The sequence below is a fragment of the Vombatus ursinus genome, unplaced genomic scaffold, assembly GCF_900497805.2.
Source record: "Vombatus ursinus unplaced genomic scaffold, bare-nosed wombat genome assembly UNPS02014877.1, whole genome shotgun sequence".
NCBI classification, from domain to species: Eukaryota; Metazoa; Chordata; class Mammalia; order Diprotodontia; family Vombatidae; genus Vombatus; species Vombatus ursinus.
The window spans coordinates 18,414-162,592 of NW_020954655.1; the positions used below are offsets into that span (position 1 = coordinate 18,414).

The window sequence follows — 144,179 nt, forward strand, 5'->3', positions numbered from 1 at the left end:
GAGCACCAACCCTGGAGTCCGGAGGACCGGTTTTCAATTCTGGCCTCAGACACATAACGTTTACTAATTGTGTGACCCTGGGCAAGTCACTTAACCCCATTGCCTAGCCAAAAAATAAATAAATAAATAAGTTCACTAGTATTTACACATCTTATTAAATTACACATAAATATGTATATTCAATACACTCTCTTAATACACTGAGTGCCTCCTTGGTGGTATTTTTTTTTACTTTGATAAGAAAAAAAAGGAACAAGAACAAAAAGAAGAAAAGAAAGAAAAGGAAAAGAAAAAATTTAGTAAAATGTTATGTGCCTAGTATTTTCAAGGGGCTTTTTTTTTGGTTTTTAAAATAGACCTGATATAAATATGCAAATAAAGCCAATATACCTTGAGAGAAAAATGTTTTTCAAGACATTTCAGTTTTTAGCACAATTTTAGCACAGATTCAAAACATTTTAATTTTTAGCACTAATTCAAAATTCCTTATAATACAAAAAACACCTACAGCACAGACTTTTGCTAAAGTTTTGTAAAAACCTGAATTAACTCCTTTGGAAGTTAAATGTCATGCAGTGACAAAATCAAATACAACTTTTTTTCTTTCAAAGAGTAAAAGATTTGTGACCTGGAAAGCTAGATAACCTTTTACATAAACACTGCATGGAGATAGATCTAAACACCATAGTCTAATACTGCAAAAATGGTTATTATTAGCATGGAAAATCCATGAAAATCTGACTTACATAGGAATGATTCTTAATAAATAGTATCCAAAATGCTCTACACTCTAGGCTATTAGCACTGGGAATTTTAGAAGTTCAAAAAACTTTTTTTTAGCACCACTTTTTTAGCAAGGGAGAAGGGGGAAAGAGATAAAAGATTTAAGAGGCAAGTACCCAACAAGTACCCAACCTTATAGTCTTGTAAACACTTGTTCACTAACTGTGGAGATATTGCAGCTTTAGAAACACTAGACTCAAGAATGGGAGGATGTGTAAATCATGAAGATCCTGAATAAGATAATGTTTAATAAAATAACAACTTTTTTACATTGTTCCCTAGGCAAGAAAATGATTCCATAGTCTGTATTAAGGAGAATTGTTTTTCCCCTTAAAAATGAATTCTCATATTTTATTATTTTTAATAAAAAGTAAATAAAAATGTCAACTTTTTCCTCCCCTACATAAGACAGCCATTAACTGTTTTCCCTCTCGCTGAACTAATTTGGGAGGAAGGGAATGGGCCCAGAATTACCAGGTATGCCTGCCATATGTATGTATGACTATCTCTATGTGTATGTATGAACATATGTACATAAGTACATATGTATATATGTACTGATATACTCTATCTATCTATCTATGACAGTTCCAACTCCACTGAAAATACACATCTCCAGTATCTAGGGTCTAAGGTCAATCAGAAGATTTGGAACAGGAGGAGCCAACAGTCCCAAGCATCCTGTTCCCTAAAGGCCCACATACACAGCATATTGTATTGAGAGAGGAAGCACCAGAAAGTGGATGAAGAGGATTCAGAGAAAGGAGTAAGTGACTTAGACCAGGAAGTCTGAGAAGAACCTGCTTTGGGGGCCCTTGGCCTCCTCAGAAATTCACTTTTTTTATGCATGACATAACCTGCACTATACCTAACCCCAACTAGCAATGGAGGCTTCTGTCCTGTGCAAAACAGAAAAATGTTTTATATCAACAAAGGAAAACAAAGAAAACATCATTCAAATACCCACATTTCATGATGTGAATAAAGCTAAAACACTGGCAAATTAAATTGAACAGCTGCAGACAGATATTAGGTGATAAAAGTGGGTGGCACGTGACAAATTTGTTCAATCTTTTTTATTCTTCCTCAACATTTCTTGCGCCTGCCCCCATTTCATACGACCACCACCTTGGTGCCTTGACACTTCTTGCCTGGACTATTATAATGGCCCTCTAATTATATTTTAGGACAGCAGGTTATAGATGAAATAGGTTTGTTAATGAGTCACACCATAAACTGTAAGTCATGACAAACATCTAAATTCATGAACTGAATTGAACGAAAGAAATTATTATTGCATGCAAAATACATAGAAATTAATAACATAACTCCTGTCCTTGAAGAATTTATAATCATTTTGGGGGTGTGAAGAGGCTAGAAGGAAAAAAAAATACAAAGGGACACATAACTATAATATAAAATAGAATATAATTGTCATAAAGGAAGTACAAACAAATTGTTATGGGTTTTGAAAGAACAACAAACAAGGAAAGGAAATTCAGGAAAGACTTCTTGAATGAAGGGAGGTGGTAGCTGAGCTTGGCTTTAAAGGTTAGATAGGATTTTAACAGGCAGAGATCAGCTATGATGACATAAACAGCAGGACCAAAGATAGAAAGAGGGAAAAAAGGACAGGTTTGAGGAATGCCACAGAGTCACATTTGGGTAAAGTATAGAATATATAAAATGGAATAAGTAGTATGAAATAAGTTTGGAAAAGCAGAATAGGATTAGAATAGGAAGGACTACATTAGGAGACATCTTAAGAAATTTGAACTTTTTTGTTTGTTTTCTTTTTGAGAATAACAACTTCTGCTGCCACTATAAAAAATATTTTCCCCTCTCAATTAACTCTAAATTAACAAATTCTTCAAGAATTGAAAATAAAAGAAAGTTTACTTTTCTTTTCCAGTCTGCATAATGAATTAAGCCATATTATATAATATTGAAAGGCAGCCAGGAAGATCTTGGTTAAATTCCCATCTCTGATATATATTGACTGTACTGACTACATGGCCTTGGGCAAGTCACTTAACCTTTATGTTCTAGACAATTTTAACTGCCTAAGATTATCAGTTGCAAAGAGTGTGCCAAACTATATTGGTAGAGGGAATTTCCTTATCTAAGAGTTCTCTATAGCAATGAAATCATGTTTAATTTCTACGCATTTCCAATATTTTAAATTTTCATGATGTTTAAAACTCCATGTTTAAAAATTCCACATTGTTCACAAGTATAATTAAAACTTTTTTAATAACAATAACAATAACCCAACATTAGTAGCTAGTATTTATGTAGTGCTTTAATATTTGCTAAGTGTTTTACAGAGCTTAATGAATTCATTTGTCACAACAACCTGAAAGGTAGGTGCTATTCCTTTTACAATTGAGGACACTGAGACACAGAGAACTTAAGTGACTTACCTACATGTCACATATCTAGTATCTGAATCAGAATTTGAATTCAGGTCTTCCTTGCTATGAGCATTGAGATCTATCCTCTGTATAACCTAGCCACCAGCAAATTATTTGAATATATGACTTTCAGTGTAAATATAAGTGCACATATTCCAAGTTTTAGGAAAATAATTGTCTTAATACAATATGGTGAAAGAAATCCTTAAATATTAATGATTAGCTTATCGATCTGGAGAGGTAAATCTCAATGATTTCATACAAATCTATTTCAATTAAGTTTGGTAAATTAAAAAAAATTCTTTGTTCAGGTCTCTGGCATAGCTACAGAATTAATCTGATAAAAGATACAACTTTGAAAATTATATAATAAATGTAATTTATTGTGAATTATGATTACTAATCATTATAACTTATTATAAATTTCTTCATAATTTATTTCATGTTCCTAATGGCATAATCTCTTGTCCCAAAATAAATAGTTGCTGATTTATCTTGAAATAATAATTCTATAATGATCCAAGTTCCAAAAAGTTCCAATATTTAGAGAGATATCAAACTTGAATAGACCAAAAAAAGATTAAGTTCACTTAGTAGGGATTTGGGTTATCAAGACTAAAATCAATCCTAGCAAATTAGTTGATATATTATATTGATACATTATAATATAAAGCCAATTTGCATATTATTTAGTAATAAAAAAGATGTATATAAACCTGAGGACACATAGACTTATTCCCACAAGCCAAGAGAGCCAATAAGCAGTTTTGTGACTAACAGCCTTTCATTAGAATCTCATATACCTCAAAGACCCATAACAAAAAGGTTGAATCAAAGAGTATAATAATTATGAGAAGTATAAGTAAGAAAAATAAAACCTATTTACTTATTAAGAAAAATGCATTATTTATGCTTGCTTTAGCTTTATGAATGAAAAAAAATATCTCTGTCCTCACAAGTGTGATTTATTGATGACAAGGAGAACTAGATGGAGAACATGGATTGACCAATATATGGTGCTTTATGCATAGAAGATATTCCATAAATATTTGTTGATTGATTGATTGGCTTAGTAAAAATCCATTGCCATGAACAAAGTGTATTTTTTTAGCTGAGGCTGTGATAATTCTTAAGAATAGATGACAAACATATTACTATTTCATTTGCAAGTTTTCTTCATTGAAAGCATGGAATTAAATACCAATATCTAATTGGTCATATAATACACTTAAAAATAAGTCACAAATCATAATTATTCTAATTGTGCAAAAATGCAATTTTCTTTGAAGTGTAATATAGATTAATCTTTCATTTAAATACAATATTAATTTCTTTTTCTCTTCTTATACCTTCTATATTTTTTGTTATATTCTCTTACATTTCCTATGTCATCTTCTGTGCTACTATCACTAGTTTCTGGCTGCCATTTTCTTTTATTCACTGGGTAAAAGTCCCAGTCACTTGGCTGGTGAGCAAACTCAAAAGAACTTGATCTAGCATCCAAATCTGAAAGAGGATTTGGCATGGATAATACAGAAAAGCTTGAGGCTAGTGGTGGTGTCATCTGGCATTTTGAAGGTTGTACCATCAGATTATACATAGGATATTGCTATGATTAAAAAAAAAAGATATGTGTATAAGAACAAGACAATAAATGTAACAATCTGTATATACTAGATACATAAGTACTTATTAAACCAAAGTGTTTATTGGTAAACAAGGCATACTGGCTATGCATAATAGGGAAGTTTCTGAAATAGACATAAAAGGGAATCAAAACACATGACATAGCACTATAATATGGATAGTTGAGGTATGGAGAAATCACCTTAGTTACTCATTTTAAATTAAGCTTGCTTTACGGGTAAGTGAATTAAGGTTCCACTCAGCTATCAGGATCAGACCTTTAGAGTAGAGAAAAAACAAAGTGGACGAAAAACATCTATCAGTCAGCCTATGAGGTACAGCAGAACAGGTTCTCTCAATATATTTATCTTGGCTACCAGCTGCAGGGCAATAAGAGGAGAATATCAGCCTGAATAGCATTTGAATAAATGAAAGCTTTTAGTAACACCTAACTACTTATGGCTACAAACATCCATTTATTTAATACCAATACTATTCTTTTAATGTGCTGGGACTACAAATCATATAATACTACAATTTAGAATTTAAAATTCCAAATGGCAATTTGGAAGAGACCCATGTTTATATTAAGTAAGCTGAAAAATGTTACCAAGGATCACTCACACTTAGGAGAAGTAGTAAAAGCAGAAATAATGCCAAACTCAAATAGAAAGGTGGGTTAATTCATGCATAAGTATCCTTTCAGACCACAAACAGACTTAGTTTTAAAATGTTGTATTATCTATTTTTTATTGTATTTTTATTTATTTTGTTAATTATTCTACATTTTGATTTTAATCTGGTTCAGCCTCACTTGGGAGGCCCACAGTCAAACAGGCTATGTTTGACACCTCTGCTGTAGTGGATAGAGAGCAAGCTTCAAAACCAATATCTTGGTGTAAGTTCTGCCTCTCAAACATAGTGGCAATGTGACCCTGGACAGCTAACCTAATCTATCGGTGTTCCAGATAACTCTTTAAAACTATAAGTTGCAGAGAAGGTACCAATTTGTACTGGTAGAAGGAAGTTGCCTCAACCAGGAGTTCCTTATGCTAATGAAATCATGGTTATCCCTATATTAAATTATACTTGAGAAATAGTATATATCAAAATAGAGGAAAGATATATGTGACCAGGAGGGGAAATAGAATAACCATCTATGAGCAGGTCAAGTAATAGCCAAGATATTCAAAGATTGAGTAGTAGTCCTCTAGCAGTGTAGGTAAATTTTTCAAGGACAATTCATGAAAAAATAAATAAGAACCCTGTGATAGGAATCGATTTGCATCCATAGAAGAAATACTCACACTGATGAAATCTCAAATACAAAAACAATCAATAAATCTTAAAGTTTGACCTTTACAAGATACACTTAAGCAATAACCTCTTTGTTACTAAGGGATGGCTCAGTGTGTATAGGAGATGGGGAAAGATATATTTAGAAAACAATGTAATAAAATCAAAAGACATCAATAAAAATAAGAGAAAATTTTAAAAGACAGAGAAAATTTTTGAATCTATCCTTCCACTTAACTGTAACCTCTGTGTCTTGTTTCATTTGTAGTAAGAATATCAGGATGAATGTGGTACAATTCTTCCACTAGTATGCTCACTCACTGATTTAATGACCGCAAGCTCAGACCACAAACAGCTAAATTAAAGTTAACAGCATTTAATTTTCTTTCCCCTTCTCTAATACTCTGCTCCATAACTGCATTAAAATAATATACAAAAAAGCTTACACAACTTTTCATAAATAGATTAACCACAGAAAGCAAGTTATAATAGGTAAAATATAAAAAAGCATTCAGCTAATAGTGGTCTTTATATTTTTAAGACTGCATATACCTCACTGACCTCTACCTCTTTCTAATGATAAATTTCGATTATTGGAATTCCTCCTTGACATCTGCTTGTTGAGATAACAGATATGTGGGGATTCAGCATTAAAATAAAATAGTAGCATATGAACATACTATTAAAGTCAAGATGAAAGTGACACACCAACTTCCTCAGAATACCTTCTGGTTTTAAAACATCTGGATTTACTCTCCACAGTTTTTTTCTTTCTTCATGTTTTAACTTGATATTACAAACTGTGCCAAATTCATGAAAACCAACACATAGAGAGTTGGTTTGGGCACCAGGAAGACATGGTTCAAGTTCTGATTGTAACACATATTAGCTATATGATCATGGCCAGAGTATTAGATAATACTCTAGGTATTATCTAAAACTATAAGTTATGGAGGAATTGCTGTTGTGCATCAGGTGAAAGAAATTTCTACACTGGTATTTTCCCATGATGAGGACACCACAAGTAAAAGGTGGTTCCTCTCCCTAATCAACAACAACAACAACAAATTAAACTTACCATACTCTGAGAGCCAAGTTCCTGAGTAAAGCTACCATCATTTGCCGTTAAGGTTTGTATGGGAAATGATCTTGACAAAAAGTCTTCATTTCTATTAAAAGAAGCATGAACACTGAAATCTAGAGATTTGTACATGAAACACAAATACACATACTCGAGTGCACATACACACACACACACACACCTATTGCTTCTAGGAAGCAGCATATGCCAGAAAAGTCAACCACCACCACCACCACCACAACAATAACCTTGACTACCTTTGGACCCCAATAGAGGGCCCAGGACCTTTTGGAATAGTAATGTTTCTAGCCCACTGTCCACAGTCATCTTCTTGGGAAGCAATACTTTACAACTTCCTGCAGATGCTAAAACCACATCTATTGAAGACCCAGAAAAGAGAATTCTTGCCACTCAGGTCTGTGGCACTGTCAAGTTGTTCGACATGAGAAACTGATATGATTTTATCAGTAGAAGTTATATTAAAGAAGAGGCACTAGCCTCTGTTTTACTACTGCACCTTAAGGAAATAGGACTTTCCCATTTAACTTGCAGCTAAGATCTTCTGTGTTATCTCCTATATTAGAATATTAACTCCTTAAGAGCATGGACTGTTTCAGTTTTCTAAATGCATCTCCAAGGCAAAGACCTGTGTTTAAATCCAGATTCAGACTCTTACTGCTATGTGACTCTGGGCAAGTCATTTAACTTTGGTTTGCTTCAATTTCCTCAAATGCAAAATGGAAATAATAATAATATGTACCTCTCCAGGTTGTATGAATTAAATAGTATTTGTAAAAGGCTTAGCAAGGTGTCTGGCACATACTAGGTGCTTAATAAGTGCTTATTTCCTTCCTTTATTTTTTGCTCTAAGACCCATTTGTCTAAAGTGTTCCTGAATTGTATAGCTTTCCTCCAACTTTCTTCTACTTCTAAATTTTCTAAAAAGCACTAAAATTTCTACTTCAATTGTTTCCATGACAGTGGTAGCAGGTAGTCTAATGGGTGGAGAAGGGAAGGGGACAGGAGGAACCAGGGTCTGCATTGGCTATTTGTATGGATGGATCAGATACTATCTAAATCAAAACAATAAAAGGGTTATCACTAATTGTAGGACATACAGATTTACTAGAAGTGTAGGATCAGAAAAATCATTAAAATATTCAAAGAACTGGAAAATAGAATTATGAGACAGTCTTGGAAGATAGATCATAACGCATCAATCTCAGGATTACTAATAGTCTAGAAAATTAAGGAAAAAAGCAATCTGAACATTATGCCTCAAGAAATTATCAAAGAATACTTCATAGAGTTTAAATAAGCAACAGAAAACAAATAGATTATTCCTTGGTTTCTTGACACATTATAATTTTACTCCAATTTTTATAATTAGCAGTTGGGAAAAAATATACACCAAGTGCCTGAAGACTAAAATTACTTATTAGGTGGTTACTCAGGGTCATGGTAGATTTCTCAAGGAAAATAAAGTGATGGGCTATGAATACAAAATTTTCTACCCAGAAAACTTCAGTTTTCCTAAAGAATAAAAGGTACATATGTACACAAAATGATCAGAATTGCTTAAATTTCCCTCATGTGACCTAAAGTGGCTATTGATCACTGCAATAGCCTGCTGATGAATCTGCCTGCCTTAAATCTTTCCTTACCCCAATTCATTCTCCATTCAGCTACTACAGTGATTGCCCTAAAACACAGGTCTGATCATGTCAAACCCTCCCACCCCACCCACCTCAATAAACTCCAGTGCTTCTTCCTATTACCTCCAGAATTAAATACAAAATGCTCTGTTTGGCATTCAAAAGCCTTCATAGCCTAACCCTCTCCTACCTTTCCAGACTTCTTACACTTTATTCCCCAACTCCTACTCTTTGACCAAATGACACTGGCCTCCTGTGTGTTCCACAAAAACACTCCATCTCTGCTCCAGGCATTTTCTCTGGCTGTCAATAATACTTGGAATGCTGCTCTACTTTCCCCCCATGACTACTGACTTCCCTGGCTTCCTTAAAGTTTCAACTAAAATTCTACCTGCTGGGCCATCTCCAATTATTCTATCTATATCTGGCCCCTGGGCCAGGGCTCTGGAAGAGAAAGTGAGGCTGGTGACTTTGCACAGCCCTTCCTCACTCAAATCAAAGTCAACTGCAATCATGTCATCCTCTCCCTGATGCCATGGTCCTCTTTGAGAACAGAGGCCAAACCACAAAAAAATCTAAACAAAAGTGATAGCTGCCTATGTAAAGCATGATAATATTTTCTTTTTAGAGTTTCCCTTGGTAATTATTATAATTAGTATGATTTTTCTCTGAGCCCTACAACCCTTTAGGGATGATCTTAGAGATTAAGTAGATATATCTCTGCTTCAGATCAGATGACTAAAAATAGTGCAACTTATAAGTCCAGTCTACCAATCCTTAACCCAGTAATGTGGTTATAAAAAAGAATATAAAATATTGAATGTATTACCACTAACAATTGAAAATGATAAAGTTCATACTTCTTTTCAAATATTCTATTTTCATTTCTCTTTGATTACAAAAGGTCTACTTAACTTTATTCCTGAATTTGGTAGCAAGGCTTTACACTTTTTACACATGCACATGTGCACACACACACACACACACAGATGTGTGAATATGCACATACATCTGTATGTGCATAAAGAAACATATATTTATATTTTAAGCTCCCATTTTTATTGGAATAAGTGTACCTCTAGCAAATATTATTTCTACAAACTATTTCATTACCTGCATATTTGTGAATTTGTATTAATATAGTTCTCAGCAACTTGGTTATTCAACTCAGCTGAATGGGAACTCCCTACCAAAAAAAAAAAAAGATTATATTAGTTTTAATTTCCTAACTGCATTTTTATAATTTATCACTAAATCTAATAAAGTGACAGAAAGGTTATGATTAAAAAACAGATACATGAAATATATGTCTATAACCTCAGATGAAAGGATAACATAGAGTTCTTCCATCAAACACACACATATACATGATTCCTACTGAATTATAAGAACTATATATTCAGTATGACTGCGTTTCATAAAAATGCATAAGTACAGAGCTATAGAAAATGATATTATTTACATCTTTAAAACTATCAGTATTACTCTCCCTTTAAACCTGCAATGATATAGAAAATGCAACCCTCCATGAGGGAATGAAAGAGAGGGATGGAGTATCATATACATATACAGAAACCATCTGCTGAGCTCTTTAAAAAGCATGCAACAGATTACTCCCAAAGAGAGCATCTATTTAGCTAATTTTCCACTTGCTAGAAATAAATTGAGATAAGTTCTTCTCCCAAGAAAACAATGTTTCTAGTACAAAAGGGAAAATCAAACAATAGGAAATATAAACCACTGGTTCATATTTTTTGACATATTAAGAGTGGATTACAAATACTTATTCCAGAGACATAGGTAGCTCCAGAAAACTCCAAAACATATAGCACTATTGTTGCAAGGTTCTCCAAGCCCTAAGAGATATGGTGTCTCTGTGCATCAGTGCACACCAGTATTGATGAAAACAGATGATAGTTAAAACCACTGACAACTGCAAATACGAGAGGAAGCCTGGGTATCATAGGCATGGCATCTCTCAGTAAGGTATTCAGTACAATTGTTTTAGTCATTCCAGTCCCTTTTGTGGATGAGAAGTACACTGATGATCCTGCTACTCTTAGAAGTTTTTCTTACTGGCCTATATATTTGGCTGTAGGATGGCTTTTAATAGGCAGGAAACCACAGCAAAGAGGCCAAATATTTCATAATCAACAATGTACAAGGGAACTAAAAACTTGCAATTCTAATATTAAATTCTTATTTATTTAATATTTAATCTATTTAATAAATTATAATATTAAAAATCCCCTAGACTCATGGACCTGGATCATTCAGAAGCCTCAATTAAATGGAATGACAATATATCATATTAAAACAAAATGGTAAAGCTGAGAGGACACCAAAAGATCATCTTATCCAAATATTTCATGTAATAGATGAAGAAACCAGGGTACAAAGGGGTTTAGTGATCCATTCACACAATAAGCTTGTGGCATAGCCAAGACTATAGCTTAACCCATTATTTTTTAGATCGTGTCTCAGTAAATTTGATAGGACATTTAGGATTATCTGTTTGACCTATGTATTAATAACAAAATAAAACAGAAGTACCACATTTAAATTGTCATAATGTGAATTCAAGAAGTATAGGACTTACCAAATCTATACTGCACATTAATTGGTCTACCATATAAACGAATTCCATTTAACAAAGCTATAGCATAGGATACTGATTCTTGATGTTTAAAACAGACAAATCCAAAAGGTTTGGGTCTTCCTTCTTTGTCCTTACATATGGTCACTTTGGTTAATGGTCCAGCCTGAAAGGAACTTAAAAGTTATTTTGTCATAAATCTCAAAAGTTGTTCTTTACTCTTCTGCCAGTTTGGTAATTATAAATCATGACCTCAAAGATGACTAATAATAGATACATGTAAATTCATACATCTAAATATTCTCAATATACTATGTTTTGGTAATGTATTACACTAATGCAAACTTGTCTTGTGGTTTGCTGGGGAAACAAGGAATCACTTACAGAATTTAACATAATACACCACTATTATTTTACTCAGGCATCTCATAATATGTACTCTTAAATACTAATAAGAAAGGCATCTCATATTTGAAACCTCTTAGAGAATTTCTGCCTTTAAAAAGTATATTTTATTTGTATAAATATTAACACATAATCTTTGTTATGTAATATAATGAGTGCTTTAAAAGAACATCAACAACAGTGAATAGTTTAATTCGTAATAGTTTAAATATCTCTCATATTTTAAATGACAAACTTTTTTTAAATAATATTATTACATGGTCCAGATGGAAATCTAAAATACATGGTCAATGGTTGTAACTTTAAAACCAGATCAGTTTCTAAACATACTATTTAACACTTTTATATCAGAGGTGTCAAACTCACTGCAGAATAATGCCTGAACAAGATTAAAATGTAATTGGGAAATGTTTAACAGCATAAATAAAAATGCAATACAACATAATGTTAATTTTGGCTTTAGATGACATAGCACTCTTACCAAAATTGGAAAAGAAGTGAATAAAACAAGTGACCTTTTAATATTCATTTTTCCTCCTTATATACACTGCCAAAATTATGAAAAAAAAGCTTCAGGTCTCAGAGAATCAGATTTACATAAAAGGAACCTTAAATTTGGAAATGTAAAATAATTTGAGAAAACCCTTAATTATAGAATTTCACATTTGGAAGAAATCAGGTAGTACTACCTTCATATCATCAAGGGTCTCCTCTAATAATACATGAAAAACATTCAGACGGTTTTTGCTTGAAAGCCTGTTGTGAAGGGGAAGCCAATACCTACTGAGGTATTTCAATTTCCTCTTCTGCACAGCTCTAATTGTTCAGAAGTTTTTCTTTACCTCAACTCTACTACCATCCCTACATCAATTTATGGATTTGCAATTTTAACAGATTTCTCTTTGTTATGCCATCTGTAGCAAAGCAAAATTGGTCCTATTCCTTCTTCCACATGAAAGTTTTTCAAATACTTGAACAAAGTTGAGTCACCTCCAAGTTTTCACTTTTCCAGGCTACATATAACCAGTTCCTTCAACTGATCTTCAAATGTCTTGACCCTGAGCACTTTCATCCTTGTTTTGCCAAACAAGTTGTTCAAATTTCTGTAAAACTGTTATCTACATCATTCCAATGATATGGTTCATCAATCAATAAACATTTATTAATATTTATTACCATTGGCCCACTTAGCGCCAGACACTGTGCTAAGCACTAGGGATACGAAAAGAGAAAAAAGACAGTCCTTGCCCTCAAGGAGCTTATAATCTAAAGAAGAAAACAAAATACAAACAAATATAAACAAAGCAAGTATATACAGTGTGAATAGGAAATCATTGAAAGAGGGAAGGCACTAAAATTAAGGAAGGTTGGAGAAGGCTTCCTATCATTGGTGGGATATTATTCGGGATAATAAACATTGTCAACAATGTGCTAGTCACTGTGGATACAAATACAAAAGAGCTGGAGATACACATATAAAAGCAAAACAGTCTTGGACCTAAAGGTGTTTATATTTTACTGAAGGAGCTGACGTTTCTAAGTTGATATCCCATAGACACCTTAAAATGTCCAAATCAAATTCATCATTCTCAACAATCTGCTCCAATACTTCTAATGTTCCCTACTTCTATGAAAGGATTCTAGTCCTTTCACTGAGGTTCACAACCTCAGGCTTCCTCTCCATTCATTCTATTCCATTCCCTAGATCCAATTAGTTGCTAAATCTTGTCCTTTCTACCCACACATTTCACATACATTCTCCCTATTCATGCAGTTACCATCTTCATTCAGACCTTCATCACCTTTTCTTAGATTATAGCAATAGACTCCTATTAGGTCTCTGTGTCTTCAAATCCCTCTAGTCTATCTTCCAAGGAACTATCAAAATAATTTTCCAAAAGGATAAATCTGACCATGTTTCTCCCTTATCCGAAGTTAAAGTATAGAGTGTGAGTGTGAGTGTTTGTGTGTGTGTGTATGTGTGTGTGTGTGTGTAGTCTATAAGGTAATATACAAATTCCTTTGTTTAGCATTTAAAACCCTGAATAATCCAGCACTAGACTGTCAGAGTACAGAACCTTCACTATTCTACCTAAACTGACCTATTTCACATTCCCTATACATGAAATTCGACTTCTTACCTCCACACCTTTGCGAAGACCTCTAAGCCTTTTTCAATGCTTAGCTTTCTTAAATGCTTAGTTTACATACACCAATTTTTGTATGAGATCTTTCCTTTTTTTACGTTAAAATTACATTGTACATATACCTGTTATTATTATTATCCTTATACCTGTTAGTTCCTCAGAACAGAATATTAGTTCCTCGAGACTATTTTTCATTGTTGACAATGCACTCCTATCACTTAGCCAGTATCTGGCACAAAATGGATATTAAAAAAACATATTTCCTTTTATTTCTTTTTCAGTGTGTCAGACTTTGAAAGAGGCACATTGAAGTCCTCCACTATTATCTTCACAATTCAGTTCCTTTCTTTATGAATATAGATATTATGATATATGTGATAATGGCATATATTTTTAATATTGATATTGGTTTACTATCTATAGTTCTCTAAGGTATAATAGTTTTCCTTTTTATTTCTTGTTACTGTAAAAAAAATTCATTCTTTGACTGTTAGCATTATAAAAGCACTTTTAAAAATGTACCTGAAACATGGTTAATTTTTTTTCACTCTTATTTTCATTTTTTTGTATCATAACATTTTAGGTGCATTTTTTTATATACAACAGATTGGTTTTCATTCCTTATCCATTGTATTTTTCTCTGTTAATAAGTTGTTTAATAGGTTCACACTTAAAGTTATCATTATTGGGCTCCTGCTTTCCTCCATTTATTTTTTATATTGCTTTTTAGCTCCTTTTTATATTAAATCTTTCAGATGCTACTCTCTTCTCATAGGCTCTCAACCTTTTCTTTCCTTCCATTTGCTTACCCAAAATCACATTGTTTCATTTAATTTCTCATTTTTAGTGATCTATTCCTGTTGTTATCTTATATCTTCTCTTTTTCTCCCCAATTAATAAATTAATGAGAATTTTCCTTCCCATTTCTTTTTTAATAATTTTATTTTACTGAACCTTATCTAATAAAATTTTGCTTTCTTTTATTTCTCAGTCTGTAATTATTTCTAGTCTATTTTGAATTTTATTTCTCATTTGTGAGTTATATCCTTATCTATTCTGTTTTCCTCAAAGGGTTAAAGCTTCTGAATTACCACATTTGAGCTCCCTCTTCTATTCAGAAAGATGTTACTCTAACTCATTCGGCCATGTCTAACTCTTCCATGACGCCATTTGGGGTTTTCTTGGCAAAGATACTGAAGTAGGTTGGCATTTCCTTCTCCAGGTCATTTTACAGATGAGGAAACTGAAGCATACAAGGTTAAGTGACTTGCCCAGGGTCACACAGCTAGTGGACTATCTGAGGTCAGATTTGAGAAAGATGAGTCTTCCTGACTAAAGGCCCTGCACTATCTACTGTGCCATTTAGCTATTCAATTTCTATGTAATTGCGTATGTAAAACTTTTTCCTTTTTTTTTTAATGTTGTGACTCTGACCACACAAGGTGATAGAAATTATCCTTGTCCCAAATTATGGGCCCAACCAATCTCTCTCTGCCCATGATCAGCTTACTTCAGAGGTCAAATCATCTTGTCACTGGCTCTATCTCCCTCTCTTTTTTGGTCTTTCCAACTTCTCCCTAATACTCTGAAAGGTATAGTCAAATACATTACTATTGCTTCCCAAAAGGGCATGTAATTCAACTGCTCTATTATTCCATTCACTCTTCCTGCAACTACACAGAAAAAAACATTCTCCCAGGTTACCATTCTTAAATTTTTGTTTTCTCCCCCTTTAAAAATATAAGACTATCCAGGGTAAGGACTGTCTTGCTTTTGTATTCATAACCCTGCAACTTAACACAGTGCCTGCCACATAGTGAGTGCTTAATAAATGCTTTTTCTTCCATTCAGGTCATCATTCTTTCAGAGAAGGTAACCTCCCAATGCATAAACTACCCCTATATTAAAACCACCTGTCTACCTTTATAGACACCTCTAGGTATATGAGAACTTCTATAGCTGCAGCTCCCTGCTCCAGGATCAGACCCCAGTCCCAGTCTGCCCCTCCTCCCTCAACTGCCACTCCCTACCTATCCCTTGCCATGAAAGTATGAGAAGAGTCATTCTTTGGCCTTGGATTTAGCAGGAATTCACCACCCATTCTCCTCTGTTCCATCCTGATCTCTCCCCCTTTTAGTATTCCACTATGGTGATTCCTTTCCACAAAAGACATTGACCCACTTTTATGACTTCATGTTGCATCAGTTCAATTCTTCCACTTCACTTATGATTCTTTAAGTTGCCCTTAATGCTTAGGACCCTTAAGTCATTTTTATCCACTGATATTTTCTTTTTATTCTTTCTTTTTATCCCATACATCAATCTTTCTTTTTTTTTTTGGTGAGGCAATTGGGGTTAAGTGACCTGCCCAGGGTCACACAGCTAGTAAGTGTTAAGTGTCTGAGATCGGATTTGAACTCAAGTCCTCCTGACTTCAAGACTGGAGCTTTATGCACTGTGCCACCTAGCTGCCCCTCAATCTTTCTTTTTAAAGAATAGCTTCTAAAAATAAATTTACCTTTTTGGAATTGTATTTGTTTACCTTTCTTGTACTTCTACCATTTGAAGTGTTTATATCTCAAGAATTCAGCTTCATGTCTTTTTTTTTCAGAAATACATCATATACTTTTGTTTTAAGTACATCCTTTTTTATTGACTATTAGGTTCAGATTTGTAGGGCATGACATTTTCGAGTTGTAGTTTGATCTTTAAACACACACATGTTTGATTTCTTCTAACTGTGGAATGAATTTGTTATTCAATTTTTATTTCCTTCACATTGAAAGATCTGTCTCCTTGCTGCTTGTAAAATATGTTATCATCAAAACTATTAAATTTAACTACTCTATATCTGAGAACTGGAAAGACTTTTTTTCCCCAGAGTAATATATGGATTCTCTCAAGGGATGCTTGTTTTCTGTACACAGAAATTCTGCAGTTTTCTTTTGTGATTCATTACATTGCAATATTCAGATTTTAAAAACATTGCTGAGTTGTAGGATCCTTATCTCTGTATACCCTATCTTGAAAGTTAGTTATTTTAGATTGCCTAGAACTCACATATTCTTTTAACATCATCCCTTTCCTTCCCTTGTGCCAAAATGTCCTGTATATTAATATTTTAATATTATAAAACTTTGAATTTCTTTCTCACAACTGTACTCCTTTAGAGATTCATCATCATAGATTTATTTTTTCTCTTTTTTGATCCTACATTGAGAACTCGTAATTTCTTGTCGAAATTCATTCCTGATTTCTTCTTTTGTGAAATTTTATTTTTCTTTCAAACCACTTTGTAGTTTCTTCTTATTCCATGATCTCTAGAGTCCTCCATTTTCTGCCCTTCATCTGGAAATAATGATTCATTTTCCTTCATATTATTAAGAGAACTTTACGTTTTCTTTGATGTTTTACCAATTGTTCATCCTGTTTTCTAGAATCCTCCCTGCCTTTTCTGCTTGTGTGGTGTACTCTTATTGAGGCTTTTTCTCTTGATAGAGTGGTGTTTTAGCCTATTTTCTGCATTCTCAGTCATTTACCCTCTGGACTCCTCCCTTTGACCACTATGCAAACCCTTGAAATCAGGCTGCAGGACTGCCTCCAGCCTTGTCTCCAGGTTGCCTTCCAGACTTTCCTTACATATTGGACATTATTTCCCTTCACATACTCAATATTACAGCACAACTGGCCTACTTGTTATTCCTCCCATGACATTCCACCTCCCATATTTTGGACAGACTGTCTTGAATGTATGCAATAGACTCCTACTTAACCACTGCCTCTCAGAACGCCTAGCCTCCTTCAAAGCTCAGCTCCAACCTCCTATAGAATGCCTTTACTGTTCCCTCCAATCCATCATGATCCACCCCCAAAGTCTTTTATATTTCCTCTGTATATATTTTGTATTTCTACATGTCCCTAGTAGAATGTAAGCTCCTTGAGGGAAAGGACTGTTTAGTTTCTGTCTTTATGGCTCCTACATGTAGTTGAACATTAACTCCATGATAGTGAATTCTTTAAACCTTGTTCCACCACTAATATCACTGAAATAATTTCTCTGAGATCCACTGGGACCTCCCTTTCTCATTTCTCCTTTCCTACCTTTCCATTCCCTAAGCTTCAAATATGCTTTGGTCATCCAAAAACAAAATTCCCCATAAAATCTCTCTCTTGACATTGCCATACCTTTAATCTTATAGCTATCATTCTCTCTCATCCTCTTTATTGTAAAAGTTCTGCTGCCCAAATACCTTATACTTACTGCCTCCACTTCATCATCCTCCAACTTACTCAACCCCATTGTACTCTTTTTCCTTTACTACTCTCCTGAACTTGCTTTGCTCTTTCAAAGGTCATTAATTATTTTCTTGTTGCCAAATCCACTGGCTTTTCCCAAAAGAAGGTAGGGGGTGACATCTTTAGATATGATGAAAAAGTTCATAATCTGAAACTGAAAGAGAGGAAAGACAAAGTAAAGAAAGTTAGGAAGTGATTTTAAATGAAAATGTTAGTTCAAAATCAATTTTTCTTCAGGTTTCATGATTATCATACAGCCCAAATTCTTCATCATTTCCCTTAATGTTTGCATAGCAAGCGGCTATGCAATAAACTGCCAATATAAGGCTGTCTGTGAAAAAATAAAGGTCTGCTCCCAATTTTATTTAGTTAAATAACTTTATACTTCAAAGTGTTAACATCCTCTAAAAGACTCACTGGCTTTAGAGTTGGAAGATAGCATGGAGTTCATCCAGTCTCACTATTTTGTTTAATAGTTTAAAAAAACTGAATTACAGATTATTTTAAATAAACTCTCTCCTGTCTGACACTATTGTCATAGCCTATTTTGCAAATTATTTCTTTAGGTATATTTATATTGGCACTCCTCATTTTCACTGTGTATTGATATGCTCGATTTGGCTTCCCAGTAATATGTTAAATTAAAAAGGTTTTCTGTTCAAACCCACAGAAGGAGTCTTTAATTAAAACCACTATTAAGTGTGAAGATTAATTGATATTACCATCAAAGTTTGGCTTGACTGGCTCATGTCATCAAGACCTCCTGTTTTCATACACTTAAAAAAAGATAATGATGATGAAATTTTAGTTCCTTCTTTTGGAAGTAAGACAAGTCATTGAATTTGGAGCTTAAGACCTTTGCTGACATCTCAACTCTGAGACATCCTCGTCTCTCAGCGTTCATTTCCTCATCTCTGGAACGGGATTAGCTTTGAATCTATGATCCAATGATTATATGAGAGTGTGTGTGTGTGGGGGGGGGGGTTGGTTTTGTTTGTTTTTGTTATTTTTAGTGCTAAAAGAAAAAAAAAAAACCTTGACTTGACTTTAGCCTAGAGAAGAACACGATATAGGTTTAAAGATTTAGAACTGGAAGGGAACTCTGAAGTCATTAATTCAATATCCTAATTTTATACATGATGAAACCAAGTCTCCAAAAGGTTAAACAACTCACCTTAAGTCACACAGGAAGTAAAAGGCAGAAGTAGCATTAGAACTCATATCCTCTGATTCCAGCGTGATACAGTTGAAATCCTGCCTCTGACGCTTACTACCAATGTGACCTTGAGGAAAATCACTTTACTACACTGGGCCTCAGTTTCCTCATTTGTAAAGTGAGGGTGTTTCATTAGGTCATCTTTACAGTCTCTTCCAGTTCTACACAATCCCTTTACCTTTGAGATGCCTATGAACGCCTCCCATGGCATTATTCTGCCTTACACGCAACTTCAACCCTTTACACCTGGCCCTAAGTGCCTGAGGTTAGGGCTACCGAGACTGGACTTTTAAAGCAGAAGCAGGAGGAATAGGAAGTCAGCAAAACAGAAGAGGCGGTGTTTTATATTTGGCCTGGGCTCTCCCAGGCCAGCCCGGCCAGGGGCAGGACTAGGCCCGCAGGTCTTGTCCGCACCTCCTCCGCAAACTCCTAGGGGAAAGAAGGCTTGTTACCTGCAGGAACAGTTCATAGAGAATCTCCTCTCGCACCCTAGTCTCTAAATTTCCCACGAATACCGTCCGGTCTGCAGCCTTCTCCCGTGTGTCCGACATAGCTCCTTTCGCTTCGCCGCCTGCGCGTCAAGCCCCAGCACCAGGTGCCGGCAAAGCCTCCTCCTCCTCTAACCCGTCACCATAGCGATGGGGCCGCGCCTCCCTGTGACTGGCCAGGGCTCCCTCCAATCCGCTTCCCCTTCCCGGCTTTAGCGCTCCAGCTCAAAGCTAAAGGATGCTGAGCCAGGGTGGTGGAGGTGGAAAGGTAAAACGGAAGGACACCTGGCTCTGTTTCATTGTTCTATGTACCCACTGTATTTATAATACACTACTGGATACTCACTTAGGATAGAAGCTGCAAGATTTCAGAGAGTAGATTCAAAAAAAAATTAGATATCAGGGGAGAGGCTTATTTGCAGTAGAAAAAAGATGGAACATCAAGCGAGCACCTAAATATTTAAAAATCATCTTCTTTCGTAGTGCGTTGTATTACAGACTAACTCATAGGACTGTTGTGAGGATAAAATGAAACAATACTTTTTGTAATGTTAAACAGCTATAAGCAGGGCAGCTAGGTAGTGAAGTGGGTAAAGCATCCGTCCTGGAGTCACGAGCACCTGAGTTCAAATGTGACCTCTGACCAGACACTTGACACTTACTAGCTGTGTGACCCAACCTTACAATTTGGACTTTTTTTTATTATGATTAATAATTTTATTAAGAGCATTTGTTCTGTGAAGTTTGGATTCAGTCAAAGGGCCACACTTGAGAAGCTAGAGGGAGGCCACGTGTGACCTCGAGGCTGCAGGTTTCCAACTACTGAACTAGGTTCTTCTGGTTAAAAAAAAAAGGAAAAGAAAAAGGAAAGAGAAAAAAAGGAAAAACAGCAGGAGCTGGCAATACAAATATGATGCAGTCATTATAAGCAGCATCATATATAACCAGCTTCCTGCTCTAGCTATATGATTCCTGAATGTCAGTCTTTAAATTATTTGATTCTCAGATGATTAAAGGGGATTTCTTCATTTTTTTAGTAGCCGAAGCATCTCAGTGTGTTTGGCATCCTCTGGAGATATCAATTATTATAGATCCTCAAGAAGGAAAGCCTCAGAAAAAAAAAAATCTATTGTCAAAGTACTGCATACAATCTTTGTACATCTGTAATATTTTAAAATAATACTTTTGAAATAAATATCAGACAATAAACATTTTTAGGGTGGTGCAGGGTCTGGACCAAGAATTTAATCAATGAAGGGTGCTCCAAGTATGCAAACTTCATCCAATGGTATGTATCTACAATCTTTCTCTAAAACAGAGACTTACCTGGGAAACTGAGAGATAAAACTGATCCATAAACACACAGCTAGTAAGTGTTGAATAAAATGTTCCACTCCTTCTAAACCTATTCTTTGTGCTCTAAGTGACTGTACCTTGTACACTTTGTGTTGAATAGCTTTATACTCCATGCCTTTTCTTTTTAGAGATACTAGATTGAATCAAAGCTGAGCTTTAAATAATCTTTCCTGTGGGTCCTGGGTATGGCTGGACAGGGCTTAAAAAGAACCAGGATGTTCAAGAAACAGCCTAACTCCTTTCTCTAGATGCCAGATTCTCTAGAATTGAGCCCTGGCAATGTGTCTGTGTTTGAGTCCAGAACTAAGAGAGTCCCTTTCACAAAGAGAAAAAGGATGAGTGACTCAGCTCCCCAGGTCTGGAAACAATCGTTGTTATACATATTAGTTAATTTAAATTAAGCCCTCACTCAGGTAAGGCATTCCTTTTACTTTTTTGCAGTTGCCTTTCTATAGTATTCAGCATAGCATCAGGGCAAACAACAGAAAGAAATTATATTATCAAAGTACCTCACACCCCTTTCTACTTTTACAACATTTAAATATTTGTTACAAGGGATGGCTCACTGGATGGGGAAGGTGGAAAGGGATATATTAAAAAATGAAATTTATATTCTTCTTATGCTCTTCTCTTCTTTTCTCAAACTTCAGATACAATCCCTAACCCCCTCCCACACACATCTCAGCAAAAGTCCTCTCCTCATACAAAATTGAGAAATACAGGTTTAAGACAGTTCAAGATAGCATATCAGAGGAAATAGTGCAGGCCAACACACTTTCACAACTACTCTCTAAAGACATGAAAAATACACAAAACACAATCTTGATAGGGAATCCGAGGAAAAATCAGTGAGTCATCTTTTCAGCCTTGGTCAGCTTAGAGAGTGTGAGAGAGAAACATCTGTAGACAAAAGATGGGGTTCATCTGTCAGAGTACTCCATGGAGTTTGCCGGTTAAAAATTGAACTGGAGCTCAGGACTATGTGCTAAGACAAGAAAAGTTTGAGATATAGCACAAAGATTCCTAAAGCTGCGTAGAGAACAGGAACAGGTGCCAACTGTAAGCTCTAACTCTTACCCCAGATTTGGGTCACAAATCAAGTGAGTACTGAGGTTTAGACCTGTTCCTGTGTATTGAGCAAAGGGTAAGAACAAAATTGACAATCAACCCAGTGCTCAATCTGAAACCTACCATGGAATAACCAGGGCAGGGAGCTCAGACTGAGGAAAAGCCTGTCATGAACTCGCAGCCTTTCAGCTAGTTGTTTGCTGGTAGATAGGTCCACTAGCAGTCAGCTAGAATGTTAAACATTGGCAAACACACAGTTGTTTTCCACAAACCCAAATTTATGTCAGCACCTTGCAAAGATCAGGCCAGGGCAGTGATCAGACCACCTTGGATCCACTTAAAGTTTTTAGGTTACTAGCCTGAGTTTCCCCTGAAATCCCTGAAGAAGACAAGATGAAATACTCAGAGAAAACAGCAGCAGAACCCATTGCAAAATATTAATAGGTATAGAAAAGGGGTTTCACAACATACAAGATCCTTTCCTGTTAAGAACAAAACAAAACTAGAAAACATAGGGATAAATGAATCTTTCCTTGAGATAAGTAGAATCTATATGAAATCAAGTACCAGAATTATATGTAATGAAGACAATCTAGAGTCCTTTCCAGTAAGATTAAGAGTAAAGCAAGCATGTCTATTATCACTGTTCCTTGTTTGAAATAGTGCTAGAAATGGCAAATGTCTCAACAAGACAAGAAAAAGAAATTGAGAGCATAAGTAAAGGCAAAGAGGAAACACTATCAATACTTGTTGCAGATGATATGATGTTTTACTTAGAAAACACTACAAGTTAATTGAAACAATAACTTCAGCAAAGTTGTAGGATATAAAATAAACCCACATAAACAATTAGCCTTTCTGTACATTACCAACAAAACCTAGCATTAAGATAAAAGTATTTCATTAAAACAACTACAGAATGTGTAAAATGCATGGGAGTCTACACCTGACAGGACATATAGGAACTCTACGAATGTAAATATAAAGCACTGTTTACACAAATAAGGATAGATCTAAATCATTAGAAGAACATTCATTGCTCATATAAGAAAAGTGATAGCACTATCAAAATTAATTTACTTTCCAATTCCATAACAAACTACTAAAACATCATTTTACAGACCTAGAAAAAATAATAGCAAAATTAATCCAAAGTAAAAAATCTCAAAGGAAATGATGAAAAAAATAGTGGAAGAAAGAGAGCCTATCAGTCCCAGATCTAAAACTATACTTTGTTGTTATTCAGCCATTTGAGGTGTGTCTGACTCTTTGTGACACCAGTTGGAGTTTTCTTGGCGAAGGTGTTAGAGTGGTTTGCCATTTACTTTTTCTAGCTCATTTTATAGATAAGGAAACCAAGGCAAACAGGTCTAGTGATTTGCCCATGGTTGAACAGCCAGTAAATGTCTGAGACCAGATTTGAACTCAGGTCTTCCTGACTCCAAGGCTGACACTCTATCCATTGTGCCACCTAACTGCCCCCTGCCCCCAAATTATTTGACTCTGCTTAACAAATAGAGAGGCCAATGAGTGAAACAGATTTAAGGACAAAGTATATCAAAGTAAATAAGCACAGTAGCCCAATGTTTGATAAACCTAAATACCACAGCTACTCACTATTTATAAAAAAAAAAAACTACTCTGAAAACTTGAAAACAGTCAGAAACTTGGTATATACCAATATTTTACACTATATAGCAAGATAAGCTCCAAGATTCAGACATAAAGTATGGTATCATAAATAAGTTAGAGGAGCAAAGAACAAAGAAGAAAGTACATTTTAAATATATGGATAGGGAAAGAATTAACAATGAGACAAGCAAAAGAGAAAATCATAGAATATAAAATGGATAATTTTAGTCATATAAAATTTAAAAGTTTTTATACAGACAAAACTTATGCAGCTAAAACTAGAAGAGTAGCAAGCCAAATCAACAATTTATTAAATACTATGTGGCAGGCATTACACTAAGTGCTATGGATATAAAGAAGGGTAAAAACAGTCCTTTCCCTGAAGGAATGCATAATGCAAAGAGGAGACAACATATGCCCAACTATATGAAAACATGATATGTGCAACATAAATTGGAATTAACTGCAGAAGCAATAAGAATCTCCAGGAAAGGGTTCTTGTCAAAGGTTGGAATTTAGCTAAAGAAGGAAATCAGGGAAGCCAGGAGGCAGAGATGCAGGAGGAGAAGCATTCCAGATATAGAAAACAACCAGTAAAAATGCCAGCGGTGGGAGATGGAGTGTATTGTACAAGAATAGCAAGGAGGTCATTGTCACTGTATCTTAGGGAGTATGTGTAAGGAAATAAGAATAAGACCAGAAAAGTAGGAAGAGACTAGGTTATCAAGAGTTTTAAAAGCCAAACAGAGAATTTTATATTTAATTAGACTCTCTATTACCTCCAGAAGGTAGGTAATTCAGGGAAAAATATATATTTCAATATGAGGCCTGATAAAGGCCTCACTGAAGAGTTTAGAACCCTGATCCACACAATGACCAACCATAATTTCAGAGGACTTATGATGAAATATACTATTCACATACTAATGGAGAGGTGATAGACTCAGGGTGAAGATTGGAGCATTAATTTTGGGGAAATGGCCAAATCATTTTGCTTGACCATGTATTTCTTCCAAGATTTTTTATTTATATATGTTTAATAGGGGAGGGGATATGAGAGACAGAGTGCAAGTAAATTTTTATAATTAAAATGCAATTTACATTTTTTAAAGTGAATGCTATTCATTATAAGCTTCCTTTTCTGCCTTACTCTGTACTTCAGATACTTCCTTGATAACATCTCTCATTCTTTCCTCCATTATTCTTTTACTTTAGTCTGATGAAGAAAGATGGCCTCAATGCAGCCAGCCTCCTAACTGATACCCTTGCTCCCAATCCTGGAAGAGATTCTTTCCATATTCTCTCTTATTCTATGTCTCTGTCTCTGTCTCTCTCTCTGTCTCTGTCTCTCAGTCTCTCTGTCTCTCTCTCTGTGTCTCTCTCTGTCTCTGTCTGTCTGTCTGTCTGTCTGTCTCTCTCTCTCTCTCTCTCTCTCTCTCTCATTACCTCTAGCAACAACTGCTGACCAAAAGACAGCAGTACACAGATGGGGGATGAAAGCAGAAATCTAGTAGAGGGAACAGCGAAGAGCCTGACAAAAGGAATTCTGGCCCTCACTTGATGACAGACTGCCTGCCGGAGAATCAATACTTCTTTTCTGTGGCTGCATGACAACATGGGAGGGCACATAGAAGGAGGGTATGGTGGGAAGCAGGGAAATTGAGAAGAGTGTACTTCTCCAAGGTCAAATCAAGGGCTAGCAGTGGAGGAAAGGTAACTTCTGTTGTCTCAGAATGAGAAGAGCCTGCAGGAGAGTGGGTGAGGAGGAAGGGAAGGAAATTGAAGTAGGGATGGGAAAGGAAGGAAGCCTTACTCTGAGGGTAGGGGAGGAGTCCACCGATGAATTCTCCTATGTGGGAAGAGAAATGGTCAGTGAATAGAGATAAGCTTCTTACACTAAACAAGGCCTGGAGTATTTGGTACTTGAGAAGTCTACTTATCCTATATCAGGAGAGGGGGGAGTTGGAACCCATGCAGGCAACTAATACCTGTAGGAGTGGGAGAGCATGGACATAGGGAGGAGTTCAACAGGTAAATGTAGGAAAAACGTTCAACAAGAGAGGCTATAGATCAGTTAGAGGTGGGGGGAGGTGTGAGATGCCATGGAATAGTGTTCTCTTTAACACCTGCAATAATTGGTGTTGTTCTGGAAGTGATGTATAATGGAAAAGGGGAATCCATAGGATAAACCCTACAAGCCAATGGCAGAAAGCACTGAGAGGGGAGACCCTAGAGTGGAAAACCTTGGAAACATTGATTGCATGAAGAATAGAATGAAGAGAGAGACCAGATAATTACGGGAATCAATCAGAGAATTAAAGTCTAAACAAAAAGATGAATAATGAAGAGAGTGAGAGAAATCCTTTTTGGAAAAAGGTGCACAAATGAAATTTAAAAACTAAGGAGCAGAATTAGCTAAAGGGGAGGAGAGGGCATGGCTATCTACTTGACTAAGAGAAAGGAAGAGGGGAAGAAATATATAACCAGAGAAAAACAGCAGAAAAAAAGGAACTCATACCTTAAAGGGAAAGAAGTAACATGGGAGAAGAGGAGCTCAGAGACAAGGGGAAGAAAGTCAATGGGGACAGTACCACCTTAAAAATTATTGAAGTAACTGAGGGAAAATAATACTATATTTACAGCAAAAAGGGGGAGAAATCACAACTTGAAAAAAATTTTAGAGTCAGATGAAGATATAAACCAGAAAGAAATATAAACCCTACCCTAACTTTAAATGTGAGTAATTTGAACAATCCAATAAAATGAAAAGGTGTGATTTTACTACTTTTTCTTGTTTTTATCTAAGTATTTAATTCTTCCCCTTTTTCCCTTTCAGATAGTCAAGTAAAATCTTCTTCCTTCTCCTCCTCCTTATTAATTTGTTTTTATTAGCTTTTAAAATTTCATTTTCTGTGCTTTTTCTATTCCCTTGGTTTTATTTCATATATGTCTTTGTTTTATTTTTTTGTTTGTTTGTTTCTTGTAAGCAATAGACTGTAGGGTTTTGTTTTCTTATCCAGTTCTCCACAGGAATTCCTTCCCTGAATGTTGGTCATGAGAATAGGACTGGTTGTCTAGTGGGCATCACAACTAGTACCACCTGAGTTCCCAGGTCTTCTGTGCCTAATGTGTAGACCAGTTAAATTACAGATTACTGATATTGATAAAAGTACTTCTCTCTCTCTCTACCTCCTTTTTTCACACTCTAGTGAATATGAAGGAAAATAGCAAATAGATAAAGGTTATGATGGAGAGAAATACTTATTTAACAGCCATAATAGACCTGCAGTGAGGAAGACCTGAATCCAAATCTAGCCATAGACACTTACTAGCTAAATGATTCTGGGTTACTTAATCTTTCTCAGCCTCAGTTTCCTCATTTGTAAAATGAGTATAATAATAGTACTTGCTTCCAGGGATTGTTATGAGGATAGGATGAAATAATATTTGGAAAGTATTTTACAAACCTTAAAGCACTATCGAAGTGTTATCAATATTAAATTTCTTAATTTTAAATTATTCTCTCAGTAATGACCCACAAGCCTTTCAAGGTAATACTTTTTTTTTTTTTTACAATTTTTCCTATTAGAAAGATGACACTGGTCTGAGCATCTTAGTAACTAAGCTTCACTCTACTTCTTACTAGCAGAATTTCAGTAAAATGTATGGATAGGCTTTGCTCTCCCTGTTTATAAAATGAAAAAGGATAGACAATGATATCCACATTCTCTTATCTAAAATTTAATGTCCACATTCCAGTTTTTCTATCTCTTTTCCTCTTTTCTTCCTCTCACCACAGTAGTTATTGTACTCCTTGGCTTTAGTGGTAGGGAGGGAGAGCCCTTATCCATTTCCTCTCTTCTTATTACTTCCCTTAAGAGAACTGGGATTTGCTTTGCGTCCTCAGTATTGATTATAAATAGGTCAGTTGGAATTCTGTTTGTGTCTGAACATATTGTAAGTGTTTAGTTACATATGCATTAATGATTATAAAACTTTACTCTTGCTGTCTGTCTGTCTCTTTTGACCTGGTAATGACTTTTGCTTGATAATTACATAGGACAATCTCCGTGTTGCAAGGCAGAAGGAAGCAATTCAAGCAGATGAATCTGCAGCACTCCCACTCAGTAGTTCAGTAGTATTGAGCAACCATGTTATTTCCTGATGCAGACCACATAAACCTGTGAGTACTAACAAATCCATCAGTAATGACTGTAAAAAATAATCCTTGATTACTATATATAGTGCACATATTGGAAATGGTAGTCACATAGGGATCAGCAATTTAAATACAGAATGAAAACAAATGAAACTACTTGATCCTTAAAATTTCTGTAGCATTTACCTAGAATCAGGGAACCTAGAAAGAATATTAGAAATTATGTAGACTCTCCTAATTATACAAATTATACTAGAAAGGAAATTGACTTCTTATGGTAGACAGGTGGTAGAAGCAATATTTAGACCTAGGTCTGCTTCAGTCTATTCAGTCAATGAACAGCATTTATTTCTGACCACTGCCTCTCCCAATCTGCCCTCCCTTCTGTCAGTCTCTCTCCTCTCCCCCTTTTTCAACCTCTTCCCCTCTCACGTCCCTATAGGCTAAGATAGACTTCTATACCCAACTGATTGTGTATGTCATTCCTTCTTTGAGCCAATTCCAGTGAGAGTAGGGTTCAAGTGATGCCCACCACCCTCCCTCCCATCTTCATCTCTGCTGTAATATGTCTTTTGTGCTTCTTCATGTGAGATAATTTACTCCATTCTACCTCTTCCTTCCTTGTGTACCCAGTGTACTCCTCTTTCTCATTCTTCAATTATTTTTATATCATTTCCTCAAATTCACCTTATACCCATACCCATGTATGCTCCTTCTAGCTGTACTATTAGTGATATAATTTTTAAGAATTCCAAGTGTCATCTTCCCATGTAGGGATGTAAACAGTTTAGCTCTATTGAATCCCTTATGTTTTCTTGTCCCTGTTTTTTTTTTTTTTCCTGTTTATGCTTCTCCTGGGTCTTGATATTGGAGATCAGGTTTTTGGTTTAATTCTGGCCTTCTCCTTATCAAAGCTTGAAACTCATTGCTCCCATTATAATCCTCTTTCTCACCCCTTAATGCTTTGGGGGAAGGATATCATTCCATCAAAGTTATTTTATAACCTCATCCTTTGTCTATATATACTCCTTTTAACTACACTAACAGTGATACAGTTCTTATGAGTTACAAGTGTCATCTTTCTGTGTAGGCATGCAGTTTAGTGTTATTGAATCCCTTATGTTTTCATGTTCCTTTTTACCTTTTTATGCTTCTCTTGAATCTAGTATTTGAAAATCAAATTTTTTGTTCAGCTCTTGTCTTTTCATCAGAAAAGCTTGGAAGTCCTCTATTTCATTGAATAACCATTTTTCCCCCTGAAGGATTATGCTCAGTTTTTCTGGGTAGGTGATTCTTGGTTGTAATCCTAGCTCCTTTGCTTTCCAGACTATCATACTCCATGCCCCCAGATCCTTTAATGTAGAATCTACTAAAATCTGTGTAATCCTGACTGTGGTTCCATGATACATGAATTGTTGCTTTCTAGCTGCTTACAATATTCCCTCCTTGATGTGGGAATTCTGGAATTTGGCTATATTTAGGAGTTTTCATTTTAGGTCAGTAGGTGACCAGTAGATTCTTTCAATGTCTATTTTGCCCTCTGCTTCTAGGGTATCAAGGCAGTTTTCTTTGATAATTTCTTGAAATATGATGTCCAGGTCCTTTTTTTGATCATGGCTTTCAGGTAGTACAATAATACTTAAATTATCTCTCCTCGATCTATTTTCCGGGTCAGTTGTTTTTTCAATGAGATATTTCACATTTTCTTCTATTTTTTTAAATTTTTTAAAATTTTGTTTGATTGATTCTTGATGTCTCCTGGAATCATTAGCTCCCATTTGTCCAATTATAATTCTTGAGGAGTTATTTTCTTCAGTTAGATTTTTTTTAACCTCCTTTTCCATTCGGCCAATTTTACTTTTTAAGGAGTTGTTTTCTTTAGTAAATTTTGGTGCATCTTTTTCCAAATTTTTTTTGGTGCTTCTTTTATCAAGCTGCTGATTCTTTTTTTCATGGTTTCCTAGTATCACTCTCATTTCTTTTCCCAATTTTTCTTCTACCCCTCTCATTTGATTTTTAAAATCCTTTTTGGGCTTTCCCAGGTGATCTTTATTGGTCCTGAGACCAATTCGCATTTGTCTTTGAGTCTTTGCAGTTTGCATTTTGATTTTCCTTGTCACCATAATAACTTTATGTGAATCTGTTGGGGTTTTTTTGCTCATTTTTCCAGCCTATTTCATTACTTTTAAAGTTGAACTCTGCTCCTGAGGTGGAGGGGGCACTGTCCCAAACTTCTTGTGCTGGGGACTGCAGGCCCTGGCTGTTTACTTGATGTTGTGCAGGTGCCATAGGGAGCCTGGCCACTTACCTGTTGTTGTGTTGGGGCCACAGATATGGGGGGACAGGCTGATCACTGGCTAGTCCTGTGCTGAGGCTTCAGATGATTTAGCTTCTCACCTGCTGCTGTGCCAGGGCCCATAAGGGCCCTCATTACTTGCCTGGCACTGTACTAGGGCCACAGTAAGGCCAGTTATTTTCTTGTTACTGTGCAGGGGTCCGGACTCTCCCCTGATACTGCAGCAGGGCCACAGGGGTAGGGGTGTGTCTTATAATGGTTTTGATATTAGCAAGCTGTATTCTGAAGCCCACCTATAGTGGCCAGATGTACCTCCCCTTCCTTTATCCAATCTATAGAGCAGACAAAGAGGGAAGATTTAGGAGTTATCACATACTTATTTATATATACTTTAGAATATATACATGTGGTGAATTTTGCCTCCAACAACTATATTGAATATATGAAAACTTTATCTGTTAATGAATACTGTATGAATTCACCTGAACACAATAATTATATCTTGCCCTAACATATGATATTTTTTTTGCTTTTTTTGGTGAGGCAATCAGGGTTAAGTGACTTGCCCAGGGTCACACAGCTAGTAAGTGTTAAGTGTCAGAGGCCAGATTTGAACCCAGGTCCTCTTGACTCCAAGGCCGGAGCTCTATCCACTGTGCCACCTAGCTGCCCCTGCCTTAACATATGATTAATGAAGTTTTGCTATTTGAAGCAGAATCTTGTGGGACTTTAATTTGATATACTTCTAAATTTCGATTTTAGGTACGTGTCTGACCTCTCACCAGGCTGCTAGTGCATAATTTAAGAAAAATGTCAGCAGCTGAATGGGAGATATCCCACCAGTGGATATCTGTCCCTGAGGAATAATCGAGGGGGGGAGGTAAGGGAGAGGCAACCTTAGGAAGACTAAGGTAAAGACCCTCTTGACTCAATTTCCCATGTAAGACATTTCTCCCTTGGTTAATTCTGAGCCTGGCCATGACATCTTGTCATGCAATTGGCTGCTTATGACTCATACTGAAAATCAAGCAGAACTAATGCTGCTTTGTGTCTTTCTCCTCACATAAATAAACTCTATTGATAAGGGCAGGTGTAAAGTCATTTTTTTCCCTAATTTTTGCCTCATTTTTTCATTGTAATATATATTAGAGATAAACCCTGTTAATGACTTTTGACTAAGTAATATAAACTAGTATAGTGCTACTCTAGTGAGGGATTATTTTGAATTGTTATTTGAATCACAAAAAATAGAGACCATGAGACCTTATAATTTATAGGGTATGTAGTTTATAGGAGATCATACTACCACATCCTCTCATTATGTTAATATGATAATAATATCCTTATAAAGAGGGAATTAGTGTGAGATATGAATTAGTGGGAGATGTGACTTAATAAGAGATGTGACACAATTTTCAAAAGGGAGGTTAAGAATTTTGCATGTAAAAACAGCATTGATAATTGTGAAGAAGGTAAAATTATTCTCCTATTTGAAGCATCTATTTGATAATTTTAAGAAAGACAAAGACTCATTTTCCAATTCAGGCCCTCATGATGTAACAATTGAAATTCTCTGAAGTTTTAGGTGAATTATGTGATGATTTTTCTTTTTTACTATTTGATTTATTTTTAGTTTGATTATAGTATTAAGCTCCCCTTTTTTATGAGAGCTAGCCCTAAATGAAGCCTAAATGAAACCCTAATGAACATAAATAGTCTCTTAAATCTAGGTTACCTACAGATTTGGTGAATAGAGAGATTGAGAAGACTTTATCATTTAGTAGCATATAATTTAAAAGAATAAAATAATCATGTTTATAAGGTTTTTCAAAAGGCTAAATTTCCCTTTCTAGCACAAAGGGGGATTGACTAGAGTTCAAGTTCCCCTTTCTGGTAGCTGGAGAAAAGTTAACCTGAGGTTAAATTCCTCTTTCCAGTCTGAGTGGGTAAACTCCTTTTTTTCTTAAACAAGAATCTAACTTCAGTAATGGAATATTCTAAGGATGATGGGTTGTGACTACTAACCATAACCACAAGTTGTTCTTTCCCAGTATACTTCTGGTTATAAAAGGCACCACCCGCAGGAAGACTTCTGGCATGAGATTAAGAAAGTCTGGGAGAAGCTAACTAGTCAGGTCACATGCCTTGTCCAACTGAATTATGTTTGAAACACATTTTGTCACTTGTTTTATTCCTCTTTTTGTTATAAAAATCAACTCTGTAAATCACTCTTTGTCTTTGACCTCTGAGAAGTTGGGTGACCTGATTCAGTATGAGAATGCTAGCTCTACAGATTAAATCATAGATGGCTCAGTAACTTTGGCCTCAGTTTCTTTTTTTATTTCAGACAATCAATTTTAACACCACCCAGAACAGTCCAGGCTTAACTACTTCCTAGTAACTATACATCCAATCTCCCTTTGTCATACTACATTCATCTTCACAGACAGGCTGTAAAACAGAATCCACATTAAAGTCTTCTTAAAATACCTTTGGGTACCACCCAGAGCTCCTAGTGTTCTACAAACATAGAGTTTTATGTACATATAAACATATTTTATGCCAGAATCTAGAAGATTTTTATATTGTTATTGGTAGTGCATTTCTGATAGATAAATACAGGTAAATAAATACAGACAAAAACATGGGGAAATTATATAGTATAAGTATACTGGATTTGGAATCAGACTTACCATGTTCACATTCCTGATCTGCCACTTACTACTTGTGTGATTTTGTGTAAATTACTTAACCTAGATCAGTCTATTTTTTTTTTTAATCTATAACATAGAATTGGACTAGATAACCTGTAAAGTCTCTCCCAGAACTAAACTTACTGCCCTAGATGGGAGCCAGATTTGAAAAACTGGTTAAGAAGTTAAGATACTTGATAATAAATACTGAGTCTAGAATGAAGCAGCAAGATGAGGCAGTGGATAGAGTGCTGGAACAGGATTCAACAAAACCCGAGTTCAAGTCTTTGCAATCCTTAGAGCCATATAAATGCTAGTTATTGTTTCTTTATCTCTGATGTTAACAAAAGTAAGAAAGTGTCTAGTAGTTTGGTTTTTAAGATAATTCCAGGGTTTAAGATTAGTGATAAGCAGAAGAAATATCCTACAGGGACAAAATGGAGGAGGTGAATTTTGCATCAGAGGAGGCCAATTTTACAATCAGAATAAGCACACAGCATGAGTTCTTCTGAATTCTGTGCTTTTTCACTGTGCTGAATACCAGATGTGCCATAAGCTTCCAACATACTCAATCCTTGACTATTTTTGACATTCCATTGACTGAGGGTACAAGGAATGATGCAATTAGTTTCTATTTTTCTAAATCCTACATATCTGGCAAAGAATATGGCTTTACAAAATGTTCATAGACCACAAATTAAACTAAGGGAACAGAAAGTACCTCAACTTCTTAAGCAAAGAGGGAGGAGACTAGAGGGCAAAAAGTCAAAAAACATTTCAGGGTTTTTTTTTTCTTACACGACAACCACTCACTTTGCCTTTTTGAGACAAATGTGACTCTCAGGCCAGGAGGAAGGTCCATCCATGAAGGAACATTTTTTCTTTATGAAACTGGATGCTTATTTTACTTTTCACCAATTCCAAATGTTGAAGTTATACATCTTGCTCAGTCTGATGTTCTGGACAAGTTCTGGTAAGATATCTATTGGCAATTTATTTATACTTACACACATACTCAATATTTATATAAAAAAATCAGTTATCTATAATGTATAGATAAAAGTAGTGAAAATGGTGGAAAATCTTCATATTTATCACCATTAAGTTGCTGAATATAAATTTCATTGATATAAGAATCCATTTTACCATGAATTTAGACTTCTTTGTTATATTTCTTTTCCAGCATGAATCTTTAATGGAATGTATGTTTTTGTTAGACACCACAAAATAACGACCTTATGGTAAAGAAAAGTTTCAAATTTAAGAGTTCTGACCATGAATAATTTTCATGTGAGTGATTGTGGTAGTTGAACACTTAGATGTATGATAAAATGTATTTATTTTTTTCACAAAGATATAATCAACTATCTTAAAATATGATCTACTTTTTTTTTTATTCTTGTGTTTAAAATTTTAGGTATCTCTCACTCCCAACAAATGTTTGAATTTTATGGTTTTTTTAAAATTTTTTCACAATTATAAACTAAATGTTCTCTTTAACCACTGGCTTTTTTTTCGTATTTTGTTCTTGGTTATTGTTCTTTGACCATTGCACATGTCTGACATCTCAAAGTGAAAAAATTTAACTTTCTCTTATATGAAATTTCAATATGTATGTTAAAATGTCAGCTATGGTAATCAGGACTTCCTAATGTAACACCAGCTAAATACTAGTACAGAGTTTCTAATGCAACTGGTGGCAGTTGAAACAGTTTCATTCTAGCAAAATGGGAAATGAAACATAGTAACAGATGTTTTAAATATTAACAATAACAATTAGCAACCAGTGGTGAATGACATTTAATCACTACTCAGAGGATTAGCATTGTAAACAGCAAAAGATCCTCGGATTACTGTTCTAAAAAACAGAAGATAATTCAACAGCTAATAATTCAAGGGAAAAAAGTTAACAAGCCATTCCACCTCCCCTCCTTCCCTCATCTTCTCTCTCTTTTATATTCAATATAATAATTATAGGTAATATTTAAATAGTCCTTTACCAAAGTCCTCTCCCACGTAATACTTACAATCACCCTGTGAAGGAAGTGGTATTAGGAGGAGGAATTGAGGCTAACAGAGGTTAAATGACTTGCCCAGAGTCAGACAGCAAGTGCCTGAAGTAGGATTTTGTGTATTTACTTAAATCCTCTAGGAAATAATCGCAGTTCTACACTTTACATTACCTTTAGAGAGGAACTCAATATTAACAATATTATAAACACAATCACTTATCAATTTAAACAAACATTTACTAAATGTCCATTATGTGCAAGGCACTGTGCTATGTATGGACCACATTCCTTGCAAAATAACAGAAAACAAACAAAGAATGTGCATTCTACTGGGAAGGTATGACATGTACAAAGTTCAGTGAATAGAAGATATTTTGAGAAGAAAGACAGAATGGATAGCTAAAGGTATGAGGCAAGGCTTCACTGAGGATGTGACAACAGAAATGAAGTAAATAATTCTCAGAGGTAGAGAGGTGGGTTAGTGTTATATAGGAAGGGTGAGGCAGTTTGCAAATTTGAGGAGGTGAGCTATGGTATGCCAGTGGGAAAATAGTAGGACATTTTAGCTGAAATGAAACACAAAAAAGGGAGTTAGTATGAGTAAAGGTAGATTTGAACTAGATGGTGGAGAACCTTAAATGCTTAGTTTAGGAGTTTTTATTTTATTCTAAAGACAATAGGGGACCTTTTATGGCTTTTCAGGGCATGAAGTAGGAGGAATATATGGTTAGATTTGCATATTAGGAAGACTGGAAGCAAAGGAGATTAATTAGGAAACTACTGAAGCATTTCAACATAGATATGTTGAAGACTTGAGAGAAATGTGAACTGGTAAGTTAAAAAATTAATGATTAAAAGTCTTGTGTATTTTTCTGTGATGATGATTAAGTTTAAAGTTGTTTACTCTGCTTTTGAAATGCCTTAAAATGAGACAATTAGACACTGTCCTACTTATCCTTATTAATTATTGCTATGGGCATTGCAAAGTCAGAACAAGAAGTCTAAATTCCCATCTGTTCTGTGCCTACCTTGTTTTGTCTATTTTAAACACATATTTTATACTTGTGTTACAGTTTTAGGGATAGAGTATTTTAAATATTTATTTCCTCATTCTACTACCTGCATGCATGGTACAGAAGCACTGTTTTAGTGGGCAGATATGATTTGCGTAACTATTCTAAAGTTTGAGTAAGAAATGTTGTCATAGATATAATGGCACCATTTCAGTTCCCACTGAGGAAACACTCAAGAGATCTCAGAAATAAACATAGACATCTATGACAAGAATGGCTTAGATTCTGTAGGATGGGAGCCTGACTGAGGAGGACTTCTCCTCCATACATACACACACATGTGTGTAATATATACATGTATGTATGTATATGTATTATGAATAGGGGGTGGGGGCATGTGTAGGTATGTGAGTATATTCCTTAGCAACAAAAAATAAAAAAGAAAGAGAAAATGTTCAGCAAAAGTACATATACTTTTTTTATACATTCTGGGAAGATGGTGGAGTAGGTCAGAAATTTCCAGGCTCTCCAGATTTTTTCCACAAATGGACAGAACATCACCACAAAATGAATGTAGAACAGAAAAAAATAAAGGGGTAAAGCAATTGTCCTCTTAAGACGTCTTAAGAAGACCTCAGAAAAGACTCCAGGGCTGAAGTTTGATCTGAGTGAAGTGTTAGCATTTGTAGGCCAACTCCATTGAATCAACGAGCAGTGGACCCTGTGAGAAGCAGGCTAGGCCTCAAAAAATTTCACCTCAACTTTCACATGATTCACTGCCTCTAGAAATTTCACCTCAGGAACTTTCACCTCATGAATTTTACCTTACAAACTTTCATCTAAAGAACAGTAGAGGAGCCGCTAGGTGGTGCAGTGGATAGAGCACTGGCCCTAGAGTCAGGAGGACCTGAGTTCAAATCCGACCTCAGACACATAATACTCACGAGCTGAGTGACTCTGGGCAAGTCACTTAACCCCAATTGCCTCACCAAAAAAAAAAAAAAAAAAAAAAGAATGGTAGAGGTTGAGTGAGGGAAGATTGAGGGACCCCCCGCTGTTTCCAGAAGTCAGGCCTAGTGGTGCTGACCAGACATGATCCCAGACTCTGGCTATGGGTAACAAGAAGCAAACACAAGCCTAGTGAGTGTGGTACCACAGGGAGCAAGAACATTTTTGGAACAGCATGACTGGGGCTTAGGGGAGGAAGAAAAGAGTCCCTGAGGTTAAGCCCCTGCACAGAATTCAGAAAACAACAATATGAAGGACCTGAGGCCTAGGGCAACTTTACCCACAACTTGGAATTAAAACTTTATAATAATAATATTAAGCTGCTAAAAAAAAATAAGACAAATTAAAAATAGAAATGAATGAGCAAAGGAAAAAGAACCCGACCATTGATAGCTATTTTGGTTTAAAAGAAGATCTGGGTTCACATTCAGAGGCAGAAAGTGATGTTAAAAAAAAAAAAAGCCATTCCTACCCTAGAGAGTAATGTCAAATGGTCACAAGCCCAAAAAGAAATCTTGGAAGAACTTAAAAAGGAATTCAAATATCCAATGAGAGAAAATGAGGAAAAACTAGAAAAAAGTAAAAGCAACCCAAGAAAATTATGAAAAGAAAGTTAACCAATTTAATAAAAAGATACAAACTCTTAAGGAAGAAAATAACTCCTTGAAAATTAGAATTGGGCAAGTGGAATCAAATGATGCAATAAGACACTAAAATATAATAAAACTGGAGAAAATAGAAGAGAATCTGAAACATCTCACTAGAAAAACAACTGATCTACAGAACAGATCAAGGAGAAATAATATAAGAATTGTCAGACTACCTGAAAATTATGATAAAAAAAAGAATATTACAAGAAATTATTAAGGAAAATTGTCCTGAAGTTCTAGAACAAGAAAGTAAGGTAGAAATAGAAAAAAAAAAATCCACTGATAACAACCTGAAAGAGATTCTAGGAAGAAAACTTGCAGGAATGTCATATCCAAGTTAAAAAAATTCCCAGGGTAAAGAGAAACCGTTGCAAGCAACAAGGGGGGAAAAAAAACTATTTAAAACTGTTGGAAAAAAAATCAGGATTTCACAAGACATAGCAGCTTCTACACTAAAAGACCGTAGGTTTTGAAACATTATATTTTGAAGAGCAAAGGAGCTGAGGCTGCATTCAAGAATAACTTATCCAACAAAGTTAAGCATAATCCCGAAAGAAAAAAAAAATGGATATTTGATGAACTAAAAGACCTTCTGGTACTTGTAACAAAAAGACTAGAACTCAATGGAAAATTTGATATAAAAAAATTCAGAAAAAAATAAGGAAATCATTAAAGGCTAATTATAAGGCACTGATTAAGGTCAAACTATTTATTTATGATATATGAAAATGCTATTAATATTAGTAATTAATAGTATTCTTAAAACTGTTATTACCAAAGAGAGTTTGAAAGAAAGATTGAAGTTAGGGGCAGCTAGGTGGCGCAGTGGATAGAGCACCAACCTTGGATTCAGGAGGACCTGAGTTCAAATCTGCTCTCAGACACATAAGACTTACTAGCTGTGTGACCCTGGACAAGTCATTTAACCCCACTGCCAAGCCAAAAAAAAAGAGAAAGAAAGATTGAGGCTGAGTTGTATATGATGAGGTGATACTAAAAAACAAAATTGGGTAGGAAAAGGTTAAAAGGAGAAAGTATCTCATAAAAACAGGATGTAAAAGGAAGAACTAATAGAGAAGAAGCAGGTGGGGGAGGGCTGGTAATATTGGAACCTTACTCTTATCTGGGTTGAAGAGGAAACAAAATATACATCTGAAGATTTTTAGATCTCTAGATTGTATATAGTAATAGCAAGATTTTTAGATCTTTAGATAAGAGAGTAACGGGAGAAGATAAGGTAACAAGGATAGGGTGAAAAGAGAAGCTGAGAAGGAAAATAGTGAATAAATACAAGATGAAAAGAAATTCACAAATAATAATTATAACTTTGAATGTTAATGAGATGAACTCATCCATAAAACAGAAATGGTTAACAGAATGGATTAAAAATCAGAATCCAATAATATGTTATTTATAAGAAATATATTTAAAAATAAGAGATACACACAGAGTTAAAGTGGAGGGTTAGAATAAAATTTATTATGATTCAGCTGGTGCAAAAAAGGCAGGGGTAGCAATTATGATCTCAGACAAAGTTATGACTAAAATAGATCTAATTAAAAGATATAAACAAGGTAACTACATTTTGGTTAAAAGTACCATAGACAATAAAGCAATATCAATACTGAACTTATATACACCAAATACCATAACATCTAAATTTTTAAAAGAAAAATTAAATGAATTATAGGTGGAGATAGATAATAGTACTATAACAGTAGGAGACTGTAATATTCCCCTTGCAGAACTAGATAAATTTGGGGGGAAAAAAGAAGAAAGAAGTTAAGGAAATTAATATAATTTTAGATAAACTAGATATGATAGATATTTGGGAAAATATGAATGGAAATAGAAAGGAATACACATTTTTCTCAGTGGCTCATGGTGCCTTTACAAGGATTAACCATATATTAGTAGATAATAATTTTATAGTTAAAAGCAGAAATATTAAAAGTATTCTTTTCAGATCATAATACAATAAAAATTATATTTAATAAGGGACCAAGGAAACATACATTAAAAGCTAATTGCATATTAAGCAACCTAATCTTAAAGAGTGAGTAAGTTAAAGTGCAAATCATGGAAAAAAATAATAATTTCATTAAAGAGAAAGACAATATTGAGACAACATATCATAACCTCAGGGATACAGCAATAGCAGTGATTAGAGGAAAATTTATATATCCAAATCCTAACATCAATAAAATAGAGAAAGAACAGACTAATGAATTGGGAATGCAATTTTAAAAACTAGAAAAATAACACATTAAAAATCTCCAATTTAACACTAAATTATGAAGCCTACAAATTAAAAGTGAGATTAATAAAAATGAAAGTAAAAAAATGAATTAATAAATAAAACTAGGAGTTGGTTTTATGAAAAAACAAAATAGATGAACAATTGGTTAATTTGATTTTAAAAAAGAGAGAAGAAAACCAAATCACTAATATTAAAAAATGAAAAGGGTGAATATATCACCAATGAAGATGAAATAAAGCAATTATAAGGAGTTATTTTGCCAATAATATTGGCAAATTATATGCCAATAAATTTAACAATTTAAGTGAAATGAAAGAATATTTGCAAAAATGTAAATTGCCTAAGTTAGCAGAAGAGGAAATAGAATATCTAAATCAACCTATTTTAGAAAAAGAAATTGAACAGGGCATAAATGAGTTTCCTAAGAGAAATGCACCAGGACCAGATGTATTTACAAGTGAATGCTATCAACTATTTAATAATCAACTAATTCCAATATTAAATAAATTATTTGCAATAATAGGTAAAGAAGGGATTCTATCAAACTCTTTTTATGAAACAACTATGATGCTGATACCTAAATCAGGAGGAGTAAAAACAGAAAAAGAAAATTATAGACCAATTTCATTAATGAATATGGATGAAAAAATCCTAAATAAAATACTGGCTAAAAGATCACAACAATTTTATTACAAAATTTATACATTATGATTTAGTGGTATTTATACCAGGATTGCAGGGATGTTTTGACATAAGGAAAACCACTAACATAATTGATTACATCAATAATAAAAGTTTTTAAAAATCATATGATTATATCAATAGATGCATAAAAAGCTTTTGGTAAAGTTCAGCACTCATTTCTATTAAAAAGAACTCTTGAAAGTATTGGTACAAATGTATTTTTCCTTAAATTGATGAAAATCATTTATCTAAAACCATTAATGACAAATGTTGGAGAGGATGTTGACAAATTGGGACACCAATTCATTGTTGGTGGAATTGTAAAATGATCCATCCATTTTGGAGAACAATCTGGAATTATGCCCAAAGAGTTATTAAACAATCTGTACTCTTTGATCCAGCAATACCCCTATTTGGTCTATTTTCAAAGATGATTAGGGAAAAAGGAAAAGAACTCATATGCTCTAAAATGTTTATAGCGGCTCCCTTTATGGTGGCAAGGAACTGGAAATTTCAGGGATGCCCATCAATTGGGGAATAGTTGAACAAGTTGTGGTATATGATTGTGATGGAATACCAATGTGCTATAAGAAATTATGAGCTCAATGATTTTAGAAAAACATGGAAAGATTTGCATGAAATAATCAAGAGTGGAATGAGTAGAACCAAAAGATTGTTGTATATAGTAATAGCAATATTGTCTTAAGAATGACTTTGAGCAAATAAGTTCTTTTGTCTGTTATAAATGCCCAAATTTACTATAAAAGACATATGAAGAAAGATGCTATTTGCATCTGGAGAAAAAACTGATAAATAGAAGTATGTATAGAATAATTTTACACATGCACACACACACACACACACACACACACCTATTTGTGTCTTATGGTAGCCATCTCTGGACAGGGGGAAAGGAAGAAAAAATTTACATGATAATTTTGTAGTATATTTGCAAAAAATAGCAAGTTGTGTATAGCAGATTTGCAGTTTCATGTACAATCGTCTTTTTATTGTACTATGTTATGAGATGCTTGTTTTATTTCATAAATTAAAACATATTTTAAAGTACATATACATTCATACACACACGCGCACGTGCACGCACACACACACACACACACGTGGACATGTACCTTTGTCAAAATTCTTCTCTTTCTTTTTTCTTCATTGCTGGGGAGGGGAAAATGAAGATGATATTAAAAAAAAAGACATTAATAAAAGTTTTAAAACCATTTGCATAATTACTCAACTGTCCCTGAGAACTCTGTCCTAGCCCCTCATCCCCTCCCTCATACATACATGTAGATATATACATATGTGTTCAATCATCATTTCTTTTTCAGATGACTCCCAAATCTACAAATCTTAACTTAATATCTCTCCTTATCTCCAGGCCCACATCAACCATTTACCATGGGATATCTCCATCTCAATGTCCTAAAGACATCCAAAAATCAGAACCTAGGAGTGTGCTGGAGCCAGCTCAAATCAGCTCTCCGTTTGTTTGTTAATTTTTGATTGTTCAATTTTCAACATGTATATTTATACCTGGGAAATCAATGAATATTACAAATTAAGGCTTGATTTTTTTTTTGCTGATTTACTTGGCCTGATAAGGTGATGGAAAAATATTTAAAATGAAGATTAAAGTTAAAAGTATATGTACATATGTATGTATGTATATATATATAGTGGAATAGTATATGGATATATGGATATATACATATTTAAATATTTAAAATGAAGATTATATGTAGAAAAAATTTAAAATGCAGATTAAACTTAAAAGTGTGTCAGGGCATGCATGTGCATGAGTGTGCATTTGTATGTATATGTGTGTGTGTGTGTGTGTGTGTGTGTGTGTGTGTATTCAGGAAGTCAGTTGTTAAACATTTTCCAGCATACATTTGAACATACCCCAGACAGAACATATCTTTTCCCCCAAACCATCCTTTTTCCTGACTACCTTATTTTTATAGAGGTCACCCTTCTCCTTGCCTCTTCACTTGAAGTTACCATCCTATACTAGCTCCTCGTCATCTGTTGCCTATACTACTGAATTTACCTCCTACATAGCTTCACTTCCTCCAATTTCTCCCTTCTTCAAACCACCATTCACACAACTATGAAGCTGATACTCCTACAGCACAGATTTGAACATGCTACTTCCCATTCAGAAGCCTAGGTAGCTCCTTATTGCCTCTAGAGTAAAACAAAGTATCAAACATGAGTCCATCCTATCTTTCCAGACTGATTTCACATTTTCCCCCCTTATACACTCTATGTTAATGCAAAGCTGGCCTACTTGCTGTTCCTTATACACATTTGGGCTAGCTAGATGGCTTAGTGGATAGAGTGTTGGGCTTGGAGCCATACTACTAGGTGTTGGGATTGTTCTTTTGTTAAGTGCAGCTTGATACAGCAACACAGATACCTTGGTATTTCCTAGACATGAGATAGAATTTGTGTCGTAAACAAAGATTTGCTAGAAAATCCACACTGTCTTTCTTTCTGAAGCCCTAAAATCTTATCAACCCCAGAGTTTTGAAACACTAGCCTAACAAGGTTATAAATTTCCACATAATCCTGATAACCTAAGTCACCTTTGACCAACTTATGACAGCTTTCATCTTAGTTCTAATCTTCATTGATCCTAATAACCTGTGACAATTTATATTTGAGGTATATGCCTTTTGCTGGGCAATAGTGTTTATCTACTTTTAGAGCCAGGGGCCTCTTATGACTCTGTATACCATTCGAAGGCAGTTTTGATCCCTTCAGACTTTCCCTGGTAGTTGTCTACTGCTAGCATAGATGTGTGGGGAAGGAACTGTAAAGGTAAAAATTGGAATACAACTAAAATACTTAGAAAACCAGTAAACTAAAAATTTCTACTTAATATCAAAATAGAAATACTAAAAATCAAAGTAAAGATGAATAAATTAGTAGCCTACTAAGACATATACAAAAACTATATGAACATAATTACAAAATACTTTTTTACGTAGATTTAAATAATTGGAAAAATATTAATTGCTCATGGGTAGGCTGAGCCAATATAATAAAAATTAAATACTATCTAAATTAATTTACTTATTCAGTGCCACATCAAGAAATTACTGAAAGATTACTTTATAGAAGTAAAAAAAAATAAAATTCATCTGGAAGAACAGAAGGTAAAGAATGCCAAAGGAAGCAATGAAAAAAATGGGAAAGAAGGAAACCTATTAATACCTGATCTCAAACTATACTAAAAAGCTATAATCATCTAACCAATTTGGTTCTTGGTAAGAAATAAAGTGGCTGACTAGTGGAACATATTTGGTATACCATAAAGAAAACCAAATGAACACATTAATAATAATAAACTCAAAGATGCCAGCTATTGGTTTAAGAATTTACTATTCAATAAAACTGTTGGGAAAACTTAAGTGTAGTCCAGCAGAAACTGGATATAGACCAACATCTCACACTATATACCACAATAATCTTAAAATAGGTATGTGATTTAGTAACAAAGGTTGACATCATTAACAAATAAGTGGGGCATGGAAAAAATTATCTATCAAATTTATGAATAAGGAAGAGTTCATGACCAAGATACCTCACAAGAGCTAAAATGAATAATTTGATTATGTGAAATTTTAAAAGTTTTTACACAAACAAAACAAATATAGCTAAAATTAGAAGAAAAACAGGAAATGAGAATTTTTTATATGTTTCTATGAAAAACATCTCATTTCTAATACATATATATACATATATATGGAATGGAGTAAAATTTACAAGAAAAAGAGCCATTCCCTAATTAACAAATCATCAAATATGAATAGGCAGTTTTCCAGAGAAGAAATCCAAGTTATAAATAGCTACATAAAAATGCTCTAAATCACTAACAACCAGGGAAATGTAAATTAAAACAACTCTGAGGTATGACTTCATAACCATCAAATTGGTTAAGATGGCAAGGAAGGAAAATGGCAAATGCTGAAGGGGATATAGGAAATCCAGTATGTTAATGTACTATTGTAGGAGCTATGGAGTCCAAGCATTCTGGAAAGGAACTTGAAACTATGCTGAAAAATCTGTTAAATTGTATGTTCCCTTTTATCCAGTGATATCACTGATCTCTAAGAAATCAAAGAAAACAAAAAGGATCCAAATATACAAAAATGTTTAAAGACACTCTTTTTGTGCTGAAAATTAAGGGAATGACCATCATTTGGGTAATGGCTGAACAAGTTTTGATATTTGAATATGATAGAATACTGTTGTGTTGTTATTCAGTCATTTCTAGTCATGACTGATTCTTCAGGAGCTCATTTGGAGTTTTCTTGGCAAAGATACTGGAATGGTTTGCCATTTCTATCTCCAGCTCATTTTACAGATGAGAAAACTAAGGCAAAAAGGGTCAAGTGACTTTAACTCGGGCCTTCCTGACTCCAGTGCTAATGCTCTATCTACTGTGCCACCTAGCTGCCCTACATGGGCAATATAGTAACAGTATCTATCATGGCATAAGAAATGATGAAAGGATGATTTCACAAAAACCTGGGAAGATTTGTATGAACTGCTACAGAGTAAACTGAGTAGAACCAGGAGAATAATTTTTACCTTAGATCAACGAAATAATCAACCGCTATTCCAAGAACTCATGATGAAATATGCTGTCCACTTCCATATAGAAAGCTGATGGACTCCCCAATTGATAAATGGTCAAAAGATTTTTAATATATTTTTAATATATTTTTCTTCTCTTTCCTTCTCTGTTTTGAACATGGGCTACTTGAAAATTTGTTGTCTGTGACTATACGTATTTGCAACACTTTTTTATGACTTCTTGGTGGTTAAGGAAAGGGGAGTAAGGAGGGAGAGAATTTGGAACTGAAAATGAAATTGACTTTGAAAAAAATAATTATAGCATAGAAGTTACTTGCTCCTTCCATGTTTGATAAAATTCACTTTCAAATCCATACGAATGAGAAAATTTTGTTTCCTTTGAGAGTTTTTTTCATGTTCTGATTTCATAGATTCTCTATTTCCAATTATTGTTAATCTGGATATTTTATATATTTCATTACTATTCATTTATTACAATTATATTCTCAGTTTTGTTGTGATGTAATTATCTATAGTAAAGTCTTATAATTAAATTTTTTTCTCTCCATTGATGGTTAATCCCTTTCTTCATTTCAGTGTTTAGTGGCCTAATTCCCCAACATCCCCTCTATTTTCCTTTTCTGCCCTATTATTCAATAGGAGAGGTGAGGGATGGTATCTCAGAATTGTTTTAATTTGCATTTCTCTAATCAATAGTGATGTAGAGCAATTTTATGTGACTATAGATAGCTGTGATTACTTTGTCTGAAAACTGCCTGTTCTTATCTTTTGACCATTTATCAATTGGGGAATGGCTCTTATTTTTTTTTTATAAATTTGACTCAGTCCTCTATATATTTGAGAAATATGGCCTTTATCAGAGATTTGCTGTAAATAAGATTACTAACTTTGTATTTCCCTCCATCCTATTTCCTTCTCTATCTATCCTACCCTCTCCTTTTACCTTGTCCATCCTCAGAAGTGTTTTGCTTCTGACAACTGCCTTCCCCAACCTGCCCTTTTTTCTATCAGTTCCCCCTTTCTCTTATCCTCATCACCTCCTACTTTCCTTATAGGGTAAGATAGATTTCAATACCCAACTGAGTGTGTATGTTATTCTCTCTTTGAGCCAATTCTGATGAAAGTAAGGTTCAAGGGCTCCTGCTCACCTCCCCCATTTTCACCTCCACTGTAAAAGTTCATTCATGCCTTTTGATAATTCTCCCATTCTTCCTCTCCATTCCCTTTCTCCAAGTACATCCATTGCCCTTTCATTTTTTAAATCATCCCATCAAATTCAACTCACACCTGTGCCTTCTGACTGTGTATATTTATTCCAACTGCCCTAATAATAATCGAGTACTTAAGAAGTTACAAGTATCATCTTCTCATGTAGGAATGTAAATAGTTTAACCTTATTGAATCCCTTATGACTTCTTTTTCCTGTTCACTTTTTTATGATTCTTTTGCATCTTATATTTGAAAATCAAATTTTCTGATCAGCTTTGGTCTTTTCATTATGAATGTTTGAAAGCCCTCTATTTCAACAAATATCCATTTTCTCACCCCCTGAAGGATTAAACTTAGTTTTTGCTCTCTAGGTGATTCAGGGTTGTAATCCTAACTCCTTTGCCTCCAGAATGTCATATTGCAAGCCCTCTGGTCTTTTTTAGTGTAGAAGCTGATAAATCCTGATTGTGTTCTGCAATGTTTAAATTGTTTCTTCCTGGCTGCTTGCAATATTTTCTTCTTGATTTGGGAGCTCTGGGATTTGGCTATTATATTCTTGGACTATTCTGTTTTTGAAGGTGCCATTTTCTTCTATATTTCTTTGTGCCTCCTTTACCAAGCTGCTGACTTTTTTTTTCATGATTTTCTTGCATCACTGTCATTTTTTTCCCCAATTTTTCCTCTACCTCTCTTATTTGATTTTTAAACTCCTTTTTGAGCTCTTCTAGGAATTCTTTTTGGGCCTGAGACTAATTCACATTTTTCTTTGAGGCTTTGAATATAACAGCTTTTAGTTTATTGTCTTCTGAGTTTGTGTTTTGATCTTCCCTGTCACTACAGTAACTTTCAATGGTCAGGATCTTTGTTGTTGTTGTTTGCTCATTTTTCCAGCCTATTTCTTGACTTTCAGCTTTATATGAAAGTTGGGCTCTGTTCCTGGATTGGAAGGGGCAATGTTCCAGGCTTCAAGTTTTGTGCAGCTATTTTCAAAATTAGTTTTGGAAGCTTTTTAAGCTTTCAGTTCTTCCAAGGTGATATGATCTAAGGAGAGGTATTTACTTCTCTCCTGTCCTGTGTTCTGGTCTGAGAGCAACCACAAGCACTCTTCTTTCCTCACTGGAACTGTGACCAGGGTCCCTGCTTCTCTGCAACTTCAAGCTCTGGTTTGCTAGTGCTCTTCCTCACCATAGGGCTGTGACCCAGGACTATGACATGGATACGAGCATAAGCAATATAACTGAGTGCTGCCCCCAGTGCCAGCAAATGGGCCCTTGTAATCTGTTTCTGACCATTTATCCAACCCCTTACCATCTGTAGGCTGAGAGCTCTGGAACTAGTGGCTGCCTCTTCTGATTCAGTTGCCCCTAAGGTCTGCTGCTGGTTTCCTATGGCACAGGCTGTACTGGTACAACCTGAGCTGGACTGTGCTCCACTCTCACCCTAGTCTGATAGACCTTTCCTACTGACCTTATTAGTTGCCTTGAGATAGAAAATTGTTTCACCCCATTGTTTGTAGACTTGGCCACCCCAGAATTCATTTTGAGGCATTATTTAAAGTTGTTTGGAGGAGAAATTGGGAGCACTTAGGTAGGTTCCTGACTTTTCTCTGCCATTGTGGCTCCACCCCTCCAAATTCAAATTTTTAAAAATCCCTTTCACAATGATAATTAATAATCCTGAGAATTCCCACCTGGAGTTTACTATGTTATCTATTTTTTCCTAGCAAGTTGCAATTTATTTTCTTTGACATAGTAGCTCTGAAGCTTGGAAACCTCATTTCTTGGTAAGTTAAACCTGAGATTCCTTTCTACTGGCATCTTGTGGATTCTGATAATTTCTACTTAGTCTTCTGGTTTAGCACTTCCAAACCTTTTCTTTTATGATTTCTTTAAACATGATATTCAAAATTTTGTTTCATCACGTTTTGTTTTGTTTTGTTTTGTTTTTTTCTGGAAACCCAATGACTTGTCAGTTATCTAAAATCTGTTAACTTCAGGTCAACTTTTTTTAAGTATAGATGTCACATACATTCTTCTAATTCGACTGTTGTTGGACTTTGCCCTAATTTTTCATGTCAGTTCATTCTTAATGTTGTATGTTCAATTTTTAATTTGTCCAATTTATTTTAGTTATTTAATTTGTATCTTATGTTCTAATATCAGTTCACCTTTTCAGTTTTTATTGAATTCTAATTTCACCTTGTAATTTCTTTTGCAATTTTATTAAAGTTTTAAACCATTCCTAGAGTTCTTCTGTACATTTCATTGTATTTTCTGCAATACCAATTTTAGTTCTTTTTTATTAATTTATTTTGATTTAATAATAATCACTACTATAAGCTTTTGAATTTTAAATTTTTCTCTCCCTTCCTCCATACGTCCCTCCCCAAGATGGCATGCAATATGATATAGACTATATATATACATTCCTATTAAACATATTTTCACATTAGTCACGTTGTAAGGAAGAATTAGAACCAATAGAAAGAATCACAAGAAAGAGGACACAAAACAAAACAGAAGAAAACAAAAAGGAAATAGTACGCTTCAATCTGCATTCAAATTCCATAATTCTTTCTTTGGGCGTGGATAGTATTTTCCATCTTGGGACTTTTGGAAACATCTTAGATCCTTGCATTGCTGAGAAGAGCCAAGTCTATCAAAGTCAGTCATCACACAATGTGGCTGTTACTATGTACAACATTCTCTTGGCTCTGCTCACTTTACTCACTATCAGTCCATACAAGTCTTTCCAGGTTTTTCTGAAGTCTACTTGCATATCATTTCTTATAGCACAAAAGTATTCCATTACATTGATATACCACAATTTGTTCAGCCATTCCCCAATTGATTGGCGTCCCTTCAATTTCCAGTTCTTTGCCACCACGAAAAGAGCTATTATAAATATTTTTGTACATGTGGGTCCTTTTCCCATTTGTATTATCTCTTTGGGATACAGCCCTAGAAGTGGTATTGCTGGGTTAAAGGGTATGCACATTTTTATAGCCCTTTGGGCATAGTTCCAAATTGCTCTCCAAAATGGTTGGATCATTTCACAACTCCACCAACAATGCATTAGTGTTCCAATTTACTCACATCTTCTCCAACACTCATCATTTTCCTGTTTTATCATGTTGTCCAATCTGATAGGTGTGATGTGATACCTCAGAGTTGTTTTGATTTGTATTTCTCTAATCAATAGTGATTTAGAGCATTTTTTCATATGACTATAGATGACTTTAATTTCTTCATCTGAAAACTGCCTCTTTATATCCTTTGACCATTTATCAGTTGAGGAACTAATTTTAGTTCTTGTGGAAATATCTTCTTCTTATAGAAATTTCTTCTGGCATACTTCCACCCCATAATACTTATTAATTATATTAGGAACCATTCTTTGTGTACTGATTTCTATAGCCTTTCCTGTGGAGATTTCCTTGAGGAGAACCTATGGATTTATTCTTTTCCCTTTATTTATTTGCTGTTTTTCTTTTACTTAATTTATTTACAGCTAGTCTCCTGGAATAATGGGCACTTCAGTGTGTAAAAATCCTTTGCTCAGATATCTTAAGTTCTTTACCTGAATATAGAGGTCTGAACTTCAGGATAGTGGCATAAGTCTAGAGCACCTATCCTGGACCCTAGTTTAAATGTGCTTCACCGGAGGGAAACATTTTCTTATCTACAGGCTCAAGTATGAGGCCTTTCTATATTCATTATTATGCATGGTAAACATTTTCTTTGATCCATTCTTTGTTAACGCAATGCTTGCGAGGAAAATAAGGACCTACATGATAACTAAGAATAATCTAAATGTACATACTGTCTGTGCTACTCTGAGTTTGGTATAAGCCAAACTTTGTATTCCTACAAATTATTGAGAATCTTCAAATATTAAAATTTATTAAATCTTACACTACAAAAGGAATCAAAATGAATAATTAACATATTTTTCATTAAGAACCTATTTTTAAATTTACAGATTCCTGGAGAACAATTCCAATTAAAGGACATTTCATTTCACTTTCTGCTTGATTTTGATGTTTTGTATTTCAGGTAAAAGAACAGGATGCCTTAAATTCAGTGATCTGAGTTTAGGAGATGCCTTCATTGATTTGTTTAAGCCAAGACTAAAATCAACAATGATAATGTATACAAAACCACTCACTAATTGTGGGGAACCTGTATTTGGACAGAATTATATACTCAACACTAATTTCAACATAACTAAGAAAACTGTCTGGATTATTCATGGATACAGACCAACAGGCTCACCCCCAAGCTGGCTTTCCACCTTTCTTGAACGTTTGCTGAAAAAAGAAGATGTGAATGTAATTGTAGTAGATTGGAACTGGGGTGCTACAACTTTGATTTATCAAAGAGCTGTTCAAAACACCAGAAAAGTTGCCGTATTTTTAAAGGAACATATTGATAAAATGTTGGTAAGTTTGGCATTTGGAATGCATGACACACATTATAAAATTTGATGGCATTTGTAACTATATATGTGTATATTATGTGAAAAAGCAATGAAGTCATCACAACTACGTATAAATTTTTCATGCCCAAAAAATTTGGAGATGAATACACTGCTTGTACACAACAGACTGAGAAGCTCAATCTCTCTAAAAGCATAATCATATATGAAACTCTGAATTGGGTCCCAGGGATGGACTAAAATAAATTTGCATTTAAAATCCTATATTTGTAATGCTGAAATAATAATTTAAAAATTTAACAGCCTTCTTTCTAGGAGTTCATTCTCTTCTTATTGTTAAATCTTATGTTCTTATGATGTGTGTATTTGTGTTAATTTCATTTAATGTACTAGGTTAACATCATGCTTCTTGAGGGTAGAAGAGTCATAATTTGTAATGTTTTAAAATAATTCTGAATTACATTTACATAGTATTTTGTAGTGCCTGTTTGTAGTGCAGGGAGAACTGTGAATAAAGAAATTTTACATGGATCTGAAATACTGTGGGTCTTGTTTACAATATTCTCAGACAGGGAGGCAGAAATGAAAATTCTCATATAGATAATGAAGCCCTGATTCATGCCATGCAGGTCATAAGCTACACTGAACAGTTAACATGAGGGTGGTATCAAGCTCTGTTGTTGTTGTTGTTGTTGTTGTTGTTGTTGTTGTTGTTGTTGTTGTTGTTGTTCCATTTGTCTTTCATTCTCAAAGAGGACCATGACATCAGGGAGAGGATGACATGACTTGCAATTCACTTTGATTTGAGTGAGGGAGGGATGTGCAAGGTCACCAGCCTCACTTTCTCCTCCAGAGTCACCTGGATCCAGGGGCCAGATATTCATCAGGATGACTGGAGATGGCCCAGGATGCAATGGAAGACCCTGGCCCTTTTAAGTTAAGGTCTTTTCAGGTTCAAGCAGGAAGGAACCAAAAGAGATCTACCCTTAAAGGCTTGGGTTCAAGCAACATTGTTGGTTAAGCTTCATTCAACTCCATACCCTTTTAGCAAAGCGCTTTGTTCTTCCAGATATAAGCCAAGGAACAGTTCCCTCTTCATTTCTCATGGAGAGAAAGAAAGAGGAGAACCCTGAGAAGAAGAAAGAAGCTGAGCACAGAAAGGAAGACAAGCCAGTAGAGCTTTGGAGAATAGCTATGGGAAAAGTATAGTCTTTTCCATACTGGGATTACTTATCCTCAGCATTTGAAATCTGGGGAAACATTGTGTTGTAGTGTAACATGGTTATTCTTGCCCTTCTCTCTGATGACCTAGTCACATACATTTTATTCTTCTTTGGGTTCTCTTATACCCTACAGAATTTGGGGAGTCTCTCTTTCCTACCATTGGCTTGAGTCACCAAAGATTGATTTATTTCAAAGACAGAACAAGAAGAAATTCACCAACTCCCCCCTCCCACACAATCCTTCCTAATAGCACCTCAGCCTCTGGGGAACTGAGGGGAATTAGACACAGTTTAGCTCAGTTCCTACATACACAGTTTTAGTCCAAAGCCCAGTTGGGCTAATGTCCCAGACCCTTGCTGTTTGAGATTTCTCTGCTGAGTTGAATGCAATACAGGCTTGAATTTCTAGACTCTTGGATTCCATGGTTTAATATCCTGGGTCAGAGGTTCAGCTCTCTACATCTAGAATAGAAAAATATGAAGGAAAAAAAAATCAAAGCCCCAGGCTTTTTTCTTGGGGCCACCTAGGCCAAGGTGGGGAACTAGTTGGAGAGGTGACCCTCAGGGCCCTTCTCTCTTATCTTACAGACTCATCAGTTGGTAAGTGGAGTCCTTCACCCTCAGACACAAATGCAGGAAAAGTATGATGGTGCTCATTCAGTCAGTTTTAAAGATATAGACATTTCTGTCCACATAACCAAAGGAATAAGGCTGCTTCCAAACATGTGATAAGGCAAAAAAACAATGTCTATCCATATTCCAGTCCCCTAATGTACCTGAAGCAGGTTCTCTAGCATTTTCTACATAAGTGACATTATCCTAAGTTATATAGGCCTGCACCAAGCCCCATTACACTCCCCCTAGTTTGCAAAACTTACCATTGCAGTCAAACAGAAAAGCGTGCATTTTTAATACATTGTCCACATCCCTAATCCAGAATAGTCATCTGGGATCACTGGAGAGGTATAAATATCATCCTTTTCCTTGTAGAGGAAAGAGTCTCAAAACAGTCAATGTAGCATGATCTTACAGATGAAGTCACATAACCTTAATCTCATATATACAGGCAGAAATGACACATCCCCAAATACAAAGTTTTGCAGACTCATTGGAAAGGAGTCATTTCAAAAAGTTTGCCAAGATTATTGCTTGCTTGGTACTCAATATATACATTATTTGGTGCTCAAATGGCCTTCCTCAACCATCAAGCAAAAAAAAAAAAATGATGGTGTTGGGAAAAAAAAAGCAAAGGAAAAGAAAATTGGCTTCCTGCGTCAGATGGAAACTTGGTTCATACAAACCTTTACAGACCACGTGGAAGTCTCCACATAGGAATTTAGAACCTAATTAAGGGATTCAACCTAGCCAAACTTTATTCCCTTTCAAACCCTTCTCCTGTTTTTCTGGACTTCAAAATTAAACCTCTGCTGATACATCATCTTGAAACTTCCCTCAGCACCTGGGGCCTTCTTCCCATGGGGTATCCAATGACCCATCTGGTCTTCTTACCCCTCCTCACCCCTTTCTTCCATTGATGAGTTGTTATACCAATTATTGAGGGAGTTTCTGACCTCAACAATGTGATACAGCATTAAACCAAGGTCTCAGATATCCATATCTACTCCTGCCATCTTCAGAATCCATTTGTACCCAGGTGGGTACTGAAGCTGGCCTGTTCTTAACCTCAACTTTTACCACTGTCTTGATGCCAGTTGGGTGGGGTTCTGCCCAGAAGGTGAGATCTAATAATTCCCAAAGTGGTTTGGTTATAGATCAAATCTATAAAACCCAATAATTTTAGGAATTTCATTATCTCCCTTGCAGACATTTATTAGAGAACCAGTTGCAATGGGAGCTCAGCTTTATGGAATTATATGTGTGTAAATAGCTATCTTAACCACCTAAAAATGGATCCTCCCATCTGCAGCTTCTAACTGATTTAACTGGTTTTGCAAAAGTAAGTCTTCTTTGAATTTCCTTATCATATGCATCTCTGCCATTAGGAGGGGTGCTGCCATAGCTCCATGATACCATGCCATCATTGTCCATTGTTCTAGTAATTCATTGGGTTTCTGTTTAAATTTCTCCTGCAATGGTGGTAAAAATCTATCCATTTTATATGTTTCTAATGGAAGAAGTCATGCATACCCTGGAATGTAGTATTAGGGTAAGCCCAAAGTCTCTTCATTCCTACTTCCATTCTTTTTCCTTAATAGTCCTAATCTTTGTGAAATTCAACACATTTTCCAGCAGAGTCTCTGGGTTGTAGACACCAGTGCTGCAAGCAACATTTACTTACCACATACTATCTCTACCCTTCTTGACTTCTTTTGGTTGTGCTGTCAATAAGTCCATGAGCTTCTCCTCTGCCTTGAGTGGATGATGCTTAAAAATCAAGAGCTTTGTTCTTAATTGCTGGTATCTAATATGCCCACTTGAGTTCCAATTTTATTAAGCTCTTGATCCAGTCTTTCTAAGACCATTATTATAAGCACAGAATATTCTCTCTGGCAGTGTCTTTATTCTCCATGCCAACCTCTTTTATCATCCCCTAGAGCTAATTCCTTTGGGTCATTGGTACTCTCTATTCCCTTGACAGAGCTCCCTATGTACCCAAAATAATATGGGAAGTTCACTCAAGCAGATGAAGACCATAGGGTGTGAGTAACTGTGTGATAGTCAAGAAATAAAGGATCTGTGTTATATGGTACGAGACAAGCTGAGTCCATGAAAGCACATATGAGTTCTTCCCCACTAGAGTTTTGTGACTTATTTACACAACTGTTCTCAATTGCATAGCACAGTAGATAGAGTACTGGATTTGAAAGCAGAAAGATTCATCTTTATGAATTCAAATCTGGCCTCAGATACTTATTGCTGTGCGACCTTGGGCAAGTTACTTAACCCAGTTTCCTCAGTTCCTCATCTATAAAATGAACTGGAGAAACAAATGGCAAACCACTTCAGTATCTTTTCCAAGAAAACCCCAAATGGGGTCACAAGGAGTGGGAAACAACTCAACAACAACAAATCTCATTTTATATCTCCAAATAAACTTGGATCCTGTCCAGATTTTTGTGACCTTAGTTCAATTTTGCATATTTCCTTGTGTTCTATAGCTAACTACAAGAAGCCTAAAAATAGGTACATTTTTTGTTTATCTTGGATCCTAATTTAAAATAAAAAAATTCTGCTAATGTCAAAATTTTTGTTGCTTTTTTTTACACTAGATTGCAAGCAAAAACTTGACAGAGTCATAATGGAGATAATGCAAAGGAAAGGAGAAGATGATTTGGGTACAAGTTATTTGAAAGTATTTAAAGAAAGGCAGTAGTTCTAAAATGATGTTTAACATCTTTTTTATCTTTTCTTATATATTATTTTAATAAATTTAAATTAATAATTATCTTAAGCATTCATTTTTTTTAAATTTTGAGTTCTAAATTTTCTCCTTCCCTCTAGACCCTCTCCCACTGATTGGGAAGGCAAGCAATATGATTTATACATGTGAAATCATACAAAATACATTTCCATATTAGCCTTGTTGAAAAAAAAACAGGAAAAATAAAGAAAGTAAAAAACAGCATACTTCAATCTGCACTCAGAGGTCATTAGTTCTCTTGCTACAGCTGGATAGTATTTGGATCATGGGTCCTTTGGAATTTTCTTGAATCACATTTATCAAAGTAGCTAAGTCTTTCCTTGTTTATTATCATTGTTGTTACTGTGTATAAAGTTTTCATGGTTCTGCTCACTTCATGTTGGTTCAACATACAGGTCTTCCCATGTTTTTCTGAAACCACCCCCCTCATCATTTCTTATGGCACAGTAGTATTCCATACAATTATATAATACAATTTGTTCAGTCATTACCAATAATTTTCAATTTTTTTTGCCACCACAAAAAGAAATGATATGAATGTTTTTGTACATATAGGTCCTTTTCCATTTTCTTATATCTCTTTGGAGTACAGACCTAGTAGTGGTATTATCAGGTCAAAGGGTGTGCTGTTTTATAGCCTTTTGAATATAGTTCCAAGTGTTCTGAAGAATGATTGAACCAGTTCACAATTCCACCAATATTACATTAATGTAGCTATTTTCCACAGCCCCTCCAGCATTTGTAAATTTCCTTTCCTATCATGTTAGCCAATCTGATAGGTTTGAGGTGGTACTTAAGAGTTGGTTTAATCTGCATTTCTTTAATTATTAGTCACTAGGAGAGCATTTTATCATATGACTATTGAAATCTTTGATTTCTTCTTCTTAAAATGCCCTGTTCATATTCTTTGACCATTTATTAGGAAATGGCTCCATATATACATACATACATATGCATATGTATATATATATTTTATATATATATGTGTGTGTGTGTGTGTGTGTGTGTAATTGATTCAATTCCCTCTATACTTGAGAAATGAGGCCTTGATCATAGATACTTGCTAAAAAAAATTCACCAGTGCCTGATTTCTTTTTAATTTTGACTGGGTTGATTTTGTTTTTGCAAAACTTTCTAAATTTCATATAATAAAAATTATCCATTTTACTTCCTATGCTCTTCACTATCTCTTGTTTGGCCATAAATTCTTGACTCATTCTAGATCAGACAGGTAAAATTTTCCATGGTCACCTACTTTGCTTATGATGCTACCCTTTGTGTCTAAATTATGTGCCCATTGTATCTTTATCTTAGTATATGATGTGAGATCTTGGTCTCTGCCTGATTGCTTTCCAGATTTCCCAGAATCTTTTTGTCATATAGTGAGTTCTTGCCCCTGAAGCTTGCATCTTTGTGTTTATCAAACACTAAATTACTATGTTCATTTATTACTATATATTGTGTACCCAATCTATTCCCCTGATCCCCCTATTTCTTGGATAGTATCATATTATTTTTGATGATTATTGCTTTATAATATAGTTTGAAATCTGCTACTACTAGGCCTCCTTCCTTCACTTACCCCCCCCCCACTGATTTCCTTAATATTCTTAAGTGTTTGTTATTATTTTTTCTAGCTCTAAAAATAATTCTTTGGAAGTTTGGTTGTTATGGTATCAAAACCATATTTGTGTTATAGAAGGAATTTGGTAGGACTCCTTCTTTACTTATTTTTTCAAATAGTTTACATTGTATTAGAATTGTTTTTAAAATGTTTGGTGGAATTCATTTGTAAATCCATCGGGTCCTGAGCTTTTTTCCCCTTATGAAGCTCACTTATATATTTGAGGTTTGTTTTTTTTCTTTATGAAGCTCACATATTTTTTCAATTTCTTTTTGTAAGATAGAGTTATTTAAGTATTCTATTTCCTCTTCTGTTCATCTAAGCAGTTGATATTTTTGTAAATATTAATCAGTTTCACTCAGATTGTCAGTTTTATTAGCATATTATTGGGCAAGATAGCTCCTAATAATTTCTTTAATTTCATTTTCATTGGTGATACATTTACCCTTTTCATTTTTCATCCCAGTAATTTGGTTATCTCTCTTTTCTTAAATCAAATTAACCAATGGTTTATCTAATAATCTTCCCCAAAAATCCAGGTCCTAGTTTTATTAGTTCATTGCTATTTTTTTACTTTCATTTAATCTTTCTTTTGATTTTTCAGTATTTCTATTTTAGTGCATTAATTGAGGATTTTTAATTTGTTCTTTTGCTAGTTTTTTTAGTTGCATGCCAATTCATTGATCTGTTCTTTCTCTCTTTTTTATTGATGTAAGTATTTAGAGATATAAATGTTCCTGTAAGTGCTGCTTTGACTGCATCCACAAATTTTAGTGTGTTATCCCATTGTTACCATTATCTTTAATGAATTTTTTATTGTTTCTGTGATTTTTTTATCTACTTCTTTAGAATTAGATTATTTAGTTTCCCATTAATTTTTAATCTATGCATCCATAGTCCTCTATTAAATATAATCTTATTGCATTATGTTTAGAAAAAGGTGCATCTAATGTTTCTACTTTTCTGCAATTGTTTATAAGATTTTTATACACTAAAAATGGTGAGTTGCTGTGAAGGGACCATGTACAGCTGAGAAAAAGTATACTTTGTTCTATTCCCATTCAATTTTCTCCAGATGTTTGTCATATCTAACTTTTCTAAAATATTCATCTCTTTAACTTCTTTCTTATTTGTTTTATGACTAAATTTATCTAGCTCTGACAGGGGAAAGTCAAGGTACACTACTAGTACAGTTGTACTATCTATTTTCCTCAATAACTCATTTAACTTTTCCTTTAAGAATGTGGATGCTATGCCATTTGGTGCCTCTGTTTAATATTAATATTATTTCATTGTCTGTGGTACCTTATGGCAAAATATAGTTTCTCTGATTATCTCCATTAATTGGGTCTATTTTTGCTTTTGCTTTGTCTGAGATCATGATTGCTAACCCTACTTTTTTTTTTAATAAGGTGAAGCATAATAGATTCTGTTCTAGCCCCTTATTTTAAATTGGAGTGTGTCTTTCTGTTTCAAGTGTGTCTCTTATAAACAACGTATTGGTGGATTCTGGATTGATTTTATTCCATTCTGCTATCTGCTTCCATTTTATGATAATCTTATCTCATTCACATTCCCAGTTTGATTAACTGTGTATTTCCTTCCATTTTATTTTCTTTTGTTTATCCTTCTCTCTTTCTTTACTCTGTCCATCCTCAAAAGTCTGTTTTGATCTGACCACTGCCTTCCTTAATCTACCTTCCCTCTTATCACTACTCCTTCTTTTCTTTTGTCCCCATCTACTACTACTTCTCTTGGGTAATTAAAAATTATTCATATAAAATTTTATACCCAACTGAATGGAATATATAATATATATATTTCCCTCTTTGAACCAATTTGGATGAGAGTGAGGTTAAAGTATTGCCACTCCCTCCCTCACAATTTTTCCTTCTGTAAAAACTCTTCTTTTTGCGTCTCTTTTATGTAAGATAACTTTTCCCATTCTCCCTTTCCTTTCCCCCACTTTCCTAGTGCACCCTTCTTTCTCACCCCCCTTTTTTTGAGATTATCCCAAAACAATCAACTCGAACATGTGTCTCCAGTCTATATAGACTCCTTCTAACTGCCCTAATAAATCAAAAAGTTCTTCAGAATTGTATGTATCACCTTCCCAATTAGGAGTATAAACAGTTTAACTCTATTGAGTCCCATTTCCCTTTCAAGTTTACTTTTTTTATGCTTCTCTTGAGTCTTGTGTTTGAATGCCAAATTTTCTATTCATCTCTGGTCTTTTCATCAGGAATATTTGTAAGTTCTTTATTTCATTAAATATCCATTTTTTCCTCTTAAGGATTATACTCAATTTGTTGGGTAGGTAATTCTTGGTGGCAGTCCTAGCTCTTCTGCCTTCCTTTTTTTCCCTATTTGCCTAATCTACTTTTTAAGGACTCATTTTTATCAGTGAAGTTTGTACCTTTTTACCATTTGACCAATTCTGCTTTGTAAGGAGTTCTCTTCCTCAGTGAGGTTTTGTACCAAACATTTGCATTAGGCTAATTTTATTTTTAAGGTGTTATTTTCTTCAGTATTTTTTGTCTCTCTATTATTTTAACCAAGCTCTTAATTATCTTTTTTATAATTCTCTTGTATCACTCTCATGTCCTCTTCCTGTAATTTTGCCTCTTGAAAAGATAAAAATTTATATTACCTCTATTTTCTACTGCATTGATTATATCACATTGTTTCTACAATGTAACTGATTTTATGCTGTATTGATTTTTATAATTGAATCTGCATCTGCCTAAAGACACCTTTGTATTTTCTTAAGTTGAGCTCAGGGATTCAGATTTCTCTCTGTGTAAAAGTTACAATTAAAAGTTCCATCTCTTGTACCAGGAGCCCCTAGAATACTTGCAGAACATCTATTTGTTATCTTTAAGCCCTACAAGTTAACTTGATACCATCCCCAAAATATATGTCATCTGTCTTTACCTGTCCTTGTGGCAATTAGGAGAGTTTTCATCTCTACCAAGTAGACAGCAAGTCTTATAGTTTTGATCCCCTAGCAGAGATTACAAGGTGCAGATGAGTCCTATAAAAAAATTAACATTCCTTAATTGTCACCTTAATGCCAGTCTACCTTTCTTGGTAGGACCAATTGCAATGACTAATGCCTAGAAAGACTCCTTTTCTATTGTGTGTCAATGAAGAGAGTCCCTTCCTTCTCACTGGGATTGCTGGCTTTATAAAGATTGTCAGTCTGGCCTGCTCTGTTAATAGTTATAAGCTTCACTGTTAATCAACTGATTTTGCTTAGAGTCTATACCTGAGTATACCTTTGTTACATTTACTCAAGACATTCTATCACTCTTATTTGATTTTTAAAATGATGTTTGCTCTTTTTTTTTTTACTCTTTGTAGCAGCTCTTTCAGGAGTTCTTTTGGGCTTATATCCAACCTACATTTTTTCTTTGTGACTTTGCTTGCAGCTTTTTCACTTAATTATCTTCCTCTGAATTTGTGTCTTGATCTTCCCTGTCATAGTAGCTTTTTAGACAAGGTTCTCATTTTGTTATTTGCTCATTTTCCCAGCCCATTTCTTGACTTTGAACTTTATTTTAAAATTGGGTTCTGTTCACCTGGTGCTGTTCCAAGCTTTAGGGTTTGTTTGTTTGTTTGTTTTGCTTTTGTCTTCACAGCTATTGCTGGGGGTCTCAGGTTTTCAGTGCTTCCAATGTAGTGGGATTGGGGGTGTAGTGTAGTCTCTGCTATGCTGGTCTGCACTCTAGTCCTTACCCATGATGGACTCCTGATCCCTTGCAAATGCAAATGCTAGCACTCCTCTCTGCCCTGGGACCAGGACCCCTGGTCCATTATGACAAGTTCTTCTCTGACCTGGAAGTGCAACTTGGAACTGAATAATTGGCAATAGACTTGCCATATAGCACCCTGTCCTGCACCCAGAGATAGTACAGGGGTCCCCTGTAAACTCTTTCTGACCAGTTGCTCAATCCACTTACTGTCTCTGGGCAGAGAACTCCTGAAGCTTCTACCCCTGCTGTTGCAGCTGCCTCCAAGGCCCACCATTGTGTATTGCTCACTCATGCACTCCAGGCCAGTACTCACCCCAATATCACATACTTCTTCTTTCAACCCCCTAAGTTGTCTTGGGCTGGAAAAAAGTGTCACTTCTATCTTTTGTTGGCTATACTTTTCTCAAATTTGATTTGACTCATTATTCTAAAGTTGTTTTGAGGAAAATGTTGAGAAAGTTCAGTTGGAATATTCCTTTTTCTCTACCATCTTGGCTCCCCATCCTAATACTTTTTTACAACTGGAAGTGAACATAGAATTTATAGCTACTTGGAACTTGAGTTTCAGTCAATCACAATGTTTATTTCAGAATCACTTTATAAGAACCATAACAATAGTTTTGTTTTTTTTTAATTTCAGACATTTGGAGCTTCTCTTGACTCTTTTCATTTTGTAGGAATGAGCCTCGGGGCTCATATAAGTGGGTTTGTTGGACAAATGTTTAATGGTCAACTGGGAAGAATTACAGGTAAGAGATTTAAATGGAATTCATAATATAGGCCACCTTTATTCATCAGCACTTATTGTAGTTAGTGTTCATAAGAAGTATCATTAAACAAAGGAAATTGCAGTTTAATACCACAACCACTTTTCTATAAGTCATTCGATTAGGATAAAAAATTAAATATTATCCAGGTCTCAATTATTTTTTATTTTCTATTTGCAGAATTGGCCCATCAAACAAATATAATGACATCGAAAATAGAAGAGGGAGTAATATAGTTGTAAAGCTTCATATGTAAATGTTAAAGCTGTACCTATTTGGATAATAAGGAAACTAATTTAGACCTTTTTAATAAATATATTCTTCCCACTAGCAAGAAGTATTAGCAATGAAATTAACAAAACATAAAGAAGCTATTCATACTCATTAGTATATTACTTGAATATTTGGATAATCTATGATTTCATTGGCATTGAAAATATATTACAGCAAGGACCTGCTATTTTATTGGTGTGGAGATTCCACTTACAATAATAACAACTTCGCTAGAAGAGTAGACTATTAGATAGTTGCCTGAAGCAGTATATTAGCCCCCACAAAAATCTTTCTCTGATCCTTTATCACCATTGGAAAGTTACCATAGTTCACAAATGTGTCAGTATAGCAAAAGCTCAGCCAGGTTCTAGGAAACGGGAAAGACTTAGCACCATATAAATGTAAGCTATTATAAACTTGGCAATCGACTGAGGAAAGACTTGGCATGGTGACCCATGAAACAGATAAAAAGTATAAAATAGTCATTATTCCCACATGCCCTCCTTTCACTTCCATAATGAAAGAAACAGAGATATGAAAGATGAAAAGACAGTGCTAAGAATCATAATTCATAGTCAGCAAACATTTAATTATTGGTATTTTTGATGTGAGATCTTTGACAACAATAAAGGAATAGCTCCTGGAAGAACCACACTAGGCCTTTCCTGATCTCTCTAGCTTCTATTGCCCCCACCCTTGTATTCATTTTGTATATAGTCTATATTTCCTTTATGTGTACATGCTATCTCCCACAATAAAAATATAAGCTCTTTCAGAGTGAAAACTATTTTAATTTTGTTTTTATGTCTACACTGACTAGTATACTTCTTGGCACATTAAGTAGCTGCTTAAGAAATGCTTATTGTTAGACTGATATGTATATTTTCTTTTTTAAAAAATAATTAATTTATTTTTGGTTTTCAACATTCACATCCATAAGCTTTTGAGTTGTAAATTTTCTCCCCCTCCCTCCCCCCCTCCTTCCCCAAGACAGCATGCAATCTGATGTAGGTTCTACATAAACATTACTATTAAACATATTTTCACATTAGTCATGTTGTAAAGAAGAATTAGAATCAATAGGAGGAACCACAAGAAAGAAGAAACAAAACAAAACAGAAGAAAAAAAAGAGCAAATAGTACACTTTTATCTGCATTCAGACTACATAGTTCTTTCTCTGAATATGGATAGCATTTTCCATCATGAGACTTTTGGAGATGTCTTAGATCCTTGCATTGTTGAGAAGAGCTAAGTCTATCAAAATTAGTCATCACGCAATGTGGCTGTTACTGTGTACAATGTTCTCCTGATCCTGCTCACTTTACTCAGCATCAGTCCATACAAGTCTTTCCAGGTTTTTCTGAAGTCTGCTTGCACATCATTTCTTATAGCACAATAGTATTCCATTACATTCATATACCACAACATATTCAGCCATTCCCCAACTGTTGGGCATCCCCTCAATTTCCAATTCTTTGCCACCACAAAAAGAGCTGCTATAAATATTTTTGTACATGTGGGCCCTTTTCCTATTTTTATGATCTCTTTGAGTGGGATACAACCCTAGAAGTGGTATTACTGGGTCAAAGGATATGCATATTTTTATAGTCCTTTGGGCATAGTTCCGAATTGCTCTCCAAAATGGTTGTATCCATTCACAACTCCACCAACAATGCAGTAGGGTTCCAATTTTCCCACATCTTCTCCAACATTTATCATTTTCCATATTGGCCAATCTGACAGGTGTGATGTTGATATCAATTTTTTCACTACAAATGGAATCAAGAGACATAGGAAGTTACAACTAAATGGAACCATAGTTCATAGATCCTCTTATAAAATAAGAGTGTTGGTTTCCATATATACCCTAATCCAAGAAGACACTTTTGTTGGATAAGTTTTATAGGGTTAGGTTCTTGTTAAGGTTGGACTAGATGGTCTTTTAAATTATTTTCCAATTCTGATGTTTTGTGACCACTCTTTTGAAACGTATGTATATGCACATGTGTGTATAATAAATTTGTCAAGAAATCAGATATGAGGGCAGGTAGGTGGCACAGTGGATAGATCATTGGCCCTGGATTCAGGAGGACCTGAGTTCAAATCCGACCCCAGACACAGAACACTTACTAGCTGTGTGACTCTGGGCAAGTCACTTAAGCTCATGGCCTAGCCCCCCCAAAAAAATCAGACATGGTTATTTATTCATTCCCCAAATTATTTTTCAAAAATAAAACCCCTCAAAAAAAATTAAACATTGTTCTAGCCAATCATATGTTATGTTATTAAACATGAAATATTGAGAAAAGTGGTAACAAATATTGATCAAAGAATTAAATTATTAATTTATTCCTTTCCCTTTAGAGCAATTACTTAGTAAATATTTATCCAAATTTTAAAAATAGTATTATATAGCTGTAGTAGTATAATTTGTCTTAGTAGATAGAGAGGTCATTGTGGAATTAGAATGACTTGAGTTCAAGTGCTACTTCTGCTTGTGAGACCTGGAGCAAATCACTAAACCTCTCAGTCCTTCAGGCAAAACCCTCTAAGTTTATAAATTATAGATCAGTTGTGGACCTTCACCAGCGTTTAGAGACTGTATACCTGTCAAGCTCCCTACATTAATAAAATCACAACTGAATAATAACAAATAGTTCAGGTGTATGTTTTTATTTGCTCCCAATTAAAATTGATAGCTACAAAAATTCTTTTTGAATTTCAGGTCTTGATCCTGCAGGTCCATTTTTTTCTGGGAAACCACCACATAAGAGATTAGATTATACTGATGCACAGTTTGTTGATGTCATCCATTCTGATAGCAATGGTAATATTTCATTATATAATTTTTGCCTTACCTATAGAAATGGAAGCAAAAGTAGAAACTCAAAATGCAAAAATGGGATATGTACCTTGAGTGGATTGAGTGGACATGATTCTGTGATTCTATATAAATTAAATATGCTTATTTTACAGCATTACGAAATTTTTAGCTTAAAGCAGAGATTTTAATTAGGACTGAAAAAAGGTGGGTGACAATAACTCAGCAAGGGAGTTTAAAGTTTCTGTATTCTTGTTGCTCAGCCCACATCTGAATATTTTGTTCAGTTCTAGATATCACATTTTAGGAAGGGCATTAATAGTCTGGAGAATGCTCAGAAAAGGGTGACAAAGATAGTGAAGGGCATAAAGATCATACCATACAAACCTCAATTAAAGAAACAAAGTATTACTTGGAAGAAAAGACAAAGACAACAAGAGAATTATCTTACTGTATTCAAAGGTTGTCATGGGGAGGAGGGATTAGACTTCTTCCTAAAAGGCAGAATTAGAAACAATGAGTGGAAGTTTCAGAGAGGCATACTTAGGTCTCACTTGAATCCACAGGGAGAAAGAGGGCTTCCCCTCACTGGATCTCTTCAAGCAATGGTTAAATGACATAACTGGGTATGTGGTATAAGGGATTCCTGTGATTCTGTTAACTTCAGGTAAAACTGTCCCTGAGAAAAAGACAAAGTCATAAGGATTGGTCAGGTCCTCTCTGAAGACTGTTTATGTGTTAGCATTACCTTGAATCATGATTGGAAATAAATATTGCTTATGTTGCATTAGAGAAATAGTGAAAATTATATAAAGAATTGAGAAATTTGGTTGATTGTTAATTCTTAATTATTCAAGCCATAAAAGTATCATTTTTATTCAATTGAAGGTATTATATAGTGCTTTTAATTTTTTTTATTTCCTAATATCTTTTTCATAATTTTAAATGGATCAAATTTTACTGTATATGGTATGTCTGGTTTTTTTTTTCCTTTAAATTTTGTGACAGTGCTTTTTCTTTAGCTCTTGGAATCAAGCAACCTTTGGGCCATATAGATTTTTATCCAAATGGAGGAAAAACTCAACCTGGCTGCCCAAAATCAATATTTTCAGGTAAATCATTGGCATTTTCCCTAACAAAATAATTTTATGTTTAAATTTAGAATGAAAGTATAATTTTAAAATACGAGAAGTCACTGGTTTGTCCTAGTTGATATCATTTTGCCCAAATTTACAGAAAATGTTTTAGATCTATAACAATTGGTTATGTTAGTAGTAAAATGGGGTCTCCCATCTCACCATATGCCTTCCATCTCATGCTACATTTGTCTCCAGGCTGATGCATTCTACTTAATGATGAATGTTCTCATACCTAGTCAAACCCTACATGTCATCATTAAAATCTTGTTCCTGATTCCCTATTACCAGATTCCTTAATCTCATCTCCCTTAAAACTCCCACTCAAAAATTCCAACCAAACACCACCAAGTCCTTCCAATATGCAGAAGGAATACCTGTGGAATACCTGTTTCAAAGGCAACAAACTGTTTCATCTTAAATCTTTCCCCTCCCATTCTTTCCATGTTCAGTGGTTACAGAAACCTGGCTTGACCCTGATGACACAGATTCTCTGGATACCCTTGCTAGTACTGGCTATAACTTCACTCATTTTCCTTGGCTCACCTATCAAGGTGGAGCACTTGAAATACTTTTTGCTCCCCACTGTCACTTTCAAGTTCTGTCCCTCACTCTGTCACTCAGTAACCTCTCCTTTGAAGTTCATGCTCTTCATCTCTACCACCCAATCAAAATCCTGATAGCTGTTGTCTGCCAGCCTTCAGGTCCCTCCCCATCCTTCCTCACTGAGTTTGGTACCTGGCTCACAGTTTTTCTCTCCTGCTCAACTCCTGCCCCCATACTAGGGAACTTAAGCATGCATATTGATTTTCCCTCAAACTCCCTAACTACTCAGTTCCTCAACCTAATCATTTCCCATGAGCAACTTTTCTATCCCACATCACCTACATACAAAGATGCTCATACCCTTGATCTTGACATTGCTCACAAATGCAACACTTCCATGTTCTAGAATTTTGAAATCTCCTTAACTGACTATAATCTGTTGGCTTTCCACCTCACCGTCTGCCTTTCCTTACCAAACCCTACCCTTCATCCACACTGTAACCTCAAATCCCTTGACCGCTCAGTTTTTTCCAAGGCCATCTTTCCTGCGCTAACCATTCTCTCCCTTTTTTCCTATATTGAACCCTTGGTGAACCAATTCAACTCTATTCTGTGTTCTAGTATTGAGTCCATAGATCCCTTATCATTTCACCAATTTTGCTCTGTCTAGCTTCATACTTGAATGATTCCCACCATTCATTTCCTTCACTCCTACTACTGAATAAAGGTGGAAAATAATGACCTAACTATATTGATTGGGTCCATTCCATTACAAATTTATATTACACAATATCAACTGGGCCCTTACTGCTGCTATGCAATCCTATTATACCTTTTTTGTTGTTAAGTCATTTCAGTTGTTTCTGACTCTTTATGACCCCATTTGTGGCAAAGTTGTTGGAGTGATTTTCTAGTTCCTTTTCCAATGCATTTTACAGAAGAAACTGAAGCAAAAGGGGTTTATTGCCAAGGGTCACACAGTAAGTGACTGAGGCTGGATTTGAACTTAGGTCTTACTGACTCCAGGCCTGGCACTCTATCCATTGTGCCACTTAGCTGCTCTAGTACCTCATTCTCCATAGTGGCTCTTCCAAACCTTCCCATCCCTCTTCAAATTTCTTATGGCTTTCCCCTACCCTACTCTACCCTCTAATCCGAGAGCTTCGCCTCATATTTTATAGAAAATATTTAAACCATTTGCTATGAGTTCCTCCCTCTTCCTCATCTCATATCACACATATACATTCTGCCATTGTCTCATTCTTCACCTCTGTCTCAAATGATGAGGGGGCCTCATGCCTTACCAAAGCTAATCCCTCTCTCTACCTGCTCAAGCAGTCCCATTTCTCTCCCAAGTCTATCACTTATTTTCCATCTCCCCATCTATTGGCCTATGAATATGCTTATAATTCCCTATCCTCCAAAATCCTTCACTTGATCCTTCCGCCCTTGCTAATCGTCATCCTTTTATATTTTCTGCCTTTTGCATCTAAACTACTTGAAAAAAGCTATCTTTGCCCTCTCTTCTTAACCCTTTACAATCTGACTTCTGACTTCACTGTAATGTAATCTTTGTGGTCTTCACTGGAGATCAATGTTAAGTGATAATATTATAATGGAGTTCTTCCATAATAAATGTTACTTTTAGATATTTTGTATAAGGTCCCAGATAGGCTTTGCTTTATTTAGGAATCTATACTACAATAGGAAATTTAATAATTAATTAATATTTAACAATATGATAAATGATTTAATGAGAAACCTCAAGCTATTAAAAGTAGTTTGTGAGACTCTTCAAAATGGTATGATACTTGAATTGGTACTACACAGATAACATAGTGCTCTACATACACTCAACAAATATTTAATAAGCACTTAGTACTTAATAAATATTTTTTGAACTAATGAGTTGAATACCAGAATGAACTAATAAGTTTAATATTAGAATGTGACCAGTATCATCATCATAATATTAGTATAAATTTATTTGTGAATTCATGATTAACCAATATACAAATATTAATATTGTGCATTATTCTGGACTTAGTAGCTAGCACTAGTTAAATATTTATTAAATTGAATGAGTATGTCCCAACCATAACAATGACCAGTTTGCCCTGTTCATGTATAGGGTCATACTCACATTCAACACTCTCATTGTCAAAATGTATTATTCCCTGTTACATTCTCACTACACTCCAGAACCAGTGTGATGAAGGGGAAAGAGTGGAGGATTTAGAGTTAGAGGTTATGAGTTCAAATCCTTCCTTTAGTATTTACTCACAGATATGTAACCTTAGGAAGTCACTTAGCCTTTCTAAGCTTTAGTTTTGTCATTTATAAAATGAGAGGTTTAGAATTAGATTACCTCTGAGGTCCACTCCATTTCTAAATCTGTGATATTGACAAAACAGATAGCAGTTGCTATTATGGCTGTGGTAGGGGGAAGAGAGGGAAAAATAACTCATCATAGTCTTATTATGTTGCCATATCATCATGGCCTGGATGAATGCCTATATGCCTGTGATGAGGCCTGATTTTGGAGGTGGGAAAGAATTATTGAGACATGTTCATGTTTTCCTATACACAAACACATTTATTCCTAGAAACAATTATATAGACGGTAAAATTAAGTTCCTAATACATTTATAAAAGCCTATATAAACACCCAAATGTAGATGAACTCTAGTGTAATGGTTATACTACTATGATAGCACTGTATTTTTAGTTATAAAAAGCTTAAAAGTATCTATAAACACTTGTAAAATGGAACACATTTGCCATATAAATTTTTCCAGTACTAATTGTGAATATTGTATTTTGCAGAAGGATTTCTTTGTAAATGATATTTCTTTCATTGCTCAAAATATTATGATCTCAATTATAGCCAACACTTGGTTATTTATGAGGCATACAATTCAGAATTAATATTTTAATTTAACTAAATATTCATTTTACTATTTTTCTTTCCATTCAGGAGCTTCATTTATTAAATGCAATCACCAAAGAGCCGTTCACTTGTTCATGACATCTTTGGAAGCAAAATGCGATTTAACTGCATATCCTTGCCATTCACACAAAGATTATAGGAATGGTAAATGTACCATTTGTGAAGGGTTTAAACCAAAACCATGTCCCAAACTAGGTAAGCATCATTTCACACAAATATTGTACTTTATGATAATAGTTCGTTTGTGACAATATTTACACCAAAAATGCAGATGTATTCAGTTTTTAGTGGGCAAATATTATGTAACAAATATTCTTAAGATCTTTTACATGACTATATTCTGATAAACATATCTTTAGAAATACTAAAACATATTTGGAAGGAAACAGGGTTTCTGGAGCCAAATGGTACATATATCATTGCTATAATAGATTCCCATGTGAAGGCAGTTAGTTTGAACAGTGATTAGAATGCTGGGTCTGGAATCAGTAGGCCTGAGTTCAAATCTGATAGCCACCTACCAGCTTCATGACCAAACAAGTCACCTAATCACTGTCTGCCTCTGTTTCCTCAATTGTAAAATGGTCGCTGGGTTGTCATGAGAGTCAGATTAGTATATATTTGCAAAGCATTTAACATACTGCCTGGCACTTAGGCACTTAATCAATGCAATTTTCTTTCATTCATTTTCTGCTTAGATTAATTAAAAAAAATTTTTTTTGCTATAATTGTTGCTACTTGAGTAGAGCAGCAGCTACTTTTCTGATGCAATTGAATGATGTCAGCTTTGAAACCCAGCAAGCAAATCCTACCATTTACTGATTATTTGCTCAGAGTATTAAAGGATTTCTTCAAAGTAAGAGCTCTGTGAATTTTCGTTTTGCATATGAATAACCAAGACACACTCTCTCCATGAGTTTAATGGTCAGTTTCTTTATCACTAACATAGTGAATTATGTATGCCCTGTCCCTGTCAATGGCTAATTCACATCCTCAGGGTAGCTGTGTCTCCAAGTGTCAGGGAGAAGGAATTTTTCTTTTTGTACCCAGTTGGTATATGTGTTCTGTGAGGAGCTAAAAGAAATTATATCCTTGTCTTTGAGTCATAATTGTTGTTTGCATGTGTGTGTTTATTATAAAGTTAACATTCAGAACTACAGGATTCCAGTGAGTATCATCTTGGTGATTTGGGTACTCTTTCCTATGATGCAGAGCTTAACCATGCCTGTCAAATTGGTGCACCTCTTGTTTGTGTGCTGTTTTCAACTGGCCACAGCGAAGCAAGCAATGTACGGGGCATCTTTTCTTGTTCTCTTGACACTGCATGTTTACTAAGGGTCAGAAAGGCTATCCGTCATATCATTCCTCACTTGCCCATAATGATATGTTATGACGATATCCTTTAACCTATTTCTGCAGCATTCATAAGTATAATAATACAACAATCTAACCACAGATGGAATAAAAACCTACAATTTAAATTCCTTGTATTTTTACTAAAATAAAATAACCACATTATAACATACAATTTCATAAAATAAAAAGTAATTCATTTGCTCTTTGACTCCTAAATTCACATCTCCTTATAAAGACTTGTTGGATTTACAAATATGTAATATATGTATGATTATTTATACTACATATACATATGCATGCACATGAATACAATTGTTTAATATATTCTTTTAAAAGTCTTCTGTGTTTTCTTTTAATAATGCCTTTCATGGCCCCATAATATTCCATCATATAGTATAGGGACTAGGAGTATAGGGACTAGATCTGTAATTTTCTTTTGATGTCTCTTAGGTGAGGAAATTCTTTTTACCAATGCAGCTTAGTACCCTCTCTGCATTTTCTAAAGCACAGAGAGGTTAAGTGACTTGCAGCTAAGTCACTAGTCACATAGCCAGTATGTATCAGAGGCAAGATTTGAAAACAAGGATTACAACACAAGCTTTGAAACCAGCTCTCTATCCTCTAAATCATGTTTGCCTTTATAGTAATATATCATAATCTTTTCAGATGTCCTCCTTTAATTGCTTATATAGTCTTTCTGGGTTTTGTGTTTTACAAGAAAAGTAACTATAAATATTTTTGTATGATTAAGTACTCCTCACCACTCTGATACCTCAGGATAATCACAACAATGAAATCACTAAATCAAAGAATATGACTAGTTTTATAATTCATTTGCCTATTACCAGATTATTCTTCAAAAATTTAGGCTTGTCTACAATCCTGTCAGCAATGTAATTGAATGCCAGTTTCCACAAACATTAAATTCCATATTTTCTTCTATTTTAAGGTAATTTTAAAAGTATTTAAAATATTTTAACTTTGTAATCATCATCAAAAGCAAATACTCAAATAAATATTTTTAAAATATTGTACATAAAGCCAAACACTCCAAATTAACCATAGTTCCTTTAAAAGTGCATATTAACTAACAGAAGGTCCTGTTTCCATTTTTCCTTCTGGTCTTTTTTCTGTGTTTTTAATTTTGACTTTGTAATTTTTACATAGTTGTAGTTACTTATATTGCTTTGATTCTTTTCTTTTCCATAGAATATAAGCTCTTTGACACCAGGAATAGTTTCTTTTTTATTTTTATATACAAATCTGATGAGGCTTTACAAATAGTTCAGGAAAGAAGGAAAGCAAAAGGTAAAGGAGAAAGTGAAAGATATACCCAACTGAATGCAGAATTCCAGAGAATAGCAAGGAGACACCAGAAAGTTTTCTTAAATGAACAATGCAAAGAAAGAGAAGAAAACAATACAATGGGAAAGACTAGAGATCCCTTCAAGATATAGATAGAGATATAAGGAAAAGTTTCCTGAAAAAAATAGGGATACAAATCTCTGGCATTTGCCTGAGGTTATAATCCCATACCTCCCTATGGCCCCAGGCTGCTTCCCACCCTTAATCCTATCTAGTTTCCATTCTCCCTTGGCCATATGGTCCAGGTCCCTGGAATTCTATTACCTCACAGACTACTTGGCCACTCCTAGATCCCTCCCATAGTCTTTCTTTATATAAGGTCCATCTTGTCTCCATTAAGGTGCTTAGATCCTTACAGTCTAGCCACTAGCTCACTAATGTTTGGGCTCCTTAAGAGTCTGCCCAATATGATGGATGTTGTAGTAAACCTTGTCTTTGGCTAAAAAAAAAATGGGCATGATAAAAGACAAAATTGGTAGGGGCTTAATAGAAGCAGAAGAAATTAAGAAGAGGTAGCAAGAATACACAAAAGAATGATGCAAGAAAGATCTTAACATCACCCATAACCACAATGGTGTGGTTACTGATCTAGAGCCTGACATTGGGGAGAATGAAATCAAGAAGGCCTTAGGAAGCATTGCTAACAATAAGGCTAGTGGAGGTGAGGCAATTACAGCTGAGCTATTTAAAATCCTAAAAGATGATGTTGTTAAAGTACTGCACTAAGTATGGCAGCAAATTTGGGAAACTAAACAGTGATTGGAAAAACTAAACTAGATTGGAAAAGATCAATTCTACAGAAGGGCAATATCAAGGTATGTTCAAATTACTGAACAACTACCCTCATTTCACATACCAGCAAGTTTATGCTTAAGATTCTGCAAGCTAAGCTTCAGCAATATATGAACCAAGAATTATGAGAAGAGCAGGCTGATTTTTGAAAAGGCAGAAGAACTGGAGACCAAATTGCCAACATTCTCTGGATTACGGAGAAAGCAAGGGAGTTTTAAGGGAAAAAAAAATCTACCTCTGCTCCATTGACTACACTAAAGCCTTTAACTGTGTGGATCACAACAAAATGTGGCAAGTCCTCAAAGAGATGAGAATACCAGATCATCTTACTTGTCTCTTGAGTTAGAACTGAACATGGAATGACTGATTGATTTAACATTGGAAAAGAAGTAGGACAAGGCTGAATACTGTCACCTTATTTATTTAACTTGTATATAGAGTACATCACGCAAAATGCCAGGCTGGACAAATCAAAAGCCTGAATTTAGGTTGCCAGGAGAAATCTCAGATATACAGATGATACCACTCTGATAGAAAATGAAGAGGAATTAAGAAGCCTCTTGGGGAGGGCAAAAAAGGATAGTGTAAAAGCTGACTTGAAGCTTAACATCAAAAAATTAAGATCTTGGCAACTGGTCTCACCACTTCCTAGCAAATGGAGAAATGGAGGCAATGTCAAATTTTATATTCTTGGGCTCAAAGGGCAGATGGTGCCTCTAGCCATAAAATTAGAAGATACTTGCTCCTTGGAAGGAAAACTATAGAAAATCTGAGCAACATACTAAAAAGCAGGGACATCATCTTGTCAATAAGGATCTATATAGTCGAAATTATGGTTTTCCCAGTAGCAATATAGGGCTGTGAGAGGTGGACTATAAGAAAAGCTGAGCACCACATCATCAATGCTTTTGAATTGTGGTGCTGGAGAAGACTTTTGAGGGTCCCTTGGAACAGCAAGAAGATTAAATCATCCCATGCTTAAAGAAATTAATTCAGGTTATTCACTAGAAGGTCAAATACTAAAGCTGAAGCTTAAATACTTTGACCACATAATGAGAAGGGAGGACTCATTGAAAAAGACCCTGATATTGGTGAAGTCTGAAGGCAAGAGGAAAAGAGAACAGCAGAGGATGAAATGGATAGATAGTGTTATGGAAACAACAAACATGAGTTTGGACAGACTTCAAGAGATAGTGGAGGATAGATGGGCTTGGAATACTATGGTCCATGAGGTCATGAAGAGTTGGACACGACTGAACAACTGAAAAACAACAATATCCAAGAAAAATACTTACAGATAATAGCAGTTTAACAAACATTCATGGATTGATTCATTTGCTTTGCATGATTCCTTTGTGCCTTTTATATTTATTTGTATTCCTCATATTTATTATTTGTTTCTCATAAACTAATGAATGAAGAAGTATTCTTCAAATATTTCCTAAATCCTAGGGGTAGAAATAGAAAAGTAAACTATTACCTCTTCTCAAGGAACTCATATTTCAACATGAGGAGCCAACATATACTAAAAAGTTTCAATTACAAGTCATATGGAAAGGTCCTTTAGTCCTTACTTTACAACAATTAAGCATCTGGCAGTGCGTCTTCTTTAATGTCATTTCTATTGATAATGATGTGGAAACTTTTTTTAAATCAATGGGCATTTATTAAAGGCCTCTGTATGAAGCCCTGGCCTAGGTGTTATAAAAGGAAAACATCTGCAACAGCAGCCTGACCTCAAGCAGCTTGCAATCCTTGATGGAACTTCTTCTTCCTAACAACTGATCACTGTTAACAAAAAAAAGAGAAAAAAAGAAAAATATGTGACTTGGGAATTTCCTATTTTCAGTCCTGTGTTTACTCTCCTGTATGGAGTCTTTAATGTCTGATGAAGGCTGAACTACACCTGAAAGCTTTTCCACACTCCTTACATTTAAAAGATTTCTCTCCAATACAAGTTCTCTGAAATTGAGTAAGTGATGAGCCCTGATTGAAAGCTTTTCCACATTCATTACTTTCCTATGGTTTCTCTCCAGTGTGAATTTTCTGATGGATTATGAGGTTTGTACTCTGGCTGAAGTCTTTCCCACATTCATTACACTTATAGGGTTTCTCTCCAGTATGAGTTCTCTGACGATTTGTGAGATTTGCATTGTGGTGGAAGGCTCTCTCACATTCATTACATTTATATGGTTTCTCTCCAGTATGAGTTCTCTGATGTTTTGTGAGGTTTGCATTCTGACTGAAAGTTTTTTCCACATTCATTATATTTATAGGGTTTCTCTCCGGTAAGAATTCTCTGATGCTGAACAAGGGATGAGCTCTGACTGAAGGCTTTTCCACATTGATTACTTTCATATGGTTTCTCTCCAGCATGACTTTTCTGATGCTGAGAAAGGGATGAGCAGTGACTGAAGCCTTTTCCACAATCTTTACAAGTATAGGGTTTTTCTCCAGCATGTATCCTATGATGTTTAAGTAGGCCCGAATTCTTTCTATGTGTATTACATTTAAGGAGGCTTTTTCCTATAGGAACTCTCTGTTGTGTAACAAGGACCGACCTCAGGCCAAAGTTCCTCCCAAGTTCACTACCTTCATGACCTCTCTCTCCAGAGCAAGGTTTTTAAATGTGAGTGATTTTTACTTGCCTTAAATCTCTCTCTTGATTTTCCTGCAGCTTCTCTAGTCTGCCATCACATTCCCAGGTCTCCTGAAATGTGGGGTCCTCTGGACCAATTCTTGGTAGTGTTTCCATTATTGCTTCTTTGGGTGCAATTGAATTATCTTCAGAAAAGTCAGGATTTGGAGATGATTCTTTGAACTTAGGTACAGTCTGCCAGTCTGAACAATTGCTTCCTGGGTCTTCTTTCCTGGGTATCCATGAGTCTTCTCCTTGCTCCAACTCAGAGTTCACATCAGGTTTAAAAACTGGAAGCCCCAGCAAAACCAGATTCCTGTACTTCTCCAACATCAGGTCCTTGTATAGGTCTTTCTGAGGAAGGTCTAGTTGCCCCCACTCCTCCTGAATGAAGTCCACGACCACACCTTTAAATGCCACAGATTCCTTCTTCTTCCAGCTTTGGGGTAGAATGCTCTAGATCGCTGCCTCCTGGACGGAGGGGAGATGGATGGCTTCCCTTAAGCCCTCACTTCTCGGAGCAGGAGGTTTAGCCACTAAGTCAGAAAACGCTCTTTTCCATGAATCTCCCGTCTCAGTATCAAAGAACTGAGAGGTTCTCTGTTCAGCTCCCTGAGATCAAAGTATATCGACGCCCGAAGGGTCCTCAGGGATCGAGTCATACCTCATTTTAGGGATGAATCATCCAAGGGCCAAAAAGAGGCCAGTGACCAGCCCAAGGTCACACGGCTAGAAGGGGGAAGGGGCAGGACTCAAATCCAGGTCAGTTGAGTTTGCAAACGTAGCGCGCTTTGCTTTTGCCTCTCCAGGCCCATACAGTTGCTGTGTCCAGGGTCTCCGTGGAGCTGCTCTGGCGAGAGGGATCCCCCACGGGCCTCGGCCCTGCAGACCCCACGGGGCCACTGCTGCAGAGAGGCAGGGCCGAGCTGACGCCGGGGGTCTGAGGGGCCCTCAGGGAGCCCCGGCCCAGCCCAATGAGGCCTCTGATCCCTGCACACTCCCCACAAGCGTGGGGCCAGCAGTCGAGAGCAATGTGGAAACATTTGACAATCCCACTGATTTTGATAGTGAGAACTTTATTTTTCTGGTCTTCATCAGCTGTGGCTGCAAAGGAGTCGAGTGCTACAGCACCCACAGAAGCAATTGCCAGGTTGCATCTCCTCAAGAGTTCCTTCCCTGATGATAACTGCGAGTCTGGGATAGTGGAAGAATAGTGGTTACTTCCATGGCTCCGGAGCTTGCCTTATCTACATGTGACAGACGGTGAGCCATTGGCGTTAATCATGGCAAGGAAATCGTCAATTTCTCCATAGCAATTGCTCCCTTCAATGATGACTATGGAGCCTGGGCTAGAAGCAGGGCTTGTGGTCTTGGGGGCATTGCTATTCTCAAGGCTCTTGGATCCAAGGCTCAGGACTATCTCTACTGGTGTCTGAAAGAAGATGGTGGTTGAAATTGTGGCAATGATTTGACCTGCTTGGCACATGGTCTTACTTGTTTCCTCATCTGGGTACTCAAGCTTGGCTGATTTGCCTTAAGAAGTCAATTTAGATCAAAATCTAAGCTTTTATGATTGAGACTAAGTATGAGTAAATCATTAGCATCCAAGCAGTACATATTCAAGATCTCACTAGTTAGAACTTATCACTGTGATAGAAAAATATTCCATTATATTCATGTACCACAGTTTTATTTGGTCAGTTATCCCTAATTATTAAACAAATAAGTAATTTTCAATTTTTCCCAATTATGAATAAAACTGTTTTGATCCACATTTTAAAGATTTAGAGCTGGAAGGGACCTCATATACTCCAATATCCTCATTTTAGAGAGAAGAAAAGTAAGCCTCAAAGAGGTTAAGTAATTTGTCTAAGATTATTAAAATAATGGAAAAGTAGGACTAGAATCCAGATGTCCTGATCCTTTTTGATACACCACATGAGAACTTGAGGAGACAAATATGTGAATAAAATTAATATTTGGTGGATTTGGAAACTATGCTGAAAGTTGATTGCAAGATTAGTACTATGAAATATTACCAATTTGCTCCATTGGATTTATTCAAAATGTCAATTAGCTGAGACCTAGTCACGATATGATAACAAGAACCTTGGCATATACATCATTGGATGAGCATTGCCTCAGTCAAACTGAGACCTGTTAAAGACCTTAGCTTGAGAAGGCCAAGGTCCCCCACTGCATCTTGAGTCATCTCCAGTTGTCCTGATCTATATCTGGCCACTGGATCCAGATGGCTCCAGAAAGTTAGGCTGGTGTCTTTGCACAGCCCTCCCTCACTCAAATTCAATTCACTTGTATGTAATGGCATCACCTCCCTGATGTCATGGTCCTTTTCAAGAATGAAAAACAAACAGCAGCAAGCAGCAGAAGCAACAAAGCTATATACAGTATGAGGGGCTCAGAGTATTTTGAGGAAATAGGATTTCTTTGTGGACTATTGTCAGTTCAAAAGAGAGCTGGTTTTCTATTTGAATCATTTTTTCTTCTCCTTCAAAAATTCTATCTCATGTAGTTTATTTCCATTGCAACCTTATTTAAGGTTTACATACTTCAAATTGCAGGTTATTATGTGGACCAGTGGAAAGACATTTTAATTAAAAGGCAGCCTCCTGGACTGAATGTTTATTTTGATACTGCTGACAAGGAGCCATTCTGTAGTGAGTTGTAAACTTTTTAAAAACATCTTTTATATTCATACTTTATTCTGACTACTTATTCCATTACCCTCCAAAACACAAGATCCTTTCAGAAGTAGTTGCACTCAATTGTTATTAACCTTAGATTTATAATGATTGTATTATTATATAAAAACAGATTAAAATTTTGTTTTAATATTTAAAGAATCTGTGATTTTATCAGCATAGGCAACCTTCTAAAAATTAATGGATGGTCTTTAAGAGTTGATTCAGCTAAAAAAATGCATCATCTGCTGATGAGCCTATCAGAAATGAGGTAGGCTGATCCTCCAGTGTCAGACACACTATGCTTATAATCAGAGCCTTTTCAATTTAGTAGTACCTCAAGGATTAGGGTTAGATTTTTGCACAGATTTTGAGAACTTAGAATGAATTCCATGTCCATCAGACACTGGAGAAAGTTGTTGGGTTGTAGAAATAGAGTTCTTTGTTTGAGGAATTTATCTTTATTTAACAAATTCAGGCAAGTCAAAAGATTGACTTTTTTTTTGCTAATTTTAGGTCCAACAAATCTATTTCCTGTGTAGCAATATATTTTTAACTATGCAGTTTCCTTGATTCTTCTGTAAGAAACTTCCTAAGCATAACCTTATAACTTATTGTTGATAATGATATCCTGAGTGAACAATCATCTTTGGGGAGGGTAACAAATCACTGAAATATAAAATCAGACAGGCAGAACCATCAGTAGTAGCATGCATGATAATAATGCAGAGAGTGTAGTAACAATGAAGTGATCCTCCCAAGGCACATTGTGCTGCCTAAACCATAATTTTTATTAGTATGTTATATACATAATTATATTAGAGTAATGTCTTCAGCTTTACTAGCCAAGTATCATAGTATCATAGGCTTCAGATCTCTGAGGATGTTAGAAGTAATTTAATCCAATTCCCTTATTTTACAGTTGAAGAAAGGAGAGCCAAAGAAATTAAGTGATATACTCAAGGCAAATAGGAAAGTAGCAGAGTGAAGTTTTGATCCCAAGGCAACAAACTCCAAATCTTACTGGTGCTTTCTCCATGCTATGACTAGCAAACTTCTACCTCCTCCTACTTCCTCCTCCCCTTATACTTTTTTTTTGGGGGGGGGGGCTAGGCAATGGGGTTAAGTGACTTGCCTAAGGTCACACAGCTAGTAAGTGTTATGTGTCTGAGGCCAGATTTGAACTCAGGTCCTCCTGAATCCAGGGCCAGTGCTCTATCCACTGCACCACCTAGCTGCCCCCCTTATACTTATAATCCAGAGTCACTTTTGATATGAACAAGAACTTCCTTCTCCTGGTAGCACTCCCAGTCTCACAACTCTCTACAGCTCCCAGTTACTACCCTCTTATTGATGCCATACACCCATAACCTCATGATAATCTTCAGTACTAACCCTAATCACCTAAGGCGTCAACCATGTTCTGTCCTCAATTTCCTCTCTTCATAATCTTGACCATATAGTTGACCGATTTAACTATTCCTTCCCCTTGAGTACTTCATTTTTTTTGCCCTATTGACAAATTCCAATTCTGGGTTGCACCCATTATATGCCTTCTTTTCTCCTGTTTTAAAGCTGTGCTGAACCACCTCGGAGTTAGTGATACAACAATTCACTGTTCTCAATTATGCCTCCACTACTAATAGCTATTTATTAAATATTAAATTATGAATATTAAATAATAATAATTAATTACTAAAATGCAAAGCATTTTTACATTATCTCATTTGATCCTCAAAACAACCTGTGAGGTGAGTGCTACATGGCAATCCTTTTATTTTTCCTGAGTCATCTTAATCAAACTCCCCAGAGTGGTATAGTGAAAAGAAGCCACACCTGGACCTGAGACCTAGTTTTGAATACTATCCTGATGCTTGCTAACCGTGGGGTAAGGGTCAAGTTATTGCACCTATGTGAGCCTTAATTTCCTTATCTATAAAATGAAAATAATAACACTTTAATTACTCCACAGGGTAATTGTAAGCAACAAATGAGACATTTAATTAAATGCTTTGTAAACTTTAAGAACCACAGAAATATGAGGTATTATTATTCTTTCCTACAAGATACCACTCTTTCCCTGTCCCCCTAAGCAGAGTACCTACCTTCCTGTTTATTAAGGAAGCAGAGTTTGTTTGACATGAGGATCTTCTTCCCCATTTAACACCTCAAAACCCTTTTATATCATCTTTCATCATGTGCTTTTTTGCTCTAGTCTCTGCAAATGGATAATCATTCTCCATGTCAGTTATAACCCCATTTTACGACCTTGATCACAACTTTTCTTATCTTTTCCCAGACCTTTCAATCAGTCTTTCACTCTTTCATTTTCACTTTCTCCTTATCTATTGACTCCTTCCAAGCTTCCTAAAATATGCCTAGGTATCTCTTTATACAAATGAACAAGCATGACCCTTCACTTAACACTGCTATCTCTTCATGATGTATAGTTTTAAAATTTTATTTTTGATTTATTGAATAAAGCAAGCATTTCCATAACATAGTACAGTAAGAAAGATGATTGCACATGAAACTGCAAATCTATTATGTACAACTTGCTATTCCTTTTAAATATGTAATAATCATGTAAATTTCTCTTTTTCCTTTTTTCTTCCCTTCCCCCCACCATTCCCTAGAGATGGCTACCATTAGACACATATACACATATGTACATACATATATGTATGTATATATATACATACACAGATATATGAAAAATTATTCTATCCTTATAAATTCTTTCTCTGGATGCAGATAGCTTCTTTCTTCATATATCTTTTATTTTTAATTTATGTATTTATAATAGTCAAAGTGACTTAGTCACTCAAATTCATTCTTAAAACAATATTGCTATTCCTGTATACAATGTTCTTTTGGTTCTGTTCACTATACTCTTCACCATTTTGTTCAAGTCTTTCCATGCCTTTCTAAGATCATTGAACTCATCATTTCTTATAGCACAGTAGTATTCCATGACAACCATGCAACCACAACTTCTTCAGTCATTATCCAATTGATGGGGATGCCTGCAATTTCCAGTTCTTCACCACCACAAAGAAAGCTGCTATAAACATCCCATTCATGTTCAAAGTTATAATTACTAATTATGAATTTCTCTCCATTTTATTTTTACTCACTGTTTTCCTTCTCAGCATCTCTTTTTACCCTATCTGTGTTACCTTATAGTCTCCTCTCACCCTCCCACTCCCCATCCTACCCACCCCTACACAAAGTTGTCTATAGCCCATTCATTCATCACTTCACTTTCCAATCATTTCTTCAACCCCTTATAATTTGGCTTATGACTTCACCATTCAAGTTCAACTAGTTTCTACAAGGTTTTGAAGAATCTCAACTTCTAAGTGTGATGGCTTTTATTGTTTCCATATTTTGGGGGTTTGAAATTTTTGAACACTCCTCTCTTCCTAGATAATCTTTTCCCTCTTGGTTTTTGTGACATTGCTCTCTCCCTGTTCTCCTACCTCCTATTTGACTATTTGTTTTGATTCTACATTTTTGGGTTATTATCCAGCCATCACTCCTAAAGTGTAAGTGGTCCCCATTTTCTTGACTCTTCTTTCTTTATTCTGTTCAATTCAATATTATCATATGCTTTCTTGAGTTAAATTATTATCTCTATGTAAATAACTCCCAATGCCGGGTGTCTTATACTGCTCTCTCTTGAAAATAATTCCTATGTTACCTGCTTAACAGCTCCACTTATATATCCCATTGACATCTCAAACTCAGCATGTCTAAAACAACTCATTTTCACTGACGCTTATCTCATCTCAAAACTTCTCTCTTCTTTTTGTGGGCTCTATCATCCTTCCAGTCACCCAAGTTTACAATCTTGAAATGATCTTTGACTCTTCTGTCTCCTTTTCTAACCCCCCATTCAATCAAGTGTTAAGATTGATCAGTTCTACCTCTATGAGAGTTCTCATGTCTATCCATTCCTCTGTACTAGATCTAATAGATCTAGTGATCTATTGTGAATACCAATTGGTCATCTACTTTCATTCTCTACTATTCTCAAACATCCTTCACCCAGGTGCCAAAATCATCTTAAAATACATGTCTGACTATATTATTTTCCTATTCAAAATTCTTCATTGGCTCCCTATTGTCTCTAAGATGAAATGCAAATTGTCAGCATGGTATTTCCCTCTAGGGTCTTATTTCATATTACTCCCCATCATGCACTCTACATTCAAGATAAATTGGTATGCTAGCTGTTAATAAAATTCAGCGTCCCACCTCCAAGCTTTCATTAAATGCATGGGATACAATCCTTCCTACATGAAATTCTTCCTGATTTCTCTTTCCCCTCCAAATGATTATGCTCTCTCCCCAAACTACTTTATATTTTATTTTTGTACTCTTTATTTCTCCTCAAAAGAATATGAGCTACCTTAAGATGAAGAATGTGGCACTTTTATTATTATATTCTAAGCATTTAACACTTCCTTGGGCTGGATATGATAAGGATTATAATTACTGTTCATGACATATGCATTGCTAATGGAGCAGTGTAGCATAGTTGAGGTCAGATCAGGAATTAAGAAAGAAAATCATCTGGTTATCATTCTTCCCTCTTTTCCTCCAACAACCCATTTTCAAATATCTTAGAGGTGGCTCATTTCTCTGTGATTTCTGCTCCAGCCTTTTGGAGCTTTTCTTTTTCTGTGATATAAGAATGGAGCCAACCTAAGCCACAGGACCCATGGCTCATCAGATGAGCATAGATATAACCTCTATTACGTTTATTTCAAAGATAAGAAACTAAGGTCCAAAAAAATTATAGTGATTTGACTTAGGTCACAAAAGCAAATTAGTGCTAGAATTTGGACTAGAAGTGGTTTCCTTATAAAAAGCTCTTAAAAGCAAACATGATTTAAAGAAAAAACCTAATATGAATAAAGGATGGTAGAAGTAGAAACATGAGGGAACGTAAAAGGAGCTAGGATTATTCAATCTGGAAAAGAAGAGTTTAGAAAATAATTCTAAACATGAATACTTTCAAATATTTCAAGTATTCATGCAGAAATTGACAACATGAGAATTAGACAATAAATAACAAATGAGAAAATCTCACAAAACAAAAATAAAACATGTAACATTTGCAATTTTAAACTATGAAAGTTTTATCAAAATTCAGAAAAATTATATATTATAATCCCAAGAGGAATCAAATCAAATTGAATTGAATAGGAAAGAATCAGATCTGGATGGGAATGGATGGGAACTGATTGTATAGGACAGGATACAAAATAATTTTCCACATAAATTTTTGCTCAGTGGGCATAGCCTGGAGAAAAAAAAAGGCAAAACCATCTCCATGCTTCTCATATGACTAATGATGGGTTCAATCTATATTTGCAAGAAATTCCCTGTATAATGTGCTGAACAAGTGGTCAGATTGCCTGTGCTTGAAAACTAGTTGTCTTGACTTTTGTCCTGCCACTGGACTTCAATAACTCTGGAAGAGAGAGTGAAGTTGATGATTTTGCATACTTCTGCATCACTTAAATGCAATTCTTGCACAAGTCAAGGCATCATCCCATGCTGTCACTAATCCACTTCAAAAATGAAGGATATACAACATTTGTTGTGGAATGAAACTAAGTAGATCATTCTATCTTAATTCAACATCTTAATCCAACATCTTTCTTCTGTGATTATCCACAAGGATAGCCACTACATTACATGTGAACACAGACAGGATAGACTAGGAATTATTCTGATTTTTTTCTCACAAGTTTTCTTGCAGAGTTAATAAGATCAAGTCTGTATTAGCAAAGTGAAAATTGGGATGATTTTCAGAAAGCTATGGGTAAAATCTGTCATAAATTTGATATTGAAGAAGGTAAATAATTTCTTTAACCTAAATATTTTCTGTATAACATTTGTTATCTCCCCTGGCTAACTGTGTCAAGAAGGATTTCCTTGGTGGAGTGTAAATCTTCCACCTCAATCCTATTTGTGAACTCCCTAAGTGCAGTTTAATCTGTGATCTGACTTAGTTTATCTATAAAGTTTGTTTAAAGTAGGTTTATGTATGAGATTATGATTATTTAAGTTTCTTCAACTTTTATGACATTGAAGGAAGTGTGGGATTATGAATCTGTCTTTTCTTTAACTTTTATGGCCAAAGAGGAATGTATAAGATTGCAGTATGTAAAATAATTATTTCTTTAATTTTGTCTGTAAGAAGCTTTACCTAAATTCTTACCCTTGATAATTTCTATATTGTGGTAGAAATATTTCAGCAGCAGTTACCTACCACATGAACTCAGAGAGGAGATATTTCTCCCCAAAAACCTTGATTTAATCACAATATTTAGTTATAGTGTATTTTCCATTTTTCAAGGGTGTTATCTCCTAAACTTAAGAATTTTAAAGGCCATATATTTTACGTTCTCCTCTTCTGACTTGAAATTTCACGGTGCTTCAGCACCTTTAGTACTAGACTCTTTCATTAGACACTTGTTTCTGTGCTTTATTTGTAGCATAATTGGTGAAGATGTCTTCTCACTATTTAGGATAAGAAGACTATAAGATAGAACATGAGAAATGAAATACTTTACTGAGAATCCAAGTCAACTCTCCAAATATCTTCCTCTATGTCTTTTCCATCCAATCCACTCACTGTATGTTTAAACAAACAAAATAATAAGAATTTAACTTAAGGCAGGGGTAGCAATCATGATATCAGACAAAGCAAAAGCAAAAATTGACCCAATTAAAAGAGAGAATCAGAGAAACTACATTTTGCTAAAAGGTTCCATAGACATTGAAGTAATATCAAAAAATTTTTACAGCAAGTTTCTCTAAGGCTTCATTGCTCAAATATATAATGAGTATAGAACTGAGTCAAATTTACAAAAATAAGAACCATTCCCCAAGTGATAGTCAAAGGATATAAGCACGTAGTTTTTGGAGGAAGAAATCAAAGTTATCTATAGTCATAAAAAAATACAATTAGAGAAATGCAAATTGAGATAACTGAGATACTACCTTACAGCTTCAGAAATGACAAATGCTGGAGGGGAGAAGAGAAAAACAGGTACACTAATGAACTACTGGTGGAGTAGTGAACTGGTCTAACCATTCTGAAAAGCAATTTGAAACTATGCCCAAAGGACTATAAAACTGTGTACCCTTTGACCCCACAATACCACTATTAGGTCTGTATCCCAAAGAAAATAAAGAAAAAAGGAAAAGGACATACATGTACAAAAATATTTATAGCAGTGCTTTTTGTGGTAGCAAAGAATTAGAAATCGAGGGGATGCTTATCAGTTGGGGAATAGTTGAACAAGTAATGATGTATAATTGTAATGGAGTACTATTATGCTATAAGAAAGAATGAAGGGAGTGGTTTCAGAAAAATCCATGGCAAGACCTATATAAAGTGATACAAAATGAAATGAGAAGAACTGGGAGATCATTGTACACACTAATAGCAATGCTGGAATGATGATCAACTGTGAAAGACTTGGGTACTTTGATAGAACACAATGATCCAAGACAATTTCAGAGGACTCGGGATGAAACAATGTTATCTACTTCCCCCTCCCCAAGAGAGAACTGATAAAGTCTGAGTGCTAGTGGAAATATAATTTTCTCACTTTCTTTATTTTTCTTACTTTTTTGAAATATGGTTAATATGGAAATATGTTTTGCATGCTTTCACTTGTATAATTGATATCATATTGCTTGCCTTCTTAGTGAGTGGTGGAGGAAATGAAAGGAAGGAGAGAATTTGGAACTCAAAATTTAAAAAGAAAATAATGTTTAAAAAATAAATAAATAATGTTTTAAATGAATTTAACTTATAATATTTAAATCCATCATTACATTGATAATGTTGACATAAACTTGAAACTATATGTTTTGTTTTTCAGTGTATCATTATATTCTTGATATTGTTATTTTGGAGAATGTTACAAAGGAAGGTTATATGAAAATAAAATTAATAGATATATATGGGAGAGTGGAAGAATCAAAAATCAAAAGGTAAGTAATATAAAGTTACAGAAACACTGAATTTGAGATTTAGAAGGAACCTCAGTGGCTATCTAGTGTAATCCATATAGAAAGGAATTTCCACTATAATATATTTGATGTGTGGTTATCTAGCTGCTACTTGAAGACTACAACAGAGAGGGAACCTGTCACCTCTCCATACCCTCCGTTCTATTTTGGGACAGTGCTAATTGTTAGGAAGTTTTTCTTACATCAAATCTAGCTTTCCCTCTTGCAAGTTCCACCCATAATTCTTGGGATTGTTGTTCTACAGCCAAAAAGAGTAAGTCTAATTCCTATTCAACAAAATAGCTCTTTAAGTTTTTGAGGCCAGTTATGCTTTTCCACCTGTATCTTCTCATCCCCAGGCTAAAAATATCCATTTCTTTACATTGAAACTCAGATTCTAGGCCTTTTCATTATCCTAATGCCATCCTCTGGACATTCTCCATTTTATCAATATATTTCTTAAGGAAAGTGGCACCCAGAACTGAACACAATAATCCAAATAAGGTCTGATGAAGGCATGTAGAGCAAATTGCTACCTGAAGCTATGACTCTCTTAACGCAGCTCAAGATCTCAGTAGTTTTGGTTGATTTTTTGTTCGTTTGTTTGCCTGGTATCACAATGCTGACATATTGAGCTTGCAGGCCACTAAAACTCCCTTTCCTTTTTCAAAAGAATTATTGTTTACTGAACTAATATTTGTAAAGCTTATTTTAAATACCATTTTTATTTTTATATATATTTTTGAAAGCCTTTACATTTTTCCCTATTGAAATTTATCTAATTAGATTCATCCCAAAGCTCCAGCCCAGAGATGTCAAACTCACAGCTCCTTCTACAAAACTTCCTGTATGCCTGGAAGCAGATTAAACTATATTTGGGAAATGTTTAATAAAACAAATAAAATTATAACTCAACATAGATCATCTTAGTCTGTGGTTTTCCAAGCCAGTGTGAGGCCAGCAGGGATATATCTCTAATGGAGTTTGACACAATTGCTTAAGATTCTTTTGCCTTTTGCCTTTTGCCTTGGCATCCGGTGTGTCTGCTTTCCCTCCTACCTTTGTGTCAGTTGCAAATTTGGTGAATGTGCCGTCTTTAACTTTTCCCAAAATGTTAAATAGGACGAGGCCAAACAAAGATTCCTGAGATAATCCACCAAAAAACTTTTATCATGTTATCATTGAGCTATTAATAACTATTTTTGAATGGGCCTATCTGAAAAGTTCTGTATCTATATAATTGTAATTGCTAAAATCTTAGTAAATTGTATCCACAGAATTCCCATCATCTACTAATTTAGAAATCTTGTGAAAACACAGGAAAACATTGTTAGTCTGTAATGACTTATAATTGATAAAGCCTACTTTTACTCATCTTCTATTTCCAGATATTCTCCAACCATCTCTTCAATGATCCGTCATTGAATTTTCCCAGGAATTGAAATCAAGTTCATTGGACTGTACTTTACAGAGTCTATTCTCTTCCCTTTTTTGACTATTGCATGTACATTTATCCTTCCTCAATCTTGTAATATCTGACATTTTCCATGATCTTGAAAAATTGACAGAGGCTCAGCAAATACATCTGCCAGTTCTTTCAGGATTGGAAGATGTCAGTCACCTGGGGTGGGTGATTTGAATTCATCAAGGGAAATTAGAAGCTCTCTTACTACCTATCTCCTAGATTATATGGAGTATCTCCTTCCTCTTAGTCATTTTTGTTCTGTCATTTACAGTGCAGAGGTCATTCTCCTTGGTAAAGAAAATAGAAATAAAATTATATTTGAGCAGCTCTGCCTTCTCTTTGTTGCCATCACCAAATTCAACCCAAGTGAAAATTCTATCCTTTCTTTGATGTTCCTTTTTTCTCGCCATATAGTTTACCACAAAATAAAAGAAACAAAAGACCCACTTTTTTTCTTCCCTTAGCATCCCTTGCTAGCCTCAGGTCATTTGAACATTCTTGCTATTGCTTTTATAGCACCATGTCATGGTCTTTATATCTATCTTCACCTTCAGTATCTCTTCAGTTACTAGACTTCTTTATATAAGCTTCTGAATATACACAGCTACTTCCTGTTCTTGTTCCTTTGAATATGGTAAGAAGTATCCAGAGTCATGCTTCTGACATGGATTTCACCGTCAACAAATCTTAGTGATGCTTTTTGGTTAAGTTTGACTCCTTATCCTAGGACTACTTGTTCTTCTCACTACTTAATCTTTTGGAATTTTTGTATAGATGCCTGAGGATATGATTTTACTACTGGCACCACTCCTGGATTTTGTCTCCTATGGACTTCTGCATCTTAATTGCTATTCTGTCTTGTTTGTAGCTACTCACTAGGGTACCTAATTTTTACAATATGCATAGGCAATCTTTCCACCCCCTTTATTCTTTTAAAACACTGTTTTGATTAGATTATAAAGATGCTATTCAAATAAATAAATTCTGATTAGCCATTGTTTGCTATATCTATGACCAGGAATTTGTTATCCTTATATTTTAAGATACGATCCAGAAGTTCAAATCCCATTTTTAGACACAATTTTCATAACTAGCCATTCACTTTCCAAATTAATTTCCTTCTTCAATATATTTTGCCTTCAATAGACAACAGTGGTGAAAACATGTATGTATATCTCTATGGTCTTAAGTTTCATGCCCCAGATTTCACAATACTTCTCAGATTCCTCCTGGGAATGTCATTTGTGCCCATGTAAATGCCCATGAGAAGGAGGTAGTCTTCCATTTTGATGGCTTTCTCCTGGAACACAGATAACTGTCACTGGAATGTGGCTTAAAAATACAAGCACTGTACTTGATGTAGTGCTTTTCCCATTACAATATATTACCTTTTGTTTTAAATTATAAGGCAAAGATATATTCACATGGTGAAATGCTATAGCAATTTGACTGTGAAATTCAATCAACAGAGATGTATATTTCAGAAAGTTAGCGTTCTCTGAATGGCAGCAGATTATTTAGCTCAAGTATCTAATTTTGTGTTTATGAAATTCTTTTAATGATATTTTGACAACTCTTAGAATTATATATTAATTTAAATTAAGTTATGTCCGTATGGAAAGAATTTCAAAAGCTAAGAAAGTTGAATCTTTTTAAACAATAGAATACAATAAAAATTCATATTACTACTATGGTAAATAGAGCATCATTTATTTCATGGAAATCTGCAATTATAAATCCTACTTTGATTTATTATTTTTCCATAACAAGTGACAGTAAATTAATTTACTTAGCATTTTTTATGATTAAACACTATATATAAATTTTGTCATTAGTAATAAATGTGACTTTGTATCAAATTGGGGGAAGGAGGTACCATTGGCTTAATTTTAGATACTGTCAACATATGAAATTTCTTCCTACATTTCTGTTAAAATTATGTAATTCAGTCTTTTTATCATCAGACATAAGTTGTAAAGTTTCACTCTATTTAGGGTTAAAGACTTTGTTTTAAACCATATATGATGTTGTGTTCTGTTTTCTATCTAGTTACATGACAACACATCCTATCTATGAGGAAGTCAGTGTTCTTGCTGGATTTTACCATGACTTTAAAGATATTTCAAAAATTGTTTTGACATATTCTCAAAAGAATGCAAAACCTAAGTATCCTAAACACAAATACAAGATTCACCATATCAAATTAAGATCACTTACAAATCCAGAAAGGTAAAGTATATTTTTTTGTTTGGAGAATTTATTTTTAAATATGGGGGAGCTAGTAATCCATTTGCTTAAAGAAATGGTGAAAAATTATTTGCTTACTATACTACATGTCTGGCCAAGAATCTGTCATCTTGGGGCAGCTAGGTGGCACAGAGGATAGAGCACCAGCCCTGAATTCAGGAGGACCTGAGCTCAAATCCGGCCTTAGACACATAACACTTAGTAGATGTGTGACCCCGGGCAAGTCCCTTAACCCCATTGCCTAGTCCTGCCCCCCCCAAAAAAAGAATCTGTCATCTTTATGTTTTAAGATGTGGTCCAGAAGTTCAAGTCCCATTCTTAGACATCAGTTTCACAACCAGCTATTCACTTCCCAAATTAATTTTCCTCTTCTGTATCTTTTGCTTTTGATAGGCAACAGTGAAGAAAACATAACTATTTTCCCATATATTTCCCAAACTAACATTTACATTCTTAATTATCTGATCGGGTAACTTACCCATCCTCTGCATGTTATGCTATGGAAACCTTCTATTGGAGTGTCACATGTGTCACAGGAGAAGACTTTGTAGAAATTGAAAATCTTAGTGCTTTAAATTGTGACTACACTTATACATTGTCTACACCATTAAGAGAAACAAATGAAAAGTCATCCTTTACACATTAAACCAGGACAAATACACTTTGCTTTACATAGTCGATATAGTCCATGAAACTTTGATCTGAATCAATATTTCATAAATTAAATAATTTTAAATTCAATATGGAGTCATATATTTTTTCAGTACTAATTTACATTTAAATTGTGCTTTTACAGTTAATAAACATTTTACAAACACTTTCATTTGAACATCACAAAACTCTGAAATATGTAGACTCATTGTCTATTTTATGGGTGAAGAAACTGATGCCTGAAAGATTAATGTCTTGCCCAAGTTAATAAGTGGTATATTCAGAACTAGACCTAGGTCTTCTCAAGTTCAGGGCAGAACTGAGTGTTGAACACTTTTTAAATTTATCTGTTTTTGGTTAGAAAAGTAGATGAGTCTAGCTAATTTCCTGTATCACATTCTGATCTTCACAGAAACAATTATTCAGATACTTGAAGAAAAAGTGGACTTTGCCTGAATATTAAATATTTGCTCAATGTTACACCTCATTTCCTGTTGTGTAGATCTCCCCCTACCAAAATATGGAAGTTAAAAGGGGACTCGAGCAGGGTTTTAATGATGGATAGAATTCCAATATATATACAAAAGGAGATCTTTTAATAGAAGGTAGTTATATGTACAATAAAAAGAACAGAAAAATTAAATATTTTAGGATTCAATGATTATACCAGTTTGGTGGAACAGTGGGATTAAGCAGCAGCATGGTGGGAGAAAAGACAGTAGAGTACATTGCCAGATTGTAGAGAACATTAAATTCCAGACTGAGTAATGTGGATTTTCAAGGGTTTCCCATAAGAAATACGGAGAGAAAATGAGTTAAGAGTAGGAAAAGAAAAGAAAAATTAAGTAAGGGAATGGCATGATGAAGTAGCCTGGTGCATTTTTACTTAAACTGCCACCATTACCACTACTAATATTACTACTTATATTACTACCATTACCTGATATTTCCATAGTACTTTAAAGTTTGCAAAGGGTTTTGTTTACATTATTTCATTTGGTAACATGTAATGGAAAGGGCTCTGGATTTTGAATTTTCAAAAAACAAACCATGTTCAAATTCTGATGTTGACACTTATGAACCCTGTGGCCTTGAGCAAATCACTTAACATCTGTGACCTTTGGTATTTTTATATATAAAATGAAGGAGCTGGATTAGGTGGCTCCTAAGGTACTTTCCAACTATAAATATATGATACTGTGAAAATAGACAAAAGTTTGTAGTTGGAAATGAAGCATCAGGTATGAGAAACAATAAGAAGGACATTTTGACTAGATTGTGTGAAGCGGAGTAATATGTAATATCTCTGGAAAGGTAGGTCGTGAACAAGTTGTGAAGCGTCTTAAATGCTGAACAAAATAATTTTTTGTTTGTTTGTTCCTATAAATAATGAGACACTGGATTTAGTAGGAGTGTGACATGGTCAGAATTCAGGAAAATCACTTTGATAGCTATGTTGGGGATGGATTAGAGTGAGATTAGATAAGGCAGAGTAACCAATTAGAAAGCTATTGCAATAGTTTAAGCGAGATATGTTGACGGCTTTAACTATGCTGGGGGCTGTATGGAGGGAATGGGAAGGATTTGAGCAATGCAAAAGTAAGGCTTTTATTTAATTGTTTATCTCTTGCTTTATTATTTCTAGGTATTCATGCAATCCTTGTACAAAATCATTTTTTTTTCCTTTCAGTATTTTTTCCTAGGTGGCATTTTGTGGGTAGTACAGTAGTAGAGCACCAGACCAGGAGTCAGAAAGACATGAGTTCAAATTTGGTCTCAGACATTTACTAGCTGTGTGACCCTGCGCAAATCACTTACCCCTTTTGCCTCAGTTTCCTCATAAATGTAAAATGAGCTGGAGAAGAAAATGATAAACCACTCTAGTATCTTTACCAAGAAAATACCTGATGGAGTCACAGAATCAGATACAACTGAAAAAATTGAATAACAATGAAAATAACAGTTAATAATATTTTTATTACATAGTTCAAAATAGCGGTATAAGAAGACTACTTTGGAAATAGTGGTAATTATTATCACAGTATTTAAAAAATAAAAACACCACTGTGACAGGAAGTGTAGGATGAAATAGAATAGGAAGAGACAGTCCGGAAAGCCAATTATAAAGTTATTGAAATAATAGAGGTATCAGGTAACAAGAACCTAGTATGAACAGTAATAAATTTGAGAAAAGAATGAGCAGTTGTTAAATATATTGTAAAGAAAGAATTGACAGGTAGTGAGACAATGGAAAGAATGAAGATTTGGAGCTAGTAGCTAAACTGTCAGTTCTGTTCTTTATTATCTATATGACTTTGGGCTTGATGTTTCCCTACATATAAAATTAAGTGGTTGGACTAACCAGTCACTAAGGCCCAATTTACATATATAGCCTGTGAACTTAATCTGTGTGTCTTAGTGATTAATTGGATGTAAGGAAGAGGAGGGGAAAGAAAATATCAGGATTTATGTATTAGAATGCTATAGGAATGAATCCTTTTTAAAATTCAGTTGTGAAATTCTTTAAGATTTGATAAGGATGTTTATACTTGCCAGGTTTTTTCCATTGGTTTATAATATTCAAAAGCTACTTTGATTAGAGATGCAATGTTTTATTTGTTTCATATTTTATTTTTCCCAATTACATGAGAACAATTTTAAACGTTTTTTTTTTAATTTTTAGTTCCAAATTCTGCCCCTCCCTTCCCTCCTCCCTTATTGAGAAAGCAAGCAATTTGATATAGGTTATACATGTGCAATGATACAAAAAATATTTCCATATTAGTCATGTTGTGAAAGAAAACAGACCAAAAAAAAAAAAACCTTCAAGAAAAAGAAAATTTAAAAAAAAAAAAAGCATGCTTACTGCATTCAGACTCCACCAATTCTTTCTCTGGAGATGGATATCATTTTTCATCTTAAGTCCATTGGGACTGCCTTGGATCATTGTATTGCTAAGAATAACTAAATCATTCACAGTTGAACGTCATATAATATTGCCGTTATTGTGTATAATGTTCTGCTGGTTCTGCTTCTCTCACTCTGCATCAGTTTATGTAAGTCTCTCCAGGTTTTTCTGCTCATCATTTCATATAGTACAATAGTATTCCACCACAATCATATATCACTATTCCCTAGCCATTCCCCAACTGATGGTCATCTCCTCCATTTCCAGTTCTTTGCCACCACTAAAAGAGCTGCTATAAACATTTGTATACATATAGATTCTTTTTTGTGTGTGTGTATCTTTTGAGATACAAACCTAGTAGTGGCATTGCTGGGTCAATGGGTGTGCATAGTTTTATAGTCCTTTGGTCATAATTTTTGCTCTCCAGAATGGTTGAATCAGTTCACAACAGTGCATTAGCAGCTCATTTTTCCCACATCAGCTTCAACGCTTGTCATTTTCCTTTTATGTCATGTTTGAGGTGGTACCGTATAGTTGTTTTTAATTTGCATTTCTTTAATCAATAGTGATTTAGAGCATTTTTTCATATGACTATAGATAGCTTTGGTTACTATATCCGAAAACTGCCTGTTCCTATCCTTTATCAATTGGGGAATGGTTCTTATTTTTATAAATTTGACTCAATTGTCTATATATTTGAGAAATGTAGTCTTTATCAAAGAAACTTGATATAAAATTTTCCCACACTTATGATTACTGTGTATTTCCCTCCATTCTATTTTCTCCCATTTATCCTTCTCTCTCTCTCTCTCTCTCTCTCTCTCTCTCTCTCTCTCTCTCTTTCTCTCTCTCTCTCTCCTCTTTCACCTTGTCCATCCTCAAAAATGTTTTGATTCTGACTACCATTTCCCCTAATCTGCTTTCCCTTCTATCAGCCCCACCACCTTGTTTTATCCCCTTCTCCTACTACTTTCCTATAGGGTAATATAGATTTCTATACCCTAATGTGTGTATGATATTCCTTCTTTGAGCCAATTCCAATGAATAAGGTTCAAATGCTCCCCCTGCCCACATACCCCATCTTTCCATACTCTGCAAAAGCTCTTTTTTATCTATTTTATGTGAAATAATTTACCCCATTGTATCTCTCTCTTTCCCCTTCTCCCAGTGCATTCCTCCTTCTCACTCTTTAATTTTTTTAGACATCATCCCATCATATTTATCTTACACCAGTGCCCTCTAAGCACACTCCTTCTAACTGCCTTAATAATGATAAAGTTCTTAGTAGTTACAAGTATCATCTTCCTATTTTGGAATGTAAACAATGTAACCTTATTGAATCCCTTATGATTTCTCTTTCCCATTTACCTTTTTATGCTTCTCTTGAGGCTCTTATTTAAAAGTCAAATTTTCTATTCAGCTCTGGTCTTTTCATCAGGAATGCTTGAAAGTCCTCTGTTACCTTGAATGTCCATTTCCACTCTCAAAGGATCATACTCAATTTTAGCTTCAGATTATCAAATTCTAAGCCCTCCAATCTTTTATTGTAGAAGCTGCTAAATCTTCTGTTATTGAACCATAGCTCCATGATATTTGAATTGTTTCTTTCTGTTTGAAATATTTTCTGCTTGACCTGAGAGCTCTGGATTTGGCTATAATATTCCTGGGAGTTTTCATTTTGAGATCTCTTCCAGGAGGTGATTGGTGAATTTTTTCAATTCTATTTTACTCTCTGGTTCTATAATATCAGGGCAGTTTTCCTTGATTATTTCTTGAAACATCTCTTCTAGGCTTTTTTTGTTATCATGGCTTTTAGGTAGTCCAGTAATTCTTAAATCGTCTCTCCTTGTTCTATTTTCCAGGTCAGTTGTTTTCCCAATGAGATATTTTACATTTTATTCTATTTATTCATTCTTTTGATTTTTATTTTATTGTTTCTTGATGTCTCATGGAGTCATTAGTTTCCACTTGCCTAATTCTAATTTTTAAGGAATTATTTTCTTCAGTGATGTTTTATACTTCCTTTCCCATTTTGTGAATTCTACTTTTTAAGGAGTTCTTTTTTTCAATGAATTTTTGTCCATCTTTTTCTATTTGATCAATTCTACTTTTTATGGAGTTCTCTTCAGTGGATTTTTGTGCCTCTTTTATCATTCAGTCTATCTGAGTTTTGAAGGCATCATTTTCCTCAGTATTTTTGTGCCTCCTTTACCAAGCTGTTGGATCTTTTTCATGATTTTCTTGCATCACTGTCATTTCCCCCCAAACTTATTCTGTACCTCTCTTAATTGATTTTTAAACTCCTTTTTGAGCTCTTCCAGGAATTCTTTTTGGGCCTGAGACTAATTCGTATTTTTCTTTGAGGCTTTGGATGTAACAGTTTTGATTATGTCATCTTCTTTTGAGTATTCATTTTGATATTCCCTGTCAGTATGGTAAATTTCCATGGTTGGGATATTTTTTGTTGTTTGCTCACTTTCCAGCCTATTTCTTGACTTTTAGCTTTATATTAAACTTGGACTCTGCTCCTGGGATGGAGGGGGCAATGTACCAATCTTAGGTGTTTTGTGCAGCTGTTTTCAAAAGCAGTTCTAGGGGGTCTGTAAGTTTTCTGTTCTTTCAAGGTGGTATGAACTATGGAGAGCTGTCTTTACTACTTTCCTGGCCTGTGCTCTGATCTTTGAGTGACCATGAGCACTCTTTTCCTCCCTCGAACTGTGAGCCAGGTTTCAGCTCTCCTGTGGCCACAAACTCTGGTGGGTTAGTACTCCTCCTCACCCAGGGACTGTGACCCAAGACTGACACTTGGACCCCACTATAGGCAATGCAACAGAGTCTGGCACCAAGTGCTGGCAAAGGGACCCCTGTAATCTCCTTCTAACAAGTTGTCAGACCCCCTTACCATCTGTGTGCTGAGATCTCTGGAAGCTGTCAGTTCAGTTGCCCCCATCGCCTGCTGCTGGCTTGTGCCTGGTGTAGCCCACTGTTGACTTGCCTGGGCATTGCCTTCTCTGGACTGGGCTCCATTCTCATGCCAGTACAACACATACTTCCTGCTGAGCTTCTAAGTTTTATTGGGCTGGACATTTGTTTCACCGCATCTTTATGTGGGTTCTGTAACTCCAGAATTCATTTTGAGGCATTATTTGGAGGGGAATTTGAGAGAGCTCAGATGAGTCCCTGCTTTTCTCCACCATCTTGGCTCTGCCCCTTAGGGATGCAAAATTAATCATGAAAACCAATGATAAAACAATAATTTATGTATTATATATTATACATAGTTATATATATACATATATATGCTTATATATATACTTATATATATAATTTATATATTATTTATTATAATACTAATAAGTTTTATAGTGCTTCAAGATTTAGAACTTTCTGAGGTAGGTAAATATTAAAAAATATTTTGTGGAGAAGTGACTCACCTCCCCCAACATACTAGCAACAACTTCTGAGCAAATGCAACTAACAGGTTAACATACACAGGAGTCCTAGGAGGAGCATCAACCCCTGGGGCAACAATTCTGTTTCTAGTGCAGTCCCCAGCCATCATCCAGGGAGGCAGCTACTGTGGACAAGAGGCTACCTATTACGCACATAGCAGGCAAGGCTGATGCTGAAAAGTACCCTAATGGAAAGATATGAGAGAGCAGTGCCAGCAAAGTCAAACCGCTACTACCACCTTAACTACCATCTCCTCTCAGACCATTATGGAGATAGCTCAGGGCTCTAAAATCAAGAGCCTTGGTAATGGCAATGCTTTGAACCCAGTAGCATCAGCCATTATCCTGGGAAGCAACCCCTATGCTAATGTCTTGAGACTGTTACTGTAGACTTAGCTACTAAAAAATCCCAAAATAAAGTTACCAAAGCCCTTCAAATTGCCAAACAGATCAACATCAGAAACTGATATGATTGTATCAATGGAAATGACATAAAAGAGGCATTGCTTTCTGCTTTGCCATTGTACCCTAAGAACCATGAGACTGTTTCATTTGACCTGCAGCTGAAACCTTCCATGTGTGTTATTTCTCCAATTAGAACGTGAGCCTCTTGAAAGCATCTTAATTTTCTATTTATATTCTTAGCATTTAACACAGAATTTTACACATAGTGAGTGCTTAATAATCGACTGATTGTTTGATGATTAATCTTTTCTCCCACTACCACTCTACTGAAGCTCACTCATCCTCCAAACTGGTTCTATACATTTCTATCATACCCTAAGGTTTACAAAATGCTTTACTCACCACAACTGTGAAGAAGGAAGCACAACCATTCTTGTCCCCTTTTATAGATGTGGAAACTGAAACTTGAAGAGGGGAAATAAGAATGACCACACAAACCCAGGTTTTGAGCTTCAAATTCATTGTTTCTAGTCTTCTCATGATACCAAACTGCTACTATAGACTTAACATATTTATATGGGGAAAAATGTGAAGACTTGCTGGTGTACTAATTCTTTTCCTTCTTTCCCTCCTTTTTTCTCTCCCTCCCTTAGACCACAGCTTTGCAGGTATGATTTTGAACTGAAAGAAAATGTGGAAACCACACTCAAACCACATTCCTGTACTCCAACAGACATACAGACAAAGTGATATTTCACAATAAATATGGAAATATTGGATTTTATATTTATTGAGAAATTATGGTGATGGGGAAGTATAGTAATTCTTGGCCTGTTCTGAGATTTCCTTTTCCAGAAAGAATCATTCAATATGAAATTAAAATGATCCTCTATTTTGGAGAAATATTGGGAAGTCAACAGAGAAAACAATAAAACAAAATGGAGTTTCTGCAGATAGCATGATGTTATTTAACTCACTTTTATATTATATATTCCGCAATTAAATATTGTTAATAAATAAAAATATATTTGGATAAGGAATGGAGATCTTCAGAGTTCCCTCTGAGAGAATTCATTATGTCGTCTAAATGATTCCCAGGTGTTTTTAGTATCCTATTGTGGTAGAATAAATTGTTGTTGTTGCTAATAATACATTTGGATAGTTTTAAGGTTTAAAAAGCACATTGTTTTTCATTCCAAGATTCTGATTCTGTGAAGCCATTGGAATGAAGATGACTGTAATACCAAAAATACTAGAGGGGTCTACATATTGGTTGAGTAGGAATAGCTGAACATATTACAATTAAAAATATAAATGTAACTGAAAATAATTGAACCATTTAGAATGATTGATTTGAAGAATTCAAAGACATATGGTAAGAAATATGAAATGATACATAACAAAGAAAATAATACCAATGTAATACAATGGAAAGGGCACTAAATTTGGAAGTAGAGAACCTGGGCTTAACTCCCAGGTCTGCCACTTCCTTTATATTCTCTGCACCTCAGCTTTCTCATCAAAAAAAAAATAAGATAGTTTGATTAATTACCCCTGAAGTCCTTGCTTTTGTAAAGGCTTCAATTTAATTTTCAATTAATAAGCATTTTTTCCATCATCCTCATTCTCCCAACTGGGGCAAGGTAGAGAGAGGAAGAAAAGAAAAACTAAACCTTCTAAAAATGTGAATAGTCAAGCAAAACAAATTTGCACATTGCCCAAGACCACAAATTTGTCATTTTATGTATCTTGATTACATAAACTATAGTTTATGAAGTACTTTCAATCTCAAAGACTATGATCCTATAAACCAAAAGAACATTGGTTTACAGGCCTTTGTTATTAATTTTTAATAAAAGTTAATAGCTATTAGGGTACAGAGATATTGAAAACAAAAGGAATAAATAGTAAATATATCTTTTACAGACCATAACCCATTAGAAATAGTAATCAATCTAGGAATCACAAACAAAAGGTACAGACCTAAATAGAGATTTAACACAAAATCCTAAATTATGGGTGAGCCAAAGAACAAATCATAGAAACAATGATTATATAAAATAAAATGATAATGATAAAACAACATATCAAAATTTCTGGGATGTGGCTAACAGTGTTCAGGAGAAAAATCACATCCCTACAAACACAAATTAGAAATAAAATGAGAATTTTTTTCAAAAGAGAGTATTAATTAACTAAATGTGTTTTTTAAAGTTAGGAAGCCAACAAATAAACAAAAGTAAAATAGCAAAAAAAAAAAGATATTAAAAACTAGAAACAAAAAAAAACTGCTATAGAAAGCTGGTTCTTTGAAAAGACTAATTACATTACTAAACCTTTAGGCAATTTGTTTAAAAAGAGGAGGGCAGAAAAATTAAATAAATAAAATAGCAAATGACCAAAGTGAAATAAGATAAGTTCCCTGAATGACAGCAGATGTTCTAGCTTTCTTTGCAATTGTGTTCACTTGTAAGGAAACATTCTCTGCTTGTAAAGCTTTTGCTTACCTTTACAGGATTCACTTACATTGAGGCCAAAGTAACATTGGAGCCTATGAGTCTGACATAGATATCAAAACGCAGGTTTTCAAAGCAGTGTTGGAAAGCTTTCAAGAAGATCCCTATATGTACTGAAATGAAGTAATGTCTTCATTGCCTTGGAATGTTCTTTCACTAAGGGACTTTTGCTCTAATCCCCGTGGTTCAACACTTCTTACTTAGGATTTAGCTCTCTTCCTTTGTCTGTGGTCATTACAGAGAATGCCACACAATCCAAATATAAGTATTCAAAGTTCTTTACACACACACACACACACACACAAACAAAGCAAACAGATCAGTTTTCAGGAAAAACACATTCTTTTAAAGAATAAACTAATTCAAGACAGAATAAAGTGAAAGACATTGAATTCAGTGTTTCATTTGCAGTGAAATGAGAAACAACAACATGATATTTAAGACTTGGATTAGGAGGAGGAGTGGTATGATGTACATCCTAGCTTGTTTTAGTACTATTTTAACTGGTACTGGTGAATCAAGGAATAGCTATAGCTGCTACAAGAAAAAAATCTTTTTTTAGGTGATAAACTATTGAATAGGAAAGATTGTATTTCATCAAAATTTGTTTTGTTTCATTAAATTCAATACATGGCATTAGTCTAAACCAGGTGTGGGGAACCTATGGCCTCAAGGCCACATGTGGCCTTCTAGGTCCTTGGGTACAGCCATTTGACTGAGTCCAAGTTTTATAGAACAAATCTTTTTATTAAAAGTTTATTAAGGGCCTAGACTGTGGGATTTCCATCCTTCAGGCTGTTAAGACTTTTTTCTTTCCCTCAATTGGTAGAAAGAATTTTCTTTGGTAGAACATTTACTGAAAGAGAAGAACTCTTTTGGGGCAAACAAAATCAAAAGCAGCTTTAATAGACTTGATAGAACGACACTGTTATCACTTGATAACAGTGAGGATCTACTTATTTCTCTATGTGCTAGTGGGAGACTGTAACAGACTTGATTGGGAGTGGCAGGGCAGATGTTTGGTAAGAGCTATTTCTACACTATCATCTTAGCACATTAGCTTTTTGAAAAGCTAATTAAGTCTGGCTGACTAATTGATATCAACCAATAATCATAAAGGAAGAACATCTGTGGGGCCTCATGAATTGTACAGCATTAAAAAGACAACATCAACCTCTACTGGGATGCTCTTAGAGCCCTGACATGACACAGTAGCCATGTTCTAGAGACCTACCTAAGCTGTGCTACAGGGAGTTGGAATAGTTACTCCAGAGCATGTGCTATAAGAATCAATGCAATGACAACTGAATTATGTTTATTTGGGGAGTCTCTGTAGGAAATAATTGAAACTTCATTATACTATCCTATATATGTTATTTCACACTTTTGACGGGCAATTGCCCCCTAAGTGAACAATTTTGTGCCAAATTAACCACCATAGTGAAGGAGAAAAGAAACAGATCACGTATTCAGAATTTTTGTAGTCCAACAAGGCTTATTGAAGGATGTAAGATATTCTTTTTAACCAGTAGAGGTCTCAGGAGGACTGGAGATGAGACAACACGCTCCTCAGAGCTATGTTTTCATTTGGGTTTCTACCAGTATCTAGGTAGTTGCTTGGATACACACAATAAATCATCAGAAGAAACTACTTAATATAGTTTTTTTTAACCTCTCAGTAACTTGATCACTTCTAAGGAGGACAGCAGGTTATTTCAGAGAAAAAGACAATAGGATTTTGCTGTAAGGATTTGTACCTTTCTCTTGATATATCTCTATGAAACCACGTCAGTTTGTTCACTAAAAGGAAAGTTAGCATTTGTAGATTTATAAGTCCTAGTGCATGTCCTTATGGGGTGGGAATAGTATCCTAATCCCCTGCCTTAATGCACATTAGCCTGGGCTTTTCCTTAAAAGGTATTGAAACTGCCCTTGAAATTTGATTAGCTCAGGGAATTACAGGCTCAGGTTGCCTATTGATATAATTTCTTGGTCATGAATACAAAACAACCTAAACATACTTCAGCTTCACTCTAAGGGTTAGCTGGTATAGCATGATGTATAATTTAGAGGCCGGGAGCTTTGTCCTTGATGAATGTATTTGTTGAGTATCATTTGTTATAGGTAGTATAACTCCTTTTGGTAATTGTTGAATGACCCATCATATGTTTCATTGTGTTTCATTATGGAACCTAAACTACCAGACAAATGGTCCAGAACACTCTCCCTATCTAGATATATACACGTATATGTATGTATATACACTATATATATGTGTGTGTGTGTATACATATGTACATTAATATATCCATGTATATATATGTAAATGCATTTTATATATGCACACATGTGTATGTGTTTGTATATTTATATATACATATATATGTATAAGTACAGTCAGGGTTCTACAACTAAACATGGAATACAGTCATCACTTAATTGGCACTAACACATATGTTTAAAATCAAAAGAGAAACTGACAAATGGGAAAATCTTTGCATCAACAATCCATGATACAAGTCTGAGAGCTAAGGAATTGACACAAATATATAAGACCAAAAGTTGTTCCTCAATAAAGCAACAAATCGAAGTAAATGGGGCAAAACTCTGTTTTTCAAAGGAATTACAAACTATGAATAAACCACATGGAAGATTGCTTCACATTATTAATAATAAAAATACAAATTAAACAACTATCATCACCTATCAAGTTTGCAAAGATTATAAAAGCCAGAAATAGTCAATGATGGAGTAGCCGTAGGAAAATAGGTGTGCTAATACAATATTGATTGAGCTGTGACTTGATTCAAACATTCTGGAAAATAACTTGGAATTATATAAAAGACACTAAATTATTTATACCTTTTGATCAAGTAGTCTCACTGCTAGGCATATATTCCAAAGAAGTCAAAGACAGAAATAAGGAAAGTCTACATATGTACCATAATATATTCATAACAATATTTTTGATGGTAGCAAAATGAATACCCATCAATTTGGAGAATGTCTGGACAAATTCTGGCATGGACATGGGAGACAGTTTTGTATATAAGTGTCAAGAAGGCCAGTTTGGTTGGAATATAGAGTATGTGAATAAGAATGATATATAATAAACCCAGGACTGTAGGAGCCAGGTTGCATTATGAAATTCAATACCATTAGTTTGTCAACTTGTATTTCAATGTACATGTCAGGAAAGTTCACAACTTCATTCAAATGATCATATATTGAGAACTTGAAGGGACTTTAAAGGCTATATAGTCTAACCTCTTCATTTTACAGATGAAGAAACTAAGGCATAAGATCTTAAGTGACTTGCCCAGGATCACAAAGCAGTTCCTAACTCTACTGGTCTTATAAAAATTTGGGTAGCATTTGATCTTTCCTTATAAGAAACTATGTATAGAGTATAAGAACTATTTTGTTCCTGGGAAGGTTGGGGAAAATTCAACTGCAAATCCCTCTATACTCTGTGTATCTGTGTATATTCACATGTCTGAATGCATGCTGAGCTTGTGTTGAGCTTCCATTGAGCTGGAGGGAAATCCATTGGTGAATTGTCTTATTTCTCCCTTTAGAATTAGTCCACGTACTTTATTTATTTCTTGTTTCTCCAGTTAATTTACATCTTTGCAAATAGTCATTCATTTAACCTAAGTTCTCAAATTTATTAGCACATAAGTGTGTGCAATATTTCCTGATGATTTTCTTAATTTCTTTTGTCTCTGTTGTGATCTCTCTTTTCTAATTTCCAGTTTTTGTGATTTGTGTTATCTCTCACTTCTTTTGTATTGAATTTATTAGTGATTTATCAAATTTTTTGTTAGTGATTTATTGACTTTATTGGTCTTAAAGTTCTTGTTTTTATATCATATTTTTTTCATCTTACAAAGTAATATGTCTTTGATATTTAAATGGATCTGCAATGGCAATAAAGTTGATACTCCTTCAAGTAGTGCAGATCGCAACCCAGCCACACATTCACATTTTATAGGTTGCTTGTCCATGTCTTCTTATAAATCCTTCACATGTTGGAGGCCTTCCAGTTTTTTTGATATTCTATAGATACCAACGGAAAATGTCCATCCATTTATTGCTTCATGACCCACCTGCTTCCTTTTCTGTTGGTATAATTTTTAGACCTTTTCTCATGGGAAATTCTTCATTGGTAACATGCCACAGCCTGTTAACTAGACACCATGTGTCTCTTTGTTGTCCTTTGGTTGACCCACAGCTTTATTTTGAGTCATTTGATAAAATATCTCATTAACAGTCTTGTGGAAAGGATGGAAAGATGGAGGCTGAGTAATAGAACAACTAAACATTTGTGCTTGGATAAACTAGCAATCCCAAAGAGTAGTCATTAATGGTTTGATGTCACTTTGGGAGGAGGTCTACAGTGAAGTGTCCCAGGGATTTGTGCTTTCCTTAGATCTCTTTATTATGTTTATTGAATTTTCAAATAACACAAAGCTGGGAAGGATAGTAAACACACCAGATGAATGAGTCTGAATCCAAAAAGACTTTGACAGACTAAAACACTGGGTGTAACCTAATGAGATGAAATTTAATAGGGCTGATGTAACATCTTATGCTTGGATTATAAAAATCTGCTTCACAAGTACAAGACGAGGCAGTCATGTTTAGACAGTAGTTTTCCTGAAAAAGAGTAGGGGTGTTTAGTGGACTCCAAACACATTATGAGTCTATAGTTATGGAAGCCAAAGAAGCTAATCAACTAATCAACATGCATTCTAAGCATCTACTTTGTGTCAAGTACTTCCAGGCACTAAGAATACAAATTAAAAAGTCAGTTCATGCTTTCAGAGATTTTACTTGGACTGCATCGAAAGAGCTATAGTGTACTTCTCCGACTATATATTGTACATTTTGAACTGGATGTCATCTATTCATATAGATAAATATCTATTCATTTAGTATCATTCAATCTAAAGTTCATATCCGTTCATTTTTCATTCAGCATTCATATATCCAAATTAAACATGAACCAAACCAAACTAATTTTCTTTCCCCCAACACTTACCTCCCTTCCAAACTTTCGGTCGAGAGCACCATCATCCTTTCAGTTACCCAAGTACACAACCTTGGCATTATTCTTGATTCCTAACTTTTCCTAGCCCTGTGTTATTCCATCATTTGCCAAATCTTGTCATTTCTATCTCCCTAATATCTCTTGCAGCTGTATCTTTCTCTGTATTCATATGGCTACCATTCTGGTTCACGCTATTCTAATTGAGCTGCCTGCCCAAGTATCACCTATCTCCAATCCATCTTCCACTCAGCTGCCAAAGTAATTTCCCTGAAGGACAAATCTGAGCATGTTACTCTCTATTCAATAAACTCTGGGGTGGTTAGGATCAAACATAAATTCCTCTGTTTGGTTTTTAAAACCCATTGAAACCACACCGCAACCTACCATTTTCACTGTATTGTGTATTAGGTCCCTGCTGCACTCTGAAGATCAGTCAAATTGACCTTGCTGTTCCTCATGCACAACTATCCAACTTCCTCTGTCTTTCACTGGCTGTCTCTCATGCCTGGAATATATTCCCACTTACTTCCACCTGGTAGAATTCCTTGTTTCCTTCAAAACTCTGCTCAAGAAACACATTCTACAGGAAGCTTTTCTTGATCCCCACCACAACCCCTAGGTGCTATTGTTCTTCCTCCACCAAATGTACCTCATATTCATTTTTTATGTATTTCTCGATGCGTATGTTGCCTCTCCTAATAGAATGTAAGCACTCTGTGACCAAGGGCTATTGTGTTTATATCTTTCTTTCCCTAGTACCTAGCCCAGTGCCTAGAGAATAGTAAGTCTTTAATAAATGTTTGATGGTTGATTGATAGCTTCCAATTCAATTCCAATTCATCAAGTATTTACTAAAGGCCTACCACTTGCCAGGTACACTACCATTTGCTGGGAATTCAAAAGGCAAAAAGCCCAAAATAGTTCTTGACCTCAAGGAGCTTACATTTGGGGAAACATGAAGACAACATATAACCAGATAAATGAATACAAAATATGTACAAAGTAGGGCAGCTAGGTGGCACAGTGGATAGAGCCCCAGCCCTGGATTCAGGAGGACCTGAGTTCAAATTCGGCCTCAGACACATAATACTTACTACCTGTGTGACCCCAAGCAAGTCACTTAACCCCATTGCCTAGCAAAAAAAAAAAAAAACAAAAAACAAAAAATAAATTACTCCTGGCTTAGGTTTAAAATGATGTTCTTTTAGGGGCAGCTAGGTGTCACAGGGGATAGAGCCCTGGCCCTGGATTCAGGAGGACCTGAGTTCAAATCTGGCCTCAGACACATAACACTTACTACCTGTGTGACCCCAGGCAAGTCACTTAACCCCCATTGTCCAACAAAACAAACAAAAAAAAAACAAAAAAAATATGTACAAGGTAATCAATGGGTAAGAGGACACTACAAACTGGAAAGGGGAGAAAAATCAGGATAGACTTTCTGCGGAAAGTGGCATTGAGCTGGACTTTAAAGGAAGCTAAGAACTCTGTAAGGTAGAGATGGGCAAAAAGGGCATTACAGACATGGAGACTGTCAACAAAAAAGCATGAAGATGGGAGGTGGAGTGCCCTGGACGTGGACCCCCAAGTGGGCCAGCCATTGAAACACAGAGTACATGAAAAATAAGAATGTATACCAAATCTGAAAAGCGTGTTGGAACCAGATTATGAAGGGCATTAAAAACCAAATAGAGTCATTTGAATTGAGGCAAGAGGGAACCCCCTGGAGCTTCCTGCACAAGAAGATGATTTAGTCAGACCCAGGCTTTAGGAATTTAGAAGAAAGTGACTGAAAGCAGAGAGAATAATTAGAAGACTATTTAAATAATCCAGATAGGAGATAATGAGTCTGAAACCAATACCTCATTGGAAAATAGATTCAGGAGAGAGAATTTAAAAATTATTGGACTATCTGAAAGCCACGATCAAAAAAAGAGCCTAGATATCATCTTTCAAGAAATTATCAAGGGAAACTGCCCTGATATTTTAGAACCAGAGGGCAAAATAGAAATTGAAAGAATCCACCAATCTCCTCCTGAAAGAGATCCCCAAAGGAAAACTCCTAGGAATATTGTAGCCAAATTCCAGAATTCCCAGGTCAAGGAGAAAATATTGCAAGCAGCCCGAAAGAAACAATTCAAGTATTGTGGAAACACATCAGGATAACACAAGATTTAGCAGCTTCTACATTAAGGGACTGGAGGGCAGGGAATACAATATTTCGGAGGACAAAGGAGATAGGATTACAACCAAGAATCACCTACCCAGCAAAACTGAGTATAATCCTTCAGGGTAAAAAATGGTAATTCAGTGAAATAGGGGACTTTCAAGCATTCTTGATGAAAAGACCAGAGCTGAATAGAAAATTTGACTTCCAAATATAAGACTCAAGAGAGGCATAAAAAGGTAAACAGGAAAGAGAAATCATAAGGGACTTAAGATTAAACTGTTTGCATTCCTACATGGGAAGATGCTACTTGTAACTCATGAGAACTTTCTCATTATTAGGGCAATTAGAAGGAGAATATATAGACAGAGGGCACTGGCGTGAATTGAATATGATGGGCTGATATATAAAAAAATAAAATTAAGGAGTGAGAAAGAGAAATGCACTGAGAGAAAGGGAAAGGGAGAGGTAGAATGGGGTAAACTGTCTCACATAAATGATGTAAAAAGATGCTTTTTTGAGTGGAAAGGGAAGATGGGGAAGGGGTGGGGAATGTTTGAACTTTATTCTCATAAAAATTAGCTCAAAGAGGGCAAAACCTACACACTCAATTGGGTATAGAAATCTATCTTACCCTTCAGAAAAGTAGGAGGGGAAGAGATAAGAGAAGGGAGGGGTGTTTTTAAAAGGGAGGGTAGATTGAGGGAGGCAATAGTCAGAAGCAAAACACTTTTGAGAAGGGACAGGGTGAAAGGAGAGAGAGAATAGAATGAACAAGAGGGGAAATAGGATTGAAGCAAATACAGTTAGCAATCATAACTGTGAAAAAATTTCTGAAACAAGTTTCTCTGATATAGACCTCATCTCTCAAATGTATAGAAAAATGAGTCGAATTTATAAAAATAAGAGCCGTTCCCTAATTGACAAATGATCAAAAAATAGTCATTTATCAGATGAAGTAAGCAAAGCTTTCTATAGCCATATTTAAAAATGCTCTAAATCACTGTTGATTGGAGAAATGCAAAATTAAAACAATTCTGAGGTACTACCTTATACCTATTAGATTGGCTAATAGAACAGAAAAGGAAAAATGACAAATGTTGAAGGGGATATGGGAAAATTGAGACACTAATGCACTGTTGGTGGAATTGTAAACTGATTCAACCATTATGTAGAGCAATTGGAAACTATGCCCAAACATTTATCATGCCTCTTTTCTGGTGGCAACAAATTGTAAACTGAGGAGATGCCCATCCATTGGAGAATGGCTGAATAATTTGTTATATATTTGTGATGGAATACTATTGTGTTATAAGAAATGATGAGCTAGATGCTCTCAGAAAAACCTGGAAAAGACTTACATGCACTGATGCCAAGTGAAATAAGTAGAACCTGGAGATCACTGTACATAGTACCAGCAATATTGTAAGATGACCAACTGTGAATGACTTAGCTATTCTTAGCAATACAATGATTCAAGACAACTCTGAAAGGCTTATAATGAAAAATGCAATCCATCCCCAGAGGAAGAACTGGTGGAGTCTGAATACAAATCGAATCGTGCTTTTTTTTTTAACTTTATTTTTCTTGGGTTTTATTTTGATCTATGTTTTCTTTTACAACATGACTAATATGAAAATATACTTTGCATGACTCCACACGCATAACCTATACAAAACTGTTTGCCTTCTCAATAAGCGGGGTGAGGAGGGAGGGAGAGAATTTTGAACTCAATTTTAAAAATTTATGTTGAAAATTGTTTTTACATGTATTTGGGGGGAAATAAAATACTAAATTAAAAAAAGAAAATCCAGAGGAAGACAATCATGATAGTGAAGGGTCTTGAGTCTATTCTATTAAATATTCCATTCACTGAAAGAATTAGGGATGTTTAGCTTAGAGAAGTCTCAGAGAGGAAATGATAGCTGTCTTAAAGTATCTGAAGATCTATCATGAGGAAGACAAATTAGATCTGTTCTTTTTGACCCCAGAGAGCAGAATCAGTAATAACGGTTAGAAATTGCAAAGAAACAAATTTAGACTTCATATCAGGAAACGTTTCCTATCAATTAGAGCAAGAGTTCCCAACTTGTCTACATGTAACACCAATGGGTACAAGAAGTTTGTCTGGGGATTGTGAGGGATATTTGACAAATAACTATATTATCCTTTGGAAATTAATTAATGTCATTATTTTATTTCTTATGTGCATATGCATAGTAAACTCTAGAATGTATTTTTTCATATTGAATAGATGGTATGGGAAAGCTAATCTATTTTATTCTTTATGTGCATATAGGAAGCATGACAAACTCCAGAATTAATTTCCTTTCAAAATGATTTAGGGGTATAGGAAGATTTACTGAAAGCCAAGGAGTTTGGGGACAAAAAATGTTGGGAAGCACTGAATTAGATCTATCCATGAATGTTATTGGCTGCCTGCAGCAGTAGTGGATTCCTTTTCATTAGAGATCTTTAAGCAGAAGCTGGATGACCATTTTTCAGGTGTGTTGCTGTAGGCATTCTTTTTTCAGGTATGAATCGAATAGATGGCTACTGAGGTTCTGTCTAACTGAAATTCTGTGAGCCCTTCCAAGTTCACTTCAAACCATCTACCCCAGTGGTTCCCAAATGTATTTGGTCTACTGCCCCCTTTCCTAAAATAAATTACTCAGCATCCCCCTGGAAATCTACTTTCTTTAACCCTTTAACTTTTTTAAAAATTTGCATCATTTAAAAAAATACAAAATATTTTTAAATGATGAATCTTAAATTTAATAATTTATTGTAAACTTGTAGATTTTTCTGCACTGAAATTTTCATCTCGCAGTATTGCAACATGTAACCATATAGTATCATATTGTAAACAAATCATTAATTACATGCACATATTCCTACCAACGCATACTGGACTTCCCAACAATGTACAACAGGCTCACCTGCCAACACTTGCTTGCTAAAGCCTGTTGGCGGACTTGACCACTGATCAGTTATACTTTGCATTTTGTGTGTTTATTTGGAAAATAATGTAATCACTATGACTTTAACTCTGTTACACAACAGATGAAACATGTATGAACAGTTTTTCAAAATTTTCTTTTCTTCTTTTCTTTCCTTATGCTTCCACCACCCCCTTATTTTTATTCAGCACCCTCCAATTATACCTTAGACTACTACCACCCCCTTGGATCATTCCAGCACACACCCAGGGGTCACTATCACCCACTTTGGGAATCTGTGACTCTTGGGGTCCAGTCATCCAACAAATTCCCCACTAACTATGCAATCATCTAATCCATCTCATTTTATCTTTTCCATAAGAATAGAACAGAAGGGTTGGTCAAGTGATTTCCTAAAGTTAAGTAAATTCTTATCTACAGCATTACTCTTGTTTATCATTTTAGTAATTCTATTTTTTTTTAAAAGGAAACAAGATTAGTTTGGTGTGAACTATTCTTAATTATGCAGTGAGTGGTATAGTGGATAGAAAGCTGGACCTGCAGTTGGGAAGTCCTGACTCAGACACTAGCTGTGTGACCGTGGACAAGTCACTTAACCTCTGTTTGCCTAAAAGTCTCCTCAAATGTAAAATAGAGATAATAATGGTGCCTACCTTGCAAGGTTGATGAGAGGGTCAAAAGTGATATTTTTTAAAAATATAAAAGTGCTTATCACAGTGCCTCACACATAGTTAGTGCTTCATAAATGTTTAGCCTTTTCCTCTAATGAAATCATACTAGCTCTTTGTGATCTTTGTTTCCTTGAGAAAAAAAAAGTTTGTTGATATCTTTTGTTTTTACACTAAAGTCATTCCCAGAAAGGGATCTTCCTTCTTCCTAAATTGAACCCTCTCTTGTAACAAAGGTAAACAATTAAGCAAAAACAATAAAATACAAAAAAAAAAATACAGTGACCATGCTTGACTGTGTATGCAATATTCTGCCCCTGTAGACTTTCACCTCTACATGAACATCAAAGCAGCAAGAGATAGAAGCAATACCATTTTGTAAATGTACTGCAGACCATCCAGCCAAATGGAAGATACGGATGTTGCTTCTCTAATACATATCACAATATTGATATGAAGGTAAAATAGTTCCTAACCATTACTCTTTCACAATCTGGATATTTTCAGGAAATTGATTTCACTAGAAGCAGAATATTGGATAAAATCTTTAGTTTCCTTACTCACAACTTCATCTCTCAAAGGACTGAGGAAGCACAAGTAAAACTATTCAAGTATAATAAAAGAATATGCTTTTGTCATACAAATTCTTGAAAATCTTCCTTTAAACTGTGGAAGGCTCAGTAAACTGGGCAGACAGTGGTAATACAAGCACTTTATTTTAGCACATTTTTGCCCATTGAACATTGTTACTGAACTGCCTGTCACTGTCCCTCTGTATTGATGTAATACTTGGAATTGTCTATTGATGCATCAACAGACAGTTCCAAAGTAGTCTTATAACAGCATGCTTTATGGAGTCAATTCAGTAGCATGAAACAATGGCCTCCTTGAATCCTACTTTATACTTGGCATTTTATTTGTCTTTTCCTCCTACAGATGTTGAATTTTAGCCAGGTCCTGTGTTTTGCTTTCGTTAACTGGCTTTAGTAAGCCCTTTTACCAATAGACTGAATAATTGTAAAGAGACTTTAACACCTAACACCACATCATTTTCCAGAATCTAGCCCTTACCCTCCACCACCTGTAGTTACCAAGATATCTATTATTTCCACTACTAGTACAGTGCCCAAACTCCTTGATACAATCTGTATACTAGCTAAATACAGCTATTTAAAATTTATTTGAAAAGTTCTTTTTTCCCATAAAGACTCCTGTCACTAACAGTCCACCTTAGAGATTTTGTGTACATCTACTTTATTCTTGATTAGATAATGTTAGTAAGCCTCAGACTAGATTGATTTTGGCAGATTTTTTTCAGTCTGGAAGAATCTCCTTCCATTAAACAAGAGTATCAGTAAATGCTACAGTATATATAGCCTTTTATACACTAGGGAACCTTATAACAACACTCTTACTGAGAAGTTGGGTTCTTAGAGCAAAATATTTTTCCCTTAAACTTTTAGGGCTACTCTTAAGGGTGTGGGAGTCTCTTCTGCAATGCTAAATGCTTGTCGACAGATTTAGTAGCTGACTGTAAACCTAGTGAGTTTACACAGAATGACATTCTAGGAATTTTAGATAAAATACATTTCTGATCAACCAACCAGGCACATCTCACCATCCTGAAGGGTGTAGGGCTACTTACTTGCAGCTGAGTGCTCTCTGCATGAGTTTCCACATTTAGTGGTCTTTCCAAAAGAGTGAGTATATGGCATCTCAGCATCTGTGCTAAAGGAAAAAATAAAAGGATCACGTACAAGACTTATGTGTCCAAAACAGATTTATTAAAGGATATTCTCTATCATGAACTAAGGCCTCAGGAGGATTTCAGATGGAAGTGGAATGTTGCTAGAGGTGTGCTGATAAATATTTAACAAGCAGTTCTCTCTGAAAAAAAAATAGGTAGTTGGACACACTAAGTTTAATCTGCATTATTAAATTTTCTCCGTCAGGTTATTAAGTCTAGACAGTCAACAAAACAAAAATCAAACCCTATTTGTAGCATTTGGAATTTCTGAAAATTTAACAATCATCTCTGTTGACCCTAGTACAATCTTACATGCCACAATCCTCCTAACACTGAATTAGGGTCATTCCAAAGATGGCTTTCCAGTCTTCTTTTTTGTATTGAGGGAAAAAAAAAATACCTGTCTCTGACTTGTGTTAGAGATACTCTCTCCTTTTCTGGGAGTTAGTTCTAAGATGGTGTTAGTGGGAAGTTAGATGTTTTCTACTCTCTCTACTTCCAGACCTACGCTTTGGGATCTTTGATCACAGCAATTGGTTGAGGGGAATGAGAATAGCAAAGTAGAGTGTTCCCTGATTTTCTTAAGGCTGGCCAACAAGGGGATATGGAGGGTATTATCTGATGCTATAGCATTATTGGGTTCAGATGGACACTTAATTTATACAATTATTATTAGAAAAATAGGGTGAGACCTTCATGGCTGGTTTTAGGTATGAAAGTAAAAAGGAAGGGACAATTTAGTCTTACAAGATACATGTCAAGTGATAGAAGCATATGCAACCTCAGGGAGCTCTGTCTGTGATATTATCTGGCAAAGGTCATTTAAGAGCAGCCTTGGGTTATTCTCTCAAATGAAAAATCAAAGTCCTTTAAAGATGAATAGGAAAGGACCTTAAAAGCTATCAAGCCCATCCCCTCATTTTAGAGATAAAGAAACTGAGTCTGAAAGAGTGACTTGCCCAACATCACACAGCTACTAAGGTCTAAGGCAGGATTTGAACTCTCAGATCTTACTGATTTGAAGCCCAGCATTCTCTCCACTGGTCCACCTCACTTTCTATTTTCTTCTCCTAATTTGGCTGGGATTTTACATGTGAAATGCTCACCAATATTCCACGGGGGAAAGGGAAAAAAAAACGTCCAATACCTAAAAATCTCAATGGAGAAAGAAAGGCCTTACCTATTAATATAGATATGCATGACTGTCTGTAGGTATATATTCTATAGCAAGGGGTATTGATATGTTTACAATATTCCTCAGAATAAGGAAGGAAAATACTTATGGTTACAAAATGCTAAGAAATAAACAACCCCACCAACAATAAAAAACCCAACTCCATATCCTTATATGGGTAGCTAGATAGAGTATGGTGTCTGGAGTCAGGAAGATCTGAGTTCAAATCCAGTCTCTGATGCTAGCTATATGACTCTGGGCAAGTCATATATCCTCTATCTGCCTTAGTTTCCTCAGTTATAAAATGAGGACTCCCAGAGTTGTTGTGAGGATCAAATTAAAATGTTTATAAAGCATTTAGCACAATGCTTGGCACATACTAAGTCTACATAAACGTTGGCTATTATTATACATATAACAAGAAGGGTAGTGATAGCTGCAGTCACAACTTAAATGGCTCCTACAATACACCAGGTGGAAGTATATTATAATTATGAGTTTAAGTTTCTCTAGAAGTGATTAATAAACAACTTGAAAGTGGAACTTGCCAACATATAAAGTAATAAAATAATATTAGCTTTACAGTCTTTCACCAAAAAACTTACAAATATAATGAAAGAACTGCTAGAAATCACTTTTGCAAACCTTAAAGTGAAACATAAATGTGACATACTTATTATCAAAATTATGAACACATAAAAACTTCAAATGCTTAAACACATACACATCTATGCATATATATAAATTTAATATGAATGAATTACTACAAGGAACTCTAGATATATACTATTTATATGGTATATAGTATAATATACATGTAGTATATATATATGATATATATAAGAACACTATGTATATAGTATAGTACATGTCATATACATATATAGTGATACATGCAGATATCACATATACATATATACACATATACGTACTGTGTAGATAATCTGTATATGTATGTAGTATATATACAGCATATCTGTATGTATATACTATATAAATAATGTGTGATAGTATAACTATAAATGCACAGTATGTATACATACTGTTTATATACAGTATTATATAGTGTGTCTATGTGTACTATATATATACATAGTACAGCATATAATATGGTATATGTAGTATATAGTACATTGTATATATAGTATATAGTATTGTATATATGGGGCAGTTAGGTGGCATAAGTGGATAGTGTGCTGGGCCTGAAGTCCGGAGGACTCATCTTTATGAGTTCAAATCCAGCCTCAGACACTTACGAAGTCAACTCAACAACAACAATAGTATATACAGTGTATATAGTATAGTATGCATAGTATAGCATATATATTGTATGTAGTAGTATATAAAGTATATACAGTATAGTATACAGAGTATATGTAGTATAGTACATAATACACAATAGTGTATTATTTGTAGTATATATGGTGTATGTAGCATAGGATAGTATATATTATACATAAAATAGTATATTTTTGTGGTTCGACCATTTCAGTCATGTCTGACTCTTTGTGACCACATTTGGGCTTTTCTTGGCAAAGATACTGGAATGGTTTGCCATTTCCTTCTTCAACTCATTTTACAGATGAGGAAACTGAGGCAAACAGGGTTAGGTGACTTGCTCAGGTTCACCCAGCTAGTAAGCATCTGAGGCCAGATTTCAAATCAGGAAGATGAGCCTTCCTGACTTCAGGCCTAGTACTCTATCAACTGCACCACCTAGCTGCCTCAGTGTGTGTATGTATGTGTATGTATGTGTGTGCATATATCTGTGTGTACACGTATACATATGTGTGTACATGTGCATGTGTGCATTGTGTGTGTATATATGTATGTGTATACATAGTATATATGACCATAGTATATTAAATATAGTATATACCATATGTATGTAATATATAGACTATAGATACTATAGTATATGTTAGGTATGTAATATAGAGACTGTATACATTATATAGTATATATTACACATGCATCATGTATATACATGATGTATACAGCATATAGACAATGTATCATATAGTATCTATAGTATCTATAGTAAATATATACTATAATATAGATATACTATATGCTTTATACTGTGCCATATATACTATCTATACATATATACACTATCTATATACTATAGTATATCATACGTATGATATACTATACTTTATATGCTACATAGTATAGTATATATACTATATATCATATTATATACATACTATATATTGTTGTTATTGTTCAGTCATTTCAATAATGTCCGATTCTCCATGACCCCATTTGGGGATTCCTTGGTAAAGATACAGGAGTGGTTACTATAATGTGCATGCATGTGTGTATGTGTGTATATATGTATGTATGCATATATACATGAATATGTGTATATGCATGTGTATATATATGTATATAGCATAGCATATACTACATAGCACACTATATATCTTTATATAGTGTGCTATATAGTATGCAGGGATGGGGAACCTGTGGCCTTGAGGCCACATGTGGCCTTCCAGATCCTTGGGAGTGGCCTTCTGACTGAGTCCAAGTTTTACAGAACAAATCCTTTTATTAAGGGGATTTGTTCTGTGTGAAGTTTGGGTTCAGTCAAAGGGTACATTTGAGGACCTAGAGGGCCAGACTTGGTTTCAAGGTCACAGGTTCCACACCCCTGGATATAGTACATATACTACCTAGTACATGTATATTCTATCTGTCTGTGATATATATCTCCCAAAGTTCCTTGTAGTAATTTATATTTATACATATGCATATATGTATGTGTGTGTATCCCAGAATTCCTTGCAGTAATTAGATGAAATAACCAGCAGGAGACTATGAGTTTGATTTACTGATATTAGTTGACACAAGGTCCCCCAAGAGTTAATTATTGTGTATCAGTTAACCTTTAAAAGCTTCACCTTACTGATTTTCTAAATAGATGTCACAACCACCTTCCCACAACTCTCAGGTGTTCCTAAAAGGATGGCACAGTCAGTAGTTACCTCTGGTTGTGATTTATATATCCCTAAAAGAAACTTCTACTGTTAGTACTGTCTACTTACACTCTTTCTCCCAGACACTGTTCTCCAGTCTATGGCAATAAAACTTCAAGGAAATAAAAATAAATCTACATTAGGAAAGGTTTAATTATCCTTTCATTATGGGACAAAATATATCATTGAACTATGAAAGCTTTTTTTCCTTTGACATTTTTTTAAAATAACAGCTGAATAACAATGAAGTCAGGATGACCTGAGTTCAAATCCTACCTCAGACACTTACTGGCTTGTGAACCTTGGCAAGTCACTTAAACTCCACCTACCTCAGTTTCTTATCTGAAAAATAAGGATAATAGTGGCACCTGTATTCCAGGGATGTTGTTAGGATAAATGAGATAATATTTGTAAAGTACTTCATGAACCTTAAATTACAATATAAATGCTAGCTACCTTAATAGTAGTAGTAGCAGCAGCAGCAGCAACAGTAGTAGTAGTAGAAGAAGTAGTAGTAGTAGTAGTAATAGTAATAGCAGTAGTAACTCACATCTATGTTGTGCTTTACAATTTACAGAATATTTCCCATACAACACATTTTATAAAACTTTCACCAGAATATTAGAAATAGGTAAAGCAAATAATATCAATAAACTCAGTACAGAGAATTCTTTCAGCTCAAGTTATTCTTCTCAAACCAGGCAGCAACCCTCTTTTTCTGGACAAAGGCCAAAAAATAATAAGAAACCCACATCCTTCCCATCTATAGGGAAGTAGTAAAGAGAATATAGGATGATAGTCTGAGGGGGTGGTGGAGCCAAATGAAAGCTTTTTAAGGATACAGAAGAATCAGGCATCTTTATAGGCAGTAGGGAAGGAACAAGTAGATAAGGTGATATTAAGATTAAAAAGAGAAAAAAGGGATGAGTATGGGGGCAATCCTCTGAGGAAAACAACAGATAAAAGATCTTTCTGCCTGTGGAAAAACCTCCCTAGGGCCAACATCCTATCTGTTGTGGTGATGCAAGAACTGAGTACACTTTTGCTGGTCTTTCTGGAGGTAGCATGGGCTCTGTGGCAGACTCCATCTAGTTCTCAGGTTCTGTTATTCTGACTAGTATCTGCTCCTTAATCCCCAGAGATTTTCAAGTCTGCTCAGGTCAAGTCAACAAGCATTTATTACGTACCTACTGTGTGTCAGATATTGTTCTAAGTGCTGGGGACACAAAGAAAGATGAAAACAGCCCCCGTCCTCAAGGAGCTTACAATTTAATGGGGGACACAAAATGGCAAACCCTGATTTTACAAGGTATAATCAGCCATGGTCTTGTAGCTCAAGCAATGGGGCAGAAAGAATAAATTGGCTTTTCTTTTAGGATGCTATCACCCTACTAAGGTGCCTAGGGGCAGCTCCCAGCTAACAGGGTAGATTCCTCAGAGGATGGATACCCCAGGTTCAAATAACTCAAATAACTTTATGGGTCTGTAACCCTTAAAACCATAACTCATGAGCCCCCATCAATGTGTTTACTTCTGTGTGATAGGGATAAACCAGAGATGCAATTAGTTTGAAGCAAAGGCATTTTTAAAAGATATAAGAAAAAATAGCAATAAAACATTCCCCCATGAACCTAGACAACACTCTTTCACAAATATATACAACATCAGTGGGAAGAACAAATACATGTAGGAAATTAAATGGAGGTTCACACATACAAGGAACATGAGAGGCCAAGGTACATACATATAGGGGTAACTCGTGCCTCAGATGCTAATTGGCTGCTGTTTTCTAATGTTGTCATCGCATTGCTTCTACCAGGCCTACTTCCCAAAAATCTTATAGTTGCTATTGTTTCCAGCAGCTAGATGAGATGAAATCCTTGGCTATTTCTCCCTTAAGGGAAGAATGGATGATACCACAAGATCTTTTAGCTTAAAGCCCACGAACTTTTTCCAGGTCTTTTAGAAAACAAAGAATTTCTTGAGTAGGGCCAACAAAAAGTCTTCCCTCTGCTTCTCCTTTTTTTGGGTTCCCCTTGGAGTATTGGCAATGAGCTTTTAAATTCCTCAGCAAAAGATTCTTGGTCCCAAGTGATAGACTCTTTAGAACAAAAAGCCAGCTCCTCCTAGCTAGCCAAGGATTCAGATGTAATCTTTTCTTCAGACTAAACTGGGATCTCCAGAAGAGCCCTACCCTAGCTCTGTGGGGAATTTTCAAAATTGTCCAATCTACAAGAAAAAGACCCACTGAAGCAGAGCTCTGAGCCAGTGACACTTTATTAAAGGGGCCATGGTCCCTTCTAATGAAGTAGACCTCAGATCTTCTTCATGATCTGAGATGTCCCCTTCCTCCAGGAACTTAGTTTTATAGTGCTTGATACCTGGACAATACAGATGAAGCAGAGCAAAAATACAGAATCTCATTAGTTGATAGACCTTGCCCTTGGCCCTCTAGGAGGGTCTACACAAAATACAGAATCCCATGGGATGACAAACAGACTAGAGAGCAGACCTTAACAAACCTATCTTGACCTTCTAGGAGGTCCTACCAAGCCAATGAGCAGGCTCATAGGGTTGGACTGATAAGGAGATATCAAAACATCTACGTGGGCCATATCCCTATGTTGGACAATAGAGGGATGATAAAGGATGGAGGGTCAACAAAAATAGCTGGGGGACTTTCCATGTAATTGAAAGCAGAGGGAATGGTGTCAATGATTGTATGTAAAGATGCTTAGTAAATTGGGGCCCACCTGTATAACTGTGCCATAAAACAAAGTGATCGTTTGGGCTAATCCTGTAACTCTTTGAGGGTGTGAACTATTTTATGCTTGTCATTACATTGATCTATAGCACTTAGCACATAGTAGGGGCATACGAAATGCTTTTTAGATGAATGTCATCCTTAGAGTTCTTGTTTCCAAAAATATCTGCCTGTGTGTTCTTTCTGGAACATCCACAATTTCCCAAACTGAAAATCATACCAGATGGTCTCTGCTCATTAGACTCTTTTCCAGAGACCAAAGCTCTTGTGTCCCTTGATTCTTGAAATAATTGTCTCAATTCACTTTTGATGTGTAACACTTTGAAGCAGTAGGTCAACCAATCTGTCTGGATCTGTCCACATTTTTATCTAGCAGCTTTGTATTATTTTTAAAATCTTTCCCAAGTAGCTGTTTTGATGATGATCCATCTAAAATTTGTGGAACAGGAAGGCAAAAATGAATAAGGCAGCTTCACTGAAAATATTTTTCCTTTTGCTCATTAGATTAATGATTCCCTTCTAGGAGTGCATTATCATTAGAAGCAAAGCATACCACCCACCCATTTTTCTGTCTCTCTCTCCCCGAGGCCCTTTCAAAATTTTTATATATGGAGTCATAACTCATGTTTTGTGTTTCCGTAACACCTTTGATCCAGAAGGTCAAACCACTTTACTAACGTCACAATGACATTAGTGGTTTATGCCCCCATTGGGGGAGGAAGATAGGGACCAAAGATGTTTGAGAAAGGAATTAAATTAGTCTCTTTTGGTATTTCTTAACATTTCTGGTTCTGCGTTACAAAATATTCAACTTAAATTCTTGTTTTAGATTCCTGATTATTTTTAATGCATCTAGCAATAATAGCTAACATTTTTATGGAGCTTTAATGTTCGCAAAGCAATTTATATGCATTATCTCGTTTGATCCTCAAAATAACCTTGTCATAAATATTGGCAAATATTTAACAACCGGCTTTTGGGGATGAAAAGAAAGTAGACGTGCATACTTTTCAGTTGAATAGTTGGCTCTCATGAGCTGGTTCAAGCATACCCTAATATGTACTTTATTATTCCACTTTAATAAATGAGGAAGTTGAGGCCCCCAAAAGTTGAATAACTTGCCCAGATTCACAGGGCTAGTAAGTGTCTGAGGCAGGATTTGAATCCACATTTTCTTGACTCCAAGTCCAGCACTATATCCACATTGTCATGAAGCTCATTTAAAGACTCCTCTGACTTAAAGAATTGGGGTAAACAATGTATTAAAGCTCTGATGTTAGCAATGGACTCACAGTGAATCAAATGGTGGTAAGACTCAAACAATCTGTCATAGGAACCTCTTTCTTTTTTTATTTTGTTTAAAATTTTTATTATTTTTTAGCATTCTTTTCTTTTAAAATTTTGAGTTCCAAATTCTTTCCCTTCCTCCTATCCCCTCCCCCCACCCCATGCACTGAAATAGCAAGCAATATAGCAATTGTATATATATGAAATCATGCAAAACGTATTTCTATATTAGCCATATTGCAAAAAAAAAAAGCCAGAAAAATAAAAACAATGAGAAAAATATACTTCACTATGCGCTCAAAGTTCATCAGTTCTCTCTCTGGAGGTAGATAGCATTTTTTTCATCATGAGTCCTTTGAAATTATTTTGGATCATTGTATTGATCAGAGTAGCCAAGTCTTTCACAGTTGATCAACATGAAAACTTGCTGTTACTATGCACAATAACCTGGTTCTTCTCATTTCACTTTGCATCAGTTTATATAGGTCTTGCTGTGTTTTTCTAGAACCACCCCTCTCATCATTTCTTTTTTTTTTTTAAGGCAATTGGGGTTAAGTGACTTGCCCAGGGTCACATAGTTAGTAAGTGTCAAGTGTTTGGTCTGAGGCCAGATTTGAAGTCAGGTCCTCCTGACTTCAGGGCCAGTGCTCTATCCACTATACCACCTAGCTGCCTCCTTTCCCTCATCATTTCTTGTAACACACTAGTACTCCATCACAATTATATGCCACAACTTGTCCAGCCATTCCCCAATTGATGGACATTCCCTCAATTTCCAATTCTTTGCTACCACAAAGGAACTGCTATAAATATTTTCGTACAAATTATTTCTTCTCATTTTTCCTTAATCTCTTTGGGAAACAGATGCCCTTTGCTGGATCAAAGGGTATCCATAGTTTTATAACCCTTTAGGCATAATTCCAAATTGTTTTCCAGATTGTTGTACCAGTTCACAACTCCACCAACAGTTGGTTAATGTAGCTATTTTTCCCTCATCCCCTCCAACATTTGTCATTTCTGATAGGTATTAAGTGGTACCTCAGACTTGTTTTAATTTGTATTTCTCTATTCAGTCGTGATTCAGGGCATTTTTTCATCTGACTATAGATAGCTTTGGTTTCTTCTAAAAACCACCTGTTCATATCCTTTGACCATTTATCAACTGGGGAATGACTCTTATTTTTGTAAAATTTGACTCAGTTCTATACTCAATATATATTTGAGAAATAATGTCTTTATCAAAGAAACTTTCTGCAAGAAAAGTGGATATTACTTCATTGTCTGTGTTACCTTTTAGCAAAATGTAGTTTTCCTGATTATCTCTTTTAATTAGGTCTATTTTTGCTTTGTCTAAAATCATGATTGCTACTTCTGCCTTTTTTGCTTTATCTGAATCATATCAGATTATGCTCCAGCCCTTTATTTTTATCTCTGTGTACCTTTCTGTTTCAAGTGTTTCTCTTGTAAACAACATATAGTTGGATTCTGGTTTTGAATCCATTCTGCTATCAGCTTCTATTTTATAGGTGAGTCCATCCCATTCACATTCACAGTTATGATTACTATGTATTTCCCTCCATTCTGTTATTTTCTGTTTCTTCTCCCCACTTCTCTTGCTCTTGTCCCTCCTCAAAAGTCTATTTTGCTTCTAACCACTGTCTCCCTTAATTTGGCCTCCCTTTTATTATCCCCTTTTTCTCTTATTCTCTTCTCTTCCTATTTCTCTATTGGGTAAGTCACATTTCTATACACAACTGAGTGTGTTTATGTATTCTTCTTTCTTTGAACCAATTCTGATGAGAATAAGGTTCAAACATTGCCAGTCACATCTTCATTTTACCCCTCCATTGTAAAAGTTCTTTCTTGTGTGCCTCTTTTATGTGAGAGAATTTTCTCCATTCTATCTCTCCCTTCCCTCTTCCCTCAGTGCATCCCTCTTTCTCCTCTCATTTTTTTTTGCAATCATTCCAGCATAATCTACTAGCACCCATTTCCTCTATGTAAATTCCCTTTAATTGCCCTAATAACAATAAAGTTTTTAGGAGTTATATGTATCATCTTCCCATATAGAAAAATAAACAATTTATCTTCATTGAGTCTGTTTGATTACTCTTTCAGGTTTACCTTTTTATGCTTCTCTTGAGTCTTCTGTTTGAATGTCAAATTTTCTATTCAGGTCTGGTCTTTTTATCAGGAATGCTTGAAAGTTCCCTATTACATTAATTATCCTTTTTTCCCCTGAAGGATTATACTCAGTTTTGCTGGTTAGGCGATTCTTGGTTGTAATCCTAACTTCCTTGCCTTCTGGAATATCATATTTCACATCCTCCACTCCTTTAATGTGGAAGCCACTAAATCTTGTGTGATGCTGACTGTGGTTCCATTATATATGAATTGTTTCTTTCTGGCTGTTTGAAATATTTTCTCTTTGATTTGAGAGTTCTAGAATTTGGCTATGATATTCCTGGGAGTTTTAATTTTGGGATCTCTTTCAGAAGGTGATAGGTGGATTCTTTCCATTTCTATTTTACACTTCGAATCTAGAATATCAGGGCAGTTTTCCTCCTTGATAATTTCTGGAAATATTATGTCTAGGCTCTTTCTTCGATCATGGGTTTCAGGCAGTCCAGTAATTCTTAAATTATCTCTTCTCAATCTATTTTCCAGGTCAATTGTTTTTCCAGTGAGATATTTCACATTTTCTATTTTTTTTTCCATTCTTTTAATTTTGTAATATTTTCTCTTGATGTCTCATGGAGTTATTAGCTTCCACTTCCCTAATTCCAATTTTTAAGGAATTATTTATTAATAGTAACCTTTTGTGCCTCTTTTTCCTTTTGGCCAATTCTGCTTTTTAAGGACATCTTTTATTCAGTGAGTTTATGTAATTCCTTTTACATTTCATGTATTCTACTTTTTAAAGAACTCTTTTCTTCAGTGAATTTTTGTGCCTCTCTTACCATTAGGACAATTTGGTGTTTTAAGATGTTATTTTCTTCAGTATTTTTGTGCCTCTTTTACCAAGCTGTTAATTCTCTTTTCATAATTTTCTTTGCATCACTCTCTTTCTTTTCCCATTTTTTCTTCTACCAATCTTATCTCTTTCTTAACTCTTCCAGGAATTCTTGTTGGCCTTGGGTCCAATTAGCATTTTTCTTTGAGGCTTTGGTTGTAGCTGTTTTCACATTGTTATCTTCTTCTGAGTTTATGTCTTCATCTTCCCTGCCACTATAATAGTTTCGTAAGGTCAAATTCTTTTTTTGTTGCTTTTGTTAGCTTATTTTCCCAGTCAATTTTATTTTTACTTTGAATTTTATGTTAAAGTTGGGTTTTGCTTACCTCAGAGTGGGGGCCACTGTCTCAAGCTTCAGGCCTTTTTGTATTGCTGTTTTCAGAATGGTCTGCAAGTTTTTGGTGGTTTGATCCTGGGAGAAGTGTGGTCACTGCTCTCCTGATCTGTGCTCTGGTCTTTACCCAGGAAGAGCCTCTGGTCCACTGCAGCTAATTGCTAGCACTCATTTTTGCTGTAGTACTGTGCTAGTCATCTATGCTATGTAGTACTACATAGTCATCCCTGCTGCCTCGTGACTAGTCACCAGCATTCCTCTCCTCCCCGAAACTGCAAACCAGAACTATGTATGGGCAATAGAGTTTCCAATCAGCACCAGTTATACCCAGTGCCAGCAAATGATCCCCTATAATTTCTTTCTGACCAGTTGTCCTACACCCTCACCATGTCTAGACTAAGAGCTCCTGCAGCTGCTGTTGCTGCTATTGTCTGTGTGGGCTCTGGATAAACCACCACAAGACCTCCACCCTAGTGTTACAGATTTCTCCTACCTATCTCTTAAGTTTTTTAAGCTGGAAAAATATCTCACCCTGACTTTTTCTTGACTCTACTTCCTGAAAATTTGATTTGAGGCTTATTTTAAAGTTGTTTGGAGGGGAATGTTGGGAAAGTCGGCTAGGTGGCTGCCCCTAATTTACCCTCTTGGTTCCTGGGGACCTTTGTCTAGCTCTGCCTCTAGCTCATGTGACTTTTAACAAGACACTTAATTTCATTGTCTTCTTACCATGCCATCGATGCAACTCACCTCCTGCTTCCACTTTATACTTTGACATTTTCTATTAGAATGCAAACTCCTTGAGAGCATGGACTATCTTGCTAACCTGTATTTCTATTCCATGTACTTAGCACAGCACCTAGAACTAGTTAGCCCTTAATAAATATTCCATTTGTCTGTTTGTCTACCCACAAGAAGAATAGTCACATTTAAAAGATGGTTTTGCTTCAAAAAGAACGGGATTACTAAAAGCATTTGCAATCACCCAGAAGTAATATAACCAATTTGTTTCCATTTGTAATCAATTCTGAGTGCAGGTAATTGTCTATTCACAATATCTGTTCAGTATATACATGCATATGTACATATGTATGTGTCTTTGACTAACTATAGGCTATATATCTATTTGTACATCATAGATTGAACACTGTATTCATCCACTAGTTTTTCCCTATGTGGCTGAACTATTTTTAGTGGTTATGAATCTCATTTAGCAGGTTCAGCAATGTTGCAGGGATTGGTGCAATCAGCACAAAGTCATCTGCAAGAAAGACTTTTTGGAAGACTTACTTCATTATCTATAAGCAATCTTTTCTCCCTTTGGATATCATCCATAGCAGTAGCAAACACTTTTGTTAGCATATGTTTTCCTATTTTGAGTCTTGCTTGATAATAATAATTAGATTATCTTTAAAGATTGCTGCTATTACAGCATAACTATCAAAGAATCTTGTATAAGCTTAATATATGAGTGGGAGATGCCTTGTTGGAGGAAAGCCTTCAAAAATGCATTTTGCTTTGCCAAGTCAAATTACTTTTATAATCAACAAATAAACACAGTGGGATCTTGTACTCTATGTGACTAATTGTGTGACCAGGAAGATTCAGTCTGTTTTAGAATATTATTTATAAAAACTTGCCTATTTCCATCTTATATTTTCATCAAGGGTGCCTTTGATATGTGGGTAAATTATTTTTATAAAGATTTTTGTAGAGATGAGAAAGTAAGCAAACACACCAGTAAGCTATTGATATTTTCTTGATTAGCTTTTTTTAGCCATGAATTATTTCCATTCATTCAGTGTCTTTGCATTTCAGATGTTTTGAGAATTAATTTTACAACACCAACAGAATGATATTTTCTCCAGCATGGATCTTCTTTGTCTATACTTGGTCTGTTACAGATGTTCTTACAATCTTTGTTCCCTTTGATGCTATATTTATTGATGCAGCTCATCAGGGATTGTGATGTCAAGTCCAAAGATGGTGGCTACACTATCAATGATGAAAAACAATAATGTGTTGTAGAAATCTTGACAGGATTTTTCCATTATTCATCTGTTTCTTGTCCTTCTTCCTGTTTCACTCTTAAGTGACCCAGAAATAATTTTGCTTAGTTAGGTCTCTTTTCAAATTTTCTATAAACTATCTCTTTACTTTTTCTCATTGTTTTGCAAGACAATACTGATGATCTCTCATTGTCTTCCATAAGAATTGTTTTAGTTAATATTTTTTCAAAGATCTACCTTCTCTCTATTCTGTCTCCTGTCTCCGTTAAGAAAGCAAGAAAAACAAAAAATCTCTGTCACAAACGTGTATAATGAAGCAAAACAAATTCCTATAATGGCCATGTAAAAAAAGTCTCAGTCTGCACATTAAGTCTATCATCTCTCTATCAAGAGGTAAGGAACTTTTTTCATCATGTGTCTTCTTTAATCACAGTCATTGTGTTGATTAGAGTTCCTAAGATGATTAAAGTTGTTTGTCTTTATCATATTGTTGCTCTCGTATAAATGATCAGTTTTATTGGCATATATTTGGATAAAATAGTTTCTAACTTCTTTAATTCTTTGCCTGGGTTGTTAATTCACCTTTTTCATTTTTTGATATTGGTAATTTGTTTTTTTTAATTTTTTAAATCAAGTTAGCTAATTATTAATACGCCTTATTAGTTTTCAAAAGCAGCTCCTAGTTTTATTTAATAATTGAATTGGTTTAGGTGTTTGTTTTTTTGCTTTCAATTTTGTCAATATCATTTTTTGATTTTCAGGGTTTCTACTTTGGTGTTTAATATGGAGTTTTAAATTTATTTGTAATTTTTTTAGTTGCATGCTCAATTCATTTATCTGACCTTTCTTTCTTTTATTGGTGAAAAATGTTCCCTTTATATATTTTTCCCAAAGGACTGCTTTGTGTACATCTCAAAAATTTTGCATATTATCTCATTATTGTCATTATTTTAAATGAAATTGTTGATTGTTTTCATGGTTTGTTCTTTGGATTATATATTTCTTAGGATTAAATTCTTTAGTCTCCAATTAATTTTTCATCTTTGCTTCAAAGGCCCTTTATTGAATATAATTGCTATTGCATTGTGGCCTGTAAAAGATACATTTAATATTTCTGGTTTTCTGCATTTGTTTGTGAGGCATTTATGCTCTAATACATGGTTAATTTTTGTGAAGATGCCATGTACAGCTAAGAAATATATATGCTCTTTTCTATTCACATTCAAAATTTTCCAAAGGCATATCTAACTTTTATAATGTTCTGTTAAGGTCTTTCACTTGTTTCTTGTTTTGGGTCAGATTTATCTAGGCCTGAGAGGGGTAAATTGAGGTTCCCTCACTATTATATTTTTCCTGTCTATTGCTCTAACTCATTTAATTTTTAAAAGCATTTAGAAGCAATGCCATTGGTGCATTTATGCTTAGTACTGATATTAATTAATTGTCTATGACACTTTTTAGCAAAATGTATTTTCCCTTTTTATCTGTTTTAAGCCTATTTTTGCTCTTGATTTGTCTGAGATCATAATTGCTACCCTGCCTTTTTTTTTACTTCAGATGAAGCATAATAGATTTTTTTGTAGTCACTTATTTTAACTCTGTGTGCATCTTTCTGTTTCAAGTATGTTGAAATAAACAAGTACATAAGCAAAATAAACAAAATATTTTTGGATTCTTTTAATTCATTCCATCTTCTTCCAGTTTGGGGTGAGTTTGTTCCATTCACATTCACAGTTATGATTGTTATTTGTGTGAACATGACCTTGGCTGGAAATATGACTCTCTCTAAATTCTTTTTCTGGGTGTCATATTTTTATAAAAATAAATTTGTTATTGCTGTTACTATGTATAATGTTCTCCTGGTTCTGCTTACTTCACTTTGCATCAGTTTATATAAATTTCAGGTTTTTCTGAAACTATCTCCCTTGTCATTTCTCATAGCACAATAGTATTCCAGCATAATCATATACCACAACTTGTTCAGCCACTCTCTAATTGATGGTCACTCCCCCAATTTCCAGTTCCTTGCCACCACAAAAAGAGCTGCTATAAATACTTTTGTACATAGAGGTCCTTTTCCTCTTATTAAATCTCTTTGGGATACAGATCTAGTAGTGATGTTGCTGGGTCAAAAGGCATATACAGTTTTGTAACCCTTTGGGCATAATTCTAAATTGATTTTGATTTTTGCTCTAACCATATTATAACCAAGAAAACTCAGCAAGAATAGACACCATGAAACAAAAAGCCAAAGCAATACAATAATGATAATCATTAAGTAACATCAAGTTTCCTTGTACCCTAGTAACCCACTCCCATTGTCCATTTAATCATCATATTTTGTCTTGAGTTTCAGATGCCCCATGTAAGTCATTTAGTCCTTGGAAATATTTTCTCTCAGACATTCTGGAATAAACCTCATTATCAGGACAGCTCTGAAGGCAACTCTGCTTCTCTGGTTCCAAGTCACTTGTAGAGATTCCCAGACAATTCTGCTAAAATCTTGTAGTAATAAGACTTAATGTAATTTAGTACAACTTCTAAATTTGGTTTTCCATTAACTAGTTCTTGTGGTGAAAACCAGTTCAAGCTTTATGATTCTGATCCTATCAACAATAAAATTGTAAGAAGATCATCAAAGTAGAAACCCATAATTCACCTGAGACTTTAGAGAATTTCATTTGTTGTGTACCACTTGCTGTTTTTATCTTTACCTAATTCCTGTATCTGGTCTAAGAATCTTTTTTAAAAATTCATGAAGGTCTAACTATCTTTTAAAATTATCAAACATATACTTTAAAGTGGGAAAATAGTTCCACTTCCTTTACATTACAATTATCAATGCAATTTTATAAGTAGAATCTTTAATACAATTTTGAGAACTTATTACTAAAACATAATCAGAGCCTTAATTTCCATACTAGAGACATTTGAAAGTTAATCATATACATATATACACAGTTCTTAGAGAAAATAATCTAATCCTGCTGCTTTCTCAAAATTCACTATTCCATTTAATTAGAAAACTTTTATATTACATCTTTGTCTTATTACTTTTCAGTTTAAATCATGCTTTCCATTCCTTAATTAAATTTTACTCATCTTAAGTTGTTCCCTGATTTAAACGAGTTTTTCTCTTTTCATGGTCAAGAAAGAGTTAATAAGAGACAGCAATGTAAGTTTCAGATAAATTTAAAGGCAAACTGGATACTTATTTTTTTTCTTCACTCTGGGATTACTTTAAATTAGCTGCCTTCTTTTATTATACTAAACTGATAGCTCTATCAGTCTTTAGGGGAAAAGTGATCTAATACCCCCCTTGAAACATTTTCCAAATTTAATTAAATTCTTGTTTTTTTCTTAAAACAAATTCTACAGAATGGTACCTCAAAGCAACCTAAGATATGTTAAGCTTTTCCTAAATGCCTTAAAAGATAGGACAAAGAAAAGGACAAAAAAAAGGTCAGTTCCTGGAATTACCCAAAATCCCAGGAGTTCTCCTCTGCAGTTGTAAAATCATTAATCTCCAATATCCTTAATCTCCAAAACTCCAAAATCTACTAAGAGTTTTTAGCAGTTACTATAGTATGGAATTTCTAATTCATTTATAATACTACAAATTCCTAAAAACCAAGAAAAAAAGTTTTTCTTTCTTTGATTATCTGACTTTATCTCTGTAATCCCTATGTAGCCAGAACTAGAATTACGGAAAGTAACTTGCAGAGTTGTTTTGGTTTTTTTTTTTGTCTTTTTAACCTAAACTCTCACTGAAAGTTTAAAGTGGGAGCTAGTCTTGCTTAATGGGACAGAGTTTGAAACTATGAAACTTATTAATCTTCCCCAGCATACTAAACTCTTTGTTTGCAGCTTTAAGCAGTCTTTCTGGCTGGCTGTATTTCCCCTGCAGAAATCTTTCAAGGTAGCAGAATCTACAAAAAACACTAAACACAACATAAAACATTTTTCTGCATTTTACAACAACAAAAACAAAAACAAAAACACAGACAAAATGATAAGACAAACATATACTTCATAACCTCCTTATCTCCTCCTTAAAGTCCAATCTCAAAGTCTTTAAATTGCTGCTAAATTTGGGACCCATTTGGATTTTTATATATTTTAGCATAATTTGAGAGCTTTATCTTTTAGTCACCTCCTCCACTTCTACATGGGAAGTTCCAGGCCAATAAGAATTTCCCTAAGAGAGTGTCAGTTTAACAGCATGCTCTTCCCCTGGTCTCATGCCAAAAGAAATTTTATCCAACAAGGAAGCTACTGCTCTCTTAAAGGGAGTATTTCTTTGGTATTTCACTATTACCAGAACCCATTGTTCCCTTAAAGGGATTATCTTTTCCCCAGCAAGGTGGGGATAAACCATCCCTAGCAGTATGGGAGCAAGCCTTGCCTTAGCTCAGAATTTGAAATTGAGGGGGGAGTCTGACCTCTGGAGACAGTCTTCTGAGAAGAAATCCCATGGAGAAAAGTCAAGAGTTCTCAAGGGAGTTTTTCTGAAAGGCCATTATGCCAGGGAGTGTAGTCCTGATCCTCCTAACTGGCTTGCCAAAAACTGTGGTGAGTGAAATCTGAAATAACTGAGGAAACAAAGTCCAAGCTTCCAAGCGTATTGATTTATTAAGCAGTGCATGCCAATTGCATAACAAATCAGGACCAAGCCTCCTCAGCTTTGAATTAGACCCCTAATACAGGAGGAGACATATTTTTATTCATTTAAGGAGAACAATAGGATATAAAACGGGATACAAGATTAGGTAATCTGATTTCTAATTGGAAGAAATATTAGGGGCTTTCTGAATTGGGAGGGGGAGAACAAATAGGGCCAATTCTCTAAAATCATAAAAAGTGTCCCCTCCCAAAAAAAAAAAGTGTCTGGGTTCCAATCAAAGGAACAATGAAACAGTAATTGACCAGTACAGGGCCAGTTTTCAGAGAAGACACATGGGTTGCTTGAGATATATAATCATGAAAAACTCCTTGCATCAGTCTTTGGATCTGACTGGGTTTCTGGTCAGCATAATTTAGGTCCTTAAGTTAAGGGTCTCTAAACAATAGGCAGAGGTGATCCAGCTTCCTAGCCTTGCAGGGCTAGGTTCAAACAATGCAGTATTATTTTTTCACAGTTCCCAGAATTGAATAAAGTTTTCCCATGAGACAGAAATTGGACTAGACTCATAATTGAATAGAAAAGGAACTGACCTAGATCCAGAATAGAGTCACAAGATGAAGTCAGTGTGATTCACTCACTTCCCACAATTCCTACAAATTTAATTACCAATAGGCTGATCTCTAGTTGATGAACTTTCTAGACACTTAACCTATGAAACAAATGGATGAAAAATGGAACAGATGTCAACAGTTTTATAGTAAATTATTGTTTCCATTTGTATTGTTAGGGAAGTAGGAGTGGCATGGCACTTGAAGACTGAGGGCAGTTGAGACAGTGATCTAATCATACATAATCTCCTCCCCTAAAACCATGCTCAAAGAGAAAGCTAGGGGCAAGAAAAAGAACAAAACCTATAGCGTCTGGAGGGGTCACAAAACCTGAATAAACTAGAAAGTGAAGAGATTAGAATGTTTCTGCATTTCTTCTAGTGATTCTCATGCTTCTTTGACTACATCCTTTGTTTATATTATTATTATTATCATACTTCTTGTCTTCATGTATCTCCAAGGCTATTTTGAAAATGGGCAGATTGCCTGGTCTTTCAATTGCACAGTAAGGGTGGCTCTCATAATTTTCATGTGACAACTTCTAACAATTTTGTTTTTCTTCAGTATTTCTATAAGCGCTACTTTTGAGGGAGATTGTTAGGTCCTTGACCCCCTTTTGAGTTCTCACTTTGTCATGTTCCAGGAAGTCAGAAATTGATAATTACTTCACTAATGGCAACAAAAAGCACTGAAAGGAATTATAAATTGAGTGTGAATTACAAACTTGTAAGAGGAAGCAATTGAAGAATGTATTACCAGTTGAGGTTTTTATTTCCTTTCTGACAGTAATTATGAACTTAGTAGTTTCTGTTTTTATTTCAACTGGTACAAAATCAGAGCTTTTAAAAAGGGTAAGGTAACAAAAGATAATAATAGGACTGGATTTCATCAGTCAGTTTTTGAAGCCTTGCAGTAGAGAAGTTTTTGCTTTTGTGTATGCATCAATTTATCTACAGTAATGATTCTCCTAATGATAAAAATGCATTCTAGTGATATTCTTTGTTGGAAACTTGATTACCTGAGGTATAAATAACGTAGGAAGGAAAGGGATTTTTCCAGGACATAGACTTTGTTTCTACTGTGCCTCAGTAACATAATACTCTTCTGTCCCTTCTGATGAGGTGGACTGAGCTTTCTTTTTCCTTTCCTGGGGAAAGAATGTGTTTTTCAAACTTTGATGAAAAAGTCACCACAATGAGAAAGTAAAGACAACTGATCTATGGGGCAGGAAGATGACAACTGTTACCAATAACTCTGATGGAAGCATCAGCTCCCTGTCCCAGAGGCTGCCTCTATGCAGTCTATAGATGCAGAGCTAGCCCTTGCTTCTTGATTGGCATTACTAACCTGGCCCTTATTATACTTCAAAGTTGTACCTGTGTTGACAGAATGGAAATCCAAAAAAATCAGTTATGTTGTATCTGCAGTTGGGTTCTTCTGTTTTGTATGTGTCCTTGGAGAGTCTCATGCTCTGGACTTACCCAAAAGGTTAGGGAGTGATAACTGTGTGTCATATGGATAGATTTAGTTGTGTCCTTAACAGCTTCTGAGCTCTTCCCTATTTTCTTAAGCATCCATGTCCCAGAATCATGGTACTCATGTAGTCAGAGGTCATGAAAACCTAATAGTTCATAGAGGCTGTACTGAGTCAAAGGAGAGTACTTCAAAATAGTAAATCCAAAGGGCATGGTAATAGATAGGAAACAGGTTCCATTGCAAGCAGTTCCATAGTCAATGAGTCAACATTGAGTCTGTAAGCACAAGTTGTTGCTGTTCAGTCATTTAGTGGTGTCTGACTCTTCATGACCCCATGAATCATAGCATGCCAGGCCCTTCTGTCCTCCACTGACTCCTGAATCTGTCCAAGCTCACGTCCATTGCTTCCATGACACTGTTTCCATTTCATCCTTTGCCATCCCCTTCTTCTTTGGCCTTCAATCTTTTCCAATATCAGGGCTTTTTTTTTTCCAGTGAGTCTTGTTTTCTCATTATGTAGCCAAAGTATTTAAACTTCAGCTTCAGTATTTGACCTTCCAATGAGTAATCTGAATTCATTTCTTTAAGTATTGACTGATTTCATTTCCTTGCTGTCCAAAAATCTCTCAGAAGTATTCTCTAGCACCACATTCAATAGCATCAATTGTGCTGCACTCAACTTTCCTTATAGTCCAAATCTCATAACCATACATTGCTACTGGGAAAACTATTCCTTTAACTATACAGACCTTTGTTGGCAAGGCGATATCTCTGCTTTTCAGTATGCTGTCCATATTTGCCATAGCTTTCCTTTTCTAAGGAGCAAGTGTCTTTTAATTTCATGGCCACAATCACCATCTGTAGTGATCTTAGAGCCCAAGAATATAAAATCCATTTATTCTCCCTCTATTTTTCAGGAAGTGATGGAACCAGTTGCCAAGATCTTGGGTTTTGTTTTTTTTTTTTATGTTGTATCAAGCAAGCTTTTACACTCTCCTCTCTCACCCTCATCAAAAGGCTTCTTAAATTCCTCTTCACTTTTTGCCATCAGCATAGTATCATCTGCACATCTGACATTGCTGATAATTCTCCTGGCAACCTTAATTCCAGTTTTTGATTCATCCAGCCTAGCATTTTGCATGATGTACTCTGTACACAAGTTAAATAAGGTGACAATACTCCTTGTCATACTCCTTTTCCAATCCTAAACAAATCAGTTGCTCCATGTTCATTTCTAACTTTTGCTTCTTGGCCTGCACACAGGTTCCTCAGGAGAAAAATATGATGATCTGGTATTCCCATCTCTTTGAGGACTTGCCACATTTTGTGATCCATACAGTCAAAGGCTTTAGTGAAATCAATGAAGCAGAAGTGGATATTTTTTCTGGAACTCCCTTACTTTCTCCATAATCCAGAGAATCTTGGCAATTTGGTCTCTAGTTCCTCTGCCCAGGCTGTTCTCATAATCCTTGGTTCATATATTGCTGAAGCCTAGCTTGCAGAATCTTAAGAGTAATATCGCTGGTCTGTGAAATGAGTGCAATTGTTCAGTAATTTGAACATTTTTTTAGCATTGTCCTTCTTCAGGATCGGGACACAAACTGATCTTTTCTAATCCAGCGCCCGTTGTCACATTTTCCAAATGTGCTAGAATATTGAGTGCAGCACTTTAACAGCAGAATCTTTTAGGATTTTTTTTGGTGGGGGGGTTAGGCAATGGGGTTAAGTGACTTGCCCAGGGTTACACAGCTAGTAAGTGTTATGTGTCTGAGGCCAGATTTGAACTCAGATCCTCCTGACTCCAAGGCTGGAGCTCTATCAACTCTGCCACCTAGCTGCCCCATCTTTTAGGATTTTAAATAGCTTAGCTGGAATTCTATTACCTCCATTAGTCTATTGTTAGCTATGCTTCCTAAAGCCCACTTGACTTCATTCTCTAGGATGTCTGGCTCTAGATTAGTAAATACACCATTATGGTTATTGGTGATATTAAGATCTTTCTTGTAAAAGTACAAAGACACTACAAAAGCCATCAGCAGGAGTTGGTGGAATGATGTTTTATCTTTTAAGCTTTGTTTTAAAATTTTGTAAAATTTTTCCAATGAAATGTATTTTTCACAAAATACCAGAGGATGGCTTCCCTATTTGACAAGAACTTCTAGAAAACTGGAAAGCACTTTGGCAGAAAATAGATTTGGACCAGACTCTTATGTCATATAGCATAATAAGCTCCAAAAGCATATGTGATGGAAAAGTAAGAGGTTATATTATAAAAACATTAGAAGAGAATGAAAAGAGTCAGGGACTGTTTCACTATTGTCTTTGTATCCCCAGTGCCTAGAGTAATCTTTAGCATATTATAGATGTTTAATAAATGCTTATTGATTTATTGATTAAGCTACTTCTAGACCTATTATTAGGAGGAAAACTAATAACAAAACAAGGGATGCAGAGAACACAAAAGGCAAAATAGATAATTTTGATTATATGAAATTTTAAAAGATTTGCACAAACAAAATCAATATAGCTAAAATAATGAGAGGCTATGAAATGGGAAACATCTTTGCATTAAATAGAATCACAGAATTATAGATAGAAGGGACCTTGGAAGACATTGAATACTACACCTCATTTTACAAGGTCTCCAATAAAATCTGACATTCAAAATGAATATGAAAGTGACACAGACATATAAAAATAAAAGTCAGATAAATAAAAGATAAGTAGGCAAGGAATGGGAACAGTTTTCAAATGAAGAAATGAAAATATCAGTAAACATCTAGAATGTTTAAAGTAACTAATAATAATACAAATGCAAATTAAAACAATTCTAAGGTTTCAGCTCACATTATAAAGTTAGTAAAGATGATAAATGGAAATAATCAGTGTTGAAATAGCTGTGGTAAGCCAAACACACTCTTACACTATTAGTGAAGCTGTAAGTTGATTCAAACTTTCTTGGAAAAGTTTAGAGCTATATGAGAAAGTTCACCAAACTATATGTGTGTATATGTGTGTATATATTTATGTATGTGTGTGTGTATACACACATATATACATGTACATATATACACACACACATATATGTCCTTTGACCACTTGATTTCTCTATTCAGCACATATTCCCAAAAAGTCAATTATACAAAGAAAAGTTCTATCTATTTTTAAAAAATATATACAAGCATTCTTTGTAGTAGCTAAAAAAAATGAGAAACAAATTGGATGCCAGTCCATAAGAAAATGTCTGACAAATTATGGTATATGAATATGATAGAATTTTATTTTGCCATACTAAATGATGAATATGAAAAAGTCAGAGGAATATGAGAAAATTTTAATGTAGAAGAATATTATCGTGTAACAAAATATTTGTAGCAGAACTTTTTGTGATGGCAAACAACAAGAAATTCAGAGGGTGCCCATTAATGAGGGAATGGCTTGATCAAATGATGGTATATAAACATGATGGAAGACTATTGTGACATAAGAAATGATGAAAGGGATAGTTTCAAACATACTTGGGAAGACTTGCATGAACTGATGCAGAGTGAAGAAGTTGAACCAAAAGAAAAATGTATACAATAACAACCACATGGGAAAGACAAACAACTTTAAAAGACCTAACTAAGAATTCTGATTTGCTATGGCAGGAAGTGGAAAAGAGAGAAGGCTATTTCATCAATAGCAGTCCTCTGTAACTGGGTTCCCCCAATATGTCAGTTTTATCTCTGGAATATATCTAAAATTTATTTATTTTTCTTTCTTCTCACTACAACTCCCTTGCTACTATTACCACTTGCTTACCCAAACTACCGCAGTGTCTTCCTTACAGTTCTTCCCATTTTCAAGCTCTCCACTTCCAATCCATATTTCGTATAATGCCAGAATAACCTTCCTTATTATTTCTTGATATGGTCATGCTGCTACTCTCAAACTCAGAGGGCTTAAGTGATTTACCAAAAGTCAAGTACTGGAGCTGGCATTTGAATCCAAGCCCTTTTCCTGACTGTAAGTTCAGCATTCTTTCCATTATAGCACACTGACTCAACCTACAGGCATGAATTTATACATACCAATGAACAAAAATCATACCTTACAACAATGTAAAAACAGTACTCTAAAAATAGTAACTTCAAATCTCATCTCAAACACTTACTATGTGACCCTGGGCAAGTTGACTTATCCTTTATCTGCCTTAGTTTCAACAACTGTAAAATGGGGATAATGATAGCACTTTCCTCCCAGGGCTGTTGCAAGGATAAGATGAGATGATATCTGTAAAGTGTCCTGGCATATAGTAGGCACTTAAATGCTTGTTTCCTTCCAGTGATTTGTACATTGTAAATGCTTAATAAATGTTTTTTTTATTCATCTAAGATTCTTTCCATCTCCAAAATTAGATGGTTTTATGATTTCTCAAAAATACTATTTCTATGTAATGAACACAAAATCCAAAGGAAAATAATTTTAATTATTTAATATATTTACTGATTTCTAATAATAAATTTATTTTTTAAAATTATTAAATAATTAATAATAAATAATGATCCAATGGTAAATATATGAAGGGCAATTCCATGCCAAATAACTGCAAAATACATAAAATATAGGGAAGTAAATTTGCCAAAGTACACTCAATACTTGCATAGATTCAATTACAAAATATTCAATAAAAAAGAACAACTTTAATAGCCCCTATACTGTCCCTTCTACTGTGAAATAATTTGTAGTTAGGACCCTTCCAGGTTTATGTTAAACAGTTAAGCCTTAATAATTACCTCTGCAATCTCCAAATATTGCCACCAGGTGGCAGGGGAGATTGCATAGTTGGAGCTGCCCTGAGCTGAGCATTGAAGTGGTGATTTGGTGGTCCAGCCACAATTACAGCTTCTTTTAATTAAAACAACAACACTACAATAAAAAGTTAAATTTAAGTGACCATATATAAATAGCAAATTTAATTCAACAAGTATTTATTGAGTGCCTGCATGTGCCAAAGACTATGGTCTCTGGGGGTACAAAGACAAAGACAAAACAAACCAGTTCTGCTTTTCAAAGACACTAGAACATGAACATATATAAATATATGTAACAACCCCTGGTGAAAGGCTAGCTGGCTACAAAACCCCCTGGGATTTGTAGTTCTTCCCAGTTTGGGAAAAGAAGAAACTGACATGACATCAGCTCTTAGACTAGGCTGAGGCAGAGGTTGTTTTTCATGTAGGAGACTTGGAAGACTCTCGAGAATGAGGAAAGAAGAAGGGAGAGGTGGCTGTAGTCTCATACATCTGGTCAAGTCGATTGGAGCAGCAGTCAAGTGCCTGACACATCTGCAGCTCCCTTCTATAAGACCTTGACAGATGACCTCTGCCTGAATAGACAAGCTGGAAGGTTCATGTGACTGGGTGTGTTTTACTGAGGGCAGGCTCTCACCCAGAAACAAGAGCTCAGACAGAAACAAATGAGCTGAGAGGAAGAGTGAATGGGGGGAGGTGGGGAGCACTGCCCAGCCTTGCCTTCTGTTTGTATTTTCTTAGATGTATTCTGTTGAATTCATTTGCTGAATTTAATATTAGTTCTCATAAACACCTGCTGTCAATCCTGTCCCTATGTGGCTGGGTGTCCCTTTGCTTATGTTATGAGGGCACAATGCAGCCATACAGGAAGAGAGATCTTTCCTAGTTCAGGGCAGGGAGAGAGCTCCACTCTCATTATCATTAGAGCTGTACTTTCTAAAAGGGAACATAAGCATGAACCATTTCATAACTACACTTACAAGTGCATAATCACTGTAATTCTGGGATGAATTTTGTAAATCTACCTTATCAAGACAGATCAAGTTTATATATATATGCAAAATATATAAAACTTTGTGTGACACAGAGGAATGCTAATCCTATTCAAAAGTAAGGACTAGAGAATCAACCAATGGATCAATCAATAAGTATTAAGTACCTACTTTGTTCTAGGTACTGTATTATGGGGATGCATAACAAAATTGAAACTTTATCCTTGGCCTCAAGGAGTTTACAATCTGATGAGGGGAGATAAAATGTACATTACAGTCATATACAAAAGAGAAACAAGTCATTTTCAAGGGGAAGGTGCCAGTTGTTGGGAAATTGGGAAAGGTTTCATGTAGGTGATAGCACTTTATCTGAGCTTTGAAGGAAATTAGAGATTTTAAGAGGTAGAAATGAGAAAGGACTGTTGTTAATTATTCTATCATGAGCACCACCTAACATGGTCTAGTTGCATTGATTTTTTTTGTGTAAGAAGCTTTTCAATTTCATGTAACTAAAGTGATCTGTTCAATTTTTTGCCCTGACTTTTATCTCTTATTTAGATAAACACTTTCCCACTAGCCACATCTGTGAAAGATACCTTATCTCATTTTCTTCTACTTTTTTTAATGGCATGACAACTAATATTTAGTTCTGGTAAGAGCTAGTTCCTTGATGACTCAAAAGGAAAGCCAGAAGACCTTTGACTTAGTTTATTGTGTGGTTATCTAATCAGATCATAGCTCAGCTCCCATCCTATTTAGGGAGACCCTTCCTCTTTGCCTGAATCCCTACTGTGCTTCTTTTAATATTTGCACACAGACATAAATATATACAGTTTCTTTTATCAGATTATTAGAAATGAATAAAAGCAAATAATATCAATGTACTTGTTATGTTTCCTCACCTACACAATCTTCTTCAGATCAGGCATCAATCTTACAGAAGCAGGCCAAAAACCTAGAAGATCAGTTCTCCCTCGTCCTTTCCAATAGGGAAATTTGCTCACATTTTAAAATTCATGGGAAAATCCCCATAGTTGACCGATGTCAACGTTACTGAGTACTAGCCTTTTGCCTTAATGTAAGAGCAGGAGACTTTTAGTACCTAGGGAGTCTTTCCCAAGCGCAGCACTCAAGCAAGACAGCATCTACAGCTGGCTCCACTCTTGGTCTCTAGCTCTCTCAGATGCATGTTGTTAATTGTGTCTCTGTTGCTTCCATAATGAAGAGGGTCTCCCCTTATTAAGAATAAATTGCCTGGTATCATAGTCCTGCTTAGGCAGCTGAAAAGGGAGAAGGCCAGAATCCATTAAGAGCAGGCCATTTGCTCTTATTTCACCCTCATATTCAAAACTCATTCTTTGAAAATTTCCCATGCTTTTTGACCATATTGATGCCTAGAGAGGTCTGCATGAGCAGACACAGATATTACCTCTAATGATAATCACATAAAAAGTAGAAGTTTCCAAATGTTATTTCTTCTAATAATCACTAGTGTATATGTGTATATAAACATAAAGATTTGAAAGACACTTTGCAATCATCTTATATGACCCTCACAACAGTCCTTTGAGGTATTATAAGAATTATTATTTCTATCTCACAGAAATTAAGGCTGAGAGAGAGATTAAGCGGCTGGCTTGTGGTCACAGAGCAACTAAGTGTCAGTGATGGGATTTGAATCTAAGTCTCCACCGGACTTCAGATACAGGGCTCTTCTAATACAGGGTATTATATATAATATGTGGAGAGAGAGAAACGGAGAGAATTAACACCAAATATAAATAAGAATCCTTCTTCAATGGATAAATGGTAACAAAGGATATGAGCAGTTTTCAAAATACAAAATATTAACAACCATACAAAAGATTGCTCCAAATCATGAATAAGACAAATGTGAAACAAAGCAATTCTGAGGTACCTCTCATAACCAGTAAATTGGCAAAAATGACAAATGGTGGAAATAGTCGATGTTGGGGGGGGGGGTTGGGATTGCTGAGAAAGGACATGCACACTAATAAATTCCTGGTGAATCTATAATCAATGACTCTAGAGAATAATTTTTAATAATGTCTAGAAAGTGCCTAATCATACCTTTTGACCCATAGATCCCACTGATAGATGTTAAGCCAAGGTAGATAAAGACAGAAAGAAAGCTCCTATATACACCAAAATAATCATAGCAGTATTTTTGTGGCAGCAAAGAATTAGACACAAAATAGATTATTCTAGGTTGGGGAATAGCTAAACAACTTGTGGGACATTAATGTAATGGAATATTGATATGGTACAAGAAATGATAAATATGAAAAATTAAGAGAAGGATGGGAAGATTTACGTGAAATTTACATGAAAAAATTACATGAAAAAGAAAGCAGAATGTAGAAAATACAATACACAATACTACAACAATATAAATTAGAATAGAGGACTTAGTGACAGTTAAATTAGCTATTCCCCAAGCAAAATGAATATGATAACAATTAATAATAGCTTAGATACATTACTTATTATGAGCCAGGCATTGTGCTAAATGTTTTATAATTATTATTTGAAGTGGGTTGTCATTGAAAAATTCAGACTATGTATACTTAAAGTGTGGACTGAAATCAATTCACCACCTTATATTTTGACTAATGCCAAGTAATATACTTTTGACTGAGTTAGATGAAAGCATTAACCATTATGAATTCAGCATCTACTCCTACCAGTCAGGGAAAGCTAAGATGGATGCTGATACTCTGACTCAAAAGCCATATGATATCAAAGCTGTAGTAATACCTAAAGAAAGAGTAAAGGAACTGGGTCACAATCAAGTGGAAGTAAAGCTGAAGAATATGGGGTTCCTACCAGATACCATGCCAACAATGTATGTGAATTTAGTTTCATTAAACCAACTTTTTTTGCCCCATTTGCTTGTGGGTAACTGGCAGAGACAACAGATAGTAGAAGAAGGAATTGAGGAAGTAATACAAACTAAGTAATAAGGGAAGTGAAACTAAATGATTCAATTTCATTCCTTATAGAAGGCACCTTGCTGTTAAAAAATAAAAAGTCACAGAAGTTAGAGCTTAGTAATACAGTGTTGTATCAAATTAATTAGTTCCTTATGTGGAACCCCAAAACAGTTATTACTCCCCAGTGTGTATCAATCTATGGCCATGAAAGCACTCCATGCACATATGGGCCAAGAAAGAATCCTTGTGATTGTAAGAAACCAATTTTATTGGCCTAAGATAGCAGCAGATGTTATTTAGAATTGTAAGAATTGTACTCAGTGTGTTTGAAGAAAAGTGTTATCAACTTATTGCATATTTGGAAAATATTTGTACTAGAAAACCTATTGAACTTGCTTGCATTTTTTCCAGGAATAAATATAAAAATAAATAACATATAAATATATAATCTGTATTTTAGTAATGACTGATCATTTTCCAGATATGCATAGTCATATCCAGCTAGGAAACAGAAAGCTTCATAGTTTTCAAGTGAAATGGAAAAGTATTTTTCAATGCAAGATTTCTTGCTGGGATTCATTCTGACTAAGGTAGAAATTTTGAAAGCAAGTTATCTAAAGAAATGGAAGCTTTGTCAAGTATTTTTAAAAAATACTGCAGAAAAAAATGAATGTAGAAAAAAGCCTTTGACAAAGTAAAACATTTGTGCTTAAAAAAAAAACCCCTAAAAGATAAAGGCATAAAGGAATATTTCTTATAATATCATAAAAAGCATCTGTTAAAAATAAAAAGGAAGTATCATATGCAACAAGGACACACTAGAAGCTTTCTCAATAAATACAGGAGTAAAGTAAAGATGCCCACTTTAGTTCTAGAAATAAAATAAGACATCAAGAAGAAATTAAAAGCCTAAAGATGGGCAAAGAAGAGATAAAACTGTTTCAATTTTCTGATAACTTGATGATTTACTTGTAAAATTCCAAGGAATCAGCAAAAGTACTAAATGAGACAATTGATAGCTTTACCAAAGTTGTAATACAAAAGAAACTTGTTAAAATCAACAACATTTTTATATAACAATAACAAAATTCAAAAGTAAATAATAGAAAGGACCCTCCCATGCCAAATAACTATAAAATTCATAAAATACCTGGGAGTTAATTTACCAAATAATATACAATACTTGGAAAAATTAGATTATAAAGTGGTTACTAAAGAAATAAAGAACAACCTAAATAGCTGAAGAAATATTCAGTGCTCATGTTTGGATTATGCCAATATAATAAAAATGACAATAATACCAAAATTAATCTATAGTTTTAATGCAATGTCAAGGTATCAAGGGATATTTTATAGAATTTGATAAAACAAAATTTGTTTGGTGAAATAAAACATCCAGAATATCAAAAGAAAATAATGAAAAAAGGTAGGAATGAAGGAGTAATAGTATTTCCAGAGCTCAAGATATATTATTAGATAGCAATGATAAAAACCACTTGGTTTTAATGACTAAGAAATAAAAAAGTAGATCAATGGTACTTACCAAATAAGGGAGAATCAGGAATAATGGCAGTCAATAGCTCAGTGTTCAATAAATCCAAAAACATGAATTATTTAGAAAACAACTTCTTATTTGATAAAAATTACTGGGAGAACTAGAAAGCAGTCTGGTGGAAATTAGTCTTAGACTAACATATTATACCACATTCTCCAATAAATTCAAAATGGATACAGAACCTGAAAATTAGAAATCATACCATTAAAAAAAAAGTAGAAAGAGAAGCAGACCTGATACATTTTTAGCTATGGGTAGATGTATGCTTAACCAAACTAAAGACAGATGCAATCAGAAAAGATATAAATAGATACATGATTACATGAAATTGAAAAGCTTCTGCACAAATAAAATTAATACATTTAGGACTAAGAAGGGAAGGAGATGACAAGGGAAAAATTGTATCAAATTTCAGATAAAGTTTTGGTATCCAAAACAGACAACTAACAAATACATAGGACTAAATATCTATATCTATATAGATAGATATATGTATGTATGTGTATATATATATATATATGTATGTGTATATGTATATATATATATATATACACCCACATACATATATATATAACTAACAAATATATAGGACTAAAAGCTATTGTCCAATGGTAAAGTGATCAAAGTAGGTGCACAAACAGTATCAAAAGAAGGATTGTAAACCATTAAAACCATATGAAAAAATGCTCCAGACCACTAATAATACAAAAATGCAAATTAAAACAACCCTGAAATTTTACCTCACACCCAGTAAATTGGCAAAGATGACAAAATATAGGAAAAGTCATTGTTGGAAATTGTGGAAAGAAAAGTATATCTATTTGTTATTGGTGTAGTTATGAATTAGTACCATTTAAAAAATTTGCAATTGTGTAAATAAAGTAAGTAATATGTCCATACTTTTG

The 144,179-nt window shown here is 35.0% G+C and overlaps 2 protein-coding genes across 4 annotated transcripts; one reads left to right on the forward strand and one right to left on the reverse strand.

Moving 5' to 3' along the window:
- Window positions 1-4,521: 4,521 nt before the first annotated feature.
- On the reverse strand, window positions 4,522-20,066 carry RBM11 (RNA binding motif protein 11). Its single transcript, XM_027842566.1, has 5 exons — window positions 19,968-20,066; window positions 11,455-11,617; window positions 9,969-10,041; window positions 7,198-7,288; window positions 4,522-4,806 (listed from the first exon to the last, which is right to left on the reverse strand). The coding sequence occupies exons 1-5, from the start codon at window positions 20,064-20,066 to the stop codon at window positions 4,522-4,524; spliced, it is 711 nt and encodes a 236-aa protein (XP_027698367.1).
- A 13,977-nt stretch (window positions 20,067-34,043) lies between these two features.
- On the forward strand, window positions 34,044-98,590 carry LOC114028315 (lipase member I-like). 3 transcript variants are annotated; one of them, XM_027842564.1, is made up of 11 exons: window positions 34,115-34,180; window positions 35,922-36,050; window positions 50,719-51,104; window positions 61,725-61,833; window positions 64,851-64,952; window positions 65,969-66,058; window positions 69,606-69,773; window positions 78,312-78,407; window positions 86,342-86,453; window positions 89,986-90,165; window positions 98,253-98,590. In XM_027842564.1, exons 3-11 carry the CDS (start codon window positions 50,805-50,807, stop codon window positions 98,347-98,349), a joined length of 1,254 nt encoding a protein of 417 aa, XP_027698365.1. In that variant the 5' UTR covers window positions 34,115-34,180; window positions 35,922-36,050; window positions 50,719-50,804; the 3' UTR covers window positions 98,350-98,590. The 3 variants fall into 3 exon arrangements, with proteins under 3 accessions (XP_027698362.1, XP_027698364.1, XP_027698365.1); XM_027842561.1 differs by lacking the exon at window positions 35,922-36,050 and having other exon boundaries at window positions 34,044-34,180; XM_027842563.1 differs by lacking the exons at window positions 35,922-36,050; window positions 78,312-78,407 and having other exon boundaries at window positions 34,044-34,180.
- Window positions 98,591-144,179: the final 45,589 nt, after the last annotated feature.

Coding starts and splice junctions, on each gene's coding strand:
- RBM11 (XM_027842566.1), bottom strand. CDS start 20,066: ATGTCGGACACACGGGAGAAGGCTGCAGACCGGACGGTATTCGTGGGA. Junction 10,042..11,454: donor TAATGTGCAGTATAGATTTG/GTAAGTCCTATA, acceptor TTTTTTTGGTAG/GGAGTTCCCATTCAGCTGAG. Junction 7,289..9,968: donor ACAAATTCACAAATATGCAG/GTAATGAAATAG, acceptor TTCTTTTAATAG/AAATGAAGACTTTTTGTCAA.
- LOC114028315 (XM_027842561.1), top strand. CDS start 34,072: ATGAAGGAACATTTTTTCTTTATGAAACTGGATGCTTATTTTACTTTT. Junction 51,105..61,724: donor AACATATTGATAAAATGTTG/GTAAGTTTGGCA, acceptor TTTTAATTTCAG/ACATTTGGAGCTTCTCTTGA. Junction 66,059..69,605: donor CCCAAAATCAATATTTTCAG/GTAAATCATTGG, acceptor CTTTCCATTCAG/GAGCTTCATTTATTAAATGC.